Here is a 112,246-nt window from a genome sequence, read left to right on the forward strand (position 1 = left end):
AGTATTGATAATATTTATTTCAGTCAGCATAAGAGATGATTCTATAATGGTCTGGGAGAATGTCCTGGAGAAGCAGGAGGAGAAGCAGTATCAGCAGAGTAGGAAACAGATCAGAGATAGCTTAGCCTGCAGAAGGAATGGTGGCAGAGACCAGCCAATATCTCAGAAGGGATTCTTCCTACTTTCTTCAACTGTAAAGATTTCCAAGTGGAGTTGTAGATTGGAGTGCATGATTTGATTTGAGCCTGCAGTTTTTTCTAGTTCTCCAGTGAATGCTCGGAGAGTCCAGGCATGGGTTAACACAGCCTATCTGCCCTTGGACTGAGTGATGTTTTTTCTTGACCACGCCTCCCTTTGCCTCTCTATGTTCAGTTTAAAAACTCAGTCAGCCTGTTGGGACTGTTTTGGACAGATAGACTGGGGTATTTGATCCCGCTCTGACCACCTTTCATCCTAACTGTCGAAGATCAGTAGTATTTACAGTGAAGGTTTGACTAATAGCTGAGAGGCTTTCCGGGCTGACCCTGTCTTCCGCTGGTTGCAAGTGGCTCAGGGCGCGGAGATCGTTTGTCCCGCGGCCGCTGGCGAGTGAGGGGGGGTGGGAAGCACGTCTGCATTCCGGCATTGATTCCCCCAACCATAATTCGACCAAGGCCTTGCGGGCGTTTGCTGCTGGCTTTGCGGTCCTCTCATCTGCCTGGCAACAGCGCCAATGGTTTTCCATCATTTTGGCGCGCTTTCATTGAGTGACTCTGGACTTGGCGGGAGGAGGCTGCGCGCACGTCCACCGCCATTTTAAAGCACTCGAAAGTGCCTGTTGTCGTGTGCGGACATTCGGGAGCTCCGAGAAGCAAGGAATGAAGAATTAGGCCGCGAATGAACTTTCTGACCTTCCTCTCAGCCGCAGAGTACCGCCGAGGGCACGGGGCTAGTCCGGGGCGCCGGCTAGCCTTTTCCCCTCCTTCAGTTAAGTCTCGGGGAGCCGAGGGCGGTGGGGCAGAGGAATCCGTCCATCAAGCAGCCCTCTCTCTCTCCCAAAACCTCTGCGATAGCGCTTGAGCTGGCTGGCCAGCGTGGGTGCCCGTCCTTGCAGCATCGCCATTACCTCTCACCCAGGCAGCATGGCTGAGGAGTGCAGGGAAGTACAGGAGGAGCTGGCGGGGCCCTCCAGCAAGTGAAGCAGGTTGGATCCCCTCTGCAAAAAGGGGAAAGGGAGTAAGGGCACCAGTAATAGGTCACCCCAGAGATCTTCAGGGCATCCTGACGTGACCAGTGAGACCTCTAGACGCCACAAGGTGGCAGAGCCCCCAGTCCCTCACCACCACAGGGAGTCTCCTTCTCCAAATCAAGGGGACCAATCTCCAAGGGGCAGTAGATCTCCCTCTATGGAGGGGTCTGAGTCCAGAGATCCCTCACCAGAGGCCTCCTGGGGCTACCCTGATTCGCCCAGCTCTTCTATCAGGGAAGAGCGGGACTCCTTCCAGGACACCTTACCTGGGGAAGGGGATTCCAGCTCAGGCAGGACTAGGCTCCATGCACACACCAGCAAGGGTCGCCTGAGGGAGGGCAAAAGCCCAGCACTGTCTGCAGAAATGAGGGAAGTGATTTCTCTAGCTGTCTCCCAGGGCATAGCAGAGGACATCAAGCAGAGAGGTTCTTGTAAAGCAAAAACCAAAACCAAGCATCAGGCCAAGGCCTCCACATCTAAGGAGCCAGCCTCTCCCTCATCCTCTCCCGAGTCTGACTCCTCTAATTCCGAGGAGGAAGGGGGCAAGGGTTTCGTACTCTCTGAGGACGAAGATCTCCCCCCAGACACGCCGGCCTTCACTGGCCTTTTTAAGCCATCGCTATTCAAATCTATCCTGCACAAGGCCATGACGGCAACTGAGTTAGGTTCCATCCCCAAATCAGATTCTGGCCTAGGGTCTTCGTCTTCCAAGGACCATAAACATGGCCTTTTCAAGGAAGCGGTTCCCGCTCAGGAACTTATTCTGGTGCCTGACCTGTTTATGATCCAACATCAATGGGTCCAGCCTGGCACCTTAACCAACCCCAGTGCAGGGGACAAGACCCTTTATGCTGTGGAGGCAAAAATGGAGGAGGTCCTGAAATTTCCAGAGGTAGATGCTCCTGTAATGTCTGTAACCTCCACTTCTAACTTGCCTGCTGACCTTTTAGAAGGTCTGAAGGCCGAGGATAAGAGGTCAGAAAAGGCTTGCCACAAGACGCACATGGCGTCCGCATGGGCCATTAAGGCGTCCACCACTGCCTTGTTCTTTACCAGGGCATCCTTATTCTAGCTGAGACAACTCAGATCCAAGCCTCCCCACAGAAAGTCTAGGTGGCGTCACGAGCTTACCAAAATTATTACAGCTATTGAATAGTCAGCAGATGCTTCGTTGAATGCAGCGAAGTTCGAATCCAGAGCTCTTGCCTCCAATATCACTTCTCGTCACCTCCTGTGGCTTCGCCACTGGCAGGCCGAAATGAAAGCCAAATGGAAGTTGGCATCTGCCCCCTTCAAAGGGGGACACCTTTTTGTGGAGGCCCTGGACAAGTTTGTTACTGAAACCAAAGACAAACGAAAGGTCCTCCTGGCCACCTTGAAAAGAAACCACCGTAAGGGCTCTGGCTCTTTCCGTAAGCAACCCTTTCAGAGCCAGGAGGCAGGCCAAGCTACTCCTTCATCCCTCCTACCAGAGATCCTTCCAGCAGGGGGTTGATAGGCACCAAGATAGGTCCTCATTCGGGTCTCGTGCCAGGCACACTCAGTTTTCCTTTCGGAAGCCATTTCGCAGGGGCAACCACAACAACAACAGCTCTCGCCCCTTTCGCAGGGAGAGCCGAGGTGGCGCAGTGGTTAAATGCAGCACTGCAGGCTACTTCAGCTGACTGCAGTTCTGCAGTTCGGCTGTTCAAATCTCACCGGCTCAGGGTTGACTCAGCCTTCCATCCTTCCGAGGTGGGTAAAATGGGGACCCGGATTGTTGTTGGGGGCAATATGCTGACTCTGTAAACCGCTTAGAGAGGGCTGAAAGCCCTATGAAGCAATATATAAGTCTAATTGCTATTGCTATAAGTGACAGTCACAGGGTTCCTCCCATAGGGGGTCAGTTGCAACTGTATGCCAACAGTTGGGAGGAGATAACATCGGACAGGTGGGTCCTCAACACCATCAGGAGGGGGCTTGTCCTAGACTTTCTGACCTTCCCCCAGAGGAAGTTCATCCGCTGTCCTACCTCCAAGAACCTAGAAAAGAGGGACCTCATGCTGGCAGAGATCCTCCATCTTCTGCAGATAGAGGCCATAGAGCCAGTTCCAAAGGACCAGGAGAGGAGGGGCTTCTATTCCATCCTCTTCCTGGTCCCAAAGAGCTCAGGGGGGTGGAGGGCCATCTTGGACCTCAAAAGCCTGAATCAGCATCTGGCTTACAAGAGGTTCAAGATGCAGTCTCTCCACTCCATCCTAGATTGCGTGAAGAAGGGGGATCTATTGACGTCGATAGATCTAAAAGAGGCCTACCTGCATGTCCCCATCCATGCTGCCCACAGGAGGTTCCTGAGGTTTTGTTCCGAAGGGAAGCACTATCAATACAAGGCGCTCCCCTTCGGGCTATCGTCAGCACCCAGAACATTTACCAAGACCCTGGTGGTGGTAGCGGCCCATCTCCGCAGACATCCTGTCCATCTGGAATGTTATTTGTTCTCAAAATACATTTTATTTATTTCATTTTCATTTTCATTTTATACAATCACTTATATACTGTGCTTTAAAAAAAGAAAAAAGGAAAAAAAAAAACCCAACATAACACTTCATTCCCCCATACACCCTCTCTTCTCCCCCTCCAACTTTCCTTTCACCCCTCCAGCATTCCCCTCTTCTACTTCCCTACCCCCTCAGACATCTCCCCCTCCCTCCATTTCACCCTCCTTACATTCCCTCTCACTCCCTCTTTACTTCTCCCTTCTCTTTCCCTCTTCTCCTCACTTTGGTGTATCCATATAATTCAGTTTGTTTTTAAAATAAAAGTAGAAAAAGAAAAAAAGAAAAAAAGAAAAACGAGCCGCAGTATACAAGTGAATTCTTATTGTTCTAAGGATTGAAACTGTAATTCCACCCTCCCCCCTCCCCCCTATAATCCCCCCTCCCTAACCCCCTTACGGCTTCGCAGGTCCCATACCCGGCATAATTCTTTAACAAGCATTTGAGTATAATAAGGCCAGCTAACTTTAAAATTAAAAAAATAAGATAAAAGTAAAGCCAAAAAGAAAAAGGAAAAATAGTAGAAAATAAGAAATTAAAAAAAAAAAAACACACACACACACACTCACACACAAAAAGAAGAAAGAAACAAAAAGGGTCAATAAACCCACTACGTTAACACAGCTTCCCATTATCTGTAAATTTTAAACAATGTAACTCATTCCAAATTTCGATTATTTTGCTACTTGCAGGGTTTCAAACTGTATTAGAGCCAGGTAAGTTGATCAATTAGAATTCCCCAACTAAAAGTCTCCTTGCTTTGTCTATCTATTCAGACCTTTAATTTATCTCTTTTTTATCCAAATATCCAAACCTTTCTATAACACCATTAAACTCAAATACTTCTTTCATTTTTCATTTCCAACACCTCCCTTTCTATCCTTACCCACCTCCACATATAAAATTTTTACCTTCCACCCTGCCTTTATCCATATCCACATATATATTTTATCCACATTCATTGCTCCTCCTATGTTTACTCCACTTTCCTGAAGATTCTCCGACCAATCTTTCTTAACCTTATATTGAGATAGCAACTCAAACAAACATCAGCTTGCGTTCTAGCCCCAGGTAATCTAATTAAGCTTTCGCTACCCTTCCCTCTCCCACGCACCTCCCAACTCCGTTCGTCCCAAACCACAACTCAAAAAGATCACAATTTCCGCTCTCCTCACCTAAGAAAATAGTTCATGCACAATTTGAGTTAGAGTTCAGACAAAACTTATGTACAATATATGTCCACAATCAGCAACGCTTCTTTCAGTCTCCATGTCTCATCATCTATGCCACTTTTCCATTTTATCCCAGACGGAAATCATAAAGCTTTAAAAACATCGCTTAGTCTTTATTCTTTAGTCTTCTGCCCTTCCGGAAGAGGAAAGCAACACCCTCCGCCTTGTAGCCACGTGTCTCGCTGTTTGTCTTCTCCTTCTCCTTGTCTCTCCCCAGATCCGGATGAATCAGGAAGTCCCGCCTTCAGGGTCTCGTAGTAAAATTTTCGGGCTTCACAGACAGAATTAATGCGGTGTTTTTGGTTACCAAATGTAACTGTAATACCAGCTGGGACTTCCCATTTGTATGGAATCTGAGAGTTTCTGAGTTCTTCGGTTAAGAAAGCGTACTCTCTCCTTGTTCTTAATATTTGAAATGGTATCTCTTTAAAAACAATCAAGTCCTCCCCATCAATTCTCAACCTCTTTCCGTAGAGCCTCTGTACTATCTCATTTCTAGATTCCCTTGTAGTAAAGTATATTATTATGTCCCTCGGAAGCTGTCGCTGTTTTGCTACCCAGGAATTCTGGCGGTAAATTCTTTGAATCTGCCAATCAAAGTTAAGTCCCGGACTTCCCACCAAGCGGCTGAAAGCCTCAAAGAAGGTCTGTTTCAAATTCTCCTGTTGGTTTTCACGCAGTCCTCTAACTCTTATAGCAAAAGCAGTCTTATTAAAATTTATCATAACAAGTTCTTTTTGAGCGGTTTCAATTTCCTGTTGTAACGTTTGAATTTTTGATGTCAGGTTAAGGTTAGTTTCTTCCAAAAGTTCCAATTTGTCCTCCGTTTCAGCAATATAATCTGTCATGACTGTCATTACTCCGATCATATCCTGCTTTGCCTGAGCAATTTTAGCATCAAATTGATCACATAAATCCAATATCAGTTGATTAATCTCCTGTCTGAAATCATTAAGCGTTTTGAGAAGGAATTCTTGTGTTAGCAAATCTCCCGTGGAGGGTGTAGGAGACAAGGGTAGCGACTTCATAGCAGTTTTTGAAGATATGTTATTAAGGAAGCGCTTCTGTTTAGGTTTGGGAGCCATTCCAGAATAAAAATAAAAGACAAGCAATCAAGCGAGCCAAAAATCAAAGTTTCTGCTCCCCTCAGTTAATCTTTTAGCAATTAGTACGGAGAAGCCTTCAGGAGGGTAGGGCTAACTAAGTACGTCAGATCAAACACAAAAGCTACGAGATCGCCATCTTGTGACGCAGCTAAAAAAGAAAGGGAGCCTTTTGCGAAATTGAAGCTGGTATTTTAAATAGTAATAGAAGAAATTCCTCGGGAATGGTCCCCGCCCGGATTGACTTTTAAATAGCTTAGCTTTGTCCTGGGGGGGGAGGCAATCTGCCTAGGCTGCAAAAAAGGCAGCGCGGAAAACTGGCCGGAGTAAAGGCTCAGCTAATGTTGAACCTCTTCTCCATTCACAGCAAAAAGAAAAGCTATGAATTACAAAGAGATCCTAACGACTGACCTTCTCCCTGCCCCTTTCTGCCAGAAAGGGGAGATATCTATAGATCTTATAAGATATACGAACCAGAGTCCTGGCAGGAGCTTTGTTGAGCTCCCGACGGCGGCAGCTCCACCCCTCGAAGCCCCCATCTGGAATGTTATTTGGACAATATAATTATTCATTCTGTCACACCAGAGCAGGCACAATGCGATGTCACACTGACTGTGCAGACGCTGCAACAACATGGCTTCTCTGTCAACATGGAGAAGAGCCAGTTCCAGCTGTCCACTCGCATACAACATTTGGGTGCAATCATCGATTCCAACACCTGCCAGGTATTTCTGTCCCCAGACCTCCTGACCAACCTGAGGAGCAGAGTGAAGCACTGCCATCAGTCCAGGTCGGTGCCCATCATCCAGCTGTCCCAGCTCTTGGGGATCATGATCTCCTGCTTGAAGGTGGTTCCCTGGGCCCGTCTGCATGCCAGGGAACTGCAATGGTTTTTCCTTCCAATGCAGAGAGCGAAGGTCAGCAACTCCCACAAGCGAGTACGCCTCCCCCGGAAGGTGACCTGATCCTTGGCCTGGTGGAGGTCCAAGGCAGTCACAAAGGGCTGCCTATTCAAGGAGCCAGAAAGGGTTGTTGTGACCACAGACGCCAGCCTTCTGGGTTGGGCGCCCACTGTCAAGGTCAACTTGCCCAGGGCCAGTGGACTCAGAGAGGGGCTGCCAACAGCATCAGCTGGCTGGAGCTGAGGGCAGACCAACTCGCGCTTCGGAGGTTCGCAGGGTTGATAAAAGGGACTCATGTACTGCTAATGACAGACAATGTGGCAACAAAAGCCCATATAAGCAGGCAGGGGGGCACCCATTCAAAGGGTCTCATGCTCAAGGCAGAGGCTCTGGGCAGTGGGCGGAATGACATCTGGCTTCTCTCAGTGCAGGGTCTAGATAAAGGTCTAGCAACCAGCAACTGGGAGGCAGACTGGCTGAGCCGACAGCGCATCGACCACTCAGAGTGGCGCCTACATCCGGATCTGTTCCAACAGATCGTGAAGAGATTCGGCAAACCGCAAGTAGACCTCTTTGCCACACATTCCAACACACAACTCCCACGATTCTTCAGCCGTTTCCACTCACCGCTGGCGGAAGGGACGAATGCACTGAGGTTCGAGTGGCCCCAGGAGCTCTTATACGCGTTCCCTCCTCTGCCCCTCATTCCTCAGGTAGTGGCCAAACTTCTGACCGAATGGGCAGAACTTCTTCTGGTGGCACCGTTCTGGCCCAGGAGGCCCTGGTACGCAGACCTTGTCGGTCTTTCCGTTCAGAGACCGTGGCATATTCCTCAGGACCAAATCTCCCTCAGCCAAGGGGCCATCAGTCATCCAGACCCCCAGTCGCTGCAACTAGCCGTCTGGCACTTGAGGGGGAACTCCTGAGGAAGCAGAACATCTCTGACAAGGTCATACGAATGATACAAACATCCAGGAGGCCCTCCACTACCAGGATCTACGATGCCACCTGGGCTGCCTTCTCAGCATGGTGCAAGGCTAGAGGCATTGTGGACTTTTCAGCCTCGATCCCTCAGGCACTGGACTTCCTGCAGGAGGGTCTAGATAAAGGTCTAGCAACCAGTACACTTAGACATCAGGTGGCAGCACTGTCTACCATACTAGCCAGGGGATCCTCTCGTTCTCTGAGTCAACACCCTCAGATTAAGAGTTTTCTCAAAGGCGCAGTGAACATCAGTCCTCCAACGGTCCACCGGTACCTTTCCTGGGACCTCCCCCTTGTTTTAAAGGCTCTGACGGGTCCTCCATTTGAGCCTCTACGCACGGCTAATCTACGCCACCTGACAATCAAGACTGCCTTTCTGGTGGCTATCACTTCTGCATGCAGGGTGTCTGAACTGGCGTCTCTTTCCATCAGGGAGGACTTGTGTGTGATTCACCCCAACAGGGTTATACTGAGACTCGACCCCTCATTTACCCCAAAAATTAACTCTCTGTTCCATAGGTCACAAGAGATTATATTATCTAACTTTTTCCCTAAGCCTTCTCACCCCAGAGAGCGTGAATGGCATAAGTTGGATGTGAGGCATGCCGTCCGTATTTATGTAAAGAGAACTAAGGAATTCCGTCGTTCGGAGGCGTTTTTTATCTCCTTCCTCCCTGGGTCCCTCGGCCGTAAGGTCTCATCACACACCGTTTGTCATTGGCTTCGCACTTGCATCAAGCTAGCGTATGAGCATCAGGGCAAGACGGCTCCGTGCCGGGTCACCGCACATTCTACTAGAAGTGCGGCAGCGTCAGCAGCCTGGGCGACTCAGGCATCTATTCTGGACATTTGCAGGGCAACCACATGGACTTCCCCCACCTCCTTCATTAAAAACTATAGAATTGACACCTTTGCCTCAGCCGAAGCCTCTTTCAGAAGAAGAGTATTACAAAGAGTAGCTGAAATTCCAGAGGCTCCGGTTCTTCCCCACCCTGGGACTCAATAGCTGGGGCATGTCCCATGCTTGGAGTCTCCGAGCAGTGCACTGGAGAAAGACCGTTGGCTTACCTGAACGGTTGTTCTCGGGGCACTGCGAGGAGAGTCCAAACCCACCCGGGGTGTTTTTTTCTGACATTCTGTGTCTGTATTACTGACTGTGGACATTTATCTGATTGTCGTCCTGTCATTTTTAAACTGAACATGGTGAGACAAAGGGAGGCGTGGTCAAGAGAAAAACATCACTCAGTCCAAGGGCAGATAGGCTGTGTTAACCCACGCTTGGACTCTCCTCGCAGTGCCCCGAGAACGACCGTTCAGTTAAGCCAACGGTCTTTCACGTAGATTCATTCTGAGATAGCTGAGATTTGAGATTTCACCAAAACAAAATTATCCATAAGTTACAATAGGGAAGTGTTAACATTCCTGTAAAACAGGGATCCCCAATCTCCAGGCCATGGCCGCCTATTCACAACCAGGCTGCACACTCGTGTGTGCGCAGCTTGACTTGCATGAACAGCGAGCTGGTGCATATGCATATATTTGCGCAGCTCAACTTCACCAAGTGAAGTTCCACATGCACACCAGCCTGCAACTCATGAAAGTTGAGCTGCATGCATGGGTGTGCATGCTGACCCACCACCTGCACAGCCTGATTCCCCTCCCCCCCTGTCAGGCTGCCAAGCCTCAAAAGTTGGAGACCACTGCTGTAAAGTCTTCATTGTGTGTATGTGTATTCCTTTTTTCCTTTTACATGTTTTCTTCCTGTTCCCATTCCACTTTTCTTCTCTCTGCACTTTTTTCTTTTTTGAAATTGTTCTAGTTTATATTAGTGTGTGGAGGGGGTTGTATTCTTAAACTTCAATAAAAATTATTTCTGACATAATTAGCTGAAGAGCTTGAGTGCTCCTGGAGGAATGCAGGTTGGGCAGGACACACTGGCAAAACCTGGGTTTTTTTCTGGACAAGCTTTGATGTGTCAGTGTTGTGGCTTATTGGCAGAACTCTATGTTAGTTGCCTAATTAGCAGAGGAAGCAGAAACAGGTTCTGAGATACAATACCACAGAGATAGGCAAGCCACAGAGAAAATGGCAGGCATTGTCTTACCGTTGTTTATTTTTAAAAACATGTTTGGACCAGACAGTGCTTGTATATGCTGCAGTGATACATTCATTGTTCAGAGACTTAAATACGCATAATCATGTAGAATTTAAAGGTACGATTTGATTCTAATGTTTGCATTGGTCAGCTATGAATCCATATTCACAGTGTTGAAAGTAGAATCGAATTTCCAGTAATGCTGGCAAGATTATCACAGAAGCATAGCATTGCAATAGCATCAGGGAGAACAAGGCCTGCAACTGGCCACACTTGAGAAATTGAACATAGAGAAAATGAATGAAGCCCAAAACAAAACTAGCCCCAAAGAGCTCTGACACAAAGACAATTTTATGAGATCACAAAACTCACTGGCAATCTGTTCATGTCAAAGTCCACAGTACATCATGCCATTCAACACCTAACCAAGATTCTCCATATATGCAAATGCAATTGCAAGACTGTACATAATCCACAACAAGCTGAGATTTTATAATATTTATCATATCTACAAAGAGCTTTAGAGGTACACAATTCAATTCATGGCATCAATGTGGGCTTCTGTTTTGTTAGATGAATCTATTTTGATGGAGTAAATTGATCAATGTTTCAAAACAATCCTTTGAAAGTTCATACGTTGATCTTTGTGCAAATGTACCTTATATGTATTCTTGCACTTTAAAATATATAAATTTTGTTGATTGAAGGTTTGCTTAGAATATAAGATTGTAAAAACCTGTTGCCATACAGTATTTCAAAAAGATACATTTCTCTTTGAAAGCCTCAGAAAATGTGAGCTCTGGCTGCATGACTAACTGAGATCTATACTTACTGTATGTTTATGCCTTTATCTTAATCTCCAATAAAATTAGCTTGGGCTTTTTAACATAATTGATGTGAAGACTATAATTAAAGATCAGACTGTACAAACTTTCCCAACCTGGTATTTTCCAAATGGAGTTGTAAATTGCAGACCCAGCAGATCTGGATGTTGCCAAATGGAGGAAACCCTGATTTTTATCATCAAGCCACCAAAATATTTTTTGAACTGGAGAAGAGAGATAGAAATGTATTTAATAAAGCTCTGGGAGTTATAATAGTATTTTGCTATGAAATTTGACCTAGAAGGAGGGGGAAATATCTTGGAGACTGGAAAGGAAGATGGGTGTTCCTCACCCATAGAGATCTATGCCCTATGCGTTGTTTTTACATTCAGAACAAGTATATCTACTAGAGCATTTCTGCTTAAAGCAGCCATTGTTAAGCTTTAATTTTAATGAAATAGAGAAGCAAGTATTATTCCATGTGTGCGCGCGCGTGCGCCCGCACAGACATATAATGTAACTCAGTGGTGGGTTTCAAATTTTTTTAGAACCTCTTCTGTAAGTGTGGCCTGTTTTGTGGGAGCGGCTTGCCAGCCATGTGAAACAGGTGTGAGTGGCTTGCTGGCCATGTGACCTGGTGGGAGTGGCTTGCCGGCCATGGGACTGGGTGGGCGTGGCCAACTTGTAAAATGTAGTGAAACTCAGTTAACAACACTCTTGCTTAGCAACCAAAATATTGGCTCAGAAAGTGGCATTTGAAGCACGCAAGTCTTAAAGCTGTCAAGTTACAAGACCCTTGCACCCCCTAACCCTTCAGAAAAAAAACCCAGGGGTGTTCAAACTTGACAGCTTTAAGACTTGTGGACTTCAACTCCCAGAATTCCTCCTCTTCATCTTGATGATGTGCGGACGGGTGGGGAGAGGGAGCTGGAACCGGTTTTAAATGGCACTGTAGATTTGTTTAACCTCTTCTATAGAAGAGGTTAGAACTGGCAGGAACCCACCCCTCATGTAACTCCAGGAATAGAATTATATACAAGTTTCAGGGTGTTTCTGAAAAAAGAACACTGAAAATATGAAGGTTAAATGCACAAAATATGAGACACAATTAGTTCTATAAAGGTTTTACATATATCTACACCCCAACATGAGTTGAGAATTCACAGGTTTAACATGTTTACAGACTGCTTTTCTATATTCAGTTTCCAGGGAAACCAATCATGTCATTAAATTATTTGAACAGGAAAATCAACTATCTGCCTTTTGGTGGGGGAGCTACCAGACTTGCGTAGCCTGCTTTCCTGTTAAACATTAAAACAAAAGGATGAATCTATTTTGCTGTTGTTTCGAACCACTAAAGAATTATCACAGCCATCAATTGCTCTTTGAGTGGCATTTCAGAGCACTTATTTTAACAGCTCGAGTTAAAGAAATCTAATTCAGTCACTGCAGAGTTTGAAGGGTTCATGAAAGATTTTTTAGAATGGATCACTTTTTAAAACATTTTTAAGTGATGATATGATATCACCAGCAAGGTTTCCCTAGAACCATGATGGTGAACCTATGGCATGTGGGCCACAGGTGGCAAACGGAGCCATTTGTCAGGGCACATGAGGCATTCTTTTGATACCATTTTTTGCAAAAAACCCACCCTACAGGCAAACCGGAAGTTCAGGACCATACTTCTGGTTTTCTCGTAGGGCCGGTTCTAGCCCTCCGGAGCCTTCAGGGAAGCCTCTGGAAGGGTCTGTAGGGCTAAAATCAGCCCTATGAGCAAACCGGAAGTACATTCCCAAACTTTCAGCTTGCCCATAGGGTCGGTGGGGGCTTCAGGGAAGCTCCTGAAGCCTTGGTAGGTCCTCCAGCTGGCAGGGAGGCTGTTTTCGCCCTCCCCAGGTGCCTATAAAGCCCCTGCAGCCTGGGGAGTGCGAAAAAAGGATGCCAAATATGGGGGGAGCGCTGGTCGTGCGCATATGCATGCTGGGGTTGTGCACATAGCATTATGGGTTGGCACAACCCCCTGCGCTCCCCCCGCTTTTGGCACGTGAGCCAAAAAAGGTTCACCATCACTGCCCTGAAATGTTACACTCCTGGGGTGGGGGTGGTATCAAAAAGCAGTTTTGGAGGATTGAGGGTTTAAGATACGTTAAGTGTGTTAATGTAACAAGGGATTTAACCATCTAGTTTAGTTATAGCTAACCTTTTTGGCGCTGAGCGCTGAAAACACATGCGCGCACAAACCCATAATGCAATGTGCTTGCAACCCCCCTACACACCCCACTGACTACACATGCACGTGCCACCCCATGTGCGCCCCAACCGCAAACATGCGCATTTGGCTCACCTGTGTGCACCTCGTCCCCTGTACATATGCACGTGAACCCTGTGCATGCAGGTACATCTCCTGCATGTGCCACACGCATGTGTAGCAGAGACTCAAAAACCAGCTGGCGGGTGGGCGGCACACATGCATGTTTATCAGAGCTGAGCTGTGGCAACAGCTCATGTGCCCGCAGAGAGGGCTCTGTGTGTCACCCGTGGCATGCGTGCCATAGGTTCACCATCACAGATCTAGTTTATTTTGGAGCTGGGAAGTAATTACTCTAATGAAAACTACTGTTTTTAACCAGTTATTTGTCATCAAAATTTGCAGATGTAAAATTGAGGAGCCTAGAACTGCAAAACAGGGATTTTCAGGTTTATTTATTTACTTCTGTTCCATCTTTATTATTTTTATAAATATCTCAAAGTGACAAGCATACCTAATATTCCTTCCTCCTCCTATTTCTCTCACAGCAACAACCCTGGGAGGTGGGTTGGGCGGAGAGAAAGTGACTGGTCACACACAAAGTCTCCCAACTGGCTTGAATTCACAGTCTGTTGATTTGAAGACTGGTTCCTTCATGACAACACCCCCTGTCTCTATCAATTTCAGTAATAATATTAAATCAAAAGCTTCAGACCACTTAAAACTACAACTATATGCTCACTTACTTAGAAATGTTTGTTAAGCGCAATTGGATTTACTCATAAATAAATACCTGTAAGATAAGGTTGCATGTCCAACAGAAAACTTTGTAACAAATTGGGTTTGAGTTACTTTTGCTCCATTACTATCAGTGAAAATTGAATGCTAATTCTTTCTGTGTTTATTAATCCCAATTACCAGTAATTTAGTATAAGTTATTTCTGAGTAAACAGACATAGCACAGCATGTAATTGCTAATATAAGTCAGATTCAGGGCCGTCCCCAGGAGCTATACAAAAAAATCAACACTGTAGCTGTAACTGACCAATTGAAATCTCCTCCTTATTACAATGCACCTTCCTCTAGTCTAGACAGCATAGCATTTAATGGAGGAAATATGTTAATTGCTTAGAATGTACCTGAAATGGCTATTTGTTCTGTGCTATGGACTTAACAAAGAAAAAGAAAAATTAAAATCCATCAGTCTATAAAATAAAATTCTCCATTTTCAGGCTGGGATTCTCTATAAGTAGTTTTTATTTCTTATTCTGAGGGAGGGAGAGAGAGAGAAGTAAAAAGAGTCAAATCTTTCCATATGTAGATAGTTGGAGGGGATTGTACACTGGATATTTACACTATATTGATTATGAACTGTGCAGAATTGCTGGCATATAAATTTAATATATTTATTATATACACATAAATATGAAATCATAGAAGTCAGTAATTTAGCTGGGATTGACCTTCATATGCATAGAGTTCTGCTTATAAAATCATTACTGTCACATCTTCCATTCTGATCTCAGGTAAACTAATATTTGAGCTTCAACTATCGCTAGGAATTGGTTCCCCTTCTAGTCCATGGCATAAGTAAATACACACTGAACAACTTACTCTCTTCAAAAGCAAATACTCCTCTACCTCCCTTTTCCTATGAAGACACAATTACAACCATGTGCACTCAACCAACAGACAGTAAAACACACTGTATCATTACAGAATAATCATTTAAATATTTTCTTTATTTTATTTTATCTTACTTTTTCATAAAAACCAAATCAGGTAACCAGATTTTAAAACTAATTTGGTTTCTTATTAAAGAAAGAAGGAAGAAGCAAGGCAGAATGCATATTCATAAGGGGTTAGTAGTTTCTTTAAAACGACCTATCTATTCCTGATTTTTTATTACTAGGGTCAACATGACCAGATTGAAAAAAGAGATACTGCTGGACTTCACAATTATACATGGAGAATGTAAGTAACTTTATTGAGGAAGTCATGGAGAGTTCTTGCTGCTCCTGCTCTGTCTTTAGCCTCTTTTCTTTAGGAAGGCAAGGACTCTGAACAAAACACAATTACAAACTTTACCCATATGTGTCTCCTTGTTTTTAAAGAGAGTTATTTCATCTCAAATCCTCACTTACCCAAAGGGAGGAGCTGCACGTGACTAGAAGTATTAGGGTGTATACTGCTTGGATATATGTCCTCCCAACAATTATCTATAATTTATAGTTTTCTAGTTACCTACTATACTTATAGCTAGACTTACTTTCAAGGAGCTTACCGTAACATACACATTTGCCCTCTTCTATTTTATTACCCACTGCATACTATCTCAATCTTCTCCAAACTGGGCACCTTCATGAAATGTGGATTTCAACTTCTAGAATTCCAAAATAGTGGGTTTCCAGATTGGAAATTCTGGGACTTGAACTGTGCTTCTGAAGAGCATGTAGAGGGCTGCATAAAACAGTGTTTTTCAACCACTGTGCCGCGGCACACTAGTGTGCCGTGACATAGTGTAAGGTGTGCCGTGGGAAAAATTACTTTATATATAGTCAATATAGGCACAAAGTTAATTTTTTTTAACATTTTCTAATGGTGGTGTGCCTCGTGATTTTTTTCATGAAAAAAGTGTGCCTTTGCACAAAAAAGGTTGAAAAACGCTGGCATAAAATGTATGAAAAGGTGTTTATACTTGCATTGCAAGAGGAATGCAAATCCCATCCAAAATCATATATTTTTGGCAATGTCTATGCTTCTTAGACATGGAACTGGATTCACATCAATCCATAAAAAGTTACTTTATATATAAATGTTTAAAAATTGAGGAAAAGGGTACTTGAGAATCTATCAAAATGTGTCTTTAGAAAGCAAATATCAGGCTCAGCTTGTTTTACACAGATTGCTGGTGGCAACACTTTTATTGTGGTTAGCAATGTTCTCTATTGTGGGGGGGGGGGACACACATCAATTTCTCCTTTAAGGACTATATAAAAAAGCAGGGTGTTATGGAGAGGCAGAAGTACATCAGCTTTGATGAACAGTATGCAGGATATGTCCTGACATGCTTTACAAAACAAGCTGAATAACTTGGCATACTATCTACTTATTCCAAAAAGAGTGGAGGATGCTCGAGGATAATTAGAAAACTGAATTTTATGCACAAAAATTGAGATATGATTTGAACTTCTCTATGCCATTTTCTATTGTGGTTTGTCTTCTGACTCCATTATGCAGGAGAGTTACATTCAAGTGTTATTGACCAGGAAATATTAGAGGAAACCATTGCTCTTGGTATATAATCAGGCACAAGCAATGGCTTGCTAGACTGGGAGTGGAGATAGCTTGTCAATTCCTCTCCCTGCATCCAGGCTTGCCTCAAACACCCAACACGTGGCATCAACAAAACACTGCACCCGACAATGCCTGTGGCTGGCCTTCAGGGATTTGCTGGTGATCCTTTCCCGTGGATGGAGTTAAGTTAAAATACTCATGCTATGCAGGCATTGGGTGTGAATAAGTATTAAAAGGCTGGGTTTGCTCAGCTATTATTACAAGAGCACAGTACATGTATTCTGAGCATCTGTGATGATGTGCCTTGCCTGCCCTTCTGACCCCAAACCTATACCATGCTATTTTTGTAATCTACCACTTCTCTACTTTTCTCTAAAGGCCACGTCAGAGACAACCATAGAAGTAAACAGTCTGTAACAAGCCTGTGGGGAAAATGGAGGCTTGCTCAGACTCTGTACAAATGCTGAACCCAAAATACAATGAGGCAAGCTGCAGTCGTTTTTAACTCAATCAACCCAAGGCAAAGCATTTCATTCTCTCTCCTCTATTCAAAATCCTTCACAAACTCCAGTATGTTGGGAACAATGTGCTAGACAGGAAAGGCCATTAATATGGCTCCATATTAATGAAAAACATTTTGCAGTTCTATATTTAGCACTTATTAGTGTACTAAATGGGAAGAGAAGGAGGGAGGGAGTGTACTGGCTTCAGGAATTAACAAATCTGCCCACAATACTAAATCACGCTGGCAATTATTGGCAGCTCTGATCATATCACCTTGAAATTTTGGAAAGAGAGAACTTGGGAAATAAACCATTGGATCACTTCATCTCTCCTAATTTCCCATCCTGAGAAATTACAAGTGAACATTTTGCAGTATTTTATTTATATCTAATTCCTGCAACCATTCTTCATAAGTTTTAGCCTCCAGCCCATTTATCATCTTTGTTGGTCTTTTCTGCACTTTTTCTAGAGTTTCAACATCTTTTTCATATCATGGCAACCAAACTGGATGTAAGTATTGTAGGAAGGCCCCCTCCCCAGATTAAAATATTCTTTATTCTTGATATTAAAAAGATGCAAAGTATTATATTTCCTCAAAGGAGAAATGGAGAAAATGTTTTAATAAAGGCAGAAAACCTAGGAAAACAGCTTCAAACTAAGAAACCTGAAGAGGCTGGCCCTTAAGGATGCAGATTTTGTATCCATTCAAGAAAACTGGGCCAATGTATTCATAAACATCAGCTACAGCTTTCCCAGGTTGGAGTTGATGGGATTAAGAATTTACATCCCCCCCCAAAAAAAATTCTAAGTACAGGACATGACCTTGAGAACATAAAAGGATTAACCCACCACCACTGTAATAGTAAAAGACACAAGGCTCACTACTTTGTACAACCCCCTGGGGCATCTCAATCACAAAATCCCAGAACCCTATAAAGGTCCACTCAGCCGTTTTGTCAGCCACCCCAGAAACATTCTGCTCTTTTTCCTGGCTTGGAACCAGACCAGATTTTTCTTCCCACACTATGGTCTTACCACGGCAATATTAAGCACTACTAAAATTTCATGTGATCTTGATTTTATTCCTCTGTTAATGCAGTCTAGGGCTGTGTTGGCTTTTTCAGCAGCTGCAGCACAGTGCTGGCTCATATTTAAGTAGTTTTCCACTTGAACTCCTGGATTCCCTCTCACAATTACTGTATTGAGCCAGGTTGGATAAAGAAATAATAAAAAAAATAAAGTTTATATCTGTGCATTTGGAGTTTTTTGTTGTTTGTTTTACAAAATCAGAATTTAAAGGTGTGAAATCTCCATACTTATTTCTATATAATAATTTTAGCATATCGTTAAAGATTGATTGATTAAATTTCTATGCTGCTCATTTCCTCTACAAAATAATTCTGGATGGCTTATCAAAGATTGAAACAAGTAAAAATAATTAAAAGATTAAAGCAAACCAACATTAAAATATTGTTAAAATGTAGCCCATTTTGTTTATTTTTTATTTTTTCACTGACTTTTTAAAAGATTTTTCTCAGTTTTTTAAAATCTTTGTGAACCTTAATAAAGCTATTATAAAAATGTGGCTATTTAAATAGGCACATTAAGATTAAGAGGCAATCACTGCAAATAGCTGTAATAGTTGTATAAGACTAAAAACCCAAAGAGCCATATAAAGAGAAACTGACATCAGAATCCCATGCAATGTTGGTTTATCCTAATCCCTGCTATCTCAGAGCAAAACCATTATGTATGTGTAACTAAGAACCTGCTCTGCTCTTGCTTATCCACAGCATATTCTTCTTTGGTAGCTTTCCTATGTCTATGCTAGATTGCAAATCCCTAGTGATCAGTATAAGATACAGCTGTTCTTTGTAAATAACTTTTGGGTATGTAGATAAATCTAGATTTTATGTATTTATGTTATTTGTTGGTGTGTTATGTGTATTGATCGGAGGAACCCAGCTCTGCCTTGAGAGTACTAACATGTCATTTTAAAAACTATGTAATATAGTAATAACATGACAACAAAAAATAGAAAAATATCAATATCATGTTATCAAAAATTCACATGAATACTAAAAATTTCCAGAAAGCTACATTTTGTACAATATGGGAGAAAACAAATAGTTCCACTATGAGATTGGAAATTGAGTCCAGAAGAAGACTTTTCTTTTGAGGAGTCTTCAATCATCAAACTTTCAAGCAATGAAAAGCTGTACTGTGTTTTTATTCCAAATCCAGTTTATAAATTCTATCCATCTCATCTTTTAGGCAACAACAGACTTCAGGCTATTCTTAAGGTATTACAAAAATCAGGAGGTCACCTTATTGTGTTTATGCCTCTTTTTCAAAACAGAATGACAATCTTTCTGTTTTTTCTTATTCGTTGAATACTGGGGATCTAACAAAAGTTCCTACATTGAAAAGAAAACAAAAAAAATGTTTCTAGAATTTGGGAAAGTAGCAGGTTTACTGTGGTAGGAGTTTTCATAGACAACAACAATTAAATCTTTATCTAAATGGTGGCAATTGTTGCTTGTGGGGCTTGAAATATCAACCATGTTTCAGTCAATGACCAAGATTTACTGACAGCATAATATATCTTTTCTCAAGTATCAGAAATTTAAATAATGTCAGATGATATATTGAATTGCTATGGTGGAAATGATCCCAATAATTAATATATCTTGTGGAAAATGAAGAATAATGGTGATAGTCAAATAAATGAGGTATAATAATAATGTATATAAATATTTTTATTTGATAATATGTGATTATATGTGAATTGTAAGTGATTAAGATGGAAGGAATGCACAGAAACCTTGTAACCAACTGACACTGTTTGTAATTGAAGATGGCTTTATGTTTTTGTTTTGTTTGTTCGTTTGTCTAAAAATAAAAATTCTTTTTAAAAAATTAAATAATGTCTATAAGTTCATAAGAGGGTAACATTAAATATATTACATAATCTAAGAAATAAAAGTAGCCACTAAAGTGTATGTGAGGATTTCTCAACTGGTTTTCATAGTACAAAAAGCAGGGAATGGAGCAAGACACTTACAAGTCTAAAAACAGAGGGATTTCTTTTCCAAGTCAAGAGGGATAGACTTGTGCTACCAGTAGGAGAAACATCTCATTCTGATTGTGCTTCTAATGACTAATAACTGAAATTCATTGTTCACTGTATCCCTTTTCCTGCCAAATTGGATTTTCTCTGGAAGACAAAAGGTGGAAGAAGCACAAAAACATTCAGTAACAAATGCTAACTAGACTTCTTGCAAGGTATAGAGTTGCAGCTAAAATATTTCACAATACAAGCTTATATGAATGGCAATACTTAGGGTTACCAAAGCATGGCTCATACACCGGCTTGTCATTGTGGTGTCCTGCCCTGCACACACCTAACTTATTGTATTATGGATGACAGCATTCAAAGCACACTGAACTCTGAACATATACAGTAGGTAGCTGATTTGCATGTTGTAGAGGTTTGCATATATTTATACTGACCGACTTGAGGATTTGCTCTGACAATTGTGGCCATGCAAACAGCTGATTTTTAAAAAAAACTCTTTTTGTAATAGATGAGATATGCTTTACACCAGTTTCTCTTTGATGTTCCTACTCTTTTCCTGAAAAATGTCCTTGCTAAAGTGTCATATGCCAAAAGGCAGCTCTTAAAATATACTGTCAGTGTTCCAAATATCATCCAGAAATAAATCAGAGTTCAAGGCAGAGCTTTCCTCAAAGTTTCAATTTATTAAGAGAGACATGTTGGTACATCTGTGGGAAACCCGAATCTAAAAGCTTCCTGGGTTGTTCACCCAGTTGAAAGTTCATGCTCTTGCCCCACACTTACAAGTCCATCACATGGTCCAATCTTTCTCTGCCATCCTGGCATTTCCACCCATCTAGATCCGGTCAGGTGCAGAGGTGCAGAGACAAAAGATGACCTTGGGCTTCTAGAAAGGCATGTTCTATTATAACAACAACACATTCTACAATTCTACTCCTTACTATTCCCCCTCCCAATTACTACACTAATGAAACAGCATAGTAAAATAATAGAGAGTGTGGCAGGCCAAAGATCCTAAAAGGAATATAACTGCAGGCCTGCCATGTACATTGAGATTTTCTGATAAGAAAAATGTGACGGTGCAATGGAACATGAGAAGAAAAGTATCTGTGAAGCTCCATATGGACATGCTGGAAATGGTTTCCTCGCAATATTTGGAGGGCCACAAGTTTCCTGTTCCTCTGAGAATAACTTGAAATACAGCAAAAAAGGAAGAAAACCTAAACTTCTAACTCTGCATTTTGGAAAAAGGAGGATTGTGATTTGGCAGTCAGAATCAAGTCAGTTCAGACCGCATGGAAGAGCCGAGGTGGCGCAGTGGTTAGGGTGCAGTACTGCAGGCCACTTCAGCTGACTGTTATCTGCAGTTCAGCGGTTCAAATCTCACCGGCTCAAGGTTGACTCAGCCTTCCATCCTTCTGAGGTGGGTGAAATGAGGACCCAGACTGTGGGGGTGATATGCTGACTCTGTAAACCGCTTAGAGAGGGCTGAAAGCCCTAACTGCTAACTGCTATGAAACAACAGCTTTCAGATTGCCACCCAATCAAGGACAAGGAGCTTATAAGAGAAGAGACATTGACTGAGGTTATTTCTTTTATGGAAGAATGACTTGACAGTGAACATAAACTCCATAAAGCTTCTTGATTATAGAACCTTACCTGAAAGGCCCCTTTGAAGATATATTGTATCAAAATCAACAATAGCCATATTCTTCCATGAAACTAACTTAAAATATGTAATGTGTAGATGTATATCTATGAGTATGCATGTATTTTTAAGGAGTACACTTTCATTCTGGGATTGAAGGATAATTTGGTACATTTAGAAGAACGCTTCTCATACCAATGACATCCAGGTGTCCTGAACTTCAGTTCTCTTAATACTCAACCATCCGGGCTAGTAAGGATGGCTGAGAATTATGGTAGCTGAATTCCATATATTGGAAGAACAACAGGTTGGGAATCAGGCTTATAAGTCTATAGGCTTGGCTAGGTGAGTCACCACAAATGTCCATCTAATCTTGTTCTTGCTATTTTCTTTCTTATTTTCCTAGATGCCCAGTATCATAGTCCATTAATTCTAAACCCCAACTCAATGCAGGGATCCAGATTCAACAAACTCTACAAATGGCTACCTAATCCCTCTTTGCACACCCTAAAAGGAAGTCCATCTCCCAAGATATTTTTTTACTCTTAGGAAGAGGTAGGTTTTCTTTCCTAATGTTCTATTGGCTTTTTATAACTTAAATTCATTTTTCCTCCCCAGTGGGATGATAAAGAACAAATCTTGACCTTTCATATAGTATCTTTTTTAGGTATTTCAATAATGCCACCCTCTACCTCGCTTATCAATGCTCTAAATTCCCTATCATTTTAATGAAAATTACATTTAGCTTTACCTGTCTTAAAATCAAGAAATCCCGCCTTACGAGACCATTTTGCCCTGCTGTTCTTTCTGCTTTTTTTCATAGTTCTTCCATCTCTCCTAGGTGGATTTATACAATATACAGTTAAAATGGGATGTGTTTGCGCTATTGATTTATAGTTCAGTATATTGTGGCTCTAGCTAATTAGATTTATAAACCATGATTAATAAGTTAGCATGTTACAAAAAGCCACCACAGAAGACCCAACAGATAGCTCTGGGAAGTTCACATGCACACTAGCAAAGGCCACCTTTTTCAGTTTGGTTACAGCAACTGTATATCAAAGAACTGTCTAAAGGAGACTTCTTGATCAAGGTTAATTTAAAAATAAAAAGTGTATATGTTGGCAACATTTATGATGGTAAGTGGAAAATTATTGAATGCATATCTGATAGCCCAATAAGGTAGACCAGTCTAAAAAATCAATGCAACATAGGTCAGGATTACTTTTATTGTAATAGCTATAGCAACGGAATCTTGCAAATCTGAATGTGCTTCCCCTCCCTCATTTTATATCTGTGTGAAGTTGGTAGGAGGCTGTCTGAGATGTTTATTGAAACTAATTTCAGGGCCTGTAATCAAGTCTGCCTTATCGGACCATTGCCTTGATAGTGGCTCTTCCTCCTGCCCTTCAATATGATTCCTTATTCCCTCCCAATATCACGTCAGTACCTTTATTAGACCAGTCTGATAGATCACAAAACATTGTGCAAAATTTCAAAGGGCTAAGAAGTCTATTAGTTAATGATAAGTCAAAACCAAATGTACGGAAGGCAAATGGTAAATTTTCCAGCTAAGTCTACTTTTTGCCATAGGCTTAAATGGAATTTGGAAATAATCTAGAAAGATGCAAATGGGGCCCAACAGATGTTAAGAGAGTGTCAGGTTATGCTAGGGTGCTTCTGGTGCTGGAAAACAAACAAATAATGTCTGACTCTGAACTCTCATTTTTAACTGAGCTGTTAAAAGTACCTTAACAAGAGATGAAAGAACACAGAAATAGAATGAACATAAACCCTTGGTTGTATTAATAAACCTTTCAAAGCCTACATACCTAGAAGGAGGAAACAGATTTAAATTTAACAAATGGGTTTTATATTTTAAAAAATGAAACTATAGAGATTTTTAAAAAAAATCTATAATCTTCCAGGGAAAGCAGATAGAGCTTGAATAATTGAATATTTACATTGCACCATCACTTAAGAAAGTATTGGCTTCCACACTATTTTTTGAGTTAGACTAATAAAGGGTTTTGATATGATAGCAACATGATTTTGATTAGCAGCACCCAGAGCATACAAGAAGATCTTGTATGACTTTCAATAAATTATAAATTAGATGTTTCCAAACGAGCAAGGCACACAGTCTCCCTTGCTACATTCAAATATGTATGAGCTAAATGCAAATATATACCAGCAGAATGATGAATATTCAAAATAATACAGTCCTATTTACATTGTAAATGAGTGTTATTCTCTGCTTTGCAATATGGCTAGAACTAGAAAATAGAATAAATACTAATGTGACATGTTGTGAAGATTAAGGAAGCAAGACACATGACTTGTAGGAGTATTCATATGTTGTATATTTTCTGTGAACAATTTATAAATCATTTTGAATTTTTGTTTTAACAAAAAGCAGAAAATAGCAATCTAAATAAAGCAAATGTGACATTAATATCAATGAAACAAAGATCCCTGAACAATAAATACAATTTTTCAGAGGAATTGTTATGTTACTGCAGCAGAAATGATCAAGAGCCCTATAGCACCTTTAAAATTTACCAATTAACGACAGCATAAACCTTCATAAAATAGAAGTCTGATCAGCAGAGAAATTAACTGGCAAAGGACTAGCATTATTACACCAGGCTTTGCCTTCGCTACCTAATGTTGCTTCAAAAGATGCAATCCTGGTAACACTGGTATGTCTGGAAAGCCTTATGAACTTAGTTGGTCTCACTTCTCAGTACTTTAGATAGGCAAGGGACTACTAGGCTACTTAGCATCATGGGTGGTTTGCTCATCTGATTGCTGCCATTAAATTGTCATTTCAAACCAGCTAGCTAGCAGGAAGGAAGGAAGATGTTAGGTTGAAATGGAGCATACATGAGACACAGTTTAGCTTGTCTTTTTTTTAAAAAAAAAAAAGAGTAAGCAACAATTCATATAAATGAGTAAGCTGCATTAGAAAAACAAGGGCATAAGGAAACTGGACAATGGCTCTATCAGACACAAAACAGTGCCTCTTCACTCAGAACTGGGGGAAAAATCAATGTGCTTCAGAATAGTGCTTGGATATTTGCATTAGGTGTGGCTTCTTCGCTAGAATCATCTGGATAGAACATCAAATTAACTCCCTGTAGTTGAAGAAGCCTCTTGTCACATGCTATAATTTAGGGTATGATTACAGTGCAGTACAGCCCATTACAAATATGCAGACTCAATTTGTAGAACTTGGGTTGCGTCTCTGCCTAATTTAAGAATTAGTGCCAAGGAGCCCAAGAATGCAAAATCTCTTTTCAGCAGCAGCAAATTGAAGACCGAAAAGAAGAAAGGAAAGAAGACTGCAGGTTTGCTCTTTAGGCAATGCTGAGGCTGCCCTTACCGCTTAGCACTATTTCTACTGAAGCTACAGATGTACTGGTACTATAAAGTTTGGAAATAAGAGGCAGAAGAGCTCCTATCATTATCAACAAAGCACCAGGTTGGGGAAGGCTAAATTCATGACAGTGGTTATGTAAGGCATTGTGAAATACAAAAATGACAAACTGTAGGGGATGGATACATGTAGAGCACAGGTGAGAAACTAGTCATAAGAAGTATGTTGGGAAATAGGGGAGATGGTAAACACAGGCTGGCTAGTTTAAAACAATCTTTAAAGTATAAATCTTTTAAAAGGGGAGGAGACAAGTAGAAAAAACATTTGCAAGCACGAACAAAAGGAGAAATAAAATTAAGAAAATGGTGACAAGGGAGCTGGAGGGTGAGGCAGAGTAGTGTAATAGTACGCCAACCAATCTTCTGTAATGGCAAGAATAATTGATATGACTTGATGAAAGAAATGTCCTTCTGGGTTCGGCTCCAAGTGGGAAAAAAGACATTGGAGACATGGAGGCTGCTTGGAAAGATGGTTTATTGGTAGACAGGACCACATGGCTTGAGTCCTGAACACAAAAGGTGATCACATGCTTCAATGTTGGTGGAGAAGAAGAGAAGAAAGGACTGAGATGCTGAGTCCCTGGTTTTATGCCCTCTCTGGCCTTTGATCTTGAGCTTGTATTCTGATTGGTTGTCAGACTCCCATGGGGCCATGCAGGGGCAACTCTCTAGGCTGTGTTTTGAATCCAGATTTGGTTGAGTTCTTAGATGCCGTGTGGCGAATTGGGTAAAGGGCCAATATTATAATGCTTTAATCCCATCCCCTGGAGCTGAAGTGGAGAAGTCTTTATTATGCAAAGTGGACTAGCTTGGCCTTCTTAATGGCCCATTGACAAAGTGGGGATGGGCAGGAAGCTACAAGCAGCTATTCTGTCTTTTAAAACATGTTTCTTTCTTTTCACATCTAGAGAAATATTCTGCCTTTTCAATATTTCCTAGGATATTTCATTTTTCTGGGAGAGGGCTGGGTGATAACTTCCTACATACTCCTAAAAAGTCTGTCTCAGCTCATACTTTTGAAAAAGGTTGCCAGATGATCATGGAAAATTACATGGTTTATTACTATGTCTTTCACAAAATCTGGATTAGCAAAAAATATTCAGGTGAAAAATTCACTTGTCTGGAGATAACAAATCTCATTCTATCAATGAAAAGTGTAGTTAAAAAGCATCACACAGAGGCTTGGTTGAGCAGCTGTAAGCTATTATTTTTTCACTTTAACTGACCTCAAAGCAGATGAACAAAAATAGAATAAGCCACTTGGCAACTTCTTGAAAGATGACCAGAATGCAAAGAAATAATCATACTATCAGGAAATGTTTTCTTGAAATTTCAAAGAAAAATGACGTATTTGATGCAATAGATGAAATGTTTGTTTAAATGTCAGCTGGTGATTAAGAAAGAAAATCAGTCATGTATTACTGTTATTGTTCCAAAAGCCTTGCTGATATATTGCAAAACCATCAGGACAGAGGTCAGAGGTGCCATCAGGACAAGCCTTTAGCACTGAAGTCCCAAGCCTACACAACTGAAAGAGCAATGGTGTTTATGTCTGGAGACTACTTATGTAGTCGATTGCACCACTACCATCAGTTTGCAATCAGCGATCTTATCCATGAAAGATATGACAAGGTAGAAGACCAGCAATCTTCTAGGTTGGAGCAATCGAGGTAGACAGTCGCAACACAGAACTTACAAGATAGCACTTAGTTGTGAATTTTAGAGAGGTTGGGGGTAAAAATTTAACAAGACTGAGCATTATAAGATTAGACAATGGGGAAAAAAGGAAGAAGCAAATTCATAATGCAGCTGCATATCATTTTCTTGTTACTTCTTCAATTACTTTTCTGTTTTGTGATCTTCTCCTTTCCTAATGTATCCAAAATGATTATGAGGATTAGAGGAAAAGCACCTCATTTTTTAAGGTATGGGATGGCAACAAGTCACTTCTGAGTGGCTTACAAATGTGAAAAATGGTAATTCTTCAATGGCGATAATAGCATCCAAAGTAATGGAAATTTTTGCGAGTAAGAACATGGGCTGTTTTCTTACCACACTTTCTTTTTAATGGGGGGTGTAGCTTGTTAATAACTGATAATCACTTTTTAGTTCAAAAATCTATTTCTCAAAACATTCAAAAAGAAATATCACCTAAGATAAAAGTGGAAGTTTGGAATAAAAGGAACAGCAAACCTTCATACAGACTTCTCATACTGTAATTTCATTTAATAAGATGATGACTGTAAAGTTGAAACTCAAAGAATTAGAATATCGTGCAAAAGTTCATTTATTTCAGTAATGCAACTTAAAAGGTAAAACTAACATATGAGGTAGACTCATTACATGAAAAGCAAGATAGTTCAAGCCATGATTTGTCATAATTGTGATGATTATGGCTTACAGCTCATGAAAACCCCAAATCTACAATCTCAGAAAATTAGAATATTACGTACAATCAATAAAACAAGGATTGTACATAGAACAATATTGGACCTTTGCAAAGTATAAGCAATCATATGTACTCAGTACTTGGTTTGGGCCCCTTTTGCAGCAATTACTGCCTCAATGTGGCGTGGCGTGTGGAAGCTATCAGCCTGTGGCACTGCTGAGGTGTTATGGAAGACCAGGATGCTTCAATAGCGGTCTTCAGCTCTTCTGCATTGTTCAGTCTCATGTCTCTCATCTTTCTCTTGGCAATGCCCCATAAATTCTCTATGGGGTTCAGGTCAGGCAAGTTTACTGGCCAATCAAGCACAGTAATCCCATGGTCATTGAACAAGATTTTGGTGCTTTTGGCAGTGTGGGCAGGTGCCATGTCCTGCTGGAAAATGAAGTCAGCATCCCCATAAAGCTCGTCTGCGGAAGGAAGAATGAAGTGCTCTAAAATCTCCTGGTAGATGGCTGTGTTGACCCTGGACTTAATGAAGCACAGTGGACCAACACCAGCAGATGATATGGCTCCTCAAATCAACAAAGACTGTGGAAACTTCACACTGGACTTCAAACATCTTGCAGTGTGTGCCTCTCCATTCTTCCTCCATACTCTGGGTCCTTGGTTTCCAAATGAGATACAAAAGTTGCTCTCATCAGAAAAGAGGACTTTGGACCACTGAGCAGCAGACCAGGTCTGTTTTTCTTTAGCCCAGGTAAGACTCTTCTGACGTTTGTTGTTCAGCAGAGGCTTGACAAGAGGAATACGACATTTGAAGCCCATGTCCAGGAATTGTCTGTGAGTGGTGGCTCTTGATGCACTGACTCCAGCCTCAGTCCACTCCTTGAGAAAGTCCCCAACACTTTGAATGGCCTTTTCCTGACAATCCTCTCCAGGCTGCAGTCATTCTTGCTGCTTGTGCACCTTTTCTTCCACGCTTTTCCCTGCCACATAACTTTCTATTAATGTGCTTTGATACAGCACTTTGGGAACATTCAACTTCTTTTTCAATTACCTTTTGAGGCTTTCCCTCCTTATGGAGAGTGTCAATGTTGGTTTTCTGCAAAACTGTCAGGTCAGCAGTCTTTTCCATGATTGTAATTCCTATTGAACCAGACTGAAGGACCATTTAAAGGCTCTGGAACTCTTTGCAGGTGTTGTGGCTTAATTAGCTGATTAGAGTGGGACACTTTGAGCCTAGAATATTGCACCTTTTCACAATATTCTAATTTTCTGAGATTGTGGATTTGGGGTTTTCATGAGCTGTAAGACATAATCATTACAATTATGACAAATCACAGCTTGAACTATCTTGCTTTTCATGTAATGAGTCTATCTCATATATTAGTTTTACCTTTTAAGTTGCATTACTGAAATAAATGAACTTTTGCACGATATTCTAATTTTTTGAGTTTCACCTATATATTAAAATCATCCTTAATTACTCATTAATATAATGTTAACTACCTGCATTGCCAAACATTTTGGAAGCAATAGTATCTTCCATTACTGCATCAACAAAGATCTCAGATTCAGGAGTTATCAACTAACTTTTTTTTAGCAAATACTCAACAAATTAAGAATTGGATGTTCCACACAAGTGAACATAACTTCTTTTCTTTCACCACATTAAATTAATTCTAGTTCTTAGCAGCTCCCCCAACTTACCTTATTGTATTAAATATCTCTAAGTACTTTAGGGATATAGAGGGGCTCCAGGATGGATCCCTGAACATAATTTTGAAGTCCTGGTATTTTTTCACATTAATCTGCCCATTATTCTGAATCCAAGTTCTGTATTCTTCTCTCCTGCAAAGAGAAAAAAAAGTAAGATTAAATAATTATTTGTAAATTTAAGCACCTTTATTTTATTGAAGTCAGAGACTCTAGATATCACTGAACATAACATTCTCAAAAAAAATTCACCACTGGCATGCTAACTAGAACTAATAGCAATGAACAAACTCTGAAGGACCTCAGATTTTCCTTCACACATAATTTAATATAGAATTTAACCAAAATTCAGTCTCTCTGAAGGGAAATTTTGCTACCAAAATAGATTATGGAAACATGTGAATTTAACTATTTTCCATTATTATTTCTGTTTTTATTCATAATGAGAAAAAAACATTTTAAAAAACCTTAATTGTCTTAATCTGAGACTAGTTTTTACTTGCAATTAATCACACAGAGGCTGTTACTTATTAAACACACACACACACACACACACACACACACACACACACACAGAGGGGGGAGGGAGGGAGGGAGGGAGAGGGAGAGAGAGAGAATAGGGGCAGGTTTTCAGGCTGTCTCTTCTGTGGTTAAAAAATGGCAGCACAGTTTCTCTGCCTTCTCTGATTCTGCCCAGCAACAACATACCTCTTATTTAAGGTGACCAGATTTTCAGATTGGAAAAGAGGGACGCCCTTGACCGGGGGGGGGGGGGGGGGGGCTTGATTAAAAAAATTTTTTTTTGTCAAAAGGTCACCCCAGGACACTGAAACCAGCATAAATACGAATCTGTTGCCAAACAAAATTTGGATCACGTGACCATGAGGATGCTGCAACGGTCGCTAAGTGTGAAAAATGGTCGCAACGGTCGCTAAGTGTGAAAAATGGTCATCAGTCACTTTTTTCAATGCCATTGTTACTTTGGTCACTAAATGTTTTCCCCCTCCTCGAGACTCCTCACTTCTTCCTTCATTCCTCTTGCTTATCTACCTTCACCTTATCTGTCTTCTGCTCTTTCCCTCTCTTCCTTCCTTCCTCCCTCCTTCCATCCTCTTCTTCCCTCACTCACTCCCTTCCTCCTTTTTTCTCTTCCTTCCTCCTTCCATTCTTTCAGCTTCATTTCTTTTGCCTATCTACCTTCTCTGTCTTTCTGCTCTTTCCCTGTCTTCCCCTTTCCTCCCTCCCTCCCTTCTTTCCTTTCTAGTTCCATCTTTTCTTCTTTCCTCTCTCCCTCTTTTTCTTTTTTCCTTCCTTCCTCCTTCCTCTTGCCTATCAACTTTTTTTATTTTTTTTTGTTACATAGACGACACACACCCACAACAATAAAAACAAAACAAAACAAAAAGAAAAAAACCCATCATCACATATAGCATGTCATTTGGTTACAAGTGTTTTAACATTTATCATTCTTATACATTTATTATTTCATTTAATAGGTTATAATATACAGTTTGGGTTGCTTTGTTTACCATCCCTTCCTCCTGTTATAACACCACCTTATTTTCCCTTTCTTTTCTCCCTTCCTCCCTTCTCTACTTTCTTCTTTCCTGCTCTCCTTTCCCTTCCTTCTTCCTGTACCTTTCTCCTACTCCTGCTCTTCCTCATCCACTTCCTACCCTCTCTCCTCTTCTTTCTCTCCTTTCCATCCTCCTCTCCTTACCTCTTTCTTTTCACCCTCTCTCCCTTCTCTACTTTCTTCCTTCCTCCTCTCCTTCCCCTTCCTTCTTCCCTTACCTCTCCTTTGCTCCTGCTCTTCCTCTTTCCCTTCCTACCCTCTCTCCTTCCTTTTCTCTCCCTTCCATCCTCCTTTCCTTTCCCTTTCCTTTCTCCATCCCTCCCTTCTCTACTTTCCTCCTTCCTCCTCTCCTTCCCCTTCCTTCTTCCCTTACCTTTCTCCTACTCCTGCTCTTCCTCTTCCCCTTTCTACCCTCTCTCCCCCTCTTTCTCTCCTTTCCATCCTCCTCTCCTTACCTCTTTCTTCTTTCCATCTTCCTTTCATTCTCTCCTCCTTTCTCCCTTTCTCCCAACTCCCTTTCTGGGAGTTGAAGTCCACACACTTTCAAGTCTCCAAGGTGGAGAAAGACTGATCTATCTAATTAATATAATTATTTCTCCCTCTCTTTTTCACTCTCTCTCCAGCGCACACACGCAAATGCATAGGGCAGCCCACCTCACACACAGGTAACTGCGGGCGGCTTACGTGAAGAGGACAGCCGACCACTCAACCACGCGGGGGGGGGGCAGGATTTCGCCAAGAAAAGTTAACTTTCCTGCGAAAGGGGCCGGCAGCCTCTCAACTCTTCCCGGCCGGGGAGACCTCCCCCCGGCTGCCGTTTCTCTTGCTGAGGGCGGAACGGGAGGGGGAGGAGGAGAAAGGTAAAGGGTCGACCCTGTCAAAACGCACGTTTCCCGCCTCAGCTGCTGAAGGGATCGTGCGGCCGCCACTTTACCTTTCTCCGCTGCGCCCACGCTCTCGGAGGCAGCGATCCCATTCATGAAGAGGCAGGAGGAGAGGTGGGTGCGCTGGCAGCCGCCCGCAGACAACTTCCACGCGCTTCAGGGGCTTCTGCCGGGCGACGGGAGCCCCGGAAGCGCGTGGAAGTTGTCTGCGGGCAGCTGCCGCTGCGCCCACGCTCTCGGAGGCGGCGATCCCATTCACGAAGAGGCAGGAGGAGAGGTGGGGGCGCTGGCAGCCGCCCCGCAGACAATTTCCACGCGCTTCAAAGGCTTCTGCCGGGTGGCGGGAGCCCCGGAAGCGCGTGGAAGTTGTCTGCGGGCGGCTGCCCACCTCACACACAGGTAACTGCGGGCGGCTTACGGGAAGAGGACAGCCGACCACTCAACCACGCGGGGGGGGCAGGATTTCGCCAAGAAAAGTTAACTTTCCTGCGAAAGGGGCCGGCAGCCTCTCAGCTCTTCCCGGCCGGGGAGACCTCCCCCTGGCTGCCGTTTCTCTTGCTGAGGGCAGAAGGGGAGGGGGAGGAGGAGAAAGGTAAAGGGGCGGCCCTGTCAAAACGCACGTTTCCCGCCTCAGCTCCTGAAGGGATCGTGCGGCCGCCACTTTACCTTTCTCCGCTGCGCCCACGCTCTCGGAGGCGGTGATCCCATTCACGAAGAGGCAGGAGGAGAGGTGGGTGAGCTGGCAGCCGCCCGCAGACAACTTTCACGTGCTTCAGGGGCTTCTGCCGGGTGGTGGGAGCCCCGGAAGCGCGTGGAAGTTGTCTGCGGGCAGCTGCCGCTGCGCCCACACTCTCGGAGGCGGCGATCCCATTCACGAAGAGGCAGGAGGAGAGGTGGGGGCGCTGCACGAACGGACTCCTCGCGGCCGCTCCCACGCTCTCGGAGGCGGCGATCCCATTCACGAAGAGGCAGGAGGAGAGGTGGGGGCGCTGGCAGCCGCCCGCAGACAACTTCCACGCGCTTCAGGGGCTTCTGCCGGGCGGCGGGAGCCACTGAACCGCGTGGAAGTTGTCTGCGGGTGGCAGCCCCTCCTCCTCCCTCTCCTCCTGCCGCGGCGATCCCAATTCACTCAGCCGGGGCGGGCAATTTCTGCACGAACGGATTCCTCGCGGCCGCAGGCAGGAGGAGAGGGAAGAGGAGGGGCAGCCGCCCGCAGACAACTTCCACGCGGTTCAGGGGCTTCTGCCGGGCGGCGGGACCCCCGGAAGCGAGAGGAAGCCCCGGAAGCGAGAGGCTGCCCCGGCGATCGAACCCAATCACGAACGGACGCCACCCGCAGATAACCTCCACGCGCTTCAGGGGCTTCTGCCAGGCGGCGGGACCCCCGGAAGCGAGAGGCTGCCCCGGCGATCGATCCCAATCATGAACGGACGCCGCCCGCAGATAACCTCCACGCGCTTCAGGGGCTTCTGCCGGGCGGCGGGAGCCCCGGAAGCGAGAGGCTGCCCCGGCGATCGATCCCAATCACGAACAGACGCCGCCCGCAGATAACCTCCACGCGCTTCAGGGGCTTCTGCCGGGCGGCGGGAGCCCCGGAAGCGAGAGGCTGCCCCGGCGATCGATCCCAATCACGAACGGACGCCGCCCGCAGATAACCTCCACGCGCTTCAGGGGCTTCTGCCGGGCGGCGGGAGCCCCGGAAGCGAGAGGAAGCCCCGGAAGCGAGAGGCTGCCCCGGCGATCGATCCCAATCACGAACGGACGCCGCCCGCAGATAACCTCCACGCGCTTCAGGGGCTTCTGCCGGGCGGCGGGAGCCCCTGAACCGCGTGGAACCTCTCTGCCGCGGGCGGCTGCAGCTGCCCCCACCCTCTCCTCCTGCCGCGGCGAGCGGAAAATTCGATTAGAATTAGATTACTCACCAGTCAGCGCAGCTGCAACCTCTTTCGTCTTTTGTCGAAAGGAAATGGAGACTCGCGCAGGCGTGCTGAAAATTTCCCATCCCAGCCAGCTCACTGATTGGCTGGAGTCCAGGCCAATCCAATCAGTGAGCGGCAGGCTGGGCTGGCTTAAATTTGTAGGTAGTAGGTAAAAGGCTAAAAGCACGCTTTTTTTGGCGCTCGCAGCTCCCGCCCATCAGCTGCTAGCTTGCTGGGCTGGCTCATTTGGTAGGATAGAGAACAGAACGATGAGCCAGCCCAGCAAGCTAGCAGCTGATGGGCGGGAGCTGCGAGCGCCAAAAAAAGCGTGCTTTTTAAAAAAGCGGGCGGGACGCGGGAAAATGCATTGGAAAGCGGGTGTGTCCCGCCAAAAGCGGGACGTCTGGTCACCTTACTCTTATTTCAAGATCACTCTACTGAATCAGATTATCATACATATTTGAATTGGTGCCATGAAACAGCAGGTTGGGATATGTTGCATTTACCATAAGTTATTTAAATAGTTGTCTATGTCATTGTTCTTGTTATCCTTACTATTAACGTTTTCTAATCTCAGTTCTGTGCTGTTACATTAATGTCTAAGACCACTTGGTATTTATATCCCCATTGGTGGTGCAGTAATACCGGGGATCTTGTTGCAACAGATTTTATCTGATGAAGATTGGGATGTATAGACTGCTACTTTAAGCATGTCAATAGCACAAATTGCAACTCTAATCTCAAACATTGAAATAGACTTCACGGGTTATTTTTATTCTTTGGATCACTTTCACATTAATCTAAAAACTAAACAATGGAACTTACATTGTGATCCCCTTTTGTGACCTTCTGGCAAGCAAAGTCGATAGAGAAGCCAGATTCACTTTACAACTGTGATACTAACTTAACAACTGCAATGATTCAGTTAACAACTGTGGCAAGAAAAGCCATAAAATGAGGTAAAACCTGTTTAGCAACTGTCCTGCTTAACAACAGAAAGGTTGGGCTCAATTGTGGTTGTAAGTCTAGAACTACCTATATAATGATTTAGTTCACATACAATGTAAAAGCTGTAATGGATGTTAAAAAGAAATTAGTCTTATTTTGTAGCCTTGAGGAATGCTGCCACATGGGAAAGTGCTGCAGCTGCTCCAGGAGGGGCCCTGTCTACTTATGGTGCCTGCAGTCTGGCAGCAATTCATTACAGGCAAGCTAAATTCTGGGCTGAAGTCATGCAAGTAGTCCTTGACTTACAACAGTTCATTTAGTAACAATTCAAAGTTAGTGGACTGAAAAAAGTGGCATATGACCGTTTTTCATGATCACATGATCAAAATTCAGATGCTTGGCAACTGATTCATATCTAGGGAGGAGCAGTCAGGGGAGGCAGGGGAGGCAGGGCCTCACCACTTTCATTATGAAAAAGAAAAACAAATTTAAAAGGAAAAAGGCTGAGGTAGTTGCTGCCAGAGTCACAGTGAATGACTCTGCTTAGTGCTTAACTGCAGGAGGAGGCGAGAGAACCACGTGTCTCCTTTACTCTATCTTTATGATCACTTGAGCAGAGTTAAGCAAGGGTTAAAAGGCGAAAAATTCCTTATGCAAAGGAGGCACGTGGTTCTCTCGCCTCCTCCTGCAGAGGGCACTTTTTTTAGAGGCTTTTTTAAAACAGTTAAGCAGAGTCATCCACATGGTGACTCTAACAGCAACTAACCCAGCCTGGCTTCAGCAGCTCTTGCCTTTTTCTTTTTACATTTTCACATTTTCATCATGGCAGACAAGAGGAGAGTTGAAATCCTCTGTGACACAGCTGGAAAAGGTATGTGGGTTGGAGGGAGGGGGGAGGAATTCAAAATTATTGTAATTTGTAAGTATTTAGTATTTAGTATTTTATTAATATTTATAGGCCGCCCTTTTCCCCGCGGGGACTCAGTGCGGCTTACATAAAATAGGGAGGGGGGTATAAACAATAAACATAAAACAATACATAAAAGTTAAAATAGTACTCAACATTCATTCTTCATTCGGGTGGGGACAGATTGTGATCTTATCCCCAGGCCTGACGGGATAGCCAGGTCTTGAGGGCTGTGCGGAAGGTCTGGACGGTGGTGAGGGTATGAATCTCCACGGGGAGGTCGTTCCACAGGGTCGGAGCTGCAACAGAAAAGGCCCTCCTCCGTGTAGTTGCCAGTCGGCACTGACTGGCGGATGGTATTCGGAGGAGGCCCAATCTATGTGATCTTATAGGTCGCAGGGAGGTAATTGGCAGGAGGCGGTCTCTCAAGTACGCAGATCCACTACCATGGAGGGCTTTAAAGGTGGTGAGTATCACCTTGAAGCGCACCCGGAGATCAACAGGTAGCCAGCGCAGCTCGCGGAGGATAGGTGTTATGTGGGCGAACCGAGGTGCGCCCACAATCACTCGCGCGGCCGCATTCTGGACTAGCTGAAGTCGCCGGATGCTCTTCAAGGGCAGCCCCATGTAGAGCACATTGCAGTATTCCAGCCTAGAGGTCACAAGGGCCCGAGTGACTGTTGTGAGAGCCTCCCGGTTCAGGTAGGGTCGCAACTGGCGTACCAGGTGAACCTGGGCAAATGCCCCCCTGGTCACAGCCGTCAGATGGTGGTCAAAAGTCAGCTGTGGATCCAGGAGGACTCCCAAGTTGCGAACCCTCTCTGAGGGGTATAAAATTTGACCCCCCCAGCCTGAACGATGGAACACTGGTCGAATTTTTGGGAGGGAAACACAACAGCCACTCGGTCTTCTCCGGGTTGAGTACAAGCTTGTTAGCCCTCATCCAGTCCCTAACGGCTTCAAGACCCCGGTTCACCACGTCCACCGCTTCATTGAGTTGGCACGGGGCGGACAGATACAACTGAGTATCGTCCGCGTATTGGTGGTATCTTAACCCGTGCCTCCGAATGATCTCGCCCAGCGGTTTCATATAGATGTTAAATAGTAGGGGGGATAAGACCGAACCCTGCGGCACCCCGTATGTTAGGGGCCTAGGGGTCGATCTCTGCTCCCCAACTAACACCAACTGCGACCTGTCCAAGAGGTAGGAGGAGAACCACTGCGAAACAGTGCCTCCCACCCCCACCTCTCGCAGTCGTCGCAGAAGGATACCATGGTCGATGGTATCGAAAGCCGCCGAGAGGTTAAGGAGAACCAGGATGGAGGCATGGCCTCCATCTCTGGCTCTCCAGAGATCATCGGTCAATGCGACCAAAGCGGTTTCTGTGCTGTAACCAGGTCTGAAGCCCGACTGGAAGGGGTCAAGGTAACTGGCTTCCTCCAAGGACCGTTGAAGCTGGAAGGCCACCACCTTCTCGACAACCTTCCCCACAAAGGGGAGGTTGGAGACTGGATGATAGTTGTTGAGAACAGCTGGATCCAAAGATGGCTTCTTCAGGAGGGGTCTCACCACCGCCGCTTTAAGTGCGGTGGGGAAGTGCCCCTCCCGAAGAGAGGCGGTAACAACCGCCTGGATCCAGCCTCGTGTCACCTCACTGCTGTTGGCAACCAGCCAGGAGGGACAGGGGTCCAGTACACAGGTGGAGGCACTCACAGCCCTCATGGCCTTGTCCATGTCCCCAGGGGCAACATCCTGAAACTCAACCCAGGGGCGGTCTACCAATTCATCCTCTTGTGCCTCGGCTGGAACTGCAGAGGTGGAGTCCAAATCCGACCGAAACCGAGCAACTTTGTCCGTTAAGAATTGGGCATAATCCTCAGCTCTACCCTGCAAGGGTTCCCCCGTATCCCTCCTATTCAGGAGGGAGCGGGTTATCCTAAACAGGGCGGCTGGGCGAGACTCAGCGGATGCAACCAAGGTGGCAATATGAGATCTTTTTGCTGCCCTAAGTGCCCTGATGTACTCCTTGGTGCTAGTTGTTAAAAGTGCTCGGTTCCTTTCGGACTTATCGGACCTCCACAGGTGCTCTAGGCGTCTCCTCCGGCGCTTCTTCTCCCGGAGCTCCTCGGTGAACCAAGGAGGCCTCCGGGATCCGCCGAGCCGGAGGGGCCATAGTGGCGCAATCCGGTCAAGGGACTCCGATGCTGCCGAGTGCCAGGCAGCAACCAGAGTCTCTGCCGAACTGTGGGCGAGAGTATCAGGAATAACCCCAAGCTCCGTCTGGAACCTCAGAGGGTCCATCAGTCGTCTGGGGCGGAACCACCTGGTCGGTTCCTCCTCCCTACAGTGGGGGTTTGGCCTCCGGAAGTCAAGCCTCAGTAGGCAGTGGTCTGACCACGACAGGGGTATGATCTCGTTACCCCTCAGACCAAGATCACAAGTCCACTGCTCCGAGAGGAATACGAGGTCGAGCATGTGACCCGCTGAATGGGTTGGGCCCCGAATTACCTGGGTCAAGCCCATGGCTGTCATGGAAGCCATGAACTCCTGCGCCCCATCAGAGTGTTCACCGAGCGAAGGCAAATTGAAATCCCCCAGGACCATAAGCCTGGGGAACTCAATTGCCAGCTCGGCTACTGACTCGAGGAGCGAGGAGAGGGCTGCTGCAACGCTGTTGGGAGGCAGGTACGTTAGCAGCAGACCCACTTGACCCTTGAGGTCCAACTTCACCAGCAGGGACTCACACCCGACAAGCTCCGGAGCAGGGATCCTACGAGGTGCTAAAGACTCCCGGATAACGATAGCCACACCGCCACCCCTTCTCTGGGCTCTCGGCTGGTGAAGCACCTGAAATCCGTCTGGGCACATCTCTACGAGGGGGACTCCTCCCTCCGTGCCCAGCCAGGTTTCAGTAATACATGCCAGATCTGCCCTCTCGTCTAAAATTAAGTCCCGGACGAGGGGAGCCTTGTGAACAACAGATCTGGCATTTAGCAACAACAGCCTGAGACCAGGGTCCTGATTACTCGCGCCATCTGGCCTCGGAGTGGAACTCATAGGGCCGGAAGGAGGGATCTCTGTGACGTAGCGAACCCTCCTTCCCCGGTAATGGCCAGCCCTAAAGTCCCCGCCATATCTGCCCCTCCCCATTACGACCGTAATGCTCCGGCCCACTCCCGTGGCCGTGGTCCCCCCAGCCACCCCGATGACCCCCGCATTCCCCGGCAGGTCCTCCGAAGCACACATACTCATTCACTCACCCAAGCAGTCTCCACACGATAATTAAAACACAAAATACAGCAGATAAGTCAATAAAAGTGGAACCATTCGCTCAATCACATGCGTATCCCATGCATATCCCATACAAAGGAAGAAAAAAGAAAGAAGAGAAAGAAGAGAAAAGAAAAGAAGAAAGTTGCGCAGTTACTTAAAAAGTGCAAATTCTGGGAAAGTCCAAAAGAAAGTCCAGAGTGGTTGAGGGAGGGAGAGGGCCTTCTTGCGAACTGTAAGTGCCCTCCGCTCGTCCAATAGTGGTGCTGTCTGCGGCAGCAGGTCCGAGGCGGCATCAGGCAGTGATGGGCATGGTAGATGAAGATGCAGGTGGCAGTGCAGATAAGAGGGCAGATGAAAGTACAATCCAAAAAGTCCAAAAGCCACTCTCAGGAAGGAGTCAAGTCTCACGCAGTAAAAGGCCCTGCAATGGCGGGGGCCCAGTGGGGGAGAGAATGCACTGACAGGAGAGGCCAAGCCGAGGGGAGAGGAAGGGAGGTGCAATAATAGCAGATGGAAACGACCTCCCATTCTCTCCCAGTACTGTCCCAGGCTGACCGCCTTCTCCCTGGGGCAAAAAAGATGGATAGTCCAGTGCAATTCTAAGAACTCCTCACAGTCCTCAAGGTCGGGAAGGCGCAGCTGAAAATGTCGAAAAAGCTGAGAAATGCCACCCAAAGGCATCATACGAGGGTCGCCCAAAACGGCGACCCAGCTGTTTGCTTCTTCGGGCCCCCTGGAGCTCGTTCTCCTACAGGAGCCTCTTCCCTCACCAGCCTGAGAAGAACTGCAGTGGGAGCCTGGCTGCTTTGGTGTTGGAATCCAGCTACCCGAGCCGCCGAAAAAGGGAGACTAGCATTTTCAAAAACGGCCACAGCGACCAGAGAAGCAGACGTGGAAGAGAGAATAGCAGAGGGAGGGGGGAAGTCTCTCAGCCAGCAGATGGAGGAGAGTCAAGGCTCTCTCAGGCCAGCCGGGTCGTAGAAGCACCCCCAAACATATTACCCAACGTCTCCAACTAAGTTGGGCTGCAATGCCTTCCAAACGGCACCCGGGCGGCGTCTTCAAAATGCTTCAAAGTAATTGTAATTTGTATTATTGTAATTAATTTGTTTGTGTGTGTGTGTGTGTGTGTGTGTGTTTTACCCGCCTCTGCTGGCGCACGGACTGGCACTTTATTTTTTACTTTTTAAAGCCATGCCAGTGCGGCTTTCTGCCATATAGTGGGACACATCCCGCTGTATGGCGGAAAGCTGTGCCAGCACTTTAAAACCATCTGCCACGCCACGCCATTAGAGGTGGGATGTTTAGAAGTGGCACGATCATGGCAGAGCATGGACAGCTCCCGACCCCCGCCAAGCACCTTTGCTGCAGACCCGGGTATGGTGCTGGCTGCAGGCTGGGGCAGTGGGCGGGCGGCGGCAGCGATGGTGGTGTGGATGTCAGCCTTGGTAGCGGCAGGGCACTTTCCATCGTGGGACCTTCGTCGGCCGCTGCTGCCGCTTCCTCTGCCACCGCTGCTTTCCCCTCTGTCCTAGCCGCGGCTTATGCCGCGTTTGGAGTGCTGCCCTTGGGCAAGATGCACAGTCCAGAGACCCGGTTATGGTTCTGGCTGCAGGCCAGGGCAGCGGGCAGGCGGTGGCAGCATGGATGTCAACCTCGGCAGTGGCGGGGCACTTTGCGTCGCGGGACCTTCGTCGGCCGCTGCTGCCGCTTCCTCCACCACCACCGCTTTCCCCTCTGCCCTGGCCACCGCTTATGCCATGTTCGGAATGCTGCCCTTGGGCAAGACGCAGAGCCTGGAGTCCCTGCTGGACATCGCAGTGTGGCATGTGGCGGAGAAGTGGCCCTTCCAGCGGGTGGAGGAGCAGTTCGAGTGCATCACAGAGCCCGTGCAGTGCCGCATTGTCTACTGGTCCTTCCCCTGTAGTGAGCGAGAGATCTGCATTCGGGCTCCGGTGGGTGGAAGTGGTGGAGGGAGGGTGATGCCATCATTTCTCTCTCCCCCCCTTTCCTCCTCCATGCCCCGCTTTGCTTCCCATTCCAGGGCTTCGGGTCATGGTCTCGTCGGAGTCCCTCCCTCCCTCCCGCATTCTTCAGGCAGACTCTCTTGGCTCCTTCACCTGTACGGTCGGACGCCCTCCTCTTGCTTCAAGCAGCCCAAAACCTCCCCATGAACCTTTTTTCCTCTTAAGTTTTCGTTATTCTCGTTCCCTCCGTCAGTTCCCTAAGAATACAGCCTGGCCGGGCACCTTCCTTCTCCTTGCCCCGGCCCTCCCCCTCCCGGTAGCTTCTCCTCCTTTAAATCTCTTTTTGCCCATTGTCAAGCCGCTTTCTTTCTTTTTGCCTCACCAGCCTCACCGCACGTCACTGTTCATATCTATGACGGTTGCAATGCCCTGGGGTCATGTGATCCCCTTCTGCAATCTTCTGACAAGCAAAGTCAATGGGGAAACCAGATTCACTCAATGTTATTAATTTAACATCTGCAGTGATTCACTTAACAACTATGGCAAGAAAGATCATAAAATGGGGCAAACTCACTTAACAAATGTATCACTTAACAACAGAAATTTTGGGCTCAATTGTGGTTGTAAATTGAAGATTACCTATAATTGGAGCTATAAATAGATGGATGAAAATATTTCTAGACTAACTTTAAGACATTCAGAGCATGGCTAGCAAACTGAACAGATTGGTGATAATATAGTTCATTTACTATTTCCATGCCTTTGAATGTGGAAAATAATATTTATTTGGTCTTCTATTTAACAATATGTTCTTTATAATTAGACAAATGGTAAGTAATGCTTTGGTGGGAGAATTGTCTTACTTTGAGTTATCAGTCTTCCCCACGGACCCTTTTTACAAAACCTGTAAAAACTGAGCAGCAACTCCAGTCTGGCTTCTTCTAAAGAACTTACCTTGCAGCAAATATAAAAGGAATTCATCTGCAGTTGGGGCCTTCTAAAAATCTGATGATGGGATGGATCTGAATGAAACACAGCAAACTCTATTCATGGTTCCCTGGAGAAAGAATATGATTAAATAAAATGAATATTGTAGATATGAGAAGTCCAACTGAAAAACACTCTGTCATCTTATTCTAATATAAGGGTATTATTATAATCCTAAACTTAAACTGCTTTCCAAGAATTTTTCTTTTATATTCCTTGACTTTGAAGAGGGATGTTGAAGTCTGCCTTTTGCTGCTCTCAATAATATATGGAAGTGATTTGCATATTTTTTGCAGAGGAAGGAAAAATAGAATACATTCAAAATTGCTTTAAGCCATTCTTGAATATATAAATGGTCTTTTTAGCAAACAACTTGGATTTCTTTCCTAGCAGAATTTTTAAATATTGAGAAGCTATAAAGTACACCAAATTTATACATATATAGAGGTAGTCCTTAACTTATGACTACAACTGAGCCCAAATTTATGTTGCTAAGTAAAACATTTGTTAAGTGAGTTTTGCTCCATTTTTACCACTTTTCTTGCCACATTTGTTAAGTGAATCACTGCAGTTGTTACGTTCTTAACACTGTTGCTAAATGAGTCTGGCTTTCCCATTGACTTTGCTTGTCAGGAGGTCACAAAAGATCACATGATCCCAGGAAACCGCAACCATCATAAATATGAACCAGTTGGCAAGCATCCGAGTGTGAATCACATGACCATGTGGATACTGCAGTGTTCATAAGTGAAAAAATGGTCATAGGTAACTCTTTTCAGTGACTTTGTAACTTGGAATGATCATTTAATGAACTGTTGTAAGTTGGGGACTAGCTGTATGTGGTGGTCCATGCTAGTAGCACCTGCAACAACTAGTGAAGTCATCCAATTTCTTGGCATAAAACAAGAACATCAGGCAAATTGTTGTCTGATCAACAATCATTTTTTTCTCACTCATGCTACCTTAATTCAGCCATCTTTGTTTTAGCATGGTAAACTCCCCCCCCCACCTTCAAATTAATATGGCAAATGTATTAGACTGTGTTCAGGTAAGATTTCTTTCATGTTATTGGCATTTTTTTTCTTTTTTAAAATTGTACAACTGCGGCAGGCCTTCCCTTCAAAACACAATGTGGGTGCTTCTTACTTCTTTCTGTGTATATAAATATAAAACCCAGAAGTCCACAATTTTTAAAAGAAAGTCATGGAATTAACCTGGCTAAACCTTCTTACTTAACATCAGTATTTTTTATTTTAAAACAAAATAATGATAATATAACCTGAGTAAAATAATTTATTTAGTCAGCTTAATCAGGTTAAATTAAAGCAAAGCTGAACAATTGTGCAACTTTTCCAAATGATCCAAAATCATAATCAGTAGAGAAGTAATTATTGACAATTTGTAGTGGCATAAAGTTTTGTATTTTTTTAAATGATTAAACTCCACTTAGTTGAATGTATCTATTTAACTTTCAAATCCTCAAAACACAAGAACACCCACTCCCCTCAAATATTTGCTCTCCAGCTAAGAAGGAAATAGTCTCAAGATGGTTAGTTTAGATGTCACCTAGAAAGCTGACTATTATTTTACATATATACCTTGTTTTTTAAGGTCTTTTACTCTGAAGACAGATGCAAGGTAAAAGAATGGAGATGCATGACTCACATTTTGAAAGAGGTGATGCAAAGAACTAATATTCAGTTTTATATTTTGAAATTCTGGATTTCTATGAATAATTGAGCATTGTTGTAATTATGAAGTCACACACACCAAACTCATAGAAGTGAAAAATGATAGGACATCCAGCTTTGGTTTTTTTTTAATCTTACTGTAAAAGTGTAGGAGAAGAGTTGTGTCAACAATAGCAAAAAAAAAAAAAATTGAAAGATTTCTTTTAGCTTCTTTTCCAATACACTTTATTAAAACATGTAAACTTGTGAACCACAGTTCATTAAATTCATTAAGAATGGATACAAATATGATCATGGCTCAAAATAAAGACAAAGTAACATCAGAACATCTCAATCTCTCAAATGATTTATTGCAGATCTCAGTGACAATTTTTTTTGGGGGGGGGAATGGAACTTTAGCAGCAGCATTGGTGGAGAATGAGCCTGAAATCTTTGATGCATGTGAGTTCATCCTACCAATCCCGATCCTCCATCTCTCAATTTCAATCCTACATTAGTTGAGCCAGTTTGTCTATCTGAACTGTAGATCCCAGAAAGCTTATGCCTTTAAAAAGAATGTCTAGGAGGGAAATATTGTATTAGTCAGATTCTTTACTGGAAAGAGAAACAAGAGAGGGAAGGAAAAGTGAAAGGTAAAATGTGGGGGTAGTTTAGGGAATCCATGAAATACCATAGATGGATCAACTGGAGGCAGTTTTAGTCTATGAATAATTAATTCATCAATATATAGGCAGATCTTCTTTAAGGAAAAACTCTTCTTGGGCAGGCTTTCACATTTCTGCGCTGCTGTGCTTCTCCTAAGAGATTTGCTGGTTAGGAAAAATGATAGTCTGTGAGTTCAGTCTTATTTTTCCCCTCTCGTAATCATAAAATGAACTTAGGCAGGCCAGTGAAGTTTGAAGGAATAACTACATTAACAAATATGAAATAAAACAGGTGCCCATGTCTCTACATCAATGTTTCTCAACTTCATCAATTTTAAGATGTGTGAATCTTAACTCCCAGAATTCTCCAGCCATCATGCTGGCTGAGGAATTCTGGGAGTTGAAATTAACCCATCTTGAAATTGCTAAGATTGAGAAACACTGCAGTGGTGGGATTCAATTTTTTTTACTACTGGTTCTATGGATGTGGCTTGGTGGGTGTGGTGTGACTTGTGAGTGTGGCAGGGGAAGGATACTGCAAAATCCCCATTCCCTCCCGATCAGCTAGGACCCGGGAGGCAGAGAATGGGAACGGGGCCAGTCAGAGGTGGTATTTACTGGTTCTCTGAACTACTCAAAATTTCTGCTTCCAGTTCTCCAGAACTGGTCAGAACCTGCTGAATACAACCACTGAAATACTGGTCTAGAAAAAGGGATACTCCCATGACACTGCATATCTGGATTTAAAGCATTCCTCTTTAATTTACAAACAGTTCCTTTATATACTATCAGCCTTTGCAACTCTTTTCCACTGACAGTTTTATTAAAAAGCTATGCTGATGGCTAACTTTGTTCCTACAGGTCCCAAAATGCCTGAATAAGCTTACCGTTTGAACATGCTCAGGATTTTCTGTGGCAATGAAAAAGAATGTTGATTTATTATTAACAACCCTGTAGGCAAATCTCAACTCTTTCATTCATAACCTTTCTGTTGCACAATCTGTACTCTGCAAGACAGATTTACCAGAAAAACCAGACTCATGCAAGGTTGTTTTAAAAACCAAGATACCATGTTGGAGATCTTGGTGGAGACTATAATATGCAAAGGCCACCCATTCAAAAAGCAAGATAGCAGCCAGAGATGACAAGTGAAAAAGGGAAACAGTTATTAGAGTTCTTTATGTGTACTTAAGGCTCAGGGAAGAATGAATGGGAAATATACTTTCTTTAACATGGCCCATTGCTTTTGCAGCAGCTTGTTCTAGTTAACATTAGTCCCTTTGTCCACATTTGAACTGAAAATGACAAGCATTTTCATCGAAGTATATAAAATAAAGGAACTTTTCTATCATCCCACTAAGGATGTTTCACACTTTTTGTGTTAATCTGGTTTTATGTTTTTAAAGACAAAATTTTTCTGTCTTTCCTAAACATTTCTTTATATTTAGGAATTACAACTGATTCTTTGAGCTACTTATAAGCAACTAACACAATTATGGGACATATAAACTATGTGCATTATCTCTTAAGTTAGTACTAACCTTAATCTATTACTTACATTCTGTTCCACTGCTCTTGTAACTAAAAGATTATATTGATCAATTTGGGGTCCAGTTTGATCTACCTGAGATTTTCCCCTCCCATAATGGTAAGTTTATTGGCATCAACAATGTATCATAACAACTCTGTCTGGCACCAATTGAAGCAGCAACACTCTTGCATAACATGTTTAAGCAACTGGTGACGCCATCGACCTGATGAATAAGGCAGAGTGCCCAGAAATTTCAGTCTTGGAAATTACATATGCGATGAGAATTAGGGAATAGGTCTTCACATAGGAACTTTCTACATTGGTGTATTTTTTCTACCACAACGTTCAGTGTACTCTTGGAAAATTACAAGATGTTTGTTGAAATTAAGCAGTTATTGTACTGAAATGTGAAGCACATGCCTGATATTATTAAAGATAACCTAGAAAATTTTATTCATGAGAAATTTAATCCTTCATAATTGACAGTATGGCACCATTCTTTAAACCCAATTTAAATTTTAACACCCTCTCCCCAATCCTATATACTAAGCAACAATAAAGACAAAGTATAATCTTTTTTTCAATTACCATTTTATTTAAGAGGATGTTGAAATTCAGAGTTTATTATGAGCAGTCTCCACGCAGTCTGCTGCTTTCAATAGCTAGTATTCTTGAGTAGCTAGGAAAAGATCCAAACTATCACTAGCCTGCTGACGCTTACTGGTGGCAAAATAAAACATCTTTTGTCAGAAACAGCATTCTCACATTTCCAAATCACTATTCAATCAGCTAACTGAATTCTTTTTAAACCAAAAATAAGAATCCATGTAGTTATATTGTTTCTAGTTGATTTAGAACAGCCTTCCTAATCTGATATATTCCAGGTATATTGACTATGACCAATATCATTTTATTGTGTGTATATATTGTTCTGGTCTTGGTATAAATGCCCAGTTTGGTTTAAAATGGGTGGCTATATAAATGTTTTAAATAAAATAAATCATCTCAATTGAATCATTGGCTATGCTGGTAGGTCATAATAAGAATTATAATCAAACATATTTAATTAGTGGGGCACCAGTTTTGGAAAGTGATAATTAAAGCATACAATGGGCCGTCAAGTCTCATTCTGTAAGGTGGGAATATTCTCTGGCAAAATATTTCTGGCAGGGATGTGTTGATGATGTAAGGAAACAAAAACAAAGTGATAAAACACAACTGTTCTTTAAAAATAAAGCACAACTATTTTCTCAAAAGTCATTTTACAACTTATTTTATTGGTAAAACAGATCAAATGTGAACTTCTGAAAACAATGAACACTACAAAAGGTGTATTAAAACATACCCAGACCTAAAAAGCCTCAATTTTCTTCTGTAGAAAAAAGAGCATGCAATGTCCTGAATTATATACACAGTATATTTTTATATTAGTTATTATACATTATACATCGATTTTGTAGACATTGCTATACCTGTGGTTCAGTAATTTATAGCACTTAAAAAGAAACAGACACAATCTATTCTTACATTTAATGAAATAAATTTTTCATGTGCTTATGCATACTTGTACAAATGTTATTGTACTTGTGCTATCTTCCATTAATCACATGTTGAATGTTGAAATATTATGCATATACACTGTATATATACAGAAGCTGGTACTGCATATTAGAAATGATTTTCTAATTAACACAGGGATGCTCACAATTGTTATTGTAAGCATAAGCTGATAATAACAATCATGGAAAAACTGACCATCAGAGAACTAGAAATGTGTAGTTTTGAAATAGGCGCTTACTTTTTTTTCAATAATAAAACTGGAGTTTTAATTTCTATGTGGCTTTAGGACAATTATCCCTGCAGTACTTTTTCAGGAATGCAGATACTTGTATTGATTCATGCATCTTGTAAATAGTCAAGGAAAAATCAATTAAAAAAAAACATTCGAGTGACGATTAAAGGTACCTTACCCATTGAATGTAAAGAATAATTGAAATATTAGAAACTGACTTTACACTGAAAAAAACAAGGGATAACCCTCTCTCTCTTTTTAATCTCTTCGTATCATCTTTCCAGTGAGCCAACACCCATGTTGAATTATGGGGAAAGAACATCATGTCTTCACCGAAGGCTTACTCAGCGCTCCTTTACACGGAAGTGTGAGATCGAACCCAGAACCTTATGACTCTTACTCCCTTCCCTGCTCAGTTTATTAGATAGAATTGCCACATCAAGAAGTAGCTTCTGTTAACATGGAAGTCAGACTTATATATGAAGTTTAAGCAGATACTCATGCTATGGTCATCATTAGCCTGTCCTACACTTATTAGAAAGCAAACACCTATCTCTGGCTGAGCAGCGTGATAATAGTGTTGCTCCCATTTTGTTTAGCTAACTGCAGTGGGGTCTGAAATGCAAAGTTCTGCATACTGATGCAGGCACCGTGGTTTAACAGAACTTCAGCTGTTTGTGTGTGTCCACCTTTTGCAGCAAGATGCAGAGCCACCAACCCTTCCTCGTCTGAATCATTTATATTTTCTCGGTTGACAAGGACCTTTACCACCTCATCATGTCCATTTTCAGCAGCAAGATGCAGTGCTGTTCTGTTTAAAGGACCCCTTGCCAGCATATTAGAACCTTCTTCCATCAACAGCTTGATTGTGGATAAATGGCCATTACGAGCTGCTAGGTGAAGGGCAGTACAGCCTTCTGCTGTTGTTGCTTCTATATCTGCCCCACGACTAAGAAGCAGCCTGGAAGTGCTAGTATGGCCAGTTTCAGCAGCTACATGAAGGGCAGTGTGAAAAAATGCATTTCTTATGTTGACATCTGACTGCAGTTGTACTAGTATTCGAGCAACTCTGTAATGTCCTCTCTGGGCTGCCAAATGAAGAGGGGTCCTTCCATCTACAGTCTGTGCATTCACATTGACTCCAGGCTGCTTGGCCAAAAGTTTCACAATGGGTAAGTGGCCTTGCCATGCAGCATAATGTAAAGGCACCCAATTATCCTTTCCTCTGACATCAACATAAATCCCTTTTCTCAGAAAGATGCGCACTACAGTCTCTTGACCATGTTGGCAAGCAACATGGATTGGTGCTCTTCCTTCAAAGTCCACTTCATTCAGCAAGGCATTCTTCTCAAGCAACATTCTTGTGATTAGTTCATCCCCATTTTGGGCTGCAAAATGAAGAGCTGTCCACTGATCCTCATCTTTGGCATTCACATTAATTTTCTTTGTGAGAAGCAGCTCAATAATGCTTTTGTTCTTCTTCTCTACTGCAATATGGAGGGGTGTAGAGCTTTTCCTATTCGTCAGATTGGGATTGGCATTGTTCAGAAGTAGCCACTTAACACATTCTTCTTGGCCTGATTCAATGGCCAAATGCAGAAGGCCACCATTCCCATCCAAAATGAGGTCTACATCTTGAGGCTGAAGAATCTTCATCAGTTTACTAGTGTCTCCGGATATGATTGCCTCAGCCAGCTTTCTTTTCTGGATATCAGTGGTACCAATGTCTGGAGAAACAAAAAACAAAACGTTCTATTTCAGTCTAGTTTTCATAGAAGTACAAACGGCCCAAGAGTTCCATTAGATAAAATATGACAGTTTTTTTCCAGGTACTTTCAATTGAGAAATTCTGTACTAATCCACACACGTTTTTGAACGCTGGGCCAACTTTCTATGCTTTTATCTCGCTATTCATTCTTTTTGGCTTGTTGACCTATCCTCAAATTAGTTTGCACATGGAAGAAGGCACATGCTCACCCACAGAACTAAAGTTGGTTTAGCTTTTTGATACATTCTTAAATATTTAAGTATAAGTAATATTCTAATATTTAATATTTTTCATTCAGTTGTATCCAATTCCCAGAAACTAGTGGGACAAGTCCCAGCAGTTTTCTTGGCAAGGTTTTTCAGAAGAGGTTTGCCCTTCCTTCCTTCCAAGGGCTGAGGGAAAGTGACTAACCCAAATTCACCCAGCTGGCTGTGTGCCTAAAGTAGAACTAGGAACTCATGGTCTCTAGCCTGATGCCTTAACCACCACACCAAACTGGCCCTAAATATTCAATATAGGTAAACATTTAATCAGAGTTTTTTGTTCTTCATTGTTTGGTGCCTCAGGTGTCTGTTTACAGCCTTAGCTGTAAAACCCACATATTGCATCGATCATGAACCCTGCTCCCAAAAACTAAAGAAGGAACTACAACATATCTGATATATTTAAATTAAGTAGTTCAGACAGCAAACCTTAGTAACTACCCCTATTTTCTTAAAAGTATGGAAAGCTAATATAGAGACATTTGACGTAAAGCAATATAACTTCTCCTTGCATTGAGACACTTTTCCTATAACCCCTATTTAGCTAATTAATTGCCAAGATCATAGTCCATAACATGACAGGAAATGCATTTAGGAATTCATATGCAACATGTCAAGCAATTCATACAGCCAGCTGTCATTAAAACAAAACAAAAAAAGACCAGAGGGTGCTTTGTGCTGCCTCAATCACACCAGTTACCATCTCTTTCTGAATTATTTTGTCCCTAGCTCAAATATATACAATTGACTACATCTTGCCCAATAAAACTTACCACTTCCAGAATTCTCTCTCTCAAAAGACAGTGACAGGGAACCTCGTGAAGAAAAGGCAGAGTCTACAGAAGACACTCCTGACAGCCTCTTGTCACTGGTGGCAAGCCTAGATTCAGATGCACTGCGACTGAGCTCCTCCGTCTGCTCCGTCTGTGAAATTCCTGAGTCCAGCTGAGACAACAATTCAGACAGGCTGTAATCTTTAACTGATGCAGGATCAGGTTCTTGTTTTAGCTGGGAAATACTGGACATCTCCTGGAAAAAAAGGAGGTGAGGAAAAGAAACATTTCAAATTAAACTATACTGTAAATTGAGTGAAAGATAAGAGAACATATTAAAGTTCACCCAATTTTTGTTCGAATAAATACCTTAGGATAGGTCTGAGAAACCTTTGCATCCTCCTCAACTGTCATTTCCTTATTCTCATAATCTGGTTTTTCACAGAGCTCTTCTGTTTCAGAAGTAATTTCTAAAAAAAAAGATATAATTTATTTTCTTCACACTTGCTATAGGCCTCCCTTTTCACTAGAGGGATATTTTACAGATAATTCAAATAATGGTCAGTTTGGGGCCTTGCCTAGTAGCTCCCTTAACTTCTCCAATAACAGCAAATATACAAAGGAACAGCCATTTTCCCCAGCTCAATACACACCTTCCCACCATTGTTTTTTTTTAAAAATCCCTCTCAACACAGAACAGTGAAAAATATCTGCACTATAAATATAATACAATGTGATCCTGATTTATCCAACTGAAGCCAAATACTGAATGCCAATTCCACATTTTAAAAAGAAATGTACAGCCATATTTTAATCTGTTCCACAAACTGGGGATCAGGGAAGATCAGTAATTGCAGAAGGATCAAAGTTTATTTCAACTTTAAGCATTTTTAGAAAGAGCTAATACTTTTAGAAAAGTATTTAGAAATACTTTTCTGGCTCTTATTCCCACTCCCCCCACCCTCCTCAAAAGATATTTGCAAGATAACTGCAATGCTAGCTTTCTGTCATCCAGAATGAGAGTGCTGCCCTGGGCAGCAGGTGCTGCACTTTATGGAAGAGGCAATTGTGCAGCTCCCTACTTCTCCTTTTAATTGGAAAAAAGATAGACTCAAATGCCAATTAAGTACATGGATTGGAGGGCAAGAATCTCACCTCAGGTTTGTTTGTCCCTGCTATGGCGTCTCAATGCTTTTTAAACATCTAGAGCTAATTTGCACCACTGAAGCCAGAATCATAAATAAAGCTTCTAATATGTTTACTTTGTGCTGAATATATTGTAGCAAAGCTAATTCAGATTAGAAAGTTCCACCCTAGGCAATAATTTGGGGAGTTAACTAGATTGGTACATCATCTGATGCCTAAATCAACTATTCATGTTTAGACAAGTTCTCCTGTAATCCTTTTCCTGTAATAGGATGTTCCCTGACTATTGCCAGCACAATAATGTATTGTGTATATTTTGTATTCATCATTTTTAACAAGATTTTGGTGGGGCTCCACTGGGGATTAACACAGGCTTTTACCCTGAAATGACTCATTATTTCACCAAAGAATTTGATTAGAAGCAAAGTTTACCTTTAAATGTTGGCCTCTTGCTAGGGTCATCTTGCCAGCACTTTTGCATCAGTTTAATCAAGTTATTACATGCACGAGGTCTGGATTTGGAGACAGGTGGAAGTTCTGGGCGATGACCATTAACCACTTTCACCATAATGTGTAGAATGTTATTTTCTTCTACAGATAGAAAGCAGAAAATACATATCTGATAGGTGCTTCCTTTTAAGATTCCCAGTCTAGTGCTAGGGCAGACAGACATTTTATCACCCATTAGATTCTTTTTTTTAAAACATCTAATCTTTCAATGTGTAGTAACATGCTATACATGTTACACTATTTATAAATGGGCTGTTCTGGACAGTTTTCTTACTCTATTTGAACAGGATGAAACAAAAAGATGAACAGTATTCATGGCTGTATTAAAATAATCAGAGGCTCAGTGTTGGAGCCAGAGATGGAAAATGCACCTAGTGCATTTCTTTTCAATAGCTGTAAATCACAATCCTTAAAGTAATAAGGTCTAGAGCTAATACTGATGGCAGAAGTCACCTATTTGGCTTTTTTACATGCTATCCCACATTATGAGCAACTCCATGTAATTCAGCTGTTCTTTCCTTAGAGATTTCATTTCATATACCTCCATGTCTAGCATGAATGGTAAATGCAATACTGCTTTCTGGAATTTCTCTCATCTGATGGCTCCCAGGATAGGTTTTAAGAGAGATGCAATAGCAGGAAAACCATTCTCATGTGATATGGACAATATTTTAGTAGTTGGAATGGATGAATGCTATCAGTTATTATGGCTGGATATTTTGAAGAGTAAACATATCACAATAAACACATTTTGTCCAGGGAGGAATTCTGCCTAACATAGTCATTTACACTTATGATTCACAAGAAGGGATGTTTTGCTTACCTGAAAAAGGCTTCTTCTGTGTCAGAACTCCCCAGATAACAATGGAAAAGCTGCAAAGACAAAATTAATACCTTTATAAAATCATTAATGCATATAGCATGCTGTATTTACAGTTGCATCCTCTAAAGCTAATTACATCTGATTATCAGATCCGAAATGGCAACACTTTCAAGATTTCAAGAACATAAGAATTATCTTGCAATAGTCTATATGGTGGCCCTTCCAGTTCAAAGATGACACACTGGTGTGCAGTTCACTTCTGGAAACAGAAATGGCTACAATCCCAGACTGCGAGCACAGAATCTAATACAATGGAGGCACTGGAAATCCACTGTTGCAGTAACTATGGGTGTTATTCTGTTATTCCAGTCATAGTTTTTAAAACAGTTTTTGGAAGCAACTGTCTTCAAAGCTAGTGAAGGTTTCAGGCTTGCTACAGGTTGAATTATCCCACAGTCTATCCAGCACAGTTATATTTAATTTAAGATATCTAGGCTGTGGCTAGCAGCTACCAATGATAAATAGATACAACAAGGAAAGAAAAGAGGGGGGGGGCAGAATACTGTAGACACTTACCTATATATGTCATGTGTTGTATCAAAGTATCTATTCTTCTCTTTAATTCGTTCTGGGGGCAGATATGCAATAGTGCCACAAAGTCCATCCATGCTGAGATCATGAGAATGAGAAAGCCCATTGCATTTGGCCAATCCAAAGTCTGAAATCTGATAAAAATGAGAGGTTTCATTTTTTTCCAAATATTCTATCTTCCTATTTTGCATTCCTAGACTACTGTGTAAAACTGGAAAGAAAAAATGTGAACCCAACCTGTCCCCATGCCGTCCATAATTGATAAAAACCAATCAACCAACCAACTAAAGTAGATGATTAATAGCAGAAATAGCCTATTCAAATAATTATCAAGCCAATGTTGTCAAAAGAATAATTTTGGTTACTTCCTAGTGTGTTCACATTTTAAATTCTTCTGATAATCATAGGGAATGTTATAGTTCCCATCTTATTACAAGTCAAACTCCTATGAATATATCACAATATACAAGTATACAACCTTAACCCAGCGCTAAACTAAGATATATAGAATGCTGATAGATGCACATGTATTCAAGTCAAAATACAATATGCCAGTTATTTATCAACAATGTATTTTTCCTTCCACATAAAACAAAAAGGCAGTGATAATAACCTCCCATCAAAAATGAAAATGTCCCTCCTTCAAGTGTACTGCTGCTATCTTAAATAAAGGAACCCTAAACAGAAATTTCAACATAAAATAAGTGAGCTATAATTTCTCAAACAGGGACAAAGGTTGTGTGTGTATTTTATTACATAACGTTACATGAGTTAATCAGCTGATCAATGCAAACATGCATGTTTGTGATTTCAAAGTGCAATGGTTTTATAAAAGACACCTATCATTGCCTTTTGCATTTCATTTTCCACACTTCCAGTTTCTTCCATGTGTCTATTTTGTGTGTGTGTGTGTGTAGCTTTTCAATGTAGCTTTTCAAGTAATTGATAAACTAGCAAATTATACAATTTGTCCTTGTGATGCCAAAAATGCTTTCCCCTTTTACCACAACAAGCACATCTTGTCCAGTACAAGTCCAGCCAAAATTAAAACAGTTTTTTGAAGGGAGAAATCAAATACTGAGATTATTTGGTCTTAAATGCTTAATTCTAGTTAGATTCCCAATTTCACTCTTCCTCAAAAATTAATGCTGCTTTTTCCCTCCAAACAATAAGCATTTCAAAAACACATGACAGATTTTAAGAGGCTGAGTGAATGGTTTGATTAAGAAAAGATCACCTCAGAAGGATAAATTTTGCCTAAATGGTAGCAAATATATTGGTCCAGGGAATAAAGAAAAAGTTTTATTATAAGGAAAAAAGAATTTCCCACCCCTCTATAGGCAGCCCAGTGTCAGAGAATTATTTTGTAAAATCTGAACAATATTTCTCCAAATTTGTACATGATTTATTTAGGTTTCAAAACAAAAGTATAATCTGTGTTCCCAAAACAGAAGATTTTTAAAGGGTGAAAAAGAAACAATTCAGCAGTCTCAAAATAACTGCTGTTAAATCGTCCATGCTTCTGTAACCATTGTGCAGAAATATTGCCCTTTACATTCTCTATATCCTAAGAATTTGTTTACTAAAGCAATCTAACAATATGCCAGCATGTCAACTGAGGGCATCTTGTACAGCTTTCTATTTCCTGAGTATATAAAGAAATAAGCCCTTCTTATAAGACTCAACTATAAAGTTAAATATTTAGGATAAAATGATGTGCAGAAGTCATACCAGAAAAACATGTCTATTCAGAAACCCTGTGAAATTAAATTCAATTGATTTCACATACAGCAGTTTATTTTGTGACTGTTCAAAAGTTATAATAGCACTAATAAAAGTGATTTATTACCATTTTTCACACTTAATGAATTTTACAGCATTCCCATTGTCACATGATCAAAAGTCAGATGCTTGGCAACTGACACATATTTATGACGGTTGCAGTGTCCCAGGGTCATGTGATCCCCTTTTGCGACCTTCTGACAAGCAAAGTCAATGAGGAAGCCAGATTCACTTAACAGCCATGTTACTAACTTAACAAAAGCAGTGATTCACTTAACAACTGTGGCCGGAAAGGTGGTAAAATGGGGCAAACCTCACTTAACAAATGTCTTGCTCAGCAACAGAAATTTGGGGCTTAATTGTGGTCATAGGTCGTGGCCTACCTGTGTATGTATGGACTGCAATCTGGAGGCAATAAGAGTCAGAGAGGAGAAAAAACAGAATATTCTGGCAACTGCTGATTAAGGACTATCTATTATGATTTGTAATTAATCATCCCAGTTAGGATAAATAATATTATGTAGACATTATTGAAAATCCCTTACATATGGATTTTTAAAAGTTAGCCAGATGGTAAAGAGCCATTATTAGCTAATGATTAAGTGCTGTTTACAGAGTAAATGGGTTGGGGAACTAAAACACATTTAATTATAAATGAACAAGAAGAAAGTAGCAAATGTAGTGAGAGCAGAAAGGAAGAAAGGAAAGAGATAATGGGCATAACTTCAATGTTTTTGTAAAGAGTTTAGATTATAAAAAAATGATGAGGAAAAATTAGAAAAAAATTAGGGAAATTTAAATTACATTGTGCTTCTGGTTGGTGAAAAAAAGAAAAAGGATTTAAAATGATGTAATCCCCCCCCCTGCTTTTGATAGTTAAATAGCAAAAAAAAAATAGCCTCATCAAAAACACTATGAAATTTGATTCCTACTCAGAACAGAACGCGTACCAACCAGTTATAGTGGTTCATATATTTTGAGAAAGCCATTAACAATCATTGAGCATTTACCATGAATCTATATTTTAAAGCACAGGCTTGTAACATGGGGTCCCCAAGCTCAAGTTGGACATCCCTACACATCTAGATGCACTGACAAATGAAGCACATGAAGTATTTGGTGTCTTTTGTAATGCGCCTACATATTAACAAAAAGAGCAATGTCCTAAGACAGAGGTTGGGAACCATGGCTGGCTCAGGAATTCTGGTAGTTGAAGCCCACAAGTCGTAAAACAACCACAGTTTCTCACCCCTCACTGTTCTAAGAGCTCCATAGTTTTAAAATTGGTTGCCTTGAATATTTTTCTTTTACAGCATATGTTTTTACTCATATATCCCCTGTTAAGAGTCGGGGGTATATGACTGACTGACTGACTGACCCTCTCTCTCTCTCTCCCTCCCTCCCTCTCTCTCCCCTCTCCCCCCCTCAATTTAAATTAGGCTACAATTTGAGAGAGTCAAAGCAGTGATTCAAGATTTTGAATTCAACATAAAATACAAGATTTCCAAATTTTACTCAATAGCACAATTCTTTCAAAATGAGACCAAAAGATTATTGGAAGAAATATGATGATGCAACCTACACAATGTACTAGATACATTATTCATATACAATGGAAGGAAACCTAGCACATAAAACTTTATATCAGAACAAGGGCATCTTTGTCACCACTAATCCTTCAGAAAATATTTTTTAAGATTCTTTCTTAATTTATTTACCTAAGATATCATTTTTAAAAATCTTGAGTCAGTTTTCTACAAACTCAGGATATATTCCCTCCAAATGTCCCAAAGTGCAACTGGACTTTCTGTTTTTTCTTTGAAGATGTTTCGCTTCTCATCCAAGAAGCTTCTTCAGCTCTGACTGGATGGTGGAGAATGAAATCTTTCCATTTCCCACCATCCAGTCAGAGCTGAAGAAGCTTCTTGAATGAGAAGTGAAATGTCTTCAAAGAAAAATCAGAAAATCCAGTTGCCTCTTGGAAAAAAGCACTTTTGGGACAACTGTGACCTGGATGACTAAGAATCTTTCATAGACATCCCCTCTAAATGTTACTGAACTACAAATCCCAGCTTCTCTCATCATCTCTCAGTCACTCAGATAGAGACGATAGAAAACGGATTTCAACCATATATTAACTGCTCCTTCCCAAGTCAGTCCTTCCTCTAAGTGTGTTGGGGATACATATCCAATCATAGAAAGCTAGTCTGGTAACAGCAGCATTATACCTTTTATGACACACATCACAAATATGACTGAACAATTATGGAGACCATGCCTATCCACCAGGGGTGGGTTCTTGCCAGTTCTAACCTCTTCTATAGAAGAGGTTCCACAAATTTGCAGTGCCGTTTAGAACCGATTCCAGCTCCCTCCCCCCGCCCATCCGCACATCATCAAGATGAAGAGCGAGAGGAGGAATTCTGGGAGTTGAAGTCCACAAGTCTTAAAGCTGTCAAGTTTGAACACCCCTGGGGTTTTTTTCTGAAGGGTTAGGGGTGCAAGGGTCTTGTAACTTGACAGCTTTAAGACTTGCGTGCTTCAAATGCCAGAGTTTCTGAGCCAAAATTTTGGTTGCTAAGCAAGAGCGTTGTTAAGTGAGTTTCAGCACATTTTACAAGTTGGCCACGCCCACCCGGTCACATGGCTGGCAAGCCACTCTCACCCAGTCACATGGCCAGCAAGCCACTCCCACAAAGCAGGCCACCACTATAGAAGAGGTTCTAAAAAAAATTGAAACCCACCACTGCTATCCATATATTGGATTGCTACAAGAAAAAGGAATCTGAATATCTACTTAGAGCTCAAATTCTAAAGTCTACCTTCAAAAATCATTTCCAAAGTAATTTAACTAATGTACTTTAGCAATTTAACTCATGCCCAGAATTCAAGCCATTTATAACCATGGTAAGCACTAAACTGAATGAGCAAAGATATTGGTTGCGATGGATGCAGCAGACTTCCAAGCTTACTTAAAGAGGAAGTGGTTAACAATTCTGGACATCAACTAGATTGCTGTTGGGAAATACCAGCTACATCTTAGTGACTCTTTATATAGGATGATAATGAAGGAAGTATTGTTTGGCAAATAATAAACTTTGATTAAAAATTAAGCCCTGTTGCTATGACTTCTGTTTATTTAGTTGCCAGATATAACTACGCAAATGAGAGATAGGGCATAGAATTGGATCCAGGATCTTATCTGCTTCCTTTTCTCTTTCAACTTTATTACATTCCCGTAAATGCATATTTCTGCTTTTTTTTACTTGCATTTGTGTTCTGTTTTGAAACTAGAGTTTTCACAAGCCCAAGCAGGGCCAGACAAAATGCACATGTGATGACTTTAATTTATGAATATCCCCATTAATGTAATTTTTCAATTTTAACAATGGCCTGAACAACAAATATTCAAAAATTTTAAAGGCTAAGGCACTTAGCCGTGGATGTTCTTTCACAGTGCCTGGAGGCGGGGCTCTTTTCTCTCAAGGGCTTCAGCTTCTTTGGTCCTGGATGGGCAGTGCCCCAGTTGAACCTAGTGCACAATTTGGGATCCTTCTAAACTCACAACTCCTTCATGTTGTGGGTTAGCTGCATCCTTTCATGGACTGGGAACCCTTTCTCTTTGTCATTCATGCCCCGGTCATCTTCTACATGGATTACTGCAAGATGTTCTACATGGGAGCTACTCTTGAAAAGTTTCCAGAAGCTGCAGGTGGTGCAGAGCTGGTGACATGCATAGTTATGGGTATCACTAGGACTGCACGTGTAACACCTCTGCTGTGTATATTTGCTTTGAGTGCCCGTTTGCTTCCAGGTCCAATTCAAGGTATTGGTTATGACCTTTAAAGCTCTTCATAGCATGGGGCCAGATTACTTGAGGAACCATCTCATCTCAATCACATTGAACCATTTTACCCAAGCCAGCAAGAAGGCCCTCATCAGCTAAAGCATTTTGACTGCCAAGGCCTAGGAGGAGAGCCTTTTCTGCCATTGGACCCTGCCCTATGAAACACCTGGCCCTTGAAGATAAGGTTGGCACCTACTTTTGCGGTCTTCCAGAAGAACACTAAGAGCTGGCTTGGTGTCAAACTAGCATGGGAATTCAATAGTGGTACACAGCCCTGGGAATGATTGGTGATTTGACAATGCTCTCTCAGCTTTTTATATTTTGTAAGGATTTAAATGATGTTTTTACTTGTCAGCTGCTCAGAATCACTTATATAGTTAGATTTACATAGTATAAATTTGATCAATAAATACAATAAATACATTTTAAAAAGATGGTGATAAGCGAATGTGCTTTTTCTTTGGAATAAATGCTTTTATGGGCAAGGTAAATGCCAAACCTTTTTTTCATTCCAATTTATTTTAATTACTTTGTAAGGTAGCTGTAGGTGTTCTTAGCCCATTCATTGGTTTCTTTAAGTTTGCTACTAAGCTTACAAAAAAGTGTTGCATGACAACTGCAAATTTATATTAAGCGAATCTTCCCTGTCATCCTGAACCGATTGGTAAAAAATGGGGAATCATATTCTGAAAGACTGTGACCTACCTTAACATGATAGTGGGCATCAAGCAGGATGTTTGCTGGCTTAAGATCCAGGTGAAGTAAAGGTGGAGACATGCAGTGAAGGAAGTTCATGCCTACAGCTGTTTCGTGGATGATTCGAAAACGTAGCTCCCAGGGAAGCGGTTCAGAGGCCAGGAGCTTCTCCAAAGATCCCGTTTCCATGTATTCCATGACCAACCCTACAGGCTCTTTACAAATGCCATACACTGGAAGAATATAACGAAATTTTGCCATTTCCATTTTCTTTGCTTCCTCCAATAGTTCCATACGCTCCCTAGACAGAAAATGTGAAATGCATGATTTAGTTTACCAGTGGGGTACTTGGTTTTTAGTAGCTTTGATATTTTAAATAAAACTTTTTAAATTTTAATGGAAATTTCACCTAGAAAAACAGGGACTTACTCATTCATGCTATTATTTAAAAAGCAGAATATCAAGTGTGGTTGATAACTCAAATCTAGCTGCAAACGAAACCCATAAGTCCATTCATCAATAATAAATTCTGCTGAAACATTTTGTCTGTATCTGTGTTTAGATTTGAAAGAACTACTTCCAACTTGAGAAAGGGCAGAAGAGATTTAAGCAAACAAGAAAGCCTCTCGTTTCTTTAAAAAGAAGTTCAATATCAATAATAAATTATAAATAGTTAAGTAAAAATTTGGAGACTACACTTTGGCTGTAAAATAAGCAATCACTTAAAATTAGGTGTACCAAATCTGGGGTTCAAAATCAGGGCCACCATTAAATAGTGGCTGTCTACGTTACTGCAGTGTCTAGATCTGTTAGCTCTGTTCAGATACGGCTCTTAAGAACAGTCTTAATTATTCACGCTCTGGATTTCAAGGACTTTTACATTTCTATCTGACTTTTTATTTCAAGGAGCACACAAAGGCAGATATCCCATTTTATCCTTACTGCAACCCTGTGGAATAACTTAGCCTGGTGAAAGAACAACATTCAATAAGGTTAGCAAGTAATTCATTGTAATAGAGAAAAATCTCCAAAAAGGCAGAAAGCGGCCCCAACAGACTCCAGAAGATGCCTGAAGTCTTTAGAGATGGATATTTTGTATCCATTGAGAAATCTAGGCCAATCTATTCATAAACAAATCATTTTCAGGTCCAGTTGATGGGATTAAGAAGGACAGGACAGGACTTTTAGGCTATAATTGGATTAACTCACCACCAATCAAATAATAAAAGTGCCTAAAGCAAACCTCAAAATTACAAAATACTGTAAACTGAATAGAAATCCTTGCAGTCATTAGCTAATTAGTCAGCTGTCCCAGAACTACATGTTGGTCAGCTCATCAATAAACCATTTTTCTTAAGCAGCCTCCATTTTATTCCCAGCTTGGAATTTGACCTAGTTTTCCTTTCAACACTAACATATAACTCTGGAGCACTGGATAAAACACATTAGCAATCAGCTATTTACTGTGGGTTACTGTATTTACTTTTCTGAATGTAAGAACACAAAATAGGCTTGTATGAATGACTGATACAAAAAGATAACATTTCTTTTGAGCAACTTCAACTCATGATCGACTTGATAAACACATCCATGTAGTATTTTTGGAAAGAATACAAAAGTGGTATCCCATTGCTTTTTCCAGCAGATTTTTTTATTTCCCAATCTAGCCTGCAGCACTTATACTATAGTTCCTAATACACAAAACATAAAACCAAGTAGAAAATTTGTAACTTGGTTTTTCTGGCACTAATACTAAAAAAATAGTTTTCCCTAATAAAGGGAAACCAACTCAAAGAGATGAACATATGAGAAATGTAACAGCAAATTAATTTCACTTCCCCCAAGCATTATTATTTCCTATATCAAAGCAAAGATTCAAGGCAAGTATAAGATGCACCGGAGTATAAGACGCACCAGGGTTTTGAAGAGGCAATTTTTTTAAAAAAATAGGTAGGAAGATAGAGGGATAGAGAGGGAGGGAAAGAGAGAGAAATACAGTAGGTAGGTATGGAGAGAGAGAGAGTAGGTAGGTAGGTAGGTAAAGAGAGAAAGAGAGAGAGAAAGAGAGAGAGAAAGAGAGAGAAGAGAGAGAAATACAGTAGGTAGGTAGGGAGACAGAGAGAGTGTGTAGATAGGTAGTTGGAGGGATAGAGAGAAAGAAATAGGAAGAGAGAGAAAAAATACAATACATAGGTAGGGAGAGAGAGAGAGTAGGTAAGTAGGTAGGTAAGATAAAATACAGTAGATAGGTAGAGGGATAGAGAGAGAAATAGAGAGAGAGAAATACAGTAGATAGGGAGAGAGAGTAGGTATGTACATAGGTAGATAGAGGGAGAGAGAGAGAGCACCTAAGACTTGGTTTCTGCTGGCACAGCTCTTGATCAATCTCATCAATCAGTTAAAGAGCTTTCCAAAAGGGGGAAAAAAGTTCTTGCACTTTGCAAACCTCCCAAAAACGGCCGTTTTTCGCGAAAACAGGCCCGTTTTTTTAAAAAGGTATGAATAGCCTGTGGGGGTTTGCAGAATGCTCCTGGGGGGGGGGCAAAAACGAGCAAAAAATGGTCCATTTTTTTAAAAAAATGCGCCCACTTTTGTAAAAAAAAATTGCATGCATAGCCTTATGGAGGCTTATAGAGTGCTGCTGGGGGCTGGGGGGGGGGTGTAAAAAAACCAGCCTGTTTTTTGCTCATTTCTGCCCTCCCCAGCCTCCAGGAGCTCTCTGAAAGTCTCCATAAGGCTATGCACGGCCATTTTGGTGAAAGGAGCGGGGCTTCAGGAGGCAAAAAAATGCTGTATTCGGTGTATAAGATGCACCCAGATTTCCAACCTCTTTTTTGAGGGAAAAAGGTGCATCTTATACTCCGAAAAATACAGTACTTCATACTGCCTGGAAGTTTTTGGTGAATGGCACTTGAGAGACTACTTTGGTTCAATCTTTGTTGAAGTGAAGCATTCCTTTCAAGATTTGTACCGCCCTGGTATACAACAGCAGAAAAACATCATCACTTCATCTAACTGAGAGCCTTTAATTATAGCACCGAGCAAGCCAAATAATAAATAAGAAAACAAGGGATAGGATCTTAGAAATAAATACAGAGGCAGGGTCATAATAACCACTTCTAATAATACTGGTGGAATTACAACATATCACATAAAATAGGGGCCTTTAAGCGGCAATGCTACATCACTCTTCCTACAGTATATAGTCAATTTGTACACATAGAGAGGGGGGGATGGTCTATCATGCCCCAGGAAAGAATTCCATGGGAAATAAGTGAAATCAACATTAGTCATTCATATTACGGTACACAGTAATTAACAAGTTCACATTTCAAAGAAAAATATATAGTAGAGTGCTGCTGTTTTTAGTGTTGATTAGTTATATCCTTCTTGATGACTTGATAAACAAGCTTTCTTTAGACTTAGACATCCCCCCCTTTAAAAAAATTCTTTGTCACCCCAGTTCTTTACAAAGTGTGAGAACAGATGGTGGGTTCTTTTTTTAGTATTTAGAATGACTGCTTTTTTTGCCCCGAGGCAAGTATCCTTTAAAAGAGATGTCTTCAAAGAGAAATATTACAGTGCTTTGACATGATATGAAAGAAGGGAGTGTCTCTGAATAAACAGAGCAACAGTTCTTCTCCTTGAGCACATATAAATCATCAAGCTCCAGCTACCTTAGGATTCAGAATGTTGATTTCTTTCATATTGAAATGAAGCTTAACTAAGGTGGTCAGACCAGACACTGCCCTAAACTAACACAAAAATGAAGCAAGTCATCAAGCTAAAGACCATGTTGTAAAATAAATTCTTGTAAGACCCAAACAAAGTTCAAAATGTTAACAAAGCTGTGGATAAGATTACTTCACTCTTAACCCCAAAGTCCCCTAATCTGTTTTGTGCTCAGTCTTCCTTCTGAATATGCACCCTTCAACGGGTGCCATCATAACCATTTCTTGCTTGTTCCCTTAGGACAGCAAAAACAATAAGGGGATCTTCAAAGAGTGGCAGGATCCCCTTAATGCAGCTGTGGGACTTGGTCAATGTTGGTTAGCAACATTAACCCTGGTAAAGACATTAAGTTATACTGCACAGTTACATTCAATCTTTGAAAAGTTGTATTGCTAATTTTCCTTCAATGGGAAATTTGAAATTTCTGGTGACAATACTGTGCTATCTATTGGGAAATCCCTCCCCTGACCTGTATGCATTTCACAACTTTCTTCTAACATGGGATTGTCAGGACTCAATTCTTTCCCCCATGTAAACCACTGTGGAAGATCATCTATCAGTTCAAGATAAGGTATTATCAGTATGCTGACACTCAATTACATATTGCCACCCTGGACTGGGCTGAAAATGCTATACAAGTCCTGAACTGGTATCTGGAGACTGTGAAGACTGGATGAAGTGAAAGAAGCCCAGACTAAATCCTACCAGACTGGAGCTATTTCCATTCATAAGCAACAGGCAATGCAATGACATCATTCCTGATAGTTGTTCACAGTGGGCTCTTCCTGCCCCTGAAGGAATTGGTCAATACTTCAGGATCCTCTCGGATTCTTGGCTTCTACTAAAACATCAGGTAGAAGCTGTGGTCTAAGGAGAGTTCATGTACCTTTGGCTAGTGCATTAGTTACAATCCTACTGGGACCAATATTTGAGGGGCTGTCACAGAGAAGGTCAACCTTTTCTCCAAACTATCTAAGGGCAGGACAAGGAGTAATGAAGATTATTAAAGAGAAATCTAACCTAGAATTAAGAAGAAATTTCCTGACAGTGAGAACAATTCAATGGAACAGCTTGCTTCCAGAAGTTGTGGGTGCTCCATCAGTGGAGGTTTTCATGAGACTAGGCAGCTATTTGCCCTAAATGGTATAGAGCTCCTGCTTGAGCAAAGTGTTGGACTAGAAAACCTTTAACGTCTTTTCTAACCCGATTATCCTATGTTCTATGTTTTTAACTCACACTTTATCACCATTCAGTTGAACAACTAACAGTACAGCTCATGCCGAAGCTTAGTGGCAGAAGTACTCAGCTGCCAAATCCAGGTTACCTTATTTGTCCAATTAGTGAAAAAGTAGAAAAACACTATTAAAATCTCAGATTCTACGTATAACCATTTTCTGTTCTCTTAAAAAAAGGAATACAGTCAAAATTATAAATGTAGATATGATGGCTTCTTATGGAGAAGGAAAAAAAGACTGTTTTCTGATTTAGAAACTATTATTTTACATTGATTTCCCATTATGAGGCTATTAAAATAAAGGATCTACAACAGATAATGCAAATTCTCTATCAATGTCAGTTATTAATTTAGTCAAGCTCAGAAGATACTGTAATAGCATATTGTATTGTATTATGTCAGTACAGACTCCAGGAAGTAATTAAGGACTTGTGTTGACTAGTCTGAACATTTATGATGGAGCAATTGTACATTAATTCCTCTCAGATCATTAAACTAATCTTACTATGAAACAATTCAGATCTCACCCAGACAGTGGGCTACCCATGAAAGAGCCCCATGCTATCTACCTTTTCCCCTTCAGCTACAAAATAAAGGGCTGATCTCTATAGTACATTATAATAATCACCAGAAGAATATTCCTCTCAGCCAGAGGTGGAGTCCTACGGGTTCAGTCTGGTTCTACCGAAATAGTAGTGGTATGCCGGCCCGGGTCGCTGGAACTGGCAGCAACCCAGGCATGCCACGCCCCTGAATCGGTTCCCCAGTCATCACCGCCATCTTGCTTTAATTGAACTGCGCATGCACAAGCGAACTGGCAGTAAAGCCGGCCGGAACCCACCCCTGCTCTCAACCTGTTATCACAGTTCACCGAGAGAATTATTTCTAATACAATGTTGTAGTTCAGTGATATGGCCATAGGCTTTCTATAATAGTCCTTAACATGCTGAATGTTTCTCATGAACACCAAAATGTAGGTTAGCAAGCCATCAGTTAATTTCTTTTCAAAGAGATTACTGTTTGGCAATCTTTCATTTCAAGAACATTCACTGTCTGCTTGCTGGAATGTCATGTTGCAAACTTAGTTACACATGGCTGGCTCTAATTTGTAAGCAGGTAGGTTGGATTCACATATAACACTGAATTACAATGCAATGTGATCAAGCTTGGTTTAGTATGATATGCAAATCCATCTTTAAAAAGGGAAATACATTTTGTTTTTTACAAATCACAATTCAGAAACAAGGGTTGCTATTCATTATTTTACACACAGTTTTGCCTGAGCCCATTTAATTCTGGTTTTTTATATTTTGCCCAGTTTGTTCCTGGGTACTGGCAGAAAAGAATGGTAAAAACCAGGACTGACTGAATAAACCATAATTATTTTTCTCATTTGAAAAACTTCAGTTTGTTATTGATTTATTCAATAAACCAAGGCAAAAACAAACCATGGCTTTGGAAGGTGGCTTATACATATTTTATACACAGATTTACTTTAGAAAAGACAACCACTGGGAGAATTCAGACAGACATTTTTCTACTTTTCATGTAGCCATGAAAACGTATACTTCAAATTTAAATATAGCTTACTGAGATGTTGAACTTGAATAATCATTTATCTTAACTATAATTAGCTAAAATAAGGCAGTTTTAAAGCTGATTTACTCCAATTAATCAAGATCAATCATTTTTAGGATCCTGGTGCCATTTCTTCCAAAATGTTAAAAGTGCTTTTTGAATTAAAAAGATAAATTAAAGATGTGGAAAAATTAGATTCAGACTTCACATGATAGTGCATGATGCTGCAAGAATTGGCTAACCTATGAAAACCACTCACTGCAATCACAGATGTCTGACCAGCCTACATAAGGTAAAGGTAAAGGTTCCCCTCACACATATGTGCTAGTCATTCCAACTCTAGGGGGTGGTACGAATCTCCATTTTGAAGCTGAAGAGCCAGGGCTGTCCGAAGACATCTCTGTGGTCATGTGGCCGGCATGACTAAATTCCGAAGGCGCACAAAACGCTGTTACCTTCTCATCAAAGTGGTTCCTATTTTTCTACTTGCATTTTTACATGCTTTCGAACTGCTAGGTTGGCAGAAGCTGGGACAAGTAATGGGAGCTCACTCCATTACACGGTACTAGGGATTCGAACCGCTGAACTGCCAACCTTTCTGATCGACCAGCTCAGCATTTTAGCCACTGAGCCACTGCATCCCACATAACAGCATTTTGTTGATTTAGGATTAGAAGTAAGCATGAGTCTTGTTCTTCAGAATATGCATAACATAAGACAAATGAACTTTCTGCCTCCATGTTGCTTAGTGGAAAAGTGTCATAGCTGCACAGAATCTCAGTGTGCAAAATCAAACTTCAGTGTGAAGAGAGGATAAGAGTTATTTCGGGTTTCATAGTTGCTTGATCACTATGATCCCCACAGATATCAGGCATCTGCCAACAGCCAATTTCTTCAGAGTTTGACACTGAAGAGAGATAATGTTTGGATTAAATATACTAGAGGTATTTTTGAATAGGTCCCATTGCTGGAGAATTCTAATATCTGGCTTCTCTTGGTAAATTTACTTGCCACAGTTAAATGCCGCTACCTATTTGTTTTCAGTTGCAGAAGTTCAAACATCTAAAAAGATATATCTTAAGAAATATGGACATTACCAGAACTATGATTTGGAAGCTAGCCATGCACTGCCTTATCAGAAAAACTTTAATCTTCAAAACAGTTATTTGAAAGTTAGCTTTTAATAAAGACAAATCAAACTGCCTAAAAGAATCTGCTGTTTAGCCATGCTGCTTTAGAAAGAAAAAGTTATCTTTTTTTTTTAGATCATGGTCACCCCTATTAGAATGAATTAGGAATCATTCTAATTATTCCTTACATTCTTCCTCTACTGTTAAAAACAAATACTCTCTAATAAATAATGGCCCCATAGTTATTTTCATTTCATGGATTACTCAGATGAAAGCCGAAGTATTGTAAAATAGTTTCAAAATATTCAGAGTTAGGGTTACTCATACCTATGTACAATTACTGCATTCATAATCTGATTAAAACCATAATGTGGTTTGTTTTCCAACTTATGTGATGGGTGAAAAGGAGTGTGAATACATTGATTTCTTTTAGGCAGTAATCCACTGCTGAAATAATGCTTTCTTGCTATCTTCTGACTGCAACTCTCGCTTGAAACAAAATGCAAAGAGGCATTCATGGTTAACTTGTGGTTCCCTGATTTAATTGAAGGTTATTTTTATGTCCTGTCCAACTTCCTAACCAATACAGAGAGATGCAAGGCAAAACCAGTTAAAAAACAGGAGAGAAAATCTAGGAATTGGCCAAATTTATATTGCCTGACTTCACAAGGGACTCCAGTGTGTTCAGCAAGTCAGAACCCAACATTCTGTGTGATGCAAAATTTTGAAGAAAGAAGAGGATTAAATTCTTTGAATAAAAATATTTGAACATGAATAAACTTTGCTCTGATAACTGAAGTAAACAGTTAACACTAGTAAAAGGTGATAGTTAAACAGACTCGCAAATGTTTCTCATGATAAATGCTTTGGAGAAATAGTTATATTCTTCTTTTTTGTTATATACTCATTCATTTATATTTTAGACCACATTACCACAGTGGGAAGAAACTGACACTTGTTTACCCCATACAAAATCAAACTATTCACTAAATCATGACACTGTTTAAAGTTTGTGCTTGTGATTTGTACTCTTTTCTTGATTATGACTCAAAGGAAAGAGATCAAAAGGAAGAAAAATAAAACCATATATAGCATCCTAAGCTACCTGGTGAAATTGCTCTGTAGAAATGAATGCTTTTTTAAAATAAAACCACACAACGGACAAAAAATGGAATGCACTCTGGTGAATGTACTTCTCCAAAATCATACCAATCTATTTTATTTAAATGCTCATGTTACTCATATTTACTAAAGAATACTATATTGGGAGAATACATTTAGCAAGATTAGCCTTTTGAAAATAGTCATAGTCATCACAGAGATAAAGACTCTGTAGGTTTATTTTCTGTTACCTGAAAACAGTCACCCTCTATTCTTCCCTGGATCTAATACTTCGTATTTGCAGTGTGACCTGCATTAAATTTTTCACATTTCACTGCACATTGAACATATGCCAACAGACGAAAAATATATGTACTTTGAATGTCTTTATTAAGTATAATATTTGGATATCTTAAAGGGTTTGGACCACCTTGTGAAGGGTGCTAGAGCAGTCTTTTTACTAGTACTTTCAGAAATGCCAACACCCTCTGTATAAGGCAGAATAATGGTTAATATTTGTGAAGGAACAAGGGTTATCGTTGAGTGCAAGGCAAGACAATTTGGGTGGAGTTCTATGGCACACAAGGCTGAGGCTGAGCTTTCCTGTTTTTCTATGTTGGGAAAAGCACATTTTTATTACCTTAACTGCAGTAAATGCAAAAAAAAGGAGATCCAATTAAGACAGAGAACAGATGTTCAAAGTTCACAAGCTACAAGACATCATTGTATTTGAAGCATTATGTTAATTATCCCCAGCAGCTTGGATAAGTCAAGCCAAAGTTAATCTTTCTACAGTTTTTATTGTTGATTTAATTACAAGTGAGGCCAAAATTTGTTGCTAAGTGAGACACTTGTGAGTTTTGCTCCATTTTATGACCTTTCTTGCCCTAGTTGTTTAGTGAATCACTGCAGTTGTTAAGCTAGTAATTCAGTTGTTAAGTGAATTTAACCTCCCCATTGACTTTCCTTGTGAGAAAGTTGCAAAAGATGATCACATTATCCTAGGATACTACAACCATCATAAATATGCGTCAGTTGCCAGGCGGCTGAATTTCAATCATGTGACCATGAGGCTGCTGCAATGGTTCTAAGTGTGAAAATGGTCATAAATCACTTTCTTCAGCACCATTGTAATTTTGAACTTTCACTAAACAATCTGCTGTAAGTGGAGGACTGCTGCATAACAGTTATAACAGCACAGCAGACACCCAAATCTTTCTCTTAAAAGAAGATTACCATTGGGAAGGTTTCACTGATTGTTGGCTCAGCTACAACTTAGTTTATCCTCATTAAAAGGTAAATTCTTCTCTGAATATGACTCAGCTACTGTTGACCCCATGACCATACTCATGTTGTTTTTGTAAGAACAAAATGGAAGCAATTGGCCACTGCTTCTTCTGAAATGCTTTTTCAGCTTCATACAACTTCCTGGATTTTCTGGCTGTTTACAAGGGCGTACTGGATGTGTGTCTGTGTCAAAAAAGTTAATATGTTGGATGCAACCGAAGCCCCTATCCTTTTTTACCACACTGGACTCATACTTTTAAAAGATTAGGTCTTGGATTGTGCCACTGTAGACACCATCTTGACCTATCCTCAAGGAATGTCCTGTCATCTTCCATCCAGCACTAATCTGAATTTACCCTTCTTGCTTCTCAAGTGCAGCTAGTGTCATCAGATGCTGCAACCTGTAGTGATTTCATAATGATTAAAACACTCCTGCTGAAAAGCAGGATGTGTGGTGCTTTAAGAAATTGAAAATGAGTAATGCCTTATAAATCAAGAAGCATACAGTATATACTGTACTAAAGTATAAAGATAGGGAAAGGGCATGGAGAGATAAAATGAAGGGCCATGAAATAAAATGCAAAATAATTTTGCTTCATTGGAGGGGGATACAAACTGAACCATAAAGATTCAGTGGGGAGGGAGATCTCAGGTATGTGAATAAATGGTACTACAAAACTGATCTGAATAAAAGTTTCTCACTGCCCACCACAATTCCATTAGGTAATAAAATGTCTGAGAGTATACAACTGGGAGGGAGAATAGCCACAATAATTACCTCCCAAGGTGCTTTGCTGTATTACTCACTTGTGGAAAATGTGTGCTTATCCAACAAGTAAAGGAGACCAAAGAGCAGCCTTGTTCCCTGGGATGACACCTAAAATTCCAATTCACATACTATACAATCTAAGCCAAGTATTTTGGAATTAAGCAGACAACTTTGAGAGAAATGCAAATATTCTGACCCCAGACAATCCTTATAACTCAGTCTAAAGAACTAAGCAAAAGAACAGGTGCCAGAGACAAATACAGTAGTCTGTGTTACCAACATTAAGAACTCTTAAAAATACTAATTGCAGTAATATGATTCTCCTATCCTCCCTGATATTTCTGTCACCTCCAGATAAATTGCAAAGTACCAATTACCTTCAGCAATTTCAATGAAAGATGGAAGAAACATACTTTACATTGTGTTGAGTTTCCCAGATTCCAAAGAACATACAAAGATAAAATTTGGTTCATAATCAAGCATTTTCTTAGTAAGCCATTCGTTATTAATCATATGGCTGGTTAGGAATGATGGGGCTTGATTTTTGAGATCAGGAAATAGGGAAAGATTGGTGTTTTACTCTCAATGTTTACTAATCACAAAAAATCTCTAGCATGTAGATGTGAACTCCCAATTGCATCAGTTTGCCAACACACAGGAACTCTTGGAAGTTATATTTTACACATTGATTTATGTATCTCCATTTTTCAACAGTAAACTTAGTATAAAGAAACAGATGCAGGCTCTCCCAGAGAGAGGAACAGAATCTATAGACACTTGAATTAAAATACTATCCATGGAAAATGTAAAACTTCCAACACTGTATTTATTAACAGTTGTTTTAAAAAATGTAGTTGAAGACTCTCCTGGATTAGAATATTAGCCATGCAAATTAATCTATTAATGCATTAATTAATTCGTGTAGTTAAGATTTGGGTTTTTTTCTTCCTACCATATTCCCACAAGTACAGGAACTGTTATTCTACCTCAATTCCAACAGTCTTTAAAATGACATATAAGGTCTATGCAATAAATATTTCTCCAATATATCCAGTCTTGAAGTCTTACTACAGGCCTCAAATAACACACATTGTTTTTTTTAATTACAACAGATCTAAGATGATTAATTCAAATATATAATTTGAATTTCAAAACAAGGCCATTTCCTGCTTCTGGGCTGCATATTTTGACATCTATAGCATTGTTTGATTAGTAGCGCAAACCAACACATAATTGATCATGTGTGGGGAATGGATCCGAGCCAGGAAGATATGCTATTTAACTAAAGCGACTGGTGATATGTAGCTGTCTAGAATGGTTAGTGCTCATAATCCAGTGTTTTTCAACCACTGTGCCGCGGCACACTAGTGTGCCGTGACATAGTGTAAGGTGTGCCGTGGGAAAATTACTTTATATATAGTCAATATAGGCACAGAGTTAATTTTTTTAAACATTTTCTAATGGTGGTGTGCCTCGTGATTTTTTTCATGAAAAAAGTGTGCCTTTGCACAAAAAAGGTTGAAAAACACTGTCATAATCAACACCCCCAGGCCCACCCAGTAATTGGTAAGCAATGGGCAATACCATTGGAGTTGGTTCCTTTTTCCCCCCTGCGTTAAATATTGCACAGGACATTAGTTGCAAGCAGCAAGTTTAACAACAATATTTAGTCATCATTTATGAATGAGGTAGATATTTCTATTCATCATGGCTGAGGTCCAGACACATTGTGGCAGAGCTGCACAAAGCTCTTCTGTTTTGCATAGTTGCCTCAACTCCAATTGCTGGAACAATCCATTCTGAGACTGATGTGGAAAAGTGGGGTGCCTTGCCTCAGTGCCTCTAGCTGGACAGTGTTAAGACGGACTGCTTAACTTTCCCCCTAGATAATTTTTGAAAGAAAATACCCATTGTACCTCTTAGAAGTACAAATGCTATTACAGAAACAACCACATTCCAAAAAGCTAGTTACCCCAAATTCCTTATTTTTACTTAGCTCTGTCTAGACAAAACTGTACAGAAAAAACATATCTTAACTACCTTCATGGAGTGAGCTGACTTTCATGCCATCCTGCAATCTTTAGCATCCACATATATTCAAGAAAAGGCAGAAGATGTTTGTCTTGAAATACGGCACAATACAAGACTAGGTGCTGTACCCATTTTCACACTTGCACACTTTCACTTAAAGAAACTGTTCCTCCTTATTTCCTTCGATGTGTCAAGTGCTTTTGCTTTATATTTATTTAACAACATTTCTGACCACATTTAAAAGACTACATGCACAAGATCAAAAACCTCATGAATAAAACTGATAATAAATTCTCAACACTATTATACTCAATTGGGTGACCTTTTTTCTCTATAACTGTTTTTGGGATATTTTGTAGCTTTTGAACTTCTACCAAAACAGTAGCAACCAATTGTTTTCCTACAAACTGAGTTTATAACAATGGTGAAATATCATGTCACTCCAGAGTAATTTATGTGACCAACTATTATAGTTAAAATTCCTACTATTTTGCAAGTCATTGGACTGGATAAAAGCTGCTTAGAATATTATAGAATACTACAGCATAGAATATTATACACAACATACTACAAGAATAAATATGTAACAAGAGACAAATACATATTATTGTATTGTATTGTATTGTATTGTATTGTATTGTATTGTATTGTATTGTATTGTATTGTATTGTATTGTATTGTATTGTATTGTATTGTATTGTATTGTATTGTATTGTATTGTATTATATTATATTATATTATATTATATTATTATATTGGAGCCGAGGTGGCACAGTGGTTAGGGTGCAGTACTGCAGGCCACATCAGCTGACTGTTATCTGCAGTTCAGCGGTTCAAATCTCACCGGCTCAAGGTTGACTCAGCCTTCCAACCTTCTGAGGTGGGTGAAATGAGGACCCAGACTGTGGGGGCGATATGCTGACTCTGTAAACCGCTTAGAGTGGGCTGAAAGCCCTATGAAGCGGTATATAAGTCTAACTGCTATTGCTATTGCTATGTAACACATATTATATTATATATTATATTACATATATTGAGGTAATCCTCAACTTACAATAATTCATTTAGTAACCATTTGAAGTTACAACAGTACTGAAAAAAAGAGACTTATGACCAGCTTTCACACTAATGATTGTTGCAGCATTCATGTGGTCACATGATCATGTTTTGTGATCTTCTGACAAGCAAAATACTTGAGAGACCGCCTCCTGCCAATTACCTCCTCGCGACCAATTAGATCACACAGATTAGGCCTCCTCCGAATCCCATCTGCCAGTCAGTGTCGACTGGCAACTACGCGGAGGAGAGCCTTCTCGGTAGTAGCTCCGACCCTTTGGAACGATCTCCCCGTGGAGATTCGTACCCTCACCACCCTCCAGACCTTCCGCACAGCCCTTAAAATCTGGCTATCCCGTCAGGCCTGGGGCTAAAGATTTAACCCACCCCTACCCGAATGGTATGAATGTTGTGTTCTTTTTAATTATGTATTGTTCTTATGTGTCATTGTTTGTATCCCCTTCCCCATGAGTTGTAAGCCGCCCTGAGTCCCCCCAGGGAAAAGGGCGGCCTATAAATAAACTTTCAAATTCAAATTCAAAATCAATGGAGAAATCAGATTCACTTAACAACCATGTTACTAACTTAATAACAGCAGTGATTCATTTAACAACTGTGACAAGAAAGGTTGTAAAATGGGGCAACATTCACTTAACAACTGTCTCACTTAACAATAAAAATTTGGGGCTCAATTGTGGTCAAACATTGTCGACTATCAGCATTGGGTAATGTGCCTGCTCCCTTATCTGTCTTGTTATAAATTTTCAGAAATGTGTGGAGCCATTTTAGCTGTTTTAGGAAATTATTTCTACATATAAAACGAACAATTTTTGCATATTCTTTTGCATAAAGTATACAATTTAACTCTTGAAGCTATCTTAACCAGAATCAAATTGTAATTTCATTCAGTATGACACACAATTTACAAGAACCCGCAAACAGACAGCCTAAACACAGGGAGAAAAGTGAATGAAGAGTCTCTCAAAATAGTCATTAACCAAATTCTACCAGGACACTTTATAACTAGATTTGAGAATATCCACATTACTGAAATTTAGCTCCATTTATTACCTGATATTTTCACATATATAAGCAAATATTAGTTATTTTAAAAGATATACCTTGCAGACAAATTGATTCTACAAGAGCTTTTAACATTTCCTATGAAGATAAATGGTATTACATTAAATCTCAAAAGTCTGCAAACTAAAATATCTAAGAAATATACATATAAGATCAGAATGTCTAGTGCAATTTATTGCCACCTATGGGCTGCAGAGGACATGGAGTATATTTATAGAGTGCATTAAAGGTATGGTAATAGATACATAACATGCAAGATTATATGTAAATTTTCACCACTTTAGTCAGTACACTTGGACCCAGAAAACAGGCACGAAGATATCAATTATGTTAAACTTTTATGGCTACAAAGATGCCCTAAGAGAATAAGGTGGCCAGGAGGGAGAACCTCAAATTATAAAGCAAAGTACATATAGATCCATAAAACAAAAGCCAAAATAGAATATAAAACCTGAGTTGGGTCAACCAAATACTTATCTACCTAAACATTCTGTTTCCATGATGCCCAATCAGATGCCAAGAGAAAGCCCATAAGCAGAAAATAAGTGCAGTGGCACTTCTCTGTTTATCTGCCCCAGCAACTGCTTCCTATAACATATAGTTCAAGCAAAGGTTATAGAGACATTTGCTGGATATGCTTTAGGGCAGTGGTTCTGGCTAGGGAATTATGGGAGTTGAAGTCTGAGAAACAGAAACAGAGTTGGAAGGGGCCTTATAGGTCATCTGGTCCAACCTCCTGCTCAAACAGGAGATCCTTCACCATTTCTGACAAATGGCAGTGCAAGCTCTTGAAAGTCTCAAGTGATGAAGCTCCCACAACTTCCGAGGGCAAGCTGTTCCATTGGTTGTTTCTCATTATCAGAAAGTTCTTCCTTATTTCTAGGTTGAATCTCTCCTTGGTCAGTTTCCATCCATTATTCCTCCAGATGCTTTAGAAAATAGCTTGACCCCTTTCCTCTCTGTGGCAGCCCCTCAAATATTGGAACACTGCTATCACGTCTCCCCTGGTCCTTCTTTTTACTAGACTAGCCATGCCCAGTTCCTGTAACCGTTCATCTTTTTCATTTCCCCCCCCATTTTTTTAGGGGATTCTCGCACTGAGTGCGATGTAATTTTTAATGGACCTAATATATATATATATATCTCTCTTCTCTCTCTCTCTCTGTATGTGTGTGTGTGTGTGTGTGTGTATACACACACACACACACACATATACACACACACACACACACCTATATACAACTACTACATAGTAGCTAGTTTTCATATATGTTAAATCATAATGGGTGGTTTCACCTATCGTGCCAAGTCAACAAGATAAAACAAGCAAATCATAATGTGGCTTCTTCTCAGGTGTTTAATATTAAGACCTGTTTTGACATTAACAGTAATGTCTAATATTACATGTGTCTCTCTCCAAGGTCCTCTGGCTGAGCATATTTTTTCTAGCATCCCTTTTGTGATCGTTTAACCAAAGCGCATGATCTAACACTCACTACAATCTAGTGAAAAAGTGATATCTTGTGAAGGATTAAAAACACTCAATGCTTCTTTGTAAAAATATTTCTAGAAGTACTGGTTGGCGACCTCCAAATGGCAGAGCAGAAAGTTTGCAGATAATGGAACAGTACTATAATCCAAGGCACTCTGACAGCCCAAGATGGCACTGACTGCATTCACACATTCACACTATACCAGTGTGATGATCAGTGTAAAGTCACTAAGGCTGAGAAAGGCGGCACTATACCACGCAGTACTGTACATTGTTTAACTACAGTCAACAATAATTGACTAGGTTCATATACTATGCTAAGGTATGAATCATGGCTTTCAAGTCATACTAGCTGGGTTCAGATAGTTAGGCCAAACACAAGCAAACCACAACAAAAACACAATTCAGGATTAGCCACCCTATTTTCAGAAATTCAAGAGCAGCCAATAAATGCAATTCCACCATCTTTATATCAGAAAACCACGCAGGCCTCTCCCTTTTCCCCTTTGCATGCCGCCACCCTCCCTCTTTTGCGGAATAACTAGTCCTTTCCACGTAATTCTGAAGCACACCCCCGAAGGAAGAGCAGGGCAAGAAGAGCGCAGGCAGCGACTCGCCGATCGCTTGCAGCGTCGCAGGCAGTTCTGAACTCGCTCTGCTTGTACAGCCTCTTTTTATCGGGTGCATTACAAAGGAGCCATTAGAGCAAATCTACAGGCAAATTCGCCTCAGCGTGTAAACGCGTCCTTTATAATCCGATGTAAAATGGCACCGTATAATGAAAATAATCGTTTTGCACTCTGGGAGCAACATCCAGAGGCACAAGAACTGCACCGAGTAATGTGGGAGTTGCAAAAAAGGAACCGTGGGAAGCTATCTCGGGTGCTTTGATACAACCAAACGGTTAAAGACCATGAAGTGGAATTATGGAACTTTAAATCCAGCTGAGATGCGTCTTCCTGCGCTTCTCGCGTTCCGTTCCTTTCCCTGCCTTCCTTCACGGTTGCTTTGCAAGCCAACATTAATCTTTGTAGCGCACACGAGAACACCCACCCTACAAGCGGGGGCAGCGCCTTTTCACTAGTCCGCCTGAATGCTCAATGGAGCTTCCTAACAGCGCCAAGGAATCGCTATTTTAACTCGCTAAAAACTCTTAATTTGTAAAAACAAAAACACGCCTCGCAGATTAGCAGAGAAAACTCCTGAGTTAAGACTAATTGCAAGCAGGTTTCAAAGCATAGATTCCGAATTCTGCAAGTAAAGATTAAACAAGAAAGAAGAAAAAGCACGAGGGTTTCGGGAATTCCCTAACTAGCCCCAAATCGTTGCAATGACGTGAACGTCTCCGCTTCCGAAGCGGTTTAACTTTTGGAAACCTTACAGACTTATCGGGTTAGAAAATTCGACGCCAGATGGGCAAGCCCTTTGCAACCGGCTAGCTAGCCGCTTGACACCTATGGAATTTCCCCAGAGCTAAGCGACCCGTTTTTCTCTGGGATTGTGTCGCTGTCCTCTTTAAACATTGCGCGGGGTAAATTTCTAAGCCCTCCTGCCCCCGAACTGAACTGTCACCAAATCATATCAAGCGTGTCCTAGCCGCCTACGGTTTCAGCCCGCTTGCAGTGTCCTCAGTCCATTGTTATCGGCAAGTTTGTCCTCTGGGGGACTCGGTTTATGCTTCCTGCAGCGCAGGCTTGGGCACGTTGGCTTGCCAGGGGCGCGCCGACCAACTCGGCTCTTCTCCTTCGGACGCAAAGCGGGCACTTACTTCTCATCCACATGCAGGCTGGGCGAACACTTGATGGCCAGGCATGTTTTCCACTGGACGTGGCGGGCTTTGTAAACCTGCCCGAAGCCCCCGGAGCCGATCTTCTCCCAGCTCACGAACTCGCTGGAGTCGAAGGTTTTCAGCAGCCCCATGGCCCACGAGGAGCGACCCTCCGTTTCCATGGGGCCCTTGGAGCACTCCCCAGCGTGGCAGCGGCACTCTCTCCTTAGGCACCGAACTCACTGCCCGCCTTGCTTCTCGCCACTGTCTCTTTCTCCAGGTGACTCAAGGTGTACTCACGCACCCAGTATGACATCACTTCCGGGGTTCGCTGCTCGCCGCTTCGTCGGCAGCGTAATCTGAGGAGTCCCCGGAGCTGAAGTGGCTGTTGTAATAAGACAGCTGTTGCACAATCGCCTGCTGGAGGAAAAGACAGTTTTTCCACTGAAACGCGGGGGCGCCGGGGTAGGGTTACTTTTGGCAACGTTTAGAGAAAATGGCCTTTTATCTTCTTTTTTTATCAAAAGAAAAGAAAGAAAGCGGCATGAACTGAGTGAACAGAAAAAAATTTTCAATTGAATATTCCTTTCCAGTGTAAAAACGACCATTTTTTCAAATTCTCATTTAACAGATTAACTGAGTTTGAAGGGACCTTGTAGGTCTTCTAGTCCAAAGCTACCACCACCACTAGGCTGCCCAAGCAGAAGATCCTACATCATTTCTAACAAATGGCAGGCCAGTTTCTTCTTGAAAGCTGCCAGTGGTCAAGTTCCCCCAACTTCTGAAGGTAAGCTGTTCCATTGGTTTGATTGTTCTCATTGTCACAAAATGTCTCCTTATTCTATTGTTATTCAAAGAGATCTGAATGATATTGTGTCTCCTGCTTGAATAGGGGGTTGGATTGGAAGATCCCCAACTTGAATAAAAGATTGGAAGAGAAGACACCCCCCACAACAGTTATTCTGTTGCCTGTGTGTTTTGAATGTTATTAATTACACCAATAACAATAACTAGCTGATAAACCTTACTCAGCAAATGGTCCTTAATGGTACTATATCTACATGGAGGGAAGTAACCACTGGGGTACTGTAGGAAGTTATCACCCAGCCCTCTCCCAGAAAAATGAAATATCCTAAGAAATATTGAAAGGGCAGAATATTTCTCTGGATTTAAAAAGAAAGAAACATGTTTTAAAAGACAGACTAGCTGCTTGTAGCTTCCTGCCCATCCCCACGTTGTCAATGGGCCATTAAGAAGGCCAAGCTAGTCCACTTTACATAATAAAGACTTCTCCACTTCAGCTCCAGGGGGATGGGATTAAAGCATTATAATATTGGCCCTTTACCCAACTCGCCACATGGCATCTGAGAATTCAACCAAACTTGAATTCAAAATGCAGCCTAGAGAGTTGCCCCTGCATGGCCCCATGGGAGTCTGACAACCAATCAGAAAACAAGCTCAAGATCAAAGGCCAGAGGGGGCATAAAACCAGGGACTCAGCATCTCCGAGCTTCCATTCTCTTTTTCTCCACCAACATTGAAGCATATGATCACCTTTTCTGTTCAGGACTCAAGCCATGTGGTCCTGTCCACCAATAAACCATCTTTCCAAGCAGCCTCCATGTCTCCAGTGACTTTTCCCCCACTTGGAGCCGAACCCAGAAGGACATTTCTTTCATCAGTACCACAAGGTCTTAGGTCCAGTACTCTTCAATATCTTCATAAATGACTTAGATGAGGGAATAGAAGGGAAACCCATCAGATTTGCAGATGACACTAAGCTGGCAGGAAAACCAACACCCCAGAAGACAAGCTCAGGATCCAAAAAGATCTTGACAGACTTGAACAATGGGCCCTATCCAACAAAATAAAATTTAATGTGGAGGAAAGTAAGGTTTTACACTTAGGCAGGAAAAACCAAAGGTACAAGTACAGATTAGGTGAAACCTGGCTCAAAAACAGTAACTGTGAGAGGGACCTTGGAGTCCTAGTGGACGATCACTTAAACATGAGTCAGCAGTGTGCAGCAGCAGCCAAAAAAGCTAATATAATCCTTGGTTCTATAAACCGAGGCATAGAATCAAAATCATGTGAAGTATTAATACCACTTTATAAAGCCTTAGAAAGACAGCACCTGGAATACTGCATCTGGTTTTAGTCACCACGTTACAAAAAAGATATTGAGACTTTGGAAAAAGTGCAAAGAGCAACTAAAATGATTAAAGGCCTGGAGACTAAAACATATGAAGAACAGTTTCAGGATTTTGTTTTGGCTAGTCTAGAATAAAGAAGGACTAGGGAGGACATGATAGCAGTATTCCAGTATTTCAGAGGCTGTCACAAAGAGAAGGGGGTCAAATTTATTTTCCAAAGTACAAGAAAGCAAGACAAGAAACAATGGTTGGAAACTAATCAAGGAGAGAGGCAACCTGGAATTAAGGAGAAACTTCCTAACAGTGAGGACAATTAACCAGTGAAACAGCTTGCCTTCAGATGTTGTGGATGCTTCATCATTGGAGGGTTTAAGAAGAGACTGGACAGTCACTTATCAGAAATGGTATAGGACATGTTGGCGAACCTTTTCTGCACCAAGTGCTGAAATGGGAGCACACATGCGTGGGGGGGGGGAGCACCAGAAACCAGGAGACCAGTTCCCTGGCATGCATGCTAAACTTCTGGTTTCTGGCATGTGCATGCACGCCAGTAAGCTGGTCTTCTGGTTTCTGGTGTGCATATGTGCACAAAGACCAGCTGACTGGAGTGCATGTGCATGCCGAAAACCAAAGCTCAGCTTCCCAGCATGTGCATGTGCACCAGAGAGTTGCTCTTCTGGTCTCCGGTGTCCTGCGCATGTGAAGACCAGCTGGCCGGTGCACATATGCACGCCAGAACCCAGAAGAGCAGCAGGCAATGGCTGGCATGCCCAGAGAGATGACTCTGTGTGTCACTTCCAGCACGTGTGCCATAAGTTTGCCATCACTGGTATAGGATCTCCTGTTTGAGCAGGAGGCTGGACTAGAGGTCCTTCAAGGTTCCTTCCAGCTCTATTCTGATTCTGAGAGATATTATGTTATTAATGGGGCCACGGTGGATCGTGTAGTTAGGACACTGAGTCAAAAGGCCATTGAGCGATTGAGAGCTTAGCAGTTCAAAACCTGAGAGCGAGCCCAGTCAATTTGCCCTAGCTCCTGCCCACTAGCAGGTCGAAAGCATGCAAATGCAAGAAGATAAATAGGTACCACTTCAGTTGGAAAATACCAGGGACATGAAAAGAAGCCCATTGGGTGTTCCCTGCTTCCACTCAGCATCTGCCACTGCAGATGTCCCAGAGTGACAAATCCCAACCCTCCCTTTTCATCCTCTTCCGTGGTCTTCTTTCCTCCCCCTCCACACATGCTGTCACAAAGAAAACTTAGTTTTTTACCCAATGATACCATGATCAATATATTTTGATCTGAATCAGAATAAAAAGCCCATTTTGTTTCATTTCCAAAATAAAAGATTGGAAACATGCAGATTGAGAACAGACTATTCAGACTCATGTAGACGTGGAAGGTTTAATGCCCAGAACATTGTGCATACCCTTATGTTTATCTTACATTCGTGCATTGGATTTATCCTTTGCCAATGAAGAATTTGCATTTATTTCTATTAAATTTTATCCTGTTTTACTCCATTTCTCCATCAAGATCATCCTGAAATATATTTCCATTTTCTGTTGTATTTAACAAGGATTTATGGCAGAATGAATTGGCTGAATTCATACATCACATTAATCTTTAAACCATGATTTACAAAACCATAATGACTCAGTTCACATAACATAAGAAATTTAACTGATAGAATGTTCACTGAGGAAAAATTAACTTTCTAGATATTTTTTTAAAATTGCACTATTTAAAATATTTCAAAAGTATTCAGTGAAGATAAATGGAGAAAAATATAATTAAATCATTTATACAAATAACATTTGTTTTACCTCTATACCAATTTATCTTTGGAAGCAATTCTTACTGCATCTATATTATGCACTGATTCGTATTTTGCTTTTCTTCTTTAACTTTTCAGTCTTCTGGATGTTGTTGTTGTTGTTAGTTGCAAAGTCATGTCCAACCCATCACAACCCCATGGACAATGTTCTTCCAGGCCTTCCTGTCCTCTACCATCCCCCGGAGTCCATTTAAGCTCACACCAACTGCCTCAGTGACTCCATCCAGCCACATCATTCTCTGTCGTCTTCTTCTTTTTTTGCCCTCAACCAACCCCAGCATTAGACTCTTCACTAGTGTCTCCTTCCTTCTCATTAGGTGGTCAAAGTATTTGAGATCTAACTAGATATCCCTAAAAGAGCAGAGTCAACACTGCAGTGGAGATTGGTAGTCAGACAGTGAATTCTGTTTGGAGGAATGTCTCTGGACAAGAAGAGACTGAGGGATTGCCCACCTGTATTCTAGCCAGCTGCTGCTCTTAAGGAGATTGTAGGAATTGTGTTTTTTGTATTCAACTTGTGAGCTGGGAGTCAAAGATTTCAGTCATGCTGATAACTGCAAACCAGTCTGTAATGAACATGAAATTTGCAAAACTCTCACTTTATTAATCACTACATGACATATCAATTTAAAGTTTAAGAGCTCTTCCAATCAGCAGGCTAAAAAAAAATCACTTGGTGAGTCAATCTTCCTTCTTGATGAAAAAAACGTGAAAGGAAAATGTTTTAAAGAAATTTAAACTACTGTACTATCAAGGATTTGATGAAGTATAATTTTCAAAAATTATTTTTGGGTGAAAGTGCTTTTGAAAATATTATCACTAAAAACTTTTGTGTGAGTGTTGTTTAAAGATATCAAAAGAATGCAGACAATTGAGGAATTTTATAAAACAAGTAGATAAAGGAAGTATGAAATAGACCATATGAGTTTAACTATGGAGTGTGAAATGAGACTAAAAAATTGACATACTGTAGAAATGGGGGGGGGGAAACAGCAGGAGGAGTCTGTCATTTATTTTTTCCCTTGCAATTGAAGCATGTTTACTTTTGGACAATAATATTAGAATGGCACAATCAGGAAAGTGGCAAAAACAGGAGGAGATGATCATTAGAGCAACCTACAGAAATGGAAATTATCCCCAAAATTGTTTGAAGAATTGGACAAGAAGTTATCTGAATCATTTAATGCTAATTCAGCAGTTTTTGAAGAGAAAATGGAATAAAGAAGTGTAAAGAGGAAAGAGGAAATGAAAAAAATTAAGAATCTGTAGGACAATTGGCTAATGATAAAGTGGACATTTTGAAAAACAAGAAAGAAGTTATAAGCGGAGATGAAAAATTATTTAGCACTATTTGGCACTATTAGAATTGAGAAAGCAGTAAAAGTGAATTACATCTTTACTTTTATCCATGTTATTTCCACTTCATCAAGTTGAAGATGATATTCATTCATGTTTATATCATATAACTATAATTACCTCTGTATATGGAGTTTGATAGTGAGAAATCTAAGATTCTGATAATTTGAATAAAATTCAAATCTTTCAGAATGCATCTTTGTTCATTACAGAACCACAAAGATACTACTCCAGTGGGTAGTTATCCACTGTTGTAGCTGCTATATCAGCATTTGCCAAGGTAATAGTGAAAAGCAGATGGGTACTTGGTTAAAATGAGATCAATACAGTGGAATACCATCCTTATTTATATACATCTCTGTTCCTGCAATTTTAATCAACCCCAAAGATGGCACTTCTCATCCTTTTACATCAGAAAGAAGGAAAAAAAATTTAATGATAAAGATGTTATTCCCACAGTGTTTCCCTGAAAATAAGACTCACTGAAAATAAACCCTAGCCTAATTTTTGGGGTAGGCCTAATATAAGCCCTACCCCAAAAAATAAGCCCAGGGGATGGGCATGGTCAGCACAAGAGGCGGCAAGTGCAAGGGGGCCAACAGTATCCAGCAGTAAGTCCAAGTGCAGAAGCAGAGGTGGGGGGGGAGGGGCAGGCGATCCGGATGTGCTACATGGCTGCCTGACTCACAGGAGGCTTGTGGGAGGCTTGCACAGTGACACTGGCAGCAGGTGGAGGCAGCTGCATGTGGGGAGGGGGAGGCAGCTGCATGCCCGCTCCCTCTCACCATCTGCTTGTCCGCAGTAGCAATGGCTTCCAGGGCTTCCCAGGGTAAATGCATTTTTCACCCAGACAGTGAGAGACTCAAAGCTTTGCCTGTTTACAAATGGGGCACTTTGAAATACAGCAATTAGCTCAATTTCAAAGCATTCCATTTGCAAGAAGGCGAAGCTTCGTCTCCCTCTGGGTGAAAAGTGCGTGGTAGAGGCAGACAGAGGCACCATGGGGGGGGGGAGGCGATCCCAACATGCTTAGCTCCGTTCCAAAGTGCCCCATTTGCAAGCAGACAAAGCCTTGAGTCTCTGTCATTTCTCCATTTGGGCAAAAAGTGTGTCTGCCTTGGGAAGCCCTATAGGCCATTGAGGTCGTGGGCAAGCAGATGGTGGGAAGGACCAGGCAGGTGGCCACAAAACAAGACACCCACAAAAATAAGCCATTGGGGCCCAAAAGAAAATAAGGCCCAGTCTTATTTTTAAGGAAACATGGTATTACCATAACAGGAACGTGCAAAACACAAGACACAGGACATCAGTGCAAAAAATTATACAAAAAAGGAACTATCATGAATATGATGGCTGAGCAATGTGGAGCCTGCCTGATGTTTGACTACAAAACTGTCACTCAAAAATATCCTGATGAAAGGTCAGAGGATCAGAAGATGGGATGTGAGGAGTATTGAGAATGTTTCTGGCTGCTTTATCGCATATCCCTGCTCTATGCCTGTAACTTGGAGTTAGTCTATGAGGTGTGGGATAATGCAGAGTGATTGATAATGAGTAATTCTATGGCCCTTACTTTATCAAAATATTAAACTGCTAAATTGTCCACAGGTCATTTCTTTACTTCTACTTTTAAAGAGACCAAAGATATATTTTGAATGAGCCTTGCAATATCAGCAAACATTTCATTCTTAATTTTGTTTTTTAATTAACTGATATGACCGTTTTGTAAGAAACAAAATTTTACAATAAACGAGGGGTATGTGCAAATGATATCGAACAACAGTATAAGAAAATACAGAGAGAAATTTCAGAATATTTGCTTTGGTTGGGCTCATGTACAGTATATTATTGTCTGTAGAAACATGTATACGGTACATTTATAATCTGCCAAAGCTAAATTCACTGTGTTATTAATGCCAAGCTGTGTGTTCTTTTGTTTTACCTACAGGTATGCCTGATCCAGGAAGTAAGAAAGCAGAGTTCTCTATCTCACAACTGTCTTAAGGTGAACTGCTATGTGTTTCAACATGTTTATGATGATTACAAGCCCTCTTAAAACTGCAGAACAGGAAAGAGAAGACAAATGACTTTTGTACTTAAAACAAAAGCAAAATAAGACCAGCTGTTCCCTGAAGGCTACTAGTTCTTATGGGGCTTTGATAATTACAAGATGCTAAGAATATGGAGGTAGAAAATTAAGGAGGAGGGGGCTCTTCCAAGGCAGCTACAGTGCTGAATGCTAGCTTTCAGAATACAAGCTGTAGGAAAGGATTATTTGGGATCAGGTACATAGATGAAAAAATATAATACCCATAAAATCAGGTCAAAATTTGCTTGTTATCTGAAGACCAACTAGATTTAATGCTCAACTCAGATTTAATGCTCAACTTTCCTTATTTTTAAAAAAGGAACACTGCCCCCATAGAAAAGCACCAAATAGAGCAAGAATCCAATAACTTCTTCTAAGTGAAGAGCAACACTTGGTTTTGGAAAATTCTATAGGTGTCAAACTAAAAAGCAGTGAGTGAAGCCCAGAATTAAATCTAAATTTGATTTTATTTCATTTATCTTTAAAAATTAAGTATATAATTGATATTATTAGTTTGTTGTTAAGTATTGAATTTCTGCATTCTCACATATTAAAAATTATATCATGTTAGTAGCCATGTCTAAGATTTTTGGCAATTGAGTGTAGTCCTGAGGCTTCCGGTTGGTAACCTCTAAACTAGAGCTAAGATTGGAAATAGTTTTCATCACATTTGTGAGTAAAGATAGAAAGACAAAATATCCAGAACTGATGGCTTTAAAGATACACTGTACCTATGAATTGGTTTGCCATTACTTTCTTCTGAATTTATTTACTCCCAATGTAGCCTAAAGCCCAGAAGATAGATTCTATGTCCAAGTATCAACTGCATTGGTTAGTTTTGGTGGGAATAGCCCAGGTCATCTATGAGCTGCCTATAGGATAGGTTGTGGGTGATGAGAAAAGTTCACATCTATCTATATTCTGGGGAAAAAATAAAGAATCCTTTAAGTTGTACTTGATTCCTTGTAACTGTCCCAGAGATGGTATTCAGCAGGTTCTGACCAGTTCTGGAGAACCGGTAGCAGAAATTTTGAGTAGTTCAGAGAACCGGTAAATACTACCTCTGATTGGCCCCATCTCCATCTATTCTCTGCCTCCTGAGTCCCAGCTGATTAGGAAGAAAATGAGATTTTGCAGTAACCTTTCCCTGGAGTGGGGAGGGAATGGATATTTTACAGTAGCCGTACCCTGCTATGCCTACCAAGCCACGCCTACCAAGCTATGCCCACAGAACCAGTAGTAAAACATTTTGAATCCCACCACTGAGCTGTCCTGCTGAAAAATTGACATCTCTCATATAGTTAGTCACACCGTCAGCCAGATATTTTGATTGGATTTGGCATTTTTATTCACCTATCAAGTTCTTCCCAAGGAGGCAGATATTGTTTGATGGTGTTAAAAGTACCATTGTAGGATGTAAGCTATTCCAAGTAAAGCTGCCTTTTGCAATTGACTGATGGTGATTTTGTCGATGCTAATAGTATTCATAGGATTATATTCGTAGTGTAATATTATATTCATATACATTATTATATTATATTATATTATATTATATTATATTATATTATATTATATTATATTATATTATATTATATTATATTATATTATATTATATTATATTATATTATATTATATTATATTATATTATATTATATTATATTATATTATATTATATTATATTATATTATATTATATTATATTATATTATATTATATTATATTATAGATAGATAGATATAGATATAGATATAGATATAGATATAGATATAGATATAGATATAGATATAGATATAGATATAGATATAGATATAGATATAGATATAGATATAGATATAGATATAGATATAGATATATAGATATATATAATCTTCATTTGTTATGTTCATATGTGAATATCAATTACACTAGCAATAGCATTTAGACTTACAGTATATACCGCTGCACAGTGTTTTACAGCCCACTCAAAGAGGTTTTCAGTGTCAACCTATTGCCCCCAACAATCTGGATCATCATTTTACTGATTTCAGAAGGATGGAAGGTTGAGTCAATCTTGAGCTGGTGAAAATTGAACTGCTGATTTGCTGGCAGCCAGCAGTTAGCAGAAATAGTCTGAAGTACTGCATTCTCACCACTGTGTCACCATGGCTCTGGTGCAGATGTCCTGGATTCAAGACTTGAGCACCACACAATGGGATGAGCTCCACATTTCTAGACCCTGCTCCTGTCCACCTAGCAGTTTGAAAACATGAAAATGTGAGTAGATAAAATAGGTACCACTTTGGTGAGAAGGTAAGTATTCCATGCTAGCTACATGACCGCAGAAAATGTCTTTGGACAATGCTGTCTCCCTCCACCGAGACATGGAGAGGAGCCTAGGCCCTAGAGTCAGACATAACTAGATACAGAAACTATTAAAAATATTGTTTTAATGTCATGACTTCCAATGGAAATTTACCTTCATTTCTTGTTTGGATATTGCAGTTGACTAGGGATAATATAGTTTGCAGATTGGGAAAAACTGTGGCAGAAGAAAACATTCTATATTTCTGCTCCTAGGAATCTGACTGTCCACAAAATTAATCATAACTTAATGTGAAAATGAAATTACTACCCTATCAAAATGATCTTCATTAACAATATTTTAGCATTTCCTTCCCAAATACTACTTGCATTAAGCTGTTTCCTGAATTAGTCATTTTAAATATGAAATCTCTTACTATGATTAGGAAAAACTTGCAACACATGCCTTCTGTTACAAAATAGGTCAATACAGAGAGAAGATAATGCTACATTATTATTTTGTTTATATAAACAAATCACTACAGTGGGATCAATATCTCTCAATATTATCTCAATTTCTTTGAGACATGGGAATCAAATTTAAGAATTGATGTCTCAGATACACTTTGGACGAACTCCCATTATGATCGCTATCAGCAAATATCAGGAAAATTATTTAAAGTAATGATATGCATTTATCAATATCTGATTCATTATACCCCATTTAAGTTGATAAAATTACTGGGAAAGGCCTATATATATATTAAAAAACTTAATAAAGGTAGAAGATATGATTACTGTTATTATTTAGTGAAATAATTCAAAGAACTGAAAATATAACTGTGATTCATGATTGTTGCTACAAGATTGGTTGTAGCACAGTATTGTGAAAATTCAGAAGCTCCATCATTAGATGTCTAGTAGAAAGCATTATGGAAGTGTTCTAATGAAAAAATAAAACATATAAAAGATGGAAGGTATTGGGATATATTAGAAAAGTTGCCTTTGCTTCTATTAGAGAAAAAAGGAATCCTTTTTTCAAAGCAAACTAAGCCAAATGCTAAAACTAAATAAGCTAGGAAATGTGTTTTGCAATCTTCTCATGTAGATGAACTTGGAGGATAATATAAACCACACTAACATGATTTTTCAGATATTTAAATCTGGATATCACTCCAGAAAGCAGGTCCTGAAGCGAAGTAGCCACAACACTTGGGTCCTATGAAATGACTCTGCTTGATTGATGGGACCTGAAGCAACCCCCTCAGCCAGATCTTGCCAGATGCAGAGAAACAACCAGACAGAGGTGATCCCTTGAATAATTACAGCTATGTCATGAGGCGCATGTTTTCCTGTACCATCTGGATATTGGAAACTGTAAGTTTCTGTTCTATTCCGATTTCCTTTTTCTCTGCACTCCAGCAACTATATTGAAGGATTCCTCAAAACCTTTTTTTAAAATCTCCAATCCTGTCCACTATCCATGGGATGCCACTGGAGTCAGTCATTAGGAGTTTTGAGGGCTTAGCATCATCAGCATTATGCAAAATTAGATTCAGCTTTATTTCTGCATAACTTCTGACTCGGGAAAGGCTGTGCCTATCTAAATACAACAATGGGATAGATAAATCCTGATAAGCAGAGGCTTTGTTGGGAGTACGGTTTCTGGGTATAGGTATTTTCACTGTTCCTGGATTCATTGCTGTAATAGGAGCCTCAATAACCTCTGTGACCACCTATAGTGGCAAAATACCTTATCTTGTATCCTTTAATATCTGACAAAGACCAATCTGCCCACTGTGAGAATATTCTGTTTTTATCAAAACTGTTAATATATTATTCTTATTAACAATGATATGGTAAGATGCTTGAATATATGCTCATATAGGAAGGTATAAAAAAATTAAATGGGAAAATAAATTGTATCTCCCGTTAGACAAGCTAATAATATCAGCATAGCTATTATATCAGACTGCAGGCAAATATTTCTGAAATCTTTTTATATAACTTTGCTTACACTAATACAATTCTTGGTGGAAAGTCTTAACTAAGAAGACTAAATAATTCAATTTACTATGGTAGCTGACATTTCAATATCCCGTTCCCACTTTTGATTTGTTAGATTTTGTATCTTGCCTTTCTGTTGGAAGTTCAAGGTAGCATGCATAGAACTCTGTTGTTCAGTTTTTCCCACAACTTCATGAGATTGATTTATCCTTCCAGTGTTTTCTGAATATTATCATTTTTTATTGCAGGTTTATTCATAAAAATTGTAACAATTTATCTAAAAACCATATGTTTGTATTTCAGACTATTGAAAAACAAACTATCACTTTGAAGTTCTGATCATTTGATAACCAAATCTTAATTGTTCAAATCAAAGTGTTGTTTTAGTAGAAATTGACAATTAAAGTACAAATAAGAGCAGCAGATCAGTGTTGAAAATGATCCCACCTTATCTCGTTAATCCTTTTTACTTCAAGATTCTATTTTCAAAAGAACTGATAAGGAACAAAGGAAGGAGATAATAAATGGCCTTGGACAAGATTCTACCTTTCAGCTAGCATTTGAATATAAAACACTAGTGAATTGTCAGAGAATTAAGGTTTTACTTTTTCCTGCCTTTAACTTTCTAGGGCAGGCAGGAATTAAGCATAAAATAATTTTTCCCCACTATCTCTCAGCAAAGAAAAGAATATATTTGTGCTTTGCAGAAATTAGCCCCTACTAACAAAGAGTCTAGTTACTTAAATATCTCAAGTATTGCTTGAAAAGATGAAATATATTACATGTTTCCTAGTGAATAGTTCTTATATCCTTGAAAACGGTAGGCAACACAATTTTAAAAGTCATATGCACAGAGTAATACTATCTAAATCCATCGAATTTGAACAAGCACCACTTCCCATTTTATTGTTCTAGAAGTATGAAATTTTCACTGGGTGTCTGGCTATCTTCACATACTAAGATGTTGTATGGAATTATTTAGGACCAGGCCTCAGCAGTATGGAATAACTTCACCTAGTTTCAGCTCAGTTACCTGAATTACCTACTCAGTTACTGAATGCCTCAATTACCTTCTTTTTCTTCTCAGTTTTGGTCACCATCAGAGATGGGTTCTGGCTGCTGCTACTGCCAGTTTGCCCAGGGGCGTGCTGCGCTATGTGCATATGTGCATACTAAAACAATGCTTCTGTGTATGCAGAGAAGCAAAAAACAAGATGGCACCGAACCGGTAGGAACCCACCTCTGGTCACCATAATACAAAAAATATGCTATAGCCCTAGGAAGTGTGCAGAGAAGAGCAACAAAGATCATAAGGGGTCTGGAGGCCACATCATACAATGAAGCACTAGGGAACTAGGTATGTTTAGCCTAACAAACAGGAGGCTTAGAGAGTCATGGTAGCAGTCTTTAATACTTGAAAGACTGAGAGGAAGAGGATGTCAAATTATTTTGCATAGCAGCAGAAGGCAGGACAAAAGCAACGAGTGGAACCTCATCAGAGGGAGATCCAACAAGAAAGTGTTGGAAGAAATGTCCTGGGTTCAGCTTCAAGGGGGAAAAGACACTGGAGGCATGGAGGCTGCTTAGAAATATGGTTTAATGTTTAATGGTGGACAGGACCGCATGGCTTGAGGTCCTGGGGAAAAAAGTGATCACATGCTTCCAGGTGTTGGGTGAAGAAGGAGAAGAGTCGAAGGAGGGGCTTGCAGGGCTTTTTATAATTTGTTTGGCCCCACCTATCTGTTTCCTGTTCATGCATAAGAAATGTATTCTGATTGGTTGTCATGGGGCCATGCAGGGGCAACTTTCTAGGCTGAGTCCAAGTTTGGTTGAATTCTCAGATGCCATGTGGTCAGTTGAGTAAAGGGCCAATATTATCATGCCTTCATCCCATCCCCCTGGAGCTGAAGGGGAGAACTCTTTATTATGTAAAGTGGACTAGCTCAGGCTTTAATGGCTCATTGACAAAAAAGCCGGGTGGGCAGGAAGCTGCAGGAATTTACTTTGTGTTTAAAATGTATTTCTCCCTTTTTCACATCCAGGAAAATATAATATTCTGCCTTTTCAATATTTCCTAGGATATTTCATTTTTCTGGGAGAGGGCTGGGTGATAACTTCCTAGAGAAGTAAAGAGGAATTTCCTGGCAGTGAGAACAGTTAATGGAACAATTTGCCTCCCTGAAGTGTGGGTGCTCCATCACTGGAAGTTTTCAAAGAAAGATTGGACAACTATTTGTCCAAAGAATTCCTGCCTTTGGCAGAGAGGTTGGACTAGAAGACCTCCAATGCCCCTTGCATTTCTATTATTCTAAGCAAATATCTTAATCTGCCAGATTTCTGAATTTCCTTCATTTCCATTGCTTGTAGGTGCGGTATTTGTATTTACTATTTGTTTGGTTTCTGCAGCTTTCAGTGGTTAGTTTAATGATTCCTTTTGCTTTTGGGACATATTTTAGTGATGTTTTTATTTTACATCAATGTGAGAACTCTCACTTTAGACTGACTAACACTTATTAGTAATAAGTAATTATAAACTAAAGAAGTACTTTTCCCAGTGTACATGAAAGAGTTGTTTCAATGGCTTGAACTTTTCCAAAGGCTATTGCCTTAAAAACCTTACAAGTATTTAGTAGCATTATTAATTACAATACAGTTGAAAGAAGTATGTACTTTTATTAGACTGAAACAGAAAAATGTGCAGTATTCATCTTAAACATTAATGGTTTTTAAATGCTTTATAAACTTGAGTAAACCACGGAGAGAAAGATGACAATGACAACTATGATTAATATTACGTCTTTCATATTAGTTGAAAAAAGAGGCAATTGCGTATTAATAAATACTGTAATCCCAATAGTCCCCAAACAACATGAGGCAGTTGGACCACAACAATTAAAATGCTGAGCAACATTTTCCTTTAACGCAGTGTTTCTCAACCTTAACATTTTAAAAAAATGTGTGGAACTCAACTCCCAGAATTCCCCTGCTGGCATATTCTGGGAGTTGAATTCCACACACAGTATAGTTGCCAAGATTGAGAAAGACTGCTTTAACATATCAAAACAATGTTAAAAAGTACCTTTAATAGGGATGTCTGAGTTTTTGCCATTTAGTATTCTTTCTTGTTTGTTTTGCAAGCTCTTCAATCTCTCCACTCCTCAAAGAGGGTAGAAAAGAAAAGAAAAGAAAATCTACAAGCAATCTATAGGCAACCTTTCCCGAGCCTTTGCATTCACAGAGAGATTTGCTGATGTCTAAAAGATCAATGTGCATTGAATTCATTTCATCTGTCAGTACATTGTATTCATAGTTCTTATGTTCAATGTTCCCACTACAGTTCTATTTTTGGATCTTCAGAATTTGTTTTCCTGCATGGCAATGTCAGCAACTAATTTAATCAAATGTTTGTTATTTGCTATTATGGCCTTATATTACCAAAATAGTTTGCTAATTTAGCAGCAAAGTATAGTGGAAATGTGACATATAAGCAAAGAAGACTCTAGGCATCACTAGCACAATGAATGGAAGGATAGGATAGGGTAAGATAGGGGAGAGGAGAGGAGAATGGGATCTTGGAGATCTTCTATTCCACCACCCCACCCCACCCCCCAAAAAATCAGGCAGGAAATCCTATACCATTTCAGAAAAATGGTTGTCCAATCTTTTCTTAAAAACCTCCAGTCTTAGACCGTTCACAACCTCTGGAGGCAAGCTATTCCACTGATTAATTCTTCTAATGTCAGAAAAATTCTCCTTGATTAATTTCTATCCATTGCTTCTTGTCCTGCCTTCAGGTGTTTTGGAGAATAAATGTCTCTTTTCTTTTGAATTTTGGGATAAGCTGTGTGCCTGTTCTGTTTACCCTGCAGTTCTTCATTCTTTTGTTATATGTTAAACAGTTGTGTTACACATATTCCTCAGGATACATGGGGTTCCCAACCGTTTTGGGCCTTTTGGCACTGGCACTTCAGGAATGTTGAGGGCCTGTTGCAAATGGTCTCACAATTGGCACAATCAGTCATATTAACAGAACACTGAATAGAAGTCAAACTAGTAATGCAAAAAATGAAGAAACTTGCCTATGTGTCTAAATATAAGGTAAAAATAATGTCACTGTGTATTTTCATTCACAAAATACAATAATACACCCATTTCACAGCATATATGCACAGATGTGCACATATACTGATTAATTATAGCTAGTTCTATCTATACCTCTTTTCATAGAAATCCACCTACAACATTTTGTTCTCAACAATCCAGAATGAAGTGTGCCAGCCTCCTAACTGATTTTTTTTACCCTTACTTTATATTATAGGAGGAATCGAAACAGGGCGGGTAAGTTATTTAAAACTCAGCTGGGAATTATTTTCTTACTTTGCTGAACCTCTCAATTAGCAGTGATAATAGTTTCTAAATGTTAGGCTTGAAGAAACCTCCTCCACGCAACCAGTCTCATCAGTCTGCACTCACGCCTTTCATCTTCCCATACCACATACCATGCAACAACCTACACCAATAGCTATACAGTAAATTCATGAAAGTTAAAAAAATAACCTCTCCTTTTAAAAAAAAACTAGATAGGAAAAATCCCAGTGTATCTTTTCTAAAGCTTAATTGCAGTTTGTAAGTCATACACTCAGGAAGATTCCTTGGATGCTTAAATGAGAATTCAGAGTGGAAGGTCAGGTCAGACTCTCTCCACTATTTGCATTAAAAGTTTTAAAATTTCATTTATTTATCTACAGTGTTTTTATATTGTCCATGTCACCAAATGTTCGGCAGCAATGTATACAGTGAAGATCCACTTCAAATGGTGGCTTCTCACTGTGTGGACCATCTGGAAGTTCCACAATATTCATGTTAAACAGTATGAATATATAAGTGAGTTTGCTCCTGCAACATAGAGATGTAGAAAAAATATTATAAAATAACTCTGTTATGAGCTAGAAAAAAAGAGAAATGTAGGAAATCATGTTAAACAGAATAACATCAATAACATCCTTCTTTCTTGCCCTTTTGTTTAAGAACAAACATTAATACAAACTTATCAGATATAGATGTACAATACTTTTTCAATAGTTTAAGATAACCAACTACATGCTAGAAAATATATTCTTCATATCTTAATAGATTCCAACAGGTAGGTCATAGCCAAGAACAAATACACATGAAAAAAATAAATCTAAAATCATTTAAATAATTTCAATCAAGTGTGCAGACAAGAATAGGACAAGTTCTAACCAGGACATTTAATGTCCTACTATCTGAAATGTTTGCCTCTCCACAAAGTAGCTGTACTAACCTTTATTAAACATTTTGTGAAATATTCAATATACATCACACATTTTATAGCCTTAGCCTTACTTTAAAATCACATTTTTGTGATGTTTTATGCATATGCTCAAAGATTCTGAAACAGATCTGCATCTGAATGACTTTGCATAAGTAGAAAAGGGTCTTTTGAGATCAAAGGAATATTTGCATGCCTCGAATGACTTAAATCATTAAGTATTTGACTTATTGCCCACTATTTAAAAAGGGTATGGGGTTATTTAAAGGTGAAAGGTATGTTAGAAATAAGATTCCAAATAGTTCATGTAAGCTTCTTTATCCCTGGGCAAAGACACACAGCTCACAGCTGAATTGTACAGATCTCTTATAAGCTTAGAAATGTGTGTCTGATTTTCAAAAGCATAACAACTACTACTCTTAAAAAATATTCATTATTCCCATTTTTTGCTCTTATTTTTATTTGTTGTCGATTCGGTCTGACATATGTATTAGCCCAGACTCAGAAATAAGTGCTGTGTTGTGTGCAAACTGTGCAAATAGAAATAGCAAGGAAACCAAGAGCAATGGGGCTAGATTCAGTGGAAATATTTCCAAGATCTCCGCTAACCCAGACAGGTATTGTTTTAGTTTCTAGCACACCATTTTTGGCACATGTATAAATAGCCTAATGCTAATGGTTAAACAGTTTGGAGAGGTGAATGATATGCAGCTAGCGAAAGATTGATTAAATCAGCGTTTCCCAACCTGAGCATCTCTGTGGACTTCAACTCACAGAATCCTCTGCTCAGCAACTTGCCAAGGTAGAGTAACAGTGGTTAAATACCTTCAGCTCATATGAAGATACTATTGGGGTCATCAGATTCTACCCCATATTCATTACATTAATCAAATTAAAGCAGCCTGGCCACTCATTGTTGAGATGCTATTTGAAAACTTCCAACAAAGAGGAGCCCACCAATTCTCCAGTTAATTGGTTTCAATCCCTTATAAAAACATCTTAACCACAATCCCAGTATACATTTACTTGGGATTATGACACATCAAATTATGTTGGATTGTTTGTGAGTATGCATTCATATGGTGATATATAAGTTACAAAAAATATCAAATAACATCAAAATTATCTCCATATTTAATTATGTATGTAGTTCAGATCTGATTTAGGACTTTCTAAGAGGCTATTTTTCTCATCATTGACCTGTCCAGCCACTTAGATTAGCAGTTTTAGCTTTTCTGACATGTTTATCACTCTCTCAAGCTTGTTGTTTCTCTGTGGTTCCCAAGCTATAGTATCCTCTCTACAGAAAAGTGTGCTTGACTCCCACTGTCCCAGAGGTTGGAAAATGGGAAAAACACATTAATTTCACCAAATCTTTAACTAAATTGAGAATTGATACTAATTTTAATTGCAGTTATATAGATTTTACCTCTCTCCCCCTTTCTCTTTGTCTCTCTGGCTGTCTCCCCCCCCCCCCCGCACATATTGGGGGGCGAAGAGAGAACTGCATATAAATGCATTTTAACTTTCTATTATTTATATATAATTACAAAAAAGATTATATACAACCTCCCTACACACAATTAAATTAGGTCATGTGTCAATGTAATGAAAAAATAAATAAAAAACAAAGAGAAAAGGAAAAGGATTTTAAAAACTGAAAAAAATTAACAAAGAGGAAATAAAGGAAAAGAAGAAAATCTACCTAAAATATTAAATTTATCAATAGTCACTGTTTACTAATAAATACTATATGGTACTATAATATAATCAATACAAAATATCATTGTAAAATATCAGAGAATCTCTGACATAGAAGTAAACTGCTTTATCCTTTGAGTAGTAGAAAATAACTGCTTTTAACCAAAACAGATAAATCACCAAGATATCATGTATTTTGTTTTAATGTTGTAAATTAGCTTGAAGGCTCCTATAAACAGAAAGGCAGGCTATACAGAATAATTCATAGTCACACCGATTTCATTCTTGCATTTATTATACATTTTTTTTGTTTTTATGTTGAAAATTACCTTGAAAATATACATACATACATACATACATACATACATACATACATACATATATATATATAAAGGTTATAAATAAATAATACATAAAATCAAGATGAAAATGATTTTCTTTCTAATTCTATTTTCCATTTACTGAAGAATCTGAGTGTTTCTTCCCAGCAACCCTTGAGAAAAATCTCAGGTGTAACCTGAAACAGCCTTAGTGCTCAATGAAGCCTAATTTGAATGTCTACAGCCTCCTCCCACATTCCATTTGAAGAGTGTAACTAAATATGGATTCCACCACCACACCTTTCTCTCTCGCTCTCTTTATTTATTCTTTTGATTGATGTAAAAATTATGGGGAACTTGAAAGCCCACACCCTAATATGCAACTGTAAGTGGCCTGATAAAAGTACATAGTCTATTTCTCTAATGGCTGTTAGGGATGTGCAGCATGTTGCATTCAAGGAAAAAGTACATAGGATACTCATTTCATCATCTGTTAGTAACTATTTAAAGCAGCTGCATCTCTTCCTGGAATCTTTTCTGGCTGCAGTTGCTTTAAGAAGCTGTCAATGTGCTATGTGAATAGTTGCACGCATTTTTTTTCCTTTTTGAAGTGCTGCATAAACTTAAAAGTTACTCATGCAAGTTACATCTGCTAAATTCCCTTTCCCCCTTACTAAAGTTTTGTCCTCTTTTATATCCAAAGCAAGACCAAAACACGGAAGAGGAAGGGGAAAAAACAATGTCTGGGCTTGCTTAAAGCATTTGAGATTATCAAGCAATTTAGTTTGTATTTTACAAGCTGAAATGCTTGATTTTTATCAAAAGATTTGGGTCAGAAGTTTTTTCTGTTTGGAATGAAATATCTCTAAGGTGCCTTCATGGAATTTAAGTTTCTAGGTTAATTTAAGTGGTTATTACTTCACATTTTATTTTTATTTTTCATAAAATAACCACAGAGGTATTATGGAGAATAGTACAGTGAAAATTACTTGGGTCCTTGGATTTTGTTTACAGTTAATAGTTGAGGCACACCTTCCCCAGATTTAAGCTCAGTTATTACTCAAGAGGACACAGACTTCATGACATCATATGTTATCCAAGCACTAATAGCAGTGTTTACCAGCCCATCAAGATTAGCAGTGTGAAGGATGGTTGCAGTATGTTTCCATGGAAATGCTCAAATACCCTATAGAAATTACTGAGTTGTTCAGTAGACAATAGGTATTCGTTTACCAAACTACTTGCTCACAATGCTGTGTTTTAAATCAGCTACCATTCTGAACAGTAACAATCTTTTCACATATTTTTCAGCTGCTGAACAGCTTCATTTTTCCTTGGATTTCCTTTTGCAAGAGTCAAATGCCTGCAGTTTCAGGGCCTGGAGAAAGAGGGGCCATGACTGTGGTGCTGTTCTAAACTCCGATTGTTTTGTACATAAAAGAGCTGTACACAAAAGTAAGCGTAAAAGTAGAATTGCTGCTGAAGAACTGTTGGAAGAAATGTCCTTCTGGGTTCGGCTCCAAGTGGGGGGAAAAGACACTGGAGACATGGAGGCTGCTTGGAAAGATGGTTTTAATGGTGGACAGGACCATATGGCTTGAGTCCTGAACAGAAAAAAATGATCACATGCTTCAATGTTGGTGGAGAAGAGAAGGGAAGGAAGGAAGAGAAGCTGAGTCCCTGGTTTTATGTCCTCTCTGGCCTTTGATCTTGAGCTTGTATTCTGATTGGTTATCAGACTCCCATGGGTCCATGCAGGGGCAACTCTCTAGGCTGTGTTTTGAATCCAGGTTTGGTTGAGTTCTCAGATGCCATGTGGCGAGTTGGGTAAAGGGTCAATATCGTCATGCCTTAATCCAATCACTCTGGAGCTGAAGGGGAGAACTCCTTATTATGTAAAGTGGACTAGCTCAGGCTTTAATGGCTCATTGACAAAGGGGGATGGGAAGGAAGCTGCAGGAAGCTATTCTGTCTTTTAAAACATGTTTCTTCCCTTTTCACATCCAGAGAACTATTCTGCCTTTTCAATATTTCCTAGGATATTTCATTTTTTCTGGGAGAGGACTGGGTGATAACTTCCTACAGAACTATGGGGAACAGTGACGTGCGGTGAGGTTTATGGCAAAAAGAAAGAAAGTGAGGCAAAAAGAAGGAAAGTGGCTTTTGGCCGCCCTGCCTCTATGTCCGACATAGAGGCGTCCTGCCTCTACGTCAGACATAGGGGCGAGCAGAAAGAAAGCGGCTTTTGGCTGCCCCACCGCTATGTTCGACATAGAGGCATCCCGCCTCTATGTCGGACATAGCGGTGGGGCGACCAAAAGCCACTTTCTAGAAAGAAAGAAAGTGCCAGCCCGCCAGCAGAGGCAGGTAAAAGACCTGCCTCTGCTGGCGGGCTGCTCCGACACAGAGGAAGAAAGCTGGCGGGCTGCCCCTCTCTTCTCAAACAAGCCGCTTTCTAGAAAGAAAAAAAGTGCCAGCCCACCAGCAGAGGCAGGTAAAAGACCTGTCTCTGCTGGTGGGCTGCCTCGACACAGAGAAAGAAAGTTGGTGGGCTGCCCTCTCTGCCTCTCCTACTCCCTTCCCTCTGAGTGAAGAAACAAACACACACACACATACACACAAATTACTTACAATTACTTACAAATTACATTAATTTTGAATTCCTCCCCCTCCCTCCGATCCACATACCTTTTCCAGCTGTTTCACAATCACAGAGGATTTCAACTCTGTTCTTGCCTGCCATGATGAAAATGTAAAAATATGAAAGGAAAAAGGCAAGAGCTGCTGAGGTCAGGCTGGGTTAGCTGCTTCCAGAGTCCCCAATGGATGACTCTGCTTAACTGTTTAAAAAAGCCTCTAAAAAAAACGCCCTCTACAGGAGGAGGCAAGAGAACCACGTTCCTCATCTACATAAGGAATTTTTCGGCTTTTAACCCTTGCTTAACTCTGCTCGAGTGATCATAAAGTCAGACTAAATGAGGCACATGGTTCTCCCACCTCCTCCTGTATAGGGCACTTTTTTAGAGGCTTTTTTAAACAGTTAAGCACTAAGCATAGTCATCCACTGTGACTCTGGCAGCAACTACCTCAGTCTTTTTCCTTTTACATTTTGTTTTCTTTTCATGATGACAGTGGTGAGACTCTGCCTCCCCTGGCTTCCTGACTGCACATCACTGATGGGGAATATGCCCTATTCTGGCCCTCTTCTGATCCAACAGGATTTTGCAGGATAAGCTAGCTACAAAGTCAGTGTTTCAGAGAAACATAAAGGATTGGGCCCAACATTGCTTTAATTTATTTAGTGCCCAGAATGACATTAGATGTATTTAAGAAAATGTCTGCTACTGCCAGAATGGCCAGCTATCAGCAGACAATTTTCTGTTCCTTCTGTAGGTTAAAAAAGAGGTCTCCAACCTTCGCAACTTGAAGACTTGTGGACATCAACTCCCAAAATTTCCCTGCCAGCTGTGGTGTGCTGGCTGGGGAATTCTGGGAGTTGAAGTCCACAAGTCTTCAAGTTGTGAAGGTTGGAGACCCCTGGGTTAAGGCAAACTGTCAAATTGAACTTGGCTGCTACTGCTACTGACATGTCCATATTGTTTATTTGGCAACAATATAAAAGGTTATTTTTATTGCCTCCTTCTGGCACAGCTTTTTTGCTTTCTATTTGATCTACTGTCCAAGGATTTTCATTGATTGTCCTTCCATTTACTAAGAATCTAAACAAATAAATTCTAATGATTATAATATGATAATGTTAAATAAGCTAATGAACAAGATACAAATGTCACATCTACCTATTGTGGTATCAGTATTAAAAAGCCATATAAGATAAATTAACATTAACCTAAGCAACCTATAAAAAGAACATTTAAAGCAAACAAATCTGGAAGTTTGTATCATAGACAAAAGACATAAGAAAAGTTGATCATATTATTTGAAAGTCCTTACCCATGAACCTTTTGTTGAAAAAAGATTAATTCAAATATTGACAAATATTATGTGACAGCAATTCACTGTTGTAAAATGTATATTAGAAAGTTTATCTTTCTACTATTGCATACTTCTTTCAGCTATTTCCTTTACTATCCATGCTTGAAGGATCCATCATGCTTGCTGCCTTGATAGTTACTGAGAAAAAGAAAACACATTTCTGTGGGACAATCGGCGCTCTCTCTAAAGTCATGTTGACATTCCTGTTGCTCTGGATTCTGCTAGAGTGCCAAGGTTCTGGCAGCTATGCAAGGACACCAGGTGCCGACTTTGACCCTGGTTTATATTCTCACAAAAGGATTGACTGACTCAGTCGGCATGTTTACAGTGCCAACAATACAACAACACAAGGTACATAGTTTTATACTGAGTCAGATCTTTGGTCCATCCAGCTCTCTGAATTTGGGAGTGAGAGACGGGAACAAAAAATTTCAAATCCTCCAAAGAGATGCTGGATTGAACATGAAGGTGTTTCTATACAGTTCATTCTGCCACTATCTTAAGAAGGGGGGGGGGATCTATTCCTTTGTTTCTGCAATATTTTGGCATAAATGTAGGACCAAATAAAGATAACAGAATAGCAGAGTTGTAAGGTACCTTGGAGGTCTTCTAGTCCAGCCTCCTACTCAAGCAGGGGATCCTATACCATTTCAGATAAATACCATTTCACTCAAACTTCTTCTTAAAATCCTCCAGTTTTGGAGAACCCACAACTTCTAAAGACAAGCCATTTCATGGATTAATTGTGCTATCAAGAAATTTCTCCTGATTTCTAGATTGGTTCTCTCCTTGATTAGTTTCCACCCATTGCTTCTTGTCCTGCCTTCAGGTGCCCCCTTTGTTTCTGGAAACCTCTTAAGTACTGGAACACTACTATCATCAAAACCCTGATCCTTCTTTTCATTAAACTAGACATACCCAATTCCTGCAACTGTTCTTCATATGTTTAAGCCTCAATCCCCTAATCATCTTTGTTCCTCTTCTTTAAGATACTTTTTTAGAATCTCAACATCTTTTTATATAGTAGAGACCAAAATTGGATGCAGTATTCCAAGTGTGATCTTGCCAAGGCATTATAAAGTGGTACTAACACTAAGACTAGATCTTGAGTCTATTCCTCTGTTAATGCAGCCTCAGACTTTGTTGGCTTTTTTGCAGCTGCAGCACACTGATGGCTCATATTTAAATGGTTGTTCACTAGGATTCCTAGATCCATCTTGAGTTGCTGCTATTGAGCCAGGTACCACCCATTCTATACCTGTGCATTTGGTTTTTCTTGCCTAAGTGTAAAATGTTACTTTTCTCACCATTGAATTTCATTGTGTTAGATAGAGCCCAGTGTTGTTTAAATGTTTTATTCATTTTCATTTTCAATTTTGTACATTCACTTATATACTGAATATTTGCAATAATAATAATATAATAATAAGAAAAGAAAAACCCCAACCTAAACACAACTCATCATAAACCCAACCTATCACTTTCATACACCCCTTCTTCTCCCCCCCCAACTTTCCTTTCTCCCTCCAACGATCACCCCTCCTACTTCCCTTTCCCCTCCTATCTTCCTTTCTCGCCTTCCTCACCCTCCTTCCCCTCTCATCCTCCTTACATTCCCCTCTTCCTCCCTCCTTACTTCTCCCTCTTCCTTTCCTCTACTTCTCACTATGGTGCATTTCTCTATTCCTTAATCTATTCAGTTACTAAAAATTACGCTAAAAAGAAAAAAGAAGGGAAAAAAATAAAAAGAAAAAAAGAGAAAAAGAAAAAGAAAAGATAAGGATCAACAGTATACAAGTGTATATACAAATAAAAAAAAATTTATAAATCTTTTGCATTATGCTCAGCCTCCCATCATTCTTAAAATTTAAATACAAGTGTATTCTTCTTATTCTATATATTGAAACTATATCTCCACCCACCCACCCACCCCCAATGAACCCCCCTCCCTAATCCCCTCCGACTTCCCAGGTCCCACGCCCGGCACAGTTCAATACCATTCACCTTCTAAAATATCTTATTAACAATAATAATGAAAAAAAAAAAAAAACACTCCGAAAAGGAAAAAAAAAACGAAAAAGTAAATAAAAAAAATTTAAAAATCTTTTGCATTATGCTCAGCCTCCCATCATTCTTAAAATTTAAACAGTGTAAATCATTCCATTTATATTTTGTCCTCGTCCCTTACTTCTTTGATATTTACCCCCATCTTCCTGTAGACTCTCCAGATAACCTTTCTTAACCTTATATTCAAATATTAGTTTATACAAAAATCAATTTATCTTCAAATACAGAGCAGTCTAATCATACTTTCGCTACTCATCTTCCTACCCTTCGTTTCTCATCTCCATTCCTCCCAAGCCCAAATTCCATAAGATTAGGATCTCGCTCTTCACTTTAAAATCCTGAGCTTTTTATATTAAAATGTGTGCCCAAAATCCATCATTCAATCCCAAGATCCCTTCATCGATATCCCGCTCCACCTTCCCTTCTGCCCCACTCCTCCCGACTCCATTCATCCCAAACCGCAATTCAAATAAATCTTAGTCCCCGCTTTCCTCACAGAAAACAATTCATACGCAGTTTGGATCGAGATTCAAATAAGTCTTATAAAAGTCCCGTATAATATCTGTCCAAAATAAGCGATGCTTCTTTCCATTCCTCATCGGTACACAGCTTTACCATTTCATACCAAACAGAAATCCTAAAAGTTTTAATCAGTCCAAGAGCTTAGAAAGTATTTTAAAGACATCGCTGGATCTATATTCTTTACTCTTCTGCCCTTCCGGAAAGAAAAGGCAACCCTCTGCCTTATAACCACGTGTCCCGCTGCTTTGAAAATATGACTAAATCCTCAATTTCCGCTCTTCTGCCTCTCCAGTAGGGGGAGAACAACTCCCTCCTTCTTGTAACCAAGTGAATTGCTGCTTATCTTTCCTTCACCTTGTCCTTCCGCATTCCGAGTGAGTCCAGAAGCCCCGCCTTCAGAGTTTTATAATAAAAGTCCCGAGCTTCCGAAACAGAATTAATACGAAATCTTTGATTTTCGAGTGTAACTGTGATTCCAACTGGAGCTTCCCATTTATACTGTATTTGACGATTTCTAAGTTCTTGGGTTAAGAAAGTATAACCTCTCCTTGCTTGCAGCATCTGGAGCGGGATTTCTTTAAAGACAAACAAATCATGGCCATCGATTCGGAGCCTGTTGTTGTAAAACTTTTGGATGATCGCATTTCTGGATTCTCTTGTGAAAAGGTATATAATTATGTCTCTTGGAAGCTGTCGTTGTTCTGCTACACACGAATTCTGGCGATAGATTTTTCGAATATTCCAATCAAAATTGAATCCCGGACCTCCCACCGCTTGGCTGAAAGCTTCTACAAACGTCTGTTTCAAGTTCTCTCCTTTCTTTTCGGGCAGTCCTCTGACTCTTATTGCACACGCTTTTCTGTTATAATTTATCATTATAAGTTGTGTTTGAGTATCTCTAATCTCTTGTTGTAATGCTTGGATATTGGAAGTCAAATTAGAATTAGCCTCTTCCAAGGTTTCCAGTTTAGTCTCCATTTCTTCGATATAATCTGTCATAGTAGACGTAACTTCAAACATATCCACCTTTATTTGGGCAATTTTAGTCTGTATTTTATCGCATAAATCCAGCACAAATTCTTTGATTTCTTGTTTAAAATCATTGAGTATTTGAAAAAAAAGCTCCTGTGTCAAGGAATCTCCAGTAGGGGGTGTAGGAGGCAAAGGCAGCGATTTACTAACAAGTTCTTTAAGCACATGCGGGGGGGATTTTTTTGCCTGCTTAGACCTGGGAGGCATTATAGATAAAAGCTGAGAATAAACAGATAAACAGTATCTTCACCTGGTCAGTTCTCAATAAATTATTTGTAGATTTTGCTTGTTAATGAGTAGCAATCTCCGGGGAGATAAAGCCGGTTAATTACGTCATCAATCACCAACACAGTAAAAACGCCATTTTGAAGTCCAGTTGAACAAAGAAGTTTCAAAGGAAAACCAAGGCTGGTGTTTAGATAGTTATAAAAAAAAAAACATCACAGGAGTAAGACCCGCTCGTGTTAGCCTTAAGTTGCTTTAAGCAATTTATCATTGTCCTGAGGGGGGGGGACGCCTGTCTAGGGCTGCAAAAAGGCAGCTGCGAGGATCTGGCTGGAGATAAGAGCTCAGTTACGCTGGATCTCTTCTCCGTTCGCAGCCCAAAAAAAAAGAAAGGGGGCTGTGAACTACGAATAAATCCTAGCACCTGAGCTTCTGCCTGCCCCTTTCTGCCAGAAAGGGGTGATATCTATTGATCTTAATTAGATATACAGACCAGAACTCTGAGAGGGGCTCCGTTGAGCTCCTTCGGCGACAGGCTCCTCCCCCAGGAAGATAGAGCCCAGTGTTAAAGTCTGTCAAGATCCTTGTGTATCTTGAGCCTATCTTCTGGAATATTCCCACCAGCTTGGTTTTGTTTATAAATGTGATGAGTTTCTCTTCTATCCCCTCATCTAAATCATTTATGAAGATATTGAAGAGTGTTCAGCCTAAGACAGAGTCTTGAGGTACCCCACTTTCCTCCATCTTGATGTAGTTCCATTATGGAATACATGTTGAGTGTGGTTGAATGGATTCCTTGAAATGCTTTTTTCTCATATATTTAAGGCAGAGACAGACAGACCTCAGGCTCTTAGGATATGGAATCTATTTTGCCTACCATTAGAGCTGTGAAATCCATGAGAAATTTTTAGATATTTAGATATGTTGTGACTGCCAGATTCAATCATGCTTATAATAATTCTTTCCACAAACATTTACCCCAGGTTGCCCCCAAACTTATTTTCAGTGGTACATTTTACAAGATATTTTGTTGCTGCTATTATGACACAAGTGATACTTTGAAATCTTTGTGGTTTATTCAAAGAATTATCAACAATCTCTTATTTTCGCTATCCTCACTGGAAGCCTGCTATTCAAGATACAACACTTTCACATTATTTTCTAATATTAATAATATTCATGGGACACTTGTACACCCTGAGTACTTCCACTCATACTCTTTCATATTCCTCACAAAGCAGTCTGAGTCTGGCCTATCATCTTCTTCACTTCTGCTGACCAACAGCTTCAGAGAAAGTGCTGTGATCCAAGCATTATCCCCCAGCTAATAAAGGAAGAAGTGTCAAGAAAGCCATCCAGTTGGGATACCAGCTCCGAGCTACCAGTGATCATAAAATAAAATAAAAAACACTACCCTCCATTCAACATGCAAATAACATGCAAAAGTTGTTAGCACTCTACATGTTTTTCATTATGTGTATCTTCATTTTTAAAGAAACTAATAATGGAAAATTCTGGGAAGGCAGGTTAATTGAGAATATATATAATTTGGTTTGTCAAACATGTACAAGATAACAGATATAAGTATAAACATGGACATGAACAAAGGAAATGAGTACAAATAAATGGAGACAGTAGGACAAGGATGGTACATGGTAGGCATGCTGGTGAGCTTATGCACGCCCCCTTACGGACCTCTTAGGAATGGAGTAAGGTCCATGGTGGACAGTTTGAGTTTAAATCTTCTTATTGCTGTTCCTCTGTGTATTTAAAAGCATTAGTCCAATATCTGTAACAACTGACCATATTTATTTGGTCAACTCTGGACAATTGAACCTCAGAAAGAGGATAATACATCACTTTGTAGACAGTGGGGGTGGGTGGGGGGAGGAGATAATAAATATTGTCTGGAGTCCAGGAGCTGGATTACAGTAATTCCCAGCAGGGGGAAAATGGATTCCCCAGGTTTGCCAAACAATGATTCAGCTGAATTATCAGTTTTGCTCTGGTTTCAAATAACCTGGATCAGGATCAGAAATAAATCGGTTCAGCTCCCAAAAGCACAACAATAGGTTGTGCTCAATCTGGAGCCAGTTCCAAATTGGGCACAAATTTGGTATGGAGGTGCCAATAACTGAATGTGTTTTTCCTTGCTCTGAAATAAGAAGCCAGCTGCTCAATGCATTTTGGAATCGAACCAGTACAGTCTATCAGTTGCTCAGAAATATTTCCTTTGTTACCAGTCAATTAGAACAGTTTATTATGATATACCATGAGTCAATTCATTATTTTGCTTTGCTTTGCTTTGCTTTGCTTCTGGAAAATTTCTGTCTCTTAACCCATTTTCTCACTCAAATAACCACAAAGGGTAGTTATGCCTGCAGGAAATTTTTGAGCATGTTGAGATCTGTGTGCAGAGCATGGGAAAATAGCAGAAGAGGGAGGAGAAGGAGAAAAGATTAGATATATTTGCCTCCAGGAACAAGTTTCCCATTCTTCCTTCTGGTTTTGCAGGTAGTTTTAACTTGCTTTCATACACATGGATCCAAGCTTATCATTGCTCACTGGGCTTGATTCCATCTACTTCATGCAGACAAACCTTTCTTTTAAGTTTGCTGGGCTAGAACTAAAATTAGCAGATTTTGACTATATGCCACAAAACAACAAAAATAAATGTTTCATGAATGAGTCATATTTTCTTGCACATTACTGTTTTCTTTATTAGTAGTTGGTCCTTAGAGCACCAGCAGACTGATATTACAAGTACAATTAGATTCCAACCTTTGTCTAGATATAGTCTGTGTATATGTGCTGAAATGACAATACTTATGTGGTGACAAGTAAGCTAGGATCTGAAAGATATATCAATTCTATTTTGCTGCAATATGCTTGGAAAAGTGTGGGCAGTATCCGGAAAGTCAGCTGGGGTGCCTGCCCTGTTCATGACTAACAGCTCAATCTTCTGCAGTTCTATTTTGATTTAGACTCCCTGAATTCAGTGAACCTTGCTCCCAAGTGAGTCTAATCACAATATGAGATCATAATCCAAATTATGTAAATTAAAACCTCACGTTGCAGTGGAAGAAAAGTAGCGTGCAATATGGAGATCTCTGGATATGTTAAACTATACCCCAACCATCCCTTACAATTGAATTAGCTGAGTGGGGCTTATTGGAACTGAAAGTCCTATGTATCTGTTACCTATTCCTGCTTTGAGCTATATTACTTCATAATGACCAACTGGTTTGCATGACAGAAGGTTCTTATAAATATATGCCATATTTTCTTGAAAGAAGGAATGTTTTTTTCCTGAAATAGTAGAGGGTATTATTTTACATTTGCAGATAAGACTAGAAGAAATGATTAAAAACAAAGGAATTGACAGCAGGTGCCTAAGGCTATAAAGTATTCTACCTTTTAAGTTACTTTTGAGAGGCACTGTTTGCTGGTGTTTTTAACATTTTGTAACATTTAAACCAGCTTTCTTTTTTTTCCATTTTTTTCCTAGGTACTTTTTTTCCTTTGCCTTATCACCAATATTCTTCTCCTTTTCATTCTTTTCCTTCCTAATGCTGCCAACCTTCCCATTATATTTCTCCTGCATCCTGTTTCCTTTTTGCTGTTTCTCCTAGCAGCTAGAAGAATGTATATATTAATGAATACTTTTTCTAAGGGCTCTCCATAAAAATAACAATATACTTCAATGTATATAGAGCTTCGTAGTATTTTACAACACTCTCTATGTGGTTTATAATGTCAGCAATTGCCCCCCAAAATATGGGCACTCGTTTTACTGACCTCGAAAAGATAAGTCAGCTCTGACCCTATCAGGACTGAACTCCTAGCAGTGGGCAGAGTTAGCCTGCAATACTGCATTCCAAACTACTGCGCCACCACAGTATAATTCAAAATAATTCACAACATTAAAGAATCATAAATTATAAGGAGCCATTTATGCCAACAAGTTCACCGTCTCGCTCAGTGCAGAACTCCAAGGCAAAACACCACAAAGAGATGGCTGTTTAGCCTCTGCTTGAGCAGACTTAATGGAGAGAAACTCTCTTCGTATTTGGTTATACTCTTATTGTATAATTTTATTGAACTTTTCTTTCAGTAAAATAGTTCTCTACCTTCATTTTAGTTACACAGACACCTGATTTGCATGACAGTGATTATACAAAGTTATTGAGTACAGAGCCCAGCTACGTAGCCCAGCAAGCTATCTATAGGGTACCCTGGTATCTCTTGGATCTTCCTATCTAAAGCTTAAAAATATAAAATCTATATATTATAAAATATATTATATAAAATAAAAAACCACAAATTGTACCTATTCAGAAGCACAAGGGCTAGTTGTGTGATTGTATAGTTTTTCCTGAATTAAATCAATACAATCAAACTCTAAATATAAAAAGAAGTTGATTAGGAAAGATTGAATACAAGGAAGCATGAGAGAAGACAAAAGTTGTACATACAGAATTCCAGGTTAGCCTAGATGAAGTAGTTATTTATCTACTTCTTGAATAAATTATTGGGTTTCAGCACATGTTCAGAGTTCAGAGAATACAACTAAAGAAAGGTCATCTAGGCCTCTTGTTTAGATGTTGTTGGACAGATCTTCCTTGTTAGGTTTCCGCTCCCTTCCTTTTCTTCTTTCATTTGTCCTTTTTCAAATGACAAATTATAGAATACTTAAGATACTATAAGTAAAGAGGCTGGCTGTGCTTTGCCCAATCAAACCAAATGCTCATTTCTGATATTGGTCTAGCCAGTAAATTGATCTTCATAACAAGCTTTGTGGAATGAGAAATATGTTGCCTAGTTTCACCAGTTACATTACTGGTAAAAAGAGATATATGGAAAGCCTGTTCTGAAAAACGAAATATAAATTCAGTCTACTCAGGTTGCCAGCATTGGGTCATTTACCAGATGCTTTAGGAGACTGTAGTGGCTTTATCAAAACCTAATGGTTTGTTACACAATTACATACTAGAATTAACAAATATATTTACAGGCAGTGGAACAATTTACAGAAGTAGTTTCAACAGGACTTAGCAATCCTACACATTTGTTCTGTCCTTTTTATCAGAGAGAGAAAAAGTACAGAATCAAAATTCTGTGCAAAGTCAAACTTCCCTGCCTTGTCAAACTTGGGTTGCTAAGCCAGCTGTAGCTGGAACCATACCTGGAGATCCCTTTCAGTAGTTAGATGGTAGACATAGCCAACCTTAGCTTTGGTGGTCTCAAAAGCTAAGCAGAGTTAGACTTGGTAAACATTTGGATAGGAGACTTCAAAGTGATCCATTGAAATACAGCAGTGTATCTTTATGAATAGGTTGGTCTACACAGTAATGAAATAAGCTCAACAATCAGACTTAAAATAAAGACTATTTTAAATATGTTCTAGAAGTGTCATATATTATGAATACTATTACCCCAATGGCCCTTAATCTATGCAACACCTCCAAAAAAAAACCCTAAAAACAATGAAGAGTTTCCCCAGAATGTTTTGTGCAAAACTAAACATTATTTTGTGGGGGGAAATGGAGTCAATGTAGCATCTGAGTTCTCTGTATGGAAGTTGGTCACAAGAAAAAGGAAGGAAGGGTTTATCTATTTGCTTTAAGATGCTCCAGGAGGAGCCTTAGGAACCAAAATTCTTCCAAGAATACAACACATGACTATGACTAGGAGGGCTGCCTCTTAATTTGGTCCTAACAGATGTTACTAGAGGGTTAAGAAAACTCTGACAAAACTCATCTCAGAACTATTTTCATAACAACTGCAAAGCACAGCTTAAACCAAGAAAAGCCACAGTGTTGGCTATATATTTTTAAAAGCACATTTCTTTAGAGATCTCTTAGCCTTCATTAAGGGGGAAATCCCATCTAAGACACAGCAGGGAATAACTAAATTGCCTTAAGTTTTTTCATGAATGTATTACATTTATTAATGCATTACTAGCAATGCGGCTGCCTGGTTGTTGTATTAAGATGCCCACATGGATTACTGATAGTTTCCATCCCAAATAATACAGAAAACATCACTTGCATTTCAAAAATGGATGGGCAAGCAGAAGTTTATGAAAGCCGCTTTCTAAAATGGCCAATAATCATTTACTGCAGGTCCGTTTCATGAACTATAGCATCAACATCCATTATATGAATATCATACTATAAAATTTTGGAGTAAAACCATTTTAAATCTATCAAATTGTATCAGTAAATTTCTTGAAATTATTGTGCAAATTATCTTTTTCTAGGGAATTAAAATTCCTTGGAATTATTTTATGACAGAACTTTTATAAATGAATGACATGGAGATAATCATTTCTCTCTGATGCTGAACAGGAATGGCTGATATTCAGTAGCTATAAATTTCAGATCAGATACATTATGCATTAGGGAATACAACTATGCATTCCAAATTTTGATACACTCTTCATAGTTGCTGAAATAAGCTTTATTTAATATTTTCTTAAGTAGTTATTATTTAAATAATGGAATTGAAAATTGAAAAGTGCCCAAATTCATTTTCTTGATGAGTCACTATTGGATGCTGTTCTCCATAAAGTTATCAAATCAGAATTTGTTGTAACTTGCAGAACCCTCATTCATGAAATGTAGGACTTCTAAAATAGTATCTGGCCGAAATTTGTTTGGTGACAAAATTGTAACTTACAATGTATGCTCTTTAGGGATTCTCACGGTCCTATGAAGGGAAAAGTCTATCGCCTGCTGCATTATAACCTTATTGTAGGATACATGTGTACATAAACATACCATCATGCTATTTCATTTTATATTATGCAGAATGAAAGAAATGAGTAAGTTACCTACAGATAATAGTTTCACTACTTAATGTAACCTTGATCAATCAAGGCATTTGTGTAATTTTTAAAGTAAGATAGAAAAGTTGCAATCTAGGTTACTGTCTTTATTTGTATCACATACAGCATTTCCTTTTAACACTAAGAACTGTAGTGGTTAATTCTGCAACGTTTTGACCACTATGCCATAAATGCAGCCAAACTCCTACTTTCAAACTTATCCTAATTTATGCAAGCTAGACTTCTAATGTAGAGATCACCTTGCAAACCAGCATACGGTACTGTTGCCCAGATTCCCTGACCTAGGACTATATACATATGCAGGATTCTTCACTGCATCTTTTTTCAGCCTTTTTGGAAAGATGTTACATAAAACTTTGTGATAGCCAGTTTCCATTGAGAAATTAATGAAATGTATGGTTTTCATAATCATTGAGGAGTAACTTATGGATCAAGTCTAACTTCTCCTTGGTACATGAAAAAAATAAATAAACAAAAATATTCTAAAGAAAAAAAAGTATTCTGAAGAGATCCTCCACAAAATAAATATTTAGTTGCCAGTTTCATTTGTATTTCCTTAGAATTAACTGATTCTTAATTTTTATAAGCCAAGCACGTAATATACTAGGTTAGAAAATATTCCTTGTTAATAGGAAAATACATTTGTTAGCAGAAACAGGTTTAAGAAAATCATTGGTCAACTTTTGGGCAATTGTTTAAACACGTTTCCCACTACCTGCCT

General features: G+C 40.2%; 1 protein-coding gene and 1 long non-coding RNA gene across 2 annotated transcripts; one reads left to right on the plus strand and one right to left on the minus strand.

The window, feature by feature from the left end:
* Window positions 1-46,806: 46,806 nt before the first annotated feature.
* Window positions 46,807-78,103, minus strand: RIPK4 (receptor interacting serine/threonine kinase 4). Its single transcript, XM_014056470.2, has 8 exons — window positions 77,802-78,103; window positions 59,550-59,841; window positions 53,201-53,349; window positions 52,625-52,674; window positions 51,724-51,882; window positions 50,515-50,615; window positions 50,146-50,401; window positions 46,807-49,068 (listed from the first exon to the last, which is right to left on the minus strand). Exons 1-8 carry the CDS (start codon window positions 77,981-77,983, stop codon window positions 47,891-47,893), a joined length of 2,367 nt encoding a protein of 788 aa, XP_013911945.1. The 5' UTR covers window positions 77,984-78,103; the 3' UTR covers window positions 46,807-47,890.
* Window positions 78,104-78,219: 116 nt separating this feature from the next.
* LOC148044409 (uncharacterized) lies at window positions 78,220-89,150 on the plus strand. The gene is made up of 4 exons (XR_015697509.1): window positions 78,220-78,588; window positions 85,096-85,152; window positions 87,182-87,488; window positions 88,669-89,150. It is a non-coding gene; the product is annotated as an uncharacterized LOC148044409 (long non-coding RNA).
* The last annotated feature ends 23,096 nt before the right edge of the window (window positions 89,151-112,246 follow it).

Source organism: Thamnophis sirtalis, unplaced genomic scaffold (assembly GCF_051295495.1).
Source record: "Thamnophis sirtalis isolate CommonGarterSnake01/CBP01778 unplaced genomic scaffold, rThaSir2_p1.2 scaffold_8, whole genome shotgun sequence".
NCBI classification, from domain to species: Eukaryota; Metazoa; Chordata; class Lepidosauria; order Squamata; family Natricidae; genus Thamnophis; species Thamnophis sirtalis.

Bases quoted from the DNA above. Each gene is read 5' to 3' on its own strand.
- RIPK4 (XM_014056470.2), bottom strand. From the start codon at position 77,983: ATGGAAACGGAGGGTCGCTCCTCGTGGGCCATGGGGCTGCTGAAAACC. The intron at 50,616-51,723 runs GTAAACTTTGCT...CTTTTTTTTTAG, and splicing joins CAAGAGGCCAACATTTAAAG to AAATTACTTCTGAAACAGAA. The intron at 49,069-50,145 runs GTAAGTTTTATT...TTGTTTCTCCAG, and splicing joins GAGAGAGAATTCTGGAAGTG to ACATTGGTACCACTGATATC.